This window comes from Oncorhynchus masou, chromosome 15 (assembly GCF_036934945.1).
Source record: "Oncorhynchus masou masou isolate Uvic2021 chromosome 15, UVic_Omas_1.1, whole genome shotgun sequence".
NCBI classification, from domain to species: domain Eukaryota; kingdom Metazoa; phylum Chordata; class Actinopteri; order Salmoniformes; family Salmonidae; genus Oncorhynchus; species Oncorhynchus masou.
This window is the reverse complement of record NC_088226.1, coordinates 68,281,932-68,426,110: the sequence shown is the minus strand read 5'-3', so window position 1 is coordinate 68,426,110 and position 144,179 is coordinate 68,281,932. Positions and strand designations below refer to the sequence as shown.

Here is a 144,179-nt window from a genome sequence, read left to right as displayed (position 1 = left end):
CTGTCTCCTAGCAACCGGCATCACTACTAAAAACTGTTTTCCTTTCTATCTCGGTTTGTCCCATTTCTCTTCCTCCCTCCGAGCTGTATATCTTTTTCTGTTTACATTCTCTGAGAGCGTAAATGTGCAATGCGTGGGTCTTAGAAATGGTGTGGATTTTAGTTTAGAGTAAAACTCTGTCAGGGTTGTCGTCGCCGGGGGTGACGCTAAAGGATGTTATGTAAACATTTTAGAGGTGTAAAGACATGCTCCAGAACTTTGGCAACTGCTAAGTATTTTTTTTTAAATCTCGTTTTGGGCTGGATGTGTCATGCATGCATCATCTATGATCAGAATTCCTCTCTTACCTCAATTAGCCAGCAAATCCCCTCAATTAGTCAGCCCCCGAGTAATTTGATTTCCACCAATGAGCTTCAGCTTGGGAGAGAGAGAATTGACATGGTGCACATGATGTGACGTAGTAACACCATTTTGGGGGACCACTTTTAGCTCGTGAGCACTACTTTCAGAACTCCTGGCTAAAAACTATACAAAAGTACCGGAGAATCTCTTTAATAGACCTGTTTTACAAGCCCCGGTATTATGAAAAAGGAACTACATTTGGACTGTGTTCTGCAATTTTATTATGCAACTTCCTAATTAAATAAGCCCCATTGAAGCCCCAATATATGGTTTTGTCCTTACCCCTCCGAAAGACACCCAGGTTGGAGAGTTTCTGGGTGCCCAGTTTCTGGGTGGAGCAGTTGTTGTGGTGGGTGCCTTGCTCAATGGGCACAATGGCAGGCAATGGCATCTATGAGTTGATAGCAGCAACCCTTATACAAAAGTACCGGAGAATCTGTTTAAAAACGCTGTTATACAGTTGAAGTCGGATGTTTACATCCACTTAGGTTGGAGTCATTTAAAACTTGTTTTTCAACCACTCCACAAATTTCTTGTTAACAAACTATAGTTTTGGCAAGTCGGTTAGGACATCTACTTTGTGCATGACACAAGTCATTTTTCCAACAATTGTTTACAGACAGATTATTTCACCTATAATTCATTGTATCACAGTTCCAGTGGGTCAGACGTTTACATACACTAAGTCGACTGTGCCTTTAAACAGCTTGGAACATTACAGAAAATTATGTCATGACTTTAGAAGCTTCTGATAGGCTAATTGACATCGTTTGAGTCAATTGGAGGTGTATCTATGGATGTATTTCAGGGCCTTCCTCCAAACTCAGTGCCTCTTTGCTTGACATCATGGGAAAATCAAAAGAAATCAGCCAAGACCTCAGGAAAAAAAAGTGTAGACCTCCACAAGTCTGGTTCATCCTTGGGAGCAATTTCCAAATGCCTGAAGGTACCACGTTCATCTGTACAAATAATCGTACACAGCCGTCATACAGCTCAGGAAGGAGATGCGTTCTGTCTCCTAGAGATGAACGTACTTTAGTGCGAAAAGTGCAAATCAATCCCAGAACAACAGCAAAGGACCTTGTGAAGATGCTGGAGGAAACATGTACAAAAGTATCTATATCCACAGTACAATGAGTCCTATATCGACATAACCTGAAAGGCTGCTCAGCAAGGAAGAAGCCACTGCTCCAAAACCGCCATAAAAAAGCAAGACTACGGTTTGCAACTGCACATGGGGACAAAGATCATACTTTTTGGAGAAATGTCCTCTGGTCTGATGAAACAAAAATAGAACTGTTTAGCCATAATAACCATCATTATGTTTGGAGGAAAAAGGGTGAAGCTTGCAAGCCGAAGAACACCATCCCAACCGTGAAGCACAGGGGTGGCAGCATCATGTTGTGGGGGTGATTTGCTGCAGGAGGGACTGGTGCACTTCACAAAATAGATGGCATCATAGGAGGGGGAAATTATTTGGATATTTTGAAGCAATATCTCAAGACATCAGTCAGGAAGTTAAAGCTTGGTCGCAAATGGGTCTTCCAAATGGACAAAGACCCCAGGACTCAATAACAGCAGCTCTGTCAGGAGGAACGGGCCAAAATTCTCCCAACTTATTGTGGGAAGCTTGTGGAAGGCTACCCGAAACGTTTGACCCAAGTTTAACAATTTTAAAGGCAATGCTACCAAATACTAATTGAGTGTATGTAAACTTCTGACCCACTGGGAATGTGATGAAAGAAATAAAAGCTGAAATAAATAATTCTCTCTACTATTATTCTGACATTTCACATTCTTAAAATAAAGTGGTGATTCTAACTGACCTAAGGCATGGAATTTTGACTGGGATTAAATGTCAGCAATTGTGAAAAGTTTAAATGGGAAAGTTTAAATGTATTTGGCTACGTTGTATGTAAACTTCCGACTTCAGCTGTATGTCAGTTCTGTCAATGCCTACATTTAGTAAGTGTATGTGATCCCTGGGGGGAATTGAACCCATAACCATTTTCCCAGGTCACGAGTGAAAATGTATCCAACACTTTTTAGTTGTCCACGATGGTTTCCAAGGATACGTAGTCAACAGGATAACAAGGAGGAGGCTGTGTTTGTGGTGGTATCATCCCGAGTCAAATACAGATTCTACAACAACAACAACACATTGAAACTACCTACTTACTTTCATACATTAATCCACAACAACAACAAAAAACATTAAACGAATTAAAAGAATAACCGTACAGCTCCCTGTTTTTCCCAGGTTAATAATGTGGATTTTGCTAATATCATCCGAGAAGAGGCGGTGCTGTTCCTCCTTGACCTCCCTAAAGGTGAAGAGGTCACCATCCTGGCCCAGAAGAAGAAGGATGGTGAGTGCAGGAGGACGAGAGGAAACTGGATGGAAAATAAACTGAACTGGTTCCCCTTCACTTACTCACTCACCCCACCCCCCACCCCCTCCCCCCACACACACACTCTGAAGGGTCTGGATAGGTATGATCAGTTTAGGGGTGAAGCTTCTACCATATTGCTTCCGCTTTCCAGATCTGTAGTCTCAGTATGTTAGGGTCAAGGTAAAGGGTAAGGGAAGTGAATTGGGACCGGTTGAACTTCTACCAGAGATGTATATGTATTGGACTTCTTCTTCTCCCTCTGACTCTGTCTGTGTTCTGGTCCAGTGTACCGGCGAATCGTGGAGTCTGATGTGGGCGACTCATTCTACATCAGGACCCACTTTGAGTATGAGAAGGAGTCTCCGTACGGCCTGAGCTTCAACAAGGGAGAGGTGTTCAGAGTGGTGGACACCCTTTACAACGGCAAGCTGGGCTCCTGGCTGGCCATCCGCATCGGCAAGAACCATCAGGAGGTGGAGAGAGGCATCATACCTAACAAGAATAGGTGATGATGACACTCTTTTCTTCTGCTATTCTGTCCTCTTCTTCTGCCATTCTGTCCTCTTCTTCTGCTATTCTGTCCTCTTCTTCTGCTATTCTGTCCTCTTCTTCTGCTATTCTGTCCTCTTCTTCTGCCATTCTGTCCTCTTCTTCTGCTATTCTGTCCTCTTCTCTTCTTCTGCCATTCTGTCCTCTTCTTCTGCTATTCTGTCCTCTTCTTCTGCTATTCTGTCCTCTTCTTCTGCTATTCTGTCCTCTTCTTCTGCCATTCTGTCCTCTTCTTCTGCTATTCTGTCCTCTTCTTCTGCTATTCTGTCCTCTTCTTGTCTGCCATCTGCTATCCTGTCCTCTTCTTCTTCCTGTCCTCTTCTTCTGTCCTCTTCTTCTGCCATTCTGTCCTCTTCTTCTGCTAGTCTGTCCTCTTCTTCTGCCATTCTGTCCTCTTCTTCTGCCATTCTGTCCTCTTCTTCTGCCATTCTGTCCTCTTCTTCTGCTAGTCTGTCCTCTTCTTCTGCCAGTCTGTCCTCTTCTTCTGCCATTCTGTCCTCTTCTTCTGCCATTCTGTCCTCTTCTTCTGCCATTCTGTCCTCTTCTTCTGCCATTCTGTCCTCTTCTTCTGCCATTCTGTCCTCTTCTTCTGCTATTCTGTCCTCTTCTTCTGCTATTCTGTCCTCTTCTTCTGCCATTCTGTCCTCTTCTTCTGCCATTCTGTCCTCTTCTTCTGCCATTCTGTCCTCTTCTTCTGCCATTCTGTCCTCTTCTTCTGCTATTCTGTCCTCTTCTTCTGCTATTCTGTCCTCTTCTTCTGCTATTCTGTCCTCTTCTTCTGCTATTCTGTCCTCTTCTTCTGCTATTCTGTCCTCTTCTTCTGCTAGTCTGTCCTCTTCTTCTGCCATTCTGTCCTCTTCTTGTGCTATCCTGTCCTCTTCTTGTGCTATCCTGTCCTCTTCTGCCATTCTGTCCTCTTCTTCTGCCATTCTGTCCTCTTCTTCTGCTAGTCTGTCCTCTTCTTCTGCCATTCTGTCCTCTTCTTCTGCCATTCTGTCCTCTTCTTCTGCTAGTCTGTCCTCTTCTTCTGCCAGTCTGTCCTCTTCTTCTGCCATTCTGTCCTCTTCTTCTGCCATTCTGTCCTCTTCTTCTGCCATTCTGTCCTCTTCTTCTGCCATTCTGTCCTCTTCTTCTGCCATTCTGTCCTCTTCTTGTGCTATCCTGTCCTCTTCTTCTGCCATTCTGTCCTCTTCTTCAGCCATTCTGTCCTCTTCTTTTCTTCTGCTATTCTGTCCTCTTCTTCTGCCATTCTGTCCTCTTCTTCTGCTATTCTGTCCTCTTCTTCTGCCATTCTGTCCTCTTCTTCTGCCATTCTGTCCTCTTCTTCTGCTATTGTGTCCTCTTCTTCTGCTATCTGTCCTCTTCTTTCTGTCCTATTCTGTCCTCTTCTTCTGCTAGTCTGTCCTCTTCTTCTGCCATTCTGTCCTCTTCTTGTGCTATCCTGTCCTCTTCTTGTGCTATCCTATATATCTTCTGCCATTCTGTCCTTATCATCTGCCATTCTGTCCTCTTCTTCTGCTAGTCTGTCCTCTTCTTCTGCCATTCTGTCCTGGACTTCACGGACACATGCCATTCTGTCCTCTTCTTCTGCCATTCTGTCCTCTTCTTCTCTGTCTGTCCTCTTCTTCTGCCAGTCTGTCCTTTTGATCTGCCATTCTGTCCTCTTTTCTGCCATTCTGTCTCTTCTTCTGCCATTCTGTCAATCTTCTTCTGCCATTCTGTCCTCTTAGACCTCCATCCTGGTTTTACAGAGAGCTACATCTCTAGACTAGCTAGTCTGAGCTACATCTCAATAGACCTCTTCTTCTGCTTTTACTGTCCTCATCTTCTCCATTCTGTCCTCTTCTTCTGGTTTTCTGTCCTCTTCTTCAGAGAGCTGACTATTCTGTCCAATAGACTCTCCTCTTTTCTTGTGCTATTCTGTCATCTCAATTCTGCCATTCTAGTCCTCTTCTTCTGCTATCCTGTCCTCATCTCAATCTAGACCATCCATCCTGGTTTTACAGAGAGCCATCTCAATAGACTCCTCCATCTTTTCTTCTGCTATTTACAGAGAGCTTCATCTGCCATTCTGTCCTCTTCTTCTGCTATTACTGAGAGCCATCTCAATAGACTTCTTCAGAGAGCCATTCTGACCTCCATCTTTTTACTGAGAGTCTGTCCTCTTCTTCAGAGAGCCATTCTAGTCCTCTTTTTTGTGCTATCCTGTCCTCTTCAGAGCTATCTCAATGTCCATCAGAGAGCTCTTCTAGACCATTCTGTCATCTCTTCTTCAGCCATTCTGTCCTCCTGGTCTTTTCTTCTCAATAGACTAGACTGTCCATCCTGGTTTTACTTCTCAATAGCCATTCTGTCCTCCATCTTCTGCTATTCTGTCCTCTCAATCTTCTGCCATTCTGTCCTCCATCTTCTTACAGCCATTCTGTCCTCTTCTTCTCAATAGACTAGTCTGTCCTCTTCTTCTGGTTTTACCATTCTGTCCATCTTCTTCAATAGACTAGTCTGTCAGAGAGCTCTCAATCTTCCATGGGTTTTACAGAGAGCATCTCAATAGACTCCTCTTCTTCTGCCATCTCTGTCCTCTTTTCTGCCATTCTGTCATCTCAATAGACTAGACTCCATCTGGGTTTTACAGAGAGCTACATCTCAATAGACTAGACCTCCATTCTTCTGCTATTCTGGGTTTTACAGAGAGCTACATTCTCCTTCTAGCTATTCTGGTTTTACAGAGAGCAACATCTTCTTCCATCAGATCCTGGTTTTTACAGAGAGCTCATCTCAATAGACTAGACCTGTTTGTCTCATCACAGACCTCCATCAGTCAGTTTGTTTATTTGACAAATCCTGAGAAGCGACTGTTCATCCTCACTTCCCTGGTTACAGAGAGCAATCATATATATACAGAGAGCTACATCTCATATTCATCATTAAAATAATCTCAGTGGAACAAGATTCTCAATAGCAGACTGGTCACCATTTATCATAACAATGTTAATGTCATCCTGGTTTTACAGTCCTCTCAGTTTTAGCTTTAACCATCGTTTGATATGATTATCATTCTCAATAGCTAGACCTCCATCCGTGAGAGCTAAGTGCCTCTGTTTTACAGACAGTATCTGACAGACCTCCATCGTTAGACCTCCATCCGGGTTTTAGCCATGCCAAGACTTCCTGGACAGTGTCATCTCAATAGGACACCATCAAAGCCCTTTAGAGGTGTCTCTACTAAGAGCTCTGTCTGTCCCTCTCATTCTCCTGGTTTTACAGAAAAGAAACTCCATCTGGGTTTAAGAGCACATCTCAATAGACTAGGTGATTTTGATGATGCCAAAAATATTATATTTTTCACAAACATCTCAATTGACCTCCATCCTGGTTTTACAGAGAGCTACATCTCACTAGACTAGACCTCCATCCTGGTTTTATAGAGAGCTACATCTCAATAGACTAGACCTCCATCCGGGTTTTACAGAGAGCGACATCTCAATAGACTAGACCTCCATCCTGGTTTTACAGAGAGCTACATCTCAATAGACTAGACCTCCATCCTGGTTTTACAGAGAGCAACATCTCAATAGACTAGACCTCCATCCTGGTTTTACAGAGAGCAACATCTCAATAGACTAGACCTCCATTCTGGTTTTACAGAGAGCTACATCTCACTAGACTAGACATCCATCTGGGTTTTACAGAGAGCGACATCTCAATAGACTAGACCTCCATCCTGGTTTTACAGAGAGCAACATCTCAATAGACTAGACCTCCATCCTGGTTTTACAGAGAGCTACATCTCAATAGACTAGACCTCCATCCTGGTTTTACAGAGAGCAACATCTCAATAGACTAGACCTCCATCCTGGTTTTACAGAGAGCTACATCTCAATAGACTAGACCTCCATCCTGGTTTTTTACAGAGAGCTACATCTCAATAGACTAGACCTCCATCCTGGTTTTACAGAGAGCAACATCTCAATAGACTAGACCTCCATCCTGGTTTTACAGAGAGCTACATCTCAATAGACTAGACCTCCATCCTGGTTTTACAGAGAGCTACATCTCAATAGACTAGACCTCCATCCTGGTTTTACAGAGAGCGACATCTCAATAGACCTCCATCTGGGTTTTACAGAGAGCGACATCTCACTAGACTAGACCTCCATCCTGGTTTTACAGAGAGCAACATCTCAATAGACTATCCTCTGGTTTTACAGAGAGCAACATCTCAATAGACTAGACCTCCATCCTGGTTTTACAGAGAGCAACATCTCAATAGACTAGACCTCCATCCTGGTTTTACAGAGAGCAACATCTCAATAGACTAGACCTCCATCTGGGTTTTACAGAGAGCAACATCTCAATAGACTAGACCTCCATCCTGGTTTTACAGAGAGCTACATCTCAATAGACTAGACCTCCATCCTGGTTTTACAGAGAGCGACATCTCATTCTCTGTTACGGAGAAAAACATAATATAACAAATGTTCTCTGGTGTCTCCAGAGCGGAGCAGCTGTCCAGCATGCAGTACACCCTCCCTAAGACAGCAGGGGGCGACAGGGCAGACTTCTGGAGGTTCAGGGGCCTGAGGAGCTCCAAGAGGAACCTGAGGAAGAGCAGAGAGGACCTGTCGGCCCAGCCCGTACAGACCAAGTTCCCCGCTTACGAGAGGGTGGTGCTGAGAGAGGGTGAGGACCGACAACTCTGATAGTGACCCCTCCTCCTTAACCCCTCCTCCCTGACTCCTCCTTAACCCCTCCTCCCTGACTCCTCCTTAACCCCTCCTCCCTGACTCCTCCTTAACCCCTCCTCCCTGACTCCTCCTTAACCCCTCCTCCCTGACTCCTCCTTAACCCCTCCTCCCTGACTCCTCCTTAACCCCTCCTCCCTGACTCCTCCTTAACCCCTCCTCCCTGACTCCTCCTTAACCCCTCCTCCCTGACTCCTCCTTAACCCCTCCTCCCTGACTCCTCCTTAACCCCTCCTCGCTCCCTGATACAGTCTGTCCTCTCCTCGAAACACTAGCACCATCCTCGTCTGCCCCTCCCAGCTGGATTCGACCTGTGGTGGTATTTGCCCCTCCTCGTAGCCCCTCCTCGCTGTTTGAACCCTGCAAAGTAACCCCTGATGTGCAAATGAGCTAACACAAATCCTCACAGTGTATCGGAATGCCATGCCTAACACTACTGATACACCAGTCTGTCCTCTGAATGACAAGCAGGAGTAACACAGGATGGAACACTACTGATACACCATCCTCTGTCTGTCCTCTGTTCCTTTATCCAGCTGGATTCCTCATGACCTGTGGTGAGTAACACGGACCCATCGCAGACGTGCAAATGAGTAACACGAGAGAAAATCTCCCGGGAGGAGCCTGATCTGTTTGAACTTGCAAGTGAGTAACACGGTATATCGGAATGATGTGCAAATGAGTAACACAGTGTATCGGAATGACATGCAAATGACGTGCAAATGAGTAACACAGTGTATCAGAATGACATGCAAATGAGTAACACGGTGTATCGGAATGACATGCAAATGACGTGCAAATGAGTAACACAGTGTATCGGAATGACATGCAAATGAGTAACAGTGTATCGGAATGACATGCAAATGAGTAACACGGTGTATCGGAATGACGTGCAAATGACGTGCAAATGAGTAACACGGTGTATCGGAATGACGTGCAAATGCTCTGAAGATTCCTGAATTGTGTTTAAACAGCTTGACTGTAGAATGATGAAACTGTCCCTTCCCCATGTGTTCCAGAGAGTGAACCCAGAGACGCAGGGACAGACCAGCGTAGTTCAGGCATCATCCGTCTCCACACCATCAAGCAAATCATCGACAGAGTGAGTTTTCTTTTAAACATACAGTCGCTCATTCCAATCGGACATTGTTTTTTGATTGTAAAACTGTTGTGGGGTTGGTGATGTACGGTTTTAGATCATTTTGTGACGCGGTCGGAATGACTATTTCAAATGTAGCCTTTGTCCAATGATATTCCACTGACGAAGCACAGAGAACAGCCAAGAACAGGGTTCACTGGAGATGAGTCTGTCTGAGGCCCATTGCTCCACTAGGTGCTTAAAAGGAATGGCTGTGTCAACTAAGTTATGGTGTCTTGTCTGGTGTAGGATAAACATGCCGTCCTGGACATCACCCCCAACGCGGTGGACCGTCTCAACTACGCCCAGTGGTATCCCATCGTGGTGTTCCTCAACCCGGACAGCAAGCAGGGCGTCAAGAACATGAGAACCAGGCTCTGTTCCGAGTCCAGGAAGTCAGCCCGGAAACTCTACGAGAGAGCCTTGAAACTAAGGAAGAACAACCACCACCTCTTCACCAGTAAGTAGAGAGGGAGGAGAGTAGAGAGGAGAGTAGAGAGGAGAGTAGAGAGAGAGTAGAGGGGAGAGTAGAGAGAGAGTAGAGGGGAGAGTAGAGGGGAGAGTAGAGAGAGAGGGGAGAGTAAGAGAGAGAGAGGGGAGAGTAAGAGAGAGAGAGGGGAGAGAGAGAGGGGAGAGTAGAGAGAGAGAGGAGGAGAGGAGAGGAGAGAGAGAGAGAGCCTTGAAACTAAAGAAGAACAACCTCCATCTCTTCACCAGTAAGTACTGAGGGAGACATTTGACGTTTACAGATTAAAAAAAAAAAGTGAATTGCCCATATCCTCGTACCGAAAATATCTATAGCAGGACAGCTAACCCTGATGACGGAAACTTGACTATAGCAGGACAGCTTACCCTGATGACGGAAACTTGACTATAGCAGGACAGCTAACCCTGATGACGGAAACTTGACTATAGCAGGACAGCTAACCCTGATGACGGAAACTTGACTATAGCAGGACAGCTTACCCTGATGACAGAACCGTGACTATAGCAGGACAGCTAACCCTAATGACAGAACCTTGACTATAGCAGGACAGCTAACCCTGATGACAGAACCTTGACTATAGCAGGACAGCTAACCCTGATGACAGAACCGTGACTATAGCAGGACAGCTAACCCTAATGACGGAACCTTGACTATAGCAGGACAGCTAACCCTAATGACGGAACCTTGACTATAGCAGGACAGCTAACCCTAATGACGGAACCTTGACTAACTTAACTGTGAGGTTGACCTGAAAACACCAGACGGATGGCTATAACAACACATAGATTACTCTTCTGGCTTCGTCTAGCTCTGTTTGGGATGTTTTACATTGCCTCGCTGGCTTGCCAGCTTCTAGGTAATCAACCCTCCGACATCTGCTATGTTGTAGAGGATAACCAACTGATTATGTGGCTGTTTTTTAGTGGATAGATCGGCTTTACTATTGCAGATGTGGCTTCTATCAATGTAATTGTCTGCATCATTTCTAATCGTCCATTATGTTTTGTAAATAAAATATATATACACAGCTTTTAAAATATATATTTTCCTTTATTATTTTCCACCCACCCTAACACCCTTCCCATAATTGGAGTAAACTAATGAACAACGACACTTAGGCCTCTACTTCTTGCTTATACATACTATATACATTTTACATTAGTTATCTTTTGTTTGTTTTTGGTCCCACCCTTCAGCTCCATTCAACCCCTCCCATCTGTCTCGTAACACCGTCCATATTGGATTTCTATTTGCCATATATTTTTCAACTGTGCTGTGATGCTTCACAAAAGTTCTGCACCTTTCTATTCTCATCATTTTTACAGATACCATTTTTTTGGTTGTTGCTAAAAGTATTATTGATTGATTATGACTTTTCAAATCACCCAGTAGCACTATCTGCAGAGTTAGCTCCAGGTAAATGTTGCAATTCTTCAGCCACATGTTTATTCGTTTGTTACATTTGAAGTCATAGGTTTACATCTTTCTGGTGAGAACCTGCACAACTTTTCATGGCTGGGAAATGGGTCTAAATTATGACGGTGTTATGAGGTGTTGTTCACATCTGTTACTAAAAGAACAAGGGTTCAGGATCCCAGAGGAAGTCCTGTGGCCCTGTTAAATACCCAGCCATTTTCACACACATACTGCTCATAAGCTTGATTCTGGAACCATTTTGATTCTGGAACCATTTTGATTCTGGAACCATTTTGATTCTGGAACCATTTTGATTCTGGAACCATTTTGATTCAAATTCAAATTCAAATTTTTGAAATCAAGTGTCTACACTGAACAGAAATATAAATGCAACATGTAAGTTGTTGGTCCCATGTTTTCATGACCTGAAATAAAAGATTCCAGAAATGTTCCATATGCACAAAAAGCTTATTTCTCAATTTGTGTGCACAAATTTGCCATGATAACCCATCCACCTGACAGGTGTGGCATATCAAGAAGCTGATTAAACAGCATTATCATTACACAGGTGCACCTTGTGCTGGGGACAAGAAAAGTCACTCTAAAATGTGTAGTTTTGTCACACAACACAATGCCACAGATGTCTCAAGTTTTGAGGGAGTGTGCAATTGGCATGCTTGACTGCAGGAATATCTACCAGAGCTGTTGCCAGATTATTGAATGTTCATTTCTCTACCATAAGCAGCATCCAACGTCGTTTTAGAGAATTTGTCAGTAAGTCCATCCGGCTTCTCAACCCCTGATCCCATCTAACCATGCCAACCCAGGACCTCCACATCTGGCTTCACAACCACAGATCCCATCTAACCATGCCAGCCCAGGACCTCCACATCTGGCTGCACAACCACAGATCCCATCTAACCATACCAGCCCAGGACCTCCACATCTGGCTTCACAACCACAGATCCCATCTAACCATGCCAGCCTAGGACCTCCGCCAGATCCCATCTAACCATGCCAGCCCAGGACCTCCACATCTGCTTCAGATCCCATCTAACCATGCCAGCCTAGGACCTCCGCCAGATCCCATCTAACCATGCCAGCCCAGGACCTCCACATCTGGCTTCACAACCACAGATCCCATCTAACCATGCCAGCCCAGGACCTCCGCCAGATCCCATCTAACCATGCCAACCCAGGACCTCCACATCTGGCTTCACAAACAACAGATCCCATCTAACCATGCCAGCCCAGGACCTCCGCCAGATCCCATCTAACCATGCCAGCCCAGGACCTCCACATCCGGCTTCGTCACCTGCAGGAACGTCTGAGACAATCCACCCGGACAGCTGATGAAACTGTTCATTTGCACAACAGAAGAATTTCTACACAAACTGTCAGAAACCGTCTCAGGGAAGCTCATCTGCGTGCTCGTCGTCCTCATCAGGGTCTAGACCTGATTTGCAGTTTGGCGTCGTAACTGACTTCAATGGGGAAATGCTCACCTCCGATGGCCACTGGCACGCTGGAGAAGTGTGTTCTTCACTGATAAATCCCGGTTTCAACTGTACAGGACAGATGGCAGACATCGCGTGGGTGAGCGGTTTGCTGATGTCAACGTTGTGAACAGAGGGCTCCATGGTGGCGGTGGGGTTACAGTATGGGCAGGCATAAGCTACAGACAAAAAATAATATTGCATTTTATCAATGGCAATTTGAACGCACAGAGATGCCGTGATGAGATCCTGAAGCCCATCGACATGCCATTCATCCACCACCATCACCTCATGTTTCAGCATGATAATGCACGGCCCCATGTCGCAATGGTCTGTACACAATTTCTGGAAGCTGAAAATGTCCCAGTTCTTCCATGGTCTGCATACTCACCAGACATGTCACCCATTGAGCATGTTTGGGATGCTCTGGATCGTCTTGTACGCGCATTCCATTTCCCGCCAATATCCAACTCCGCACAGCCATTGAAGAGGAGTGGGACAACATTCCACAGGCCACAATCAACAACCTGATCAACTCTATGTGAGGGAGATGTGTAGCGCTGAATGAGGCAGATGGTCACACCAGATACTGACTGGTTATCTGATCCACACCCCTTTACCCTTATCTTTTGAAGGTATCTGTGACCAACAGATGCATATCTCTATTCCCTGTCGTGAAATCTATAGATTAGGGCCTAATGAATTTATTTAAATTGACAGATTTTCTTATATGAACTGCAACTCTGTTTCGTTTACATTTTTTGTTTCCGTGTAATAAGGCCACTACATCTGGTGGAATTCCTCATGGATTCATTCATGTTGATTTGTTCTCATGCTAAATGGGCAGCATCATGCTAACCAGTAACACGGTAACCCTTCTGTCCTCTGTTAGCCACCATCAACATGAACAACATGAACGATGGCTGGTACGGTGCTCTGAAGGAGACCGTCCAGCAGCAACAGAACCAGTTGGTCTGGGTGTCAGAGGGCAAGGTGAGAGAAACACTCAACTGTAGTTTCACAGTTTTAAAAAAACAACAACTAAAAACTAAAAGTCACTCATAAATATGATCTTTCCAAAAGCATTGAGCTTTTTTTTGTTTGAATAACATCTAATCATTTCTGACTCACCTGCTGAAGCAACCCTAAAAAATAAAAATTGCATATTTCTTCCCATCCACCACTCCCTCCTCTTCTTCCTTTGTCTCTCCCCAGGCGGACGGCGCTCCGGACGATGACCTCGACATCCATGATGACCGTCTGTCATATCTGTCAGCCCCGGGCAGTGAGTACTCCATGTACAGCACGGACAGCCGCCACACCTCTGACTATGAGGACACGGACACAGAGGGCGGGGCCTACACTGACCAGGAACTAGACGAGACGCTCAATGATGAGGTCGGTCTGATTTTTTAAATATTTTTTTTATATTTTTTATAAATATTAGATTATTTTATTTCTGAAATAGATATTTGATTCATGTTCGCAGTCAAAAAGGCTGAATTATGCAGAATACAGTTACATTAAGACACATGCTCGTCAAACATCTCATGTCATGTTGAAACATGAAACGTTCTTTCCCAAACTGTTGCCACAAAGCACAGAATCATCTAGAATGTTATTGTATGCTGTAGCGTTAAGATTTCCCTTTACTGGAACTTAAGGGCACTAGCCCCAACCATGAAAAACAGCCCCAGACCATTATTTCTCCTCCACCAAACTTTACAGTTGGCACTATGTATTCGGGCAGGTATACATAGTATTCGGGCAGACTATGTCTCCTGGCATCCGCCAAACCCAGTCTGTCGGACTGCCAGAGGGTGAAGCGTGATTCATCACTCCAGAGAATGCGTTCCCACTGCTCCAGAGTGGCGACGAGCTTTACACCACTCGAGCCGACGCTTGGCATTGCGCATGGCGATCTTCGGCTTGTGTGCGGCTGCTCGGCCATGGAAACCCATTTCATGAAGCTACCAATGAACAGTTCTTGTGCTGACGTTGCTTCCAGAGGCAGTTTGGAACTAGGTAGGAAGTGTTGTAACCGAGGACAGATAATTTTTATGAGCTATGCGCTTCAGCGCTCGACTGTCCGGTTCTGTGAGCTTGTGTGGTCTACCACTTCGCGGCTGAGTCGTTGTTGCTCCTAGACGTTTCCAGTTCACAATAACAGCACTTACAGTTGACCGGAGCAGCGCTACCAGGTCTGATAATTTGACGAACTCACTTGTTGGAAAGGTGGCATCCTATGACGGTGTAAGTCACTGAGCTCTTCAGTAAGGACATTTCACTGTCAATGTTTGTCTATGGAGATTGCATGGTTGTGTTAGCTTAATCCACAAATTTGAAGGGGTGTCCACATACTTTTGTATATATAGTGTACCTCATACAAGTTTTAAAAAGGTCTGTTTGTTGTAACTCCAATCTCTAAATCCCATTAGGTTGGCCTGCCCACGGAGCCAGCCATCACCCGCTCCTCAGAGCCGGTCAGAGAGGACCCGCCCGTCATCCAGGACCCCTCGTCTGGTGGTTACTCTGGATACCAGCACGCTTCTGTGACGCCGTCCGACCCGGTCAACTGCATCGACCCGTCCGGTTTCAAGATGTCCGCCGCTCCTCAGCAGGTAAGGGAGGGAGGGAGGGAAGAAAACAGAGAGGGAGGGAGGGAGGAGAGCAGGTATAGCAGTAGATGCCTCTCTGTGGGTAAAACGGGCAGGAATGACACGTGATTTGTTCTTCAGAGTGATGTTTGTGCCGCTTGTAAACAATACAAATGTGTTTGTTCCTTCACTAACCCTTTATGTGCTTTAGTATATACGAGGAATGTATATTGTAAAGCCATCTGTTGTCACCACGCTGTTGCAAATACGCTGTATACCGGTTTCTGGCAGGTGTCAAAATGATTCCAGGAGGAGGAACATAGAGGGAAGGTTACTACGGAGACGGAGAGAGAAACTGCTGTAGTTTGTGGAGTGTTTCTGTGTTCTTCCTCTTGGCAGCCTGTTGCAATAAAATGTCTCTTAATGACACTTCACAGCAAGACGATGCTGCTCTGGCTATTCCTTCCTCCCTGCTGCCTGCGGCGGTGGCGCCCCCTGCTGCTGAGACTGAGTCACAGCAGCCTGTGTTGCAGCTAGAGGGTATGACCCCTGACCTGGAGGAGGAGACTCCGGTTGCAGCTCCTCAGGCTGCAGACACACTCCTTAGCAGCCCCAGTCCCGCCCCTACTGAGCTAGCCCCGCCCCCAACACCACCATCACTCGAACCCCAACACCTGTCTCAATCGCAGCTCGGCCCTGGTCCTGAACCCAAGGTACTCACCTACCTACCACCACCACCCCAGCACCTACCTGCTACCTCACTAGAACACCTGGGCACCTGGACCGGGCCTGGGCCAGTCACGCCCTTAACTGCCCCGCCCGGTTCTCTGCCCCGCCCCCCCAGCCTGCTGTTCTGTTTGAACTTGCCTGTCTTTTTCTTCGCACACGCTTCTTTCTCCTCTGACTGGCTCTCTGTCTGCATGCCCCGCCCATGCTGTGTGACCACTGACCTTTGACCAGTCAGAAAGCAAGAATCTAGCCAATCAGCGTGTTTGAGGGGAGGAGTTTGGCGCAAGACGACAATGGAGGCGCAGAATTGCTTATTTTGTCGCTTAGTTATTTGGGATGTAAGCAAAGGGGACTTGTAAAATCAGTGATTGTGCAGAATATAGTCAATCTCAAACACACACCTTGTGTGACTAAGTCAGTACACATGCACCAATCACAGTGGGCTGGTAGTCTTTTGTGGGGGGGGGGGGGGCTGTCCGGTCGTCTGTGGGAAAATCTAAAACTGCACCCCATTCCCTATTTGGTACGCTACTTTTGGCCAGAGCCGCCCAGATTCTGGACAAAAGTAGTGCATTGTATAGGGAATAGGATGCGGTACATTTGGGAGTCTGACGGTGTGACCAGGATAAGAAGAACCAGCATTACCGGTTACTGGCGTCTCCTCTTCTTCCTTCTGCATGTTTTGGGTTCCTTTCTGCTTCTCTACTTATTTAACTTCTCTGACTGACTGACTTTTAGTCAAATACACCTGCAGAGGCACATGTAGATGTACTGTATGTTGCACTGCTAGTGTGTAGTAGACTGTAGTTGCATAAGATGCTAAAACTGAATGTTGGTTGCATGATAAACTATGCTAACCTGCAGACAGTATTCTTTGGTATTTACTAGTCTCTGTCAAAAAAGCAGTTGACTCTCCCTATGGAAAAAAAAAACAACCTAAAACTTGTATTTTAAAACTGCATAAATGTACATATTCCGTTGAAGTATTGACTCGTGTAGAAGTTTTAACGTTTACAAAGCTTCTTCCATAGGAAGTACCTGTCTGTTATGAGATGTGCTGTCTAAAGGCTACATATCACCTGTTTTTGAAATGAAGCCGTTCAGAAGAAGAAGAGAGCAAAAACGCTATTGACAACATAATCGGGAAACGTTGATTTGGTGATCGGGAGGGAGGGAGGGATTCGGACATTTTTGAGTCATTTCTTGAAAGGCTTCTTGTCAAATATACATTCAGTTCTGATTAGGAATAATTGATAAGAGAATTGCTTGTGTACTTGCACTTTGACTTGATGTTTATTTAATGTATTGTTATTAGTTACTATTGATCTGTGTTCAGTCCTTATCGTCGGGTTTCAGGTGAACCTCTCTTTAATAATTCATTCCTCTCTTACTTGATTTTTTGGGGGGATTTATTTTGTTGTTTCTGTCATTTCCTCTACTTTTATTTTTGTAATTTAAAAAAAAATATTATTATTTGTTCAAAACTGTTTGAAAATTATAGGTTTACACGTTTTCAACTTAATTTGCCATCTGTAATAATTGATACAGTAGAAATCTTATTCACCCAAGCTCTGACCAGGTAGTTCACTACTATAGATAGTTCAGTAGATACCAAGCTCTGACCAGGTAGTTCACTACTATAGATAGTTCAGTAGATACCAAGCTCTGACCAGGTAGTTCACTACTATAGATAGTTCAGTAGATACCAAGCTCTGACCAGGTAGTTCACTACTATAGATAGTTTGGTAGATACCAAGCTCTGACCAGGTAGTTCACTACTATAGATAGTTCAGTAGATACCAAGCTCTGACCAGGTAGTTCACTACAATAGATAGTTCAGTAGATACCAAGCTCTGACCAGGTAGTTCACTACTATAGATAGTTCAGTAGATACCAAGCTCTGACCAGGTAGTTCACTACTATAGATAGTTCAGTAGATACCAAGCTCTGACCAGGTAGTTCACTACTATAGATAGTTCAGTAGATACCAAGCTCTGACCAGGTAGTTCACTACTATAGATAGTTCAGTAGATACCAAGCTCTGACCAGGTAGTTCACTACTATAGATAGTTCAGTAGATACCAAGCTCTGACCAGGTAGTTCACTACTATAGATAGTTCAGTAGATACCAAGCTCTGACCAGGTAGTTCACTACTATAGATAGTTCAGTAGATACCAAGCTCTGACCAGGTAGTTCACTACTATACATAGTTCAGTAGATACCAAGCTCTGACCAGGTAGTTTACTACTATAGATAGTTCAGTAGATACCAAGCTCTGACCAGGTAGTTCACTACTATAGATAGTTTGGTAGATACCAAGCTCTGACCAGGTAGTTCACTACTATAGATAGTTCAGTAGATACCAAGCTCTGACCAGGTAGTTCACTACAATAGATAGTTCAGTAGATACCAAGCTCTGACCAGGTAGTTCACTACTATAGATAGTTCAGTAGATACCAAGCTCTGACCAGGTAGTTCACTACTATAGATAGTTCAGTAGATACCAAGCTCTGACCAGGTAGTTTACTACTATAGATAGTTCAGTAGATACCAAGCTCTGACCAGGTAGTTCACTACTATAGATAGTTCAGTAGATACCAAGCTCTGACCAGGTAGTTCACTACTATAGATCGTTCAGTAGATACCAAGCTCTGACCAGGTAGTTCACTACTATAGATAGTTCGGTAGATACCAAGCTCTGACCAGGTAGTTCACTACTATACATAGTTCAGTAGATACCAAGCTCTGACCAGGTAGTTCACTACTATACATAGTTCAGTAGATACCAAGCTCTGACCAGGTAGTTTACTACTATAGATAGTTCAGTAGATACCAAGCTCTGACCAGGTAGTTCACTACAATAGATAGTTCAGTAGATACCAAGCTCTGACCAGGTAGTTCACTACTATAGATAGTTTGGTAGATACCAAGCTCTGACCAGGTAGTTCACTACTATAGATAGTTCGGTAGATACCAAGCTCTGACCAGGTAGTTCACTACTATAGATAGTTCGGTAGATACCAAGCTCTGACCAGGTAGTTCACTACTATAGATAGTTCGGTAGATACCAAGCTCTGACCAGGTAGTTCACTACTATAGATAGTTCGGTAGATACCAAGCTCTGACCAGGTAGTTCACTACTATAGATAGTTCAGTAGATACCAAGCTCTGACCAGGTAGTTCACTACTATAGATAGTTCAGTAGATACCAAGCTCTGACCAGGTAGTTCACTATTATAGATAGTTCGGTAGATACCAAGCTCTGACCAGGTAGTTCACTATTATAGATAGTTCGGTAGATACCAAGCTCTGACCAGGTAGTTCACTACTATAGATAGTTCGGTAGATACCAAGCTCTGACCAGGTAGTTCACTATTATAGATAGTTCGGTAGATACCAAGCTCTGATGTCTGTCTTGGATGTCTCTCCCCTGCAGATGTACAAGAAGGATCTGTACAGTCTGGAGGAACCAGTGAGAGTGAACCACAGCGGCATGAAGTCTTCTCTGAGCTACACCCAGCAGCCCTACCAGGACCAACAGCCATACCGCCAGTACGACCAACCATCTTACGCCTTCTGTAACGACAGGGGGGGCTACGCCGAACCAAAGCCTCACCAGGGGAACTTTGACTCTCACCTGCACTACGACAACCGTGTGCCTCAAAACTACGATGATGGCCGGTGGCCCCCCTACGACCAGCAGACCTCTTCTCCCCAGCCCCCGGGGTACCAGCCTGGCCCGGTCCACCAGCAGGGCTACACTCCCAGGGGGACCACCCCCTATGAGGACGGTCCCGTCAGGGACTACAGCCCCCCCCAGCCCCGCTACAGTGAGGCCCCGGCAGGGATGCAGGGCTACGACGGCAAGCCTCGTCACGGTAAACCTCCGGGGCCAATGCGGTACGATGAACCGTCTCTCCCGCCCTCGGCTGGCCCTTACGACGCCTGTTCTCCCTACGAGGCCGAGCCCCCTCACGGCTACTGCCTCAGTTCTCCCCGCTCCCCGGAACCCCCCAAGCAGTATTACGGAGACTCTGCTCCTGGCCTGAGACCCTCCTATAACCCAGTGCCTCCCAGTCGGGGCGGTGGCTACAACCGTGAACCTCTAATGACCTCTGACCCACCCCTTCCCCCTCACAAACCTGAGCCCTTGGCCTCTCCGGGAGAGATGGGGGTAAACGCGGGGTCCAAACCCCTCCCTCCACCGCCCCGGGGGGAGGAGGAAAAGGACGACCCAGCCATGAAGCCCCAGTCGGTGCTCAACAGGGTCAAGATGTTTGAGAATAAGAGGTCAGTGTCTGTGGACCGGGCCAAGGAGGCTGGCGACTCCACCGTGATGAGGGTACGTCTCTTATACCACGACACGGCCAAACACCTAGAACGCATGCTTGTAATGGATGTCTGGGGGGTCTCAGCTTGGGGTACTAGTAGCCCTGGTAGTTATAATGGATGTCTGGGGGGTCTCAGCCTGGGGTACTAGTAGCCCTGGTAGTTATAATGGATGTCTGGGGGGTCTCAGCTTGGGGTAGTTATAATGGATGTCTGGGGGTCTCAGCTTGGGGTACTAGTAGCCCTGGTAGTTATAATGGATGTCTGGGGGGTCTCAGCTTGGGGTACTAGTAGCCCTGGTAGTTATAATGGATGTCTGGGGGGTCTCAGCCTGGGGTACTAGTAGCCCTGGTAGTTATAATGGATGTCTGGGGGGTCTCAGCTTGGGGTACTAGTAGCCCTGGTAGTTATAATGGATGTCTGGGGGGTCTCAGCCTGGGGTACTAGTCGCCCTGGTAGTTATAATGGATGTCTGGGGGGTCTCAGCTTGGGGTACTAGTAACCCTGGTAGTTATAATGGATGTCTGGGGGGTCTCAGCCTGGGGTACTAATAGCCCTGGTAGTTATAATGGATGTCTGGGGTTACTTGGCCTATATATAACCGGTGTGAAATTGCTAGCTAGTTAGCGGTGCGCGCTAGTAGCGTTTCAATCTGTGACGTCACTCACTCTGAGACATTGAAGTAGTTTCCTTTGCCCTGTCAGGTTTTTGTGGAGCGACAGGTAACGAATCTTTGTGGGAGGCAATTGTTGATGTGTTCAGACGGTCCCTGGTTCAACTCCAGGTTGGGGGGGAAAGGGGAGGAAGCAACACATCCAGAGGGGGGGGGGTGTACTTGGAAAGAATATAAAGCAGGCCTACTGATCAGTGGCAAATGGGGGTTCTTCTGACAGAGTAACGTGTGATTGGGGCAACAAACCACTGATGAATGTGATTGGGATACCAGGGTAACGTGTGAGGTTGTGTAGTTGGTTCCCACTATGAGGCCAGGCTGTCAAGTCAAAATGGGATATATAGTACAAATGAATGAAAACAAAACATTTTGTTTATTGATCTTGATTGAATGTTGGCTGACCGGCATACATTTAGCACTGTGATTACAGTTTGAAGAAGATACATTGTAGAACCGAGCGCTGCTTCTGACTACAACGTGACCTGATAGTGGACGACCTGGGTAGTCGTACGTTATTCTGTTTCAACCTCCCTGTGGTCTGTCTGGTGTTCCAGCCTGCGGACCTGCCCAGACCTATGACTGCGCCTGGTCCTGTCCCCAAAGCCAACTCCCTCAGCAACCTGGAGCAAGAGAAACCTACTTACAGGTGTGTGTATATACACACACAGCACAGCACTCTGTTCTGGTGCTCATAACACCAGGGTTATGGGTTCAACCCCCAGAAATGATCACATACTATCCTGGAAGTCATGTTGGATCAGACTTGTGGTATATACTAAATATATATAAAGAGGTGGATGAAGGACAGTGGTGAGAAAATCCACCTGGTCCATTTATCACTGTCAAAACCCAGAGCTCCACCTAGTGGACATGTTAGACAGTGCAGCTACCAGGAAGCATCATGAAAACAGAACGCTGAACATGGTGCTGTAATGTGAAGACCATCTTTCTCTCTCCTGTATTGATCGGTACAGTGACCTGTCTCTCTCTCTCTCCTGTATTGATCGGTACAGTGACCTGTCTCTCTCTCCTGTATTGATCGGTACAGTGACCTGTCTCTCTCCTGTATTGATCCTGTCTCTCTCTCTCCCTGTATTGATCGGTACAGTGACCTGTCTCTCTCTCTCTCTCCCTGTATTGATGACAGTGACCTGTCTCTCCTGTATTGATCGGTACAGTGACCTGTCTCTCTCCTGTATTGATCGGTACAGTGACCTGTCTCTCTCCTGTATTGATCGGTACAGTGACCTGTCTCTCTCCTGTATTGATCGGTACAGTGACCTGTCTCTCTCTCCTGTATTGATCGGTACAGTGACCGGTCTCTCTCTCCTGTATTGATCGGTGACCTGTCTCTCTCCCTGTATTGATGACAGTGACCTGTCTCTCTCCTGTCTCTGACTCTCTCCTGTATTGATCGGTACAGTGACCTGTCTCTCTCCTGTATTGATCGGTACAGTATTGATCGGTACAGTGACCTGTCTGACCTGTCTCTCTCCTGTATTGATCTCAGTGACCTGTCTCTCTCCTGTATTGATCGGTACAGTGACCAGTCTCTCTCCTGTATTGATCGGTACAGTGACCTGTCTCTCTCCCTGTATTGATCAGTGACCTGTCTCTCTCCCTGTATTGATCGGTACAGTGACCTGTCTCTCTCCTGTATTGATCGGTACAGTGACCTGTCTCTTCTCCTGTATTGATCACAGTGACCTGTCTCTCTCCTGTATTGATCGGTACAGTGACCTGTCTCTCTCTCCTGTATTGATCGACAGTGACCTGTCTCTGACTGTATTGATCGGTCAGTGACCTCTCTGTATTGATCGGTACATTGTGACCTGTCTCTCTCCTGTGACGGTACAGTGACCTGTCTCTCTCTGTATTGATCGGTACAGTGACCTGTCTCTCTCCTGTATTGATCGGTACAGTGACCTGTCTCTCTCCTGTATTGATCGGTACAGTGACCTGTCTCTCTCCTGTATTGATCGGTACAGTCCTCTCTCTCCTGTATTGATCGGTACAGTGACCTGACCCTGTCTCTCCTGTATTGATGTCTCTCAGTGACCTCTCAGTGACCTGTATTGATCGGTACAGTGACCTGTCTCTCTCTCTCCTGTATTGATCGGTACAGTGACCTGTCTCTCTCTTTCTCTTGTGTTTATCCATGTTTGTGACTCTTGCTCTTACTGTGTGGATCTGTGCTGCTCTCTGTCTGTCTGTATGATCACAGTGACTCTGACTGTCTGTATGCCCCTCTGTCTGTATGCCCTCTCCTGTCTGTGACTGTCTGTCTGTGATGTCCATCTGTCTCACTGTCTCGCTTGCTCTACTTTCTCCTGTGTGGATGACCTGGTCTGTGACCTGGATCTGTTGAGCTCTCTAACTGGTTATCCTGTCTCTCACTCTACTCTGTGGAATGGATTTGTAAGTGTATCAGGGTTGGTTGGGGTCAATTCCATTTCAACTTTGTTTTTTCTGTGGAAATTGCAAATTGGAATTTGGTTTACTTTCTGAATTGACTGGAATTGAAATGTAGTTGACCCCAACGTTTATCTGTGCTGCTTTCTGAATGTCCCCCACTCCCTCCATCTCCCCCTCAGAGCCCCCGAGCCCCAGAATGCCCCTGGGTCTAAGCCCCTGGAAGACGTGGCCCACTCCTCCAACCATTACGATGCTGACGAGGATGAGGAGTACTACAGGAAGCAACTGTCCTACTTTGACCGCCGCAGCTTCGACAGCAAGGCCATGAACCCCACCCCCGGGATCAACCGCTTCCCACCACAAACCCAGCTAGCTTACCCTTACAACAGGTAAACTACCCATAAGCCCTACAACAGGTACACTACACTACCCATAACCCCTACAACAGGTACAACAGGTAAACTACCCATAACCCCTACAACAGGTACACTACACTACCCGTAACCCCTACAACAGGTACACTACACTACCCATAACCCCTACAACAGGTACACTACACTACCCATAACCCCTACAACAGGTACACTACATAACCCCTACCAGGTACATAACCCCATACAACAGGTACACTACACTACCCATAACCCCTACAACAGGTACACTACACTACCCATAACCCCTACAACAGGTACACTACACTACCCATAACCCCTACAACAGGTACACTACACTACCCATAACCCCTACAACAGGTACACTACACTACCCATAACCCCTACCACAGGTACACTACACTACCCATAACCCTTACAACAGGTACACTACACTACCCATAACCCCTACAACAGGTACACACTACCCATAACCCCTACAACAGGTACACTAACCCCATAACCCCTACAACAGGTACACTACACTACCCATAACCCCTACAACAGGTACACTACCCACCCCTACAACAGGTACATAACTACCCATAACCCCTACAACAGGTACACTACCCATAACCCCTACAGGTACTACACTACCCATAACCCCTACATAACACTACCCATAACCCTTACAACAGGTAACCACTACCCATAACCCCTACAACAGGTACACTACACTACCCATAACCCCTACAACAGGTACACTACACTACCCATAACCCCTACAACAGGTACACTACACTACCCATAACCCCTACCACAGGTACACTACACTACCCATAACCCTTACAACAGGTAAACTACCCATAACCCCTACAACAGGTACACTACACTAACCCATAACCCCATACAACAGGTACACTACATAACCCCTACCCATAACCCTACCCATAACAACAGGTACACTACACTACCCATAACCCCTACAACAGGTACACTACACTACCCATAACCCCTACAACAGGTACACTACACTACCCATAACCCCTACAACAGGTACACTACACTACCCATAACCCCTACAACAGGTACACTACCCATAACCCCTACAACAGGTACACTACACTACCCATACCCCTACATAACCCCTACACACAGGTACACTACACTACCCATAACCCCACTACCCATAACCCCTACCACAGGTACACTACACTACAGGTACACTACACTACCCATAACCCCTACACCACGACCCAAATCAATACCCAGCCCCAAGGCACATGTGTACTGTAGATCTGAGAGGGGAAGTACAATCAATATGGTCAGAGATCAGGCTGACTGACAGCATTTTGAGGGGATCATGTCCTGAGGCAGAACTGCTAATCTACAACACTACCCATAACCCTTACAACAGGTTCATCGCATAATGAGTTATTGGAGATTCAAGGTGACACTGATTAGTAGATGAAATGATTCTTCACAATTCCACTGCAATGATCTTAAACACCTTCTGTCGTATCTGTGTTTTAACCCCTAGGGCGGAGTCTGTGGAGAAGGTGAGTCCGGTAGAGAAGAAGTACAACAGCCCCTCCCCCAGATCAGTCCTGTCTCCCCCAGTACGGACCCCCATAACCCCTAGCCCTGCCGTACCACCCAACAGCCTGCCCAAACTCACCACCAATGATGGTAACGAACCATGATAATGTCATGTAGCCTTTTTAATCGAGCAAAGTACTGACAATTCACTTGTGATTTTCTGGTGGCGACTAAAAGCATCTCTACCATGTAATAGTGTGGTAGACTTGTGGCTGTATAGAAGTGTAAAGGCTGAATCTAGGCTGTATCACGGTGGTCACATCCCTTCCCACTCTCTCTCACTACACTAGTGAACTCACATCCCTTCCCACTCTAACCCCATACTCTAGTGAACTCACATCCCTTCCCCCCTACAACAGGTACATACTACATAACCCCTACCACAGGTACACTACACTACCCATAACCCTTACAACAGGTAAACTACCCATAACCCCTACAACAGATACACTACACTACCCATAACCCCTACACACAGGTACACTACACCCATCCCCTCTCTCTAGTGAACTCACATCCCTTCCAGGTACACTACTCTCTACTACTAGTGAACTCACATACCCTTAACCCCTCAACAGGTACACTACACTACCCATAACCCTTACAACAGTGAACTCACCCCTTCCCCTACCCATCTCTCTCACTAGTGAACTCACATCCCTTCCTTACTCTACAACAGGTACACTACACTACCCATAACCCCTACAACAGGTAACTCACTACCCATAGTGAACTCACATCCCTTCCCTCTCTCTCTAGTGAACTCACATCCCTTCCCTCTCTCTCTAGTGAACTCACATCCCTTCCCACTCTAACCCCTAGTGAACTCACATCCCTTCCCACTTACTCTCTCTAGTGAACTCACATCCCTTCCCACTACTCTCTACACTCACTAGTGAACTCACATCCCTTCCCACTCTCTCTAGTGAACTCACATCCCTTCCCTCTCTCTCACTAGTGAACTCACATCCCTTCCCCTCTCTCTCTAGTGAACTCACATCCTACACTTCCCCTACCACAGGTACACTCACTACCCATAACCCCTACAACAGGTAACTACACTCCCATAACCCCTACAACAGGTACTCTAGTGAACTCACATCCCTTCCCCTCTCTCTCTAGTGAACTCACATCCCTTCCCCTCTCTCTAGTGAACTCACATCCCTTCCCTACTACTAACCCCTAGTGAACTCACATCCCTTCCCAACTCTCTCTAGTGAACTCACATCCCTTCCCCTCTCTCTACCCATAGTGAACTCACATCCCTTCCCATAACCCTCTCTCTAGTGAACTCACATCCCTTCCCCTCAACAGGTCTCTCTAGTGAACTCACATCCCTTCCCCTTCACTACACTACCCATAACCCCTGAACTCACATCCCTTCCCCACTCTAACTCTAGTGAACTCACATCCCTTCCCCTCTCTCTAGTGAACTCACATCCCTTCCCCCATAACCCCTCTCTCTAGTGAACTCCCCTACAACAGGTACCTACTTAACCCCATACAACAGGTACACTCTACCCATAGTGAACTCACATCCCTTCCCCTCTACAACAGGTCTAGTGAACTCACATAGGAACTGAACTCACATCCCTTCCAGGTACTCTACTAACCCCTAGTGAACTCAACATCCCTTCCCCTACAACAGGTACTCTCTAACCCCTGAACTCACATCCCCTACCACAGGTACCTACTCTCTAGTGAACTCACATCCCTTCCCCATAACCCCAAGGCACAGGTGTACTCTAGTGAACTCACATCCCTAGTGAACTCACATCCCTTCCCCTCTCTCTCTAGTGAACTCACATCCCTTCCCATCCCCTCTAGTGAACTCACATCCCTTCCCTCTCTCTCTAGTGAACTCACATCCCTTCCCCTCGCTCTCTAGTGAACTCACATCCCTTCCCTCTCTCTAGTGAACTCACATCCCTTCCCTCTAGTGAACTCTCTTCCCTCGGTACACTACACTACTAACTAGTGAACTCACATCCCTTCCCCTCTCTCTCTAGTGAACTCACATCCCTTCCCTCTAGTGAACTCACATCCCTTCCCCCATCTCTCTCTAGTGAACTCACATCCCTTCCCTCTCTCTCTAGTGAACTCACATCCCTTCCCTCTCTCTCTAGTGAACTCACATCCCTTCCCCTCTCTCTCTAGTGAACTCACATCCCTTCCCCTCTCTCTAGTGAACTCACATCCCTTCCCCTCTCTCTAGTGAACTCACATCCCTTCCCCTCTCTCTAGTGAACTCACATCCCTTCCCCTCTCTCTCTAGTGAACTCACATCCCTTCCCCTCTCTCTAGTGAACTCACATCCCTTCCCCTCTCTCTAGTGAACTCACATCCCTTCCCCCCTCTCTCTAGTGAACTCACATCCCTTCCCCTCTCTCTCTAGTGAACTCACATCCCTTCCCTCTCTCTAGTGAACTCACATCCCTTCCCTCTCTCTCTAGTGAACTCACATCCCTTCCCCTCTCTCTAGTGAACTCACATCCCTTCCCCTCTCTCTAGTGAACTCACATCCCTTCCCCTCTCTCTAGTGAACTCACATCCCTTCCCCTCTCTCCCTCCCCTCTCTCTAGTGAACTCACATCCCTTCCCTCTCTCTCTAGTGAACTCACATCCCTTCCCCTCTCTCTCTCCCTTCCCTCTCTCTAGTGAACTCACATCCCTTCCCCTCTCTCTCACATCCTTCCCTCTCTCTCTAGTGAACTCACATCCCTTCCCTAGTGAACTCTCTCTCTAGTGAACTCACATCCCTTCCCTCACATCCCTCTCTCTAGTGAACTCACATCCCTTCCCCTCTCTCTCTAGTGAACTCACATCCCTTCCCTCTCTCTAGTGAACTCACATCCCTTCCCCTCTCTCTAGTGAACTCACATCCCTTCCCCTCTCTCTAGTGAACTCATCCCTTCCTAGTGAACTCACATCCCTTCTCTCTAGTGAACTCCCTTCCCTCTCTAGTGAACTCCATCCCTTCCCCTCTCTCACATCCCTTCCCTCTCCTCTAGTGAACTCACATCCCTTCCCCTCTCTCTCTAGTGAACTCACATCCCTTCCCCTCTCTCTCTAGTGAACTCACATCCCTTCCCTCTCTCTAGTGAACTCACATCCCTTCCCCTCTAGTGAACTCCATCCCTTCCCTCTCTCTAGTGAACTCACATCCCTTCCCCTCTCTCTAGTGAACTCACATCCCTTCCCCTCTCTCTCTAGTGAACTCACATCCCTTCCCTCTCTCTCTAGTGAACTCACATCCCTTCCTTCTCTCTCTAGTGAACTCACATCCCTTCCTTCTCTAGTGAACTCACATCCCTTCCCTCTCTCTAGTGAACTCACATCCCTTCCCATCCCTCTCTCTCTAGTGAACTCACATCCCTTCCTTCTCTCTCTAGTGAACTCACATCCCTTCCCTAGTGAACTCACATCCCTTCCCCTCTCTCTAGTGAACTCACATCCCTTCCCCTCTCTCTCTAGTGAACTCACATCCCTTCCCCTCTCTCTCTAGTGAACTCACATCCCTTCTTCCCTCACATCCCTTCCCTCTAGTGAACTCACATCCCTTCCCTCTCTCTAGTGAACTCACATCCCTTCCCCTCTCTCTCTAGTGAACTCACATCCCTTCCCCTCTCTCTCTAGTGAACTCACATCCCTTCCCTCTCTCTCTAGTGAACTCACATCCCTTCCCCTCTCTCTCTCTAGTGAACTCACATCCCTTCCCCTCTCTCTCTAGTGAACTCACATCCCTTCCCCTCTCTCTCCCTTCCCCTCTCTCTCTAGTGAACTCACATCCCTTCCCCTCTAGTGAACTCACATCCCTTCCCCTCTAGTGAACTCACATCCCTTCCCCTCTCTCTAGTGAACTCACATCCCTTCCCCTCTCTCTAGTGAACTCACATCCCTTCCCCTCTCTAGTGAACTCACATCCCTTCCCCTCTAGTGAACTCACATCCCTTCCCCTCTCTCTCTAGTGAACTCACATCCCTTCCCCTCTCTCTCTAGTGAACTCACATCCCTTCCCCTCTCTCTCTAGTGAACTCACATCCCTTCCCCTCTCTCTCTAGTGAACTCACATCCCTTCCCCTCTCTCTAGTGAACTCACATCCCTTCCCTCTCTCTCTAGTGAACTCACATCCCTTCCCCTCTCTCCCTTCCCTAGTGAACTCACATCCCTCTCTAGTGAACTCACATCCCTTCCCCCTAGTGAACTCACATCCCTTCCCCTCTCTAGTGAACTCACATCCCTTCCCCTCTCTAGTGAACTCACATCCCTTCCCTCTCTCTAGTGAACTCACATCCCTTCCCCTCTCTCTAGTGAACTCACATCCCTTCCCTTCTCTCTCTAGTGAACTCACATCCCTTCCCCTCTCTCTCTAGTGAACTCACATCCCTTCCTTCTCTCTCTAGTGAACTCACATTCCTTCCCACATCCCTTCCTCACATCTCTCTCTAGTGAACTCACATCCCTTCCCCTCTCTCTCTAGTGAACTCACATCCCTTCCCCCTCTCTCTAGTGAACTCACATCCCTTCCCCTCTCTCTAGTGAACTCACATCCCTTCCCTCTCTCTCTAGTGAACTCACATCCCTTCCCCTCTAGTGAACTCACATCCCTTCCCCTCTCCCTTCCCCTCTCTAGTGAACTCACATCCCTTCCCCTCTCTCTAGTGAACTCACATCCCTTCCCTAGTGAACTCACATCCCTTCTCTCTAGTGAACTCACATCCCTTCCCCTCTCTCTCTAGTGAACTCACATCCCTTCCCCTCTCTCTCACATCCCTTCCCCTCTCTAGTGAACTCACATCCCTTCCCCTCTCTAGTGAACTCACATCCCTTCCCTCTCTCTCTAGTGAACTCACATCCCTTCCCCTCTCTCTCTCTAGTGAACTCACATCCCTTCCCCTCTAGTGAACTCACATCCCTTCCCCTCTAGTGAACTCACATCCCTTCCCCTCTAGTGAACTCACATCCCTCCCTTCTCTAGTGAACTCACATCCCTTCCCCTCTAGTGAACTCACATCCCTTCCCCTCTCACATCCCTTCCCCTCTCTCTAGTGAACTCACATCCCTTCCCCTCTCTAGTGAACTCACATCCCTTCCCCTAGTGAACTCACATCCCTTCCCCTCTCTCTAGTGAACTCACATCCCTTCCCTCTCTCTCTCTCACATCCCTTCTCCCTTCTCTCTAGTGAACTCACATCCCTTCCCTCTCTTCTCTAGTGAACTCACATCCCTTCCCTCTCTCTCTAGTGAACTCACATCCCTTCCCCTCTCTCTCTCACATCCCTAGTGAACTCACATCCCTCCCTCACATCCCTTCCCCTCTCTCTCTCTAGTGAACTCACATCCCTTCCCCTCTCTCTCTAGTGAACTCACATCCCTTCCCCTCTCTAGTGAACTCACATCCCTTCCCCTCTCTCTCTAGTGAACTCACATCCCTTCCCCTCTCTCTAGTGAACTCACATCCCTTCCCCTCTCTCTCTAGTGAACTCACAGCCCGACAATCTCCTCAGCGCCTCTCCCAAACACGATCTCTCCGGCCTTCGCCCCTCTACCCTCCAGGATCTCCCCTCCCAGCCCTACCTGGCCCAGAGGTCCCCAGTGGGGGTCAACGGCACCGACGCACCCCCCAAAACCCCTGGAACCACCCCCACCCCACAAAGCTACAACCGATATGTCCCTAAGCCTTACACCTCCTCGGCCCGGCCCTTCGAGAGGAAGTTTGAGAGCCCCAAGTTCAACCACAACCTCCTCCCCAACGACCCCCTGATCAGTAGCAGCAACCCCAAACCCAGCGTGGTCAACAACAACAGCAGGACCAAGCCGCCGCTGTCTCCTCAGGCCCTGGACCACGACAGTGGACTGGATACGTTCACACGCACCATGGACAACAGGGGGCCCAAGTACCAGCAGCACAACAACTTAGTCAACAATGCTGTTCCCAAGGCCATACCTGTCAGGTAAGGATATGGAGGGGCTCAAACCCTAGTCAGGTGACTGTTAACGGGTTATCCCAAGAGTTCCGAACCTCTTGACAAGGTGTTTGTTTGGCAAGGTTGTTCCAATATGGTCATTTAGCAGATACCTTGTTGTTATGCCTCTAGCCCCAGCCTCCCGACACCCACAAACGGTACATACAGTACTCATTAAATCACTGGAACATCCGCAACATCATCCAGGCACTGGCCATATTTACTGATGTACAAAATCATGGTTCTGAGTTCTGACCTTGTCGTGACCTCTGTGACTGTTACTCTGCTTCTCTGGTGGAGGACTCCTTTAACTCCGCCTACAGCTCTGCCTTTAGCTCCGCCTCTCTTCCCCATACATCCAAACACTCATTACCTGTCTTCCATACACCAAAACACTCATTACCTGTCTTCCATACACCAAAACACTCATTACCTGTCTTGAACGTCATATACAAGCAATGGCAATAATTATATATCTGAGGAAGCATGTTTATGACCTTGTAGGGTTATGTAGAGGCCTGGTTATGTAGCAGGGTTATGTAGGGGCCTGGTCATGGAGCAGGGTTATGTAGGGACCTGGTTATGTAGGGACCTGGTTATGTAGAGGCCTGGTTATGTAGCAGGGTTATGTAGGGACCTTGTTATGTAGCAGGGTTATGTAGGGACCTGGTTATGTAGGGACCTGGTTATTGTAGGGGCCTGGTTATGTAGCAGGTTTATGTAGGGGCCTGGTTATGTAGCAGGGTTATGTAGGGGCCTGGCTATGTAGCAGGGTTATGTAGGGACCTGGTTATGTAGCAGGGTTATGTTGTAGCCTGGTTATGTAGCAGGGTTATGTAGGGGCCTGGCTATGTAGCAGGGTTATGTAGGGACCTGGTTATGTAGCAGGGTTATGTAGGGCCTGGTTATGTAGCAGGGTTATGTAGCAGGGTTATGTAGGGCCTGGTTATGTAGCAGGGTTATGTTGTAGCCTGGTTATGTAGCAGGGTTATGTAGGGGCCTGGCTATGTAGCAGGGTTATGTAGGGACCTGGTTATGTAGCAGGGTTATGTAGGGCCTGGTTATGTAGCAGGGTTATGTAGGGATCTGGTTTTGTAGGGAGCTGGTTATGTAGCAGGGTTATGTAGGGATCTGGTTTTGTAGGGAGCTGGTTATGTAGCAGGGTTATGTAGGGATCTGGTTTTGTAGGGAGCTGGTTATGTAGCAGGGTTATGTAGGGGCCTGGTTATGTAGCAGGGTTATGTAGGGATCTGGTTATGTAGAGACCTGGTTATGTAGCAGGGTTATGTTGTAGCCTGGTTATGTAGCAGGGTTATGTAGGGGCCTGGCTATGTAGCAGGGTTATGTAGGGACCTGGTTATGTAGCAGGTTTATGTAGGGGCCTGGTTATGTAGCAGGGTTTTGTAGGGAGCTGGTTATGTAGCAGGGTTATGTAGGGATCTGGTTTTGTAGGGAGCTGGTTATGTAGCAGGGTTATTGTAGGGGCCTGGTTTTGTAGGGAGCTGGTTATGTAGCAGGGTTGTGTAGGGGCCTGGTTATGTATGTTCTATACAGTATAGATTGTAACTAACAGTCACAACTCTCTCTCCTCTCTACCCCAGTGTTCTATACAGTATAGATAGTAACTAACTCTCTCTACCCCAGTGTTCTATACAGTATAGATAGTAACTACCTCTCTCTACCCCAGTGTTCTATACAGTATAGATAGTAACTACCTCTCTCTACCCCAGTGTTCTATACAGTATAGATAGTAACTACCTCTCTCTACCCCAGTGTTCTATACAGTATAGATAGTAACTACCTCTCTCTACCCCAGTGTTCTATACAGTATAGATAGTAACTACCTCTCTCTCTACCCCAGTGTTCTATACAGTATAGATAGTAACTACCTCTCTCTACCCCAGTGTTCTATACAGTATAGATAGTAACAACCTCTCTCTACCCCAGTGTTCTATACAGTATAGATAGTAACTACCTCTCTCTACCCCAGTGTTCTATACAGTATAGATAGTAACTAACTCTCTCTACCCCAGTGTTCTATACAGTATAGATTGTAACTAACAGTCACAACTCTCTCTCCTCTCTACCCCAGTGTTCTGGAGGATGACGAGGAGGATGAAGGTCACACAGTGGTGGCCACGGCCCGGGGGATCTTCAACTGTAACGGCGGGGTGCTGAGCTCCATCGAGACGGGAGTCGGCATCATCATCCCCCAGGGGGCCATCCCCGACAGCATAGAACAGGAGATCTACTTTAAGGTCTGTCGGGACAACAGCATCCTGCCCCCGCTGGACAAGGAGAAAGGTATGTGTCTCGTGTTTTCTTAATCACTGTGCCCACTGGATAGTACATCTTACTCTTGTTGCTCTAGCAGAAGCGCTGCCAACTCAGGACCCTGGAGACAAGGGTTCGATCCCCTTGGTCCATCTCGATCTTCCATCCCTTTCAAACTGTCTTCCCCCTTTTCTCAAGATCTGTCTATCTTAAATATGAAAGGAGAGCAGAATTCCATTCTCCTAAAGACAAAATAGAAAAATCTATAATTCTTGCCTCTGTCTATTCCATCCAGGAGAGACCCTGCTCAGCCCTCTGGTGATGTGTGGGCCTCACGGTCTTCAGTTCCTGAAGCCGGTGGAACTGCGTCTACCTCACTGTGCGTCTATGACCCCAGATGGTTGGTCTTTTGCTCTAAAATCCTCCGACTCCTCGTCGGGTACGCTGTCCTCTATCTGTCCTTTTTGGGGGTTGAGTCGGGGCTTCAAATGGCTTGTGTGATTGATTGGGGGTTGGGTCGGGGCTTCGGGTGGCCTGTGTGATTGGTTGGTGTTGTGATTGAGGAGGGGTCACCATAGAGTTGGATAAGAGTACATTTGATAAGGGGCGGGCTGTGATTCCAACTCTATGGGTGTTGCTGGGGAGCGAATTTCCAGTCAAGTAAATGTCAATCATTTTAATATATATTTTTTTATGATTTCCCAATAAACCCGAGAATGAGAAGCTCTTTAATTCCAATATTTAAAAAAAACAATCGAAATGGATTTGACCCCATCCCTGCAAAAGGCTTGTTCCTCGTCTTTATCACTCTTTTGAATAATCTCATCTAACTGGTTTCCATTTTCTAGTCACAACATTGCATTTTCTTTATGGGATTTTGTAACAATCTGAACATTTATATCACCTAATTAGTTATTTCCCACAGTAGTTACAATGTGAAGATTATGAAAATAGCCTGTGTTGTTGTTGCACCGAACATACACTACCATTCAGAAGTTTGGGGTCACTTAGAAATGTCCTTGTTTTCCATTAAATTAGTTGCAAAATGAATCGGAAATATAGTCAAAACATTGACAAGGATATAAATAATGATTTTTAATTGTGTCCTTCAAACTTTGCTTTCGTCAAAGAATCCTCCGTTTGCAGCAATTATAGCCTTACAGACCTTTGGCATTCTAGTTATCAATTTGTTGAGGTAATCTGAAGAGATTTCACCCCATGCTTCCTGAAGCACCTCCCACAAGTTGGATTGGCTTGATGGGCACTTCTTACATGTCAAGCTGCTACCACAACAGCTCAATAGGGTTGAGATCTGGTGACTGTGCTGGCCACTCCATTATAGACAGAATACCAGCTGACTGCTTCTTCCCTAAATAGTTATTGCATAGTGTCGTGGAAAATCGTTTCAGAAATATAACACTCTTACAAGAACTTGTGAATTCAATATAGACTTTAATACAAAGTAGCAAAACTGAGCCCCTCCATGGAAGGACCTTATCCAAACGTAACAGGGCTGAGCCCCTCCATGGAAGGACCTTATCCAAACGTAACAGGGCTGAGCCCCTCCATGGAAGGACCTTATCCAAACGTAACAGGGCTGAGCCCCTCCATGGAAGGACCTTATCCAAACATAACAGGGCTGAGCCCCTCCATGGAAGGACCTTATCCAAACATAACAGGGCTGAGCCCCTCCATGGAAGGACCTTATCCAAACATAACAGGGCTGAGCCCCTCCATGGAAGGACCTTATCCAAAGGACATCCAAACAGGGCTGAGCCCCTCCATGGAAGGACCTTATCCAAACATAACAGGGCTGAGCCCCTCCATGGAAGGACCTTATCCAAACATAACAGGGCTGAGCCCCTCCATGGAAGGACCTTATCCAAACATAACAGGGCTGAGCCCCTCCATGGAAGGACCTTATCCAAACATAACAGGGCTGAGCCCCTCCATGGAAGGACCCCATCACAAACGTAACAGAGCCGAGCCCCTCCATGGAAAGAGACTAAATTCTCATATTACACAGTCCTGCCTTCATAGGATTCTGTCTTTGCATAACGTATAGAGTCCCCCCTCCCTCTATATGAAAATAGCTTCCCTTGACCTTTCTCCATTATTTTATTTTCATCTCGGAGCTTGTTCACGCCCACTAACGCTCATATCTGCTGTTGGTTAGGTTATCATGATGGTAGAACTCCTTTCACATTTTAAAAAGTAGGCATGCATTGCATGCTTATGTTTCACGTGTTAGTCATCAGTTATCTTGCTTCCATCCTGCTGACCAATAGTGTGTCCAGCTGCCATGAATGTACGTATGGCCTGTTCCCTTTCAGAAATAGAGTATAGCCTGGGTGTCATCTTCTCTTAATGTGTATGTCCTTGCTTCTTCAGCCTGGCAACTAGACCTATTTATATTTAATGCTTAGCTCTCCTTTAACGCTTAGCTCCCACAATAGTTTGGAGCTGTGCTTTGGGTCATTGTCCTGTTGTAGGAGGAAATTGACTCCAATTAAGCGCCGTCCACAGGGTATGGCATGGCGTTGGAAAATGGAGTGATAGCCTTCCTTCATCAAGATCCATTTTACCCTGAACAAATCTCCCACCTTACCACCACCAAAGCACCCCCACACCATAACATTGCCTCCACCATGCTTCACAGATGGCATCAAGCACTCCTCCAGCATCTTTTCATTTTTTCTGCGTCTCATGAATGTCCTTCTTATTGATCCAAACTTAGATTTCTCTGTCCATAACACTTCTTTCCAATCTTCCTCTGTCCAGTGTCTGTTATTTTGCCCATCTTAATATTTTCTTTTTATTGGCCAGTCTGAGATATGACTTTTTCTTTGCAACTCTGCCTAGAAGGCCAGCATCCCGCAGTCGCCTCTTCACTGTTGACGTTGAGACTGGTGTTTTGCACATGCTACTTAATGAAGCTGCCAGTTGAGGACTTGTGAGGCGTCTGTTTCTCAAACTAGACACTCGAATGTACTTGTCCTCTTGTTCAGTTGTGCACCTGGGCCTCCCACTCCTCTTTCTATTCTGGTTAGAGCCAGTTTGTGCTGTTCTGTGAAGGGAGTAGTACACATCGTTGTAAGAGATCTTCAGTTTCTTGGCAATTTCTCGCATGGAAGCCTTCATTTCTCAGAGCAAGAATAGACTAACGAGTTTCAGAAGAAAGTTATTTATTTCTGGCCATTTTGAGCCTGTAATCGAACCCACAAATCCTGATGCTCCAGATTCACAACTCGTCTAAAGGACAGTTTTATTGCTTCTTTGTTAGCACAGCTGAAAACTGTTATGCTGATTAATTGCAAAAGGGTTTTAAAATGATAAACTTAGATTAGCTAACACAACGTGCCATTGGAACACAGGAGTGATGGTTGCTGATAATGGGCCTCTGTACACCTATGTCGATATTCTATTAAAAAAAATCTACCGTTTCCAGCTACAATAGTCATTTACAACATTAACCATGTCTACACTGTGCTTCTGATTCATTTCATGTTATTTTAATGGCCAGAAAATTGCACTGCACGTACATTCCTCACACACAATATACATTATGATATTTTTGTGTCAGTTCTCGTCAGCGTATGCTGTTATTTACGGCCTGTAGGTCTTAACGTAACACACTGGGCCTTAAACAAATAGAAAGAACAGCACAATAAGACAGACAACCAACCCGACTGACTGACCATTAACTGTGTTCCTGTTTTCTAATTCCTTCAGGTGACTCCAAGACATGGCAGAACAAGTCTCTCCCAGGAGACCCCAACTACCTGGTGGGAGCCAACTGTGTGTCTGTGCTCATTGACCACTTCTGAACATAGAGGGAGACAGCTGGCCTGTTACTGAATGTGTTAGATCAGGGGGCAGCCACAGACTGAAACGTTGCCCTCCTCTCCTGCTGCTGTCCTCCTCCCAGGCAGCAGGGGGCAGTACTGCTTGACTTGATGAAGCACGAACTTGATTCTTGAATATTGATGCATCGTTTACTGCTTCCCCCCCCCCTCCAAAAAAAATAACTCAGCAAGGTAGGAGGCCCATTGAAGTGGGAGGAGTCTCAACGCAGTATCCTATCCCAGTGCTGTGCCCCCCCCCCTTTTTTTGGTGCTTTAACTAAAGGCTTGCAAAAAATAAAAACTTTTAAAAACTAAAATATAATATATTTAAAAAATTGAGCTGTTGTTGGAATGCATGAACAGACTGACTGAAGAATAATCTCATTTTGAAATGTTTTGCTTTGTTTTTTTTTATTTTAAACCAAGTCTGAGCAAATTGCAAGAAAAATAACATTTAAAAAAAAAATCTAGATTAAGGAGAATTCTTGAAGAAGAAAAAAATCATTTGAATAATTGCAACAAATTTTCCAATTTCATGTGTATGCACTCAAACAGAAAAGTCAATATATGCAAAAAAAAAAAAAAAACTTTGTTTGAGGTTGTCTGTGGTCATGCGTTTCTCTCTTGAAGGATAGCTAAGGACTTGCAGGTGATCTCATCTCAACGAGGGTTGTGAAGGAAGATTGGAGATGAAGTACTGTAGGCATAAGACTGAAGGTAAAGTATTGGCTGGTCAAATGGACTTTCTCTCTCCATGTTTAAAAGAAGTGAATCTTTTGTAGTTACATTTATCTACGGTAAAACATAACTGTTGATTTGATAAACTCCTGCAGCGGTCTACATCTCTATGCATGTGCTATGACTCAGGTCCAGAAGCCTGCTTACTACTAAGTTTAAACACATTAAAAGTCCCATCTTACACTGCAAGCAGTGCTGCCTTATCTGCATAGTAACTTCTTCTTTTTTTCTTCAGTATAAAGACTTACTTAAAAACAGATTTTTAAGTTGTAGTGATTGATCAATTATGGACGTAAAAAAAAAATGAAAATAAAAAAGCATTTCTCTGCATTTTCAACCCATTATATCAGTGAACTTGGATTTAGCATACAATAATATTTGAAGCTGATGAAGCAGTAATGCTTTCTTTTCCTGCTATGCATATTGAAGTTTGAGAAAATACTACAAACAAAAACATGTTTAAATTGTGGCTGTACATAATGCTAGCAAATGGCCTTGGTTCGCTGTAAATTAACTTTTCTACATTTGTTATTTTGTATAAAAGTTTTTTTTTTTTTTTAATGTTTCTTAAAAAAAAAAAAACGCGAAAGTGATAATTTAATTGGTTGTGTTTGTATTCTGGTTATACATGCCTACCGTGAGCCTTGGAACTGACCTACAGTAAGCAGTAATAAAATCCAACTTTTCTACCATCATACATACCCCACACAACACTACTACTTAAAAGGAATTTCTAACAATCAGAAATAACTTTTTTTTTTTTTTCTTATTTACAAAAAAAAAAAAAATGAGAAAAAGTGCTTGGTTTAAATCATTTTAAAAGATCTGTACTTGAGGGGACCTGCTTTAAGGAGCGGTCCCATCCTCTATTTGTGATGCTGGAACCTCCATTCTATTGAAATGTATTTTTGTACTAATAGACTATTTATTATGGCACATCCATATAATTTAATTTTGATATAACACTTTTTTTTTTCCTGTGTGGCTGACATTATTTATTTTAGTTTTATTTACATTACATGTTTTGTTCTTTTGCAACACATTTCTAAGTATAACACTGTATTAATACATAAAATAAATAATATAAAATAAAATCATTTTTAAAAGTAGTGCTTGGTTTGAGACTTCAATCGTGAGAAGAGAGTTAATTATTGAGTAGGACGCTTATAATACACACTGATTAGACTGTAGGAGTGTCTCGCATAACAGATTTAGTGTGTAGTTTCTTTTTCAGCTTGCTAATCTTTGGATGCAAATGCATGTCTAGAGATCCATTTACAGTAATAAGATATTTCAAACATCGACAATTCATGGTACAATTCCTTTTCGGTCTCTAAGCCTTTTACTCGTGGCTTCAAGTGTCTCATATGGTGAATGAATGGTGTACAAAGGTTACAGGTTGTCTGGTGTTTTTTCACTGATCAATGATCTCATCAGGGTCCAAAAAGGGGATAAACTAAAATACTGAGCGAAAAATATAAACGCAACATGTAATAAAAAAAAAAATGTTGGTCCTATGTTTTTCATGAGCTGAAATAAAAAAAAATGATTCCAGAAAATGTTTCATATGCACTAAGAGTTTATTTCTCTCAAATTTAGTGCACAAATTTGTTTACATCCCTGTTAGTGAGAGTTTCACCTTTGCTAAAAATAATCCAGCCACCTGACAGGTGTGGCATTTCAAGAAGCTGATTAAACATGATTATTACACAAATGCACATTGTGCTGGGGACAATAAGGCCACTCTAAAATGTGCATTTTAGTCACACAACAATGCCAAAGGTCTCAAGTTTTGAAGGAGTGTTCAGTTGGGATGATGACTGCAAGAATGTCTACCAGAGCATGTAATGTTAATTTCTCTACCATAAGCCGCCTCTAATGTCATTTTAGGGAATTTGGCAGTACGTCCAACCTGCCTCACAACCGCAGAACACCTGTATGGCATTGTGTGGGTGAGTGGTTTGCTGATGTCAACGTTGTGAACAGAGTGCCCCATGGTGGAGGTGGGGTTATGGTACGGACAGGCATAAGCTACAGACAACTGACACAATTGCATTTTATCAATGCACAAAAATACCATGACGAAATCCTGAGGCCCAGGAGGTATCTGTATTCCCAGTCATGTGACGTACATAGATTAGGACCTAATCAGTTTATTTCAATTGACTTATTTCCTCATATGAACTGTAATCAATGTTCTCTCAAAAAAATCTGCCATTTCAGGTCTGCTGAGCGTAAATTTTCAACATTGTAACTTCCAGCGTGCGTTTACTGTCAACACTGAGGCTGTAGCCGCTTTAGGTTACAGTTTTACTGTCAACACTGAGGCTGTAGACGCTTTAGGTTACAGTTTTACTGTCAACACTGAGGCTGTAGCCGCTTTAGGTTATAGTTTTACTGTGAACACTGAGCCTGTAGCTGCTTTAGGTTATAGTTTTACTGTGATCACTGAGGCTGTAGCCGCTTTAGGTTAGTTTTACTGTCAACACTGAGGCTGTAGCTGCTTTAGGTTACAGTTTTAACAGTGGCCAAGTAGGCTACTGTGGCCATTTGATCATAATATAGACCTACCAGAGTGGTCTACCTTCAAAAACAATGTAGAAAATGCATCCCATAACATTTTAACATGGAAATAGCTGTTCTATCATTCAGCCTACAGAAGCAGCCAATGTGTGATGTTCAATGTAGGCCTACATTCAATGAGACAATCAAAAAACAATCAAGTCTTGACATTAACCTGTTTATCCACTTGTCCTTCAGACAAGCAGGTGACTGAAAATGTGTATTTGTAAGAAATCACATAAAATAAAATGCATTATTATTCCAATACAATTATTAGACAAATTATGCTACTCTGCCTATTGGCTACTTAGCTTATTCAAGGTCAAAGGCACTGCATCTCAGTGCAAGAGGTGTCACTGCAGTCCCTGGTTTGATTCCAGGCTGCATCACAACCGGCCGTGATTGGGAGTCCAATAGGGCGGCGCACAATTGTCCCAGCGTCGTCCGGGTTTGGCTGGGGTAGACCGTCATTGTAAATGAGAATTTGTTCTTAACTGAATTGCCTAAATAAAAAAAATTAAAATTAAAGCCCGTCTCAAAATACAACACTTCTCTTTTAAGACAAAAGAAAGGGGTATACATCTGACTCGCTTTTCAAAGATGTCTAGAAATGTACACGTTTTGTGCTCTTGTAGGAAGCAATCGCTCCACTATTGCGGACTACAAATGATCTACAACTCGGCTAATAACTCACTTACTGGCAAAGGATATGAACACGTGGCTTCATATATATATATATATGGTAAATGCTCCATAAATCGGCGCAATCTCGAATTACCTTTAAGTGAATATTGCACAATCTGTAACTCTTCAGCGATCCAGATTGAAGTCACAGCTATATATATATATATATTTGCCACTACTTTGGTCTAGCCTGAGTGACAGTCGGTTTGTGTTATCATACCGACTCCAACGTCACCCATTGTCATGTAAAATTTGTTTTAAATTAAAAAACAAATAAAGTTTGTCTTGACAATGACTGCTTCGGAGTTGACGAGCACAAACTCCCGAATGGCGCAGTGGTCAGCACAAGAGGTGTCACTACAGTCCCTGGTTCAAATCCAGGCTGTATCACTTCTGGCCGTGATTGGGAGTCCCATAGGGCGACGCACAATTTGCCCAGCGTCGTCCAGGTTCCATCTACCACCAACCTACCGAAGCGCAGCTCAGAGTAAATGTTTATTGCATTTTCCAAATGGGCGGTAATTTAGAATGCATAAGATACTGTATTTATGATAGCACAGCTTCACCCTTTGTTCCTCAGTCTTCCTGCTCTTTCACTCAAACCAGACCCTTTTCTTTTGTGTAACAAGCTGTCATATCTGTTCCGCCCGCCAGGGACGTTTTCCTTTATGACATAATTAATCATAACTTGATTAGAAATGTGTATGTGTGATTATTTGGGTTATTTATTTACTAAATACCTAATCTTGTATTGTTGATTCAACTTCTTAGCAAGGGTTCGTACAGATAACCAATAATTTACAACTTTCAGATGAGACTGAATTAAGGTGACGATTAATATTGACTGCTATTGATGTAAAATATTACTAGGTCTTTAAGAGTTTATTCGGAAGATAACAGCTCTATAAATATTATTTTGTGGTGCCCCGACTCTAGTTAATTACGGAGAAATTATTTTATAGAATAGCATGTCATATCACTTAATCCGGCATAGCCAAAAGACACGAGAATACGAACATTGCCTTTAAATTTCAGTAACACTGAACTTCTGCGATACGGATTGAATAGAGACCTGATATCATAAATTGGTTTATAGTTCCCTAATATAATTAAACCGGTTTATAGTGTCGTCCACAATCTATAGGAAGAAGACAAGGAAATTATTTGGGTTCATAGTTTTATTAACTATTCAAAAAGTACAATCAATATACTATATCAAAATATCAAGTTTGTTTTCAAGCACCTTCAGATGCTAGTACCCTCTACAATATACTGTAAACAATATAAAAGTCTGGTTAAGACCAAAAATACATCATTTTAAACATGATCAGGTTTGTTACAAAATATAATTCAAATCTATTCCCTGAGATTAATAGACAAAGACAATGGGGTTTAGTCTACAGAATCATTATACCATGTTATTCCCCAGTGTCATCTGATAACACATGCGACGTTAACAGCAGACCTTTGCTCCAAATACTATTGGAAATCATTTCAAATGCCGGGTGGGGTTTGCAGTTAAAGGATTATTCTATTGGTCCGTTAACCCAGGCAAGCTCAATGCACAGAGGGAAAAAGTATATGAAATAATCAAATAGTATTTGAAACCAGGTCTAAACATTAGACATTTAATGATTTTGTCCATTAATTAGCTACCATGATTATTTTTTAAATCACATTTTGATTTTATAACTTAATTTCTCTGGTGTTTATGGAGGAGAATATATCTTCGGTGAGGGGTACGTATGTTTTCTTAGCTGGATCTAAGAAGAACAGAGGATCTTGGACCACAGCTGGGTTGAAGCCCTCTTCCACCAACGTCACTTTCTTCATCTTAAATGTTCCCGTCATCTCGAAGGAGGCCTTAAGTGTTATACATAAGAATATATTTAAGATTATTTTAAGAATATTAACTCAGCAAAAAAAGTAACGGCCCTTTTTCAGGACCCTGTCTTTCAAAGATAATTCGTAAAAACCAAATAACTTCACAGATCATTGTAAAGGGTTTAAACACTGTTTCCCGTGCTTGCTCAATGAACCATAAACAATTAATGAACATGCACCTGTGGAACGGTCGTTAAGACACTGACAGCTTACAGACGGGAGGCAATTAAGGTCACAGTTATGAAAACTTAGGACACTAAAAGAGAACTTTCAACTGACTCTGAAAAACACCAAAACAAAGATTCCCAGGGTCCCTGCTCATCTGTGTGAACGTGCCTTAGGCATGATGCAAGGAGGCATGAGGACTGCAGATGTGGCCAGCGCAAGAAATTGCAGTGTCTGTACTGTGAGACGCCTAAGACAGCGCTGCAGGGAGACAGGACAGACAGCTGATCGTGCAGTGGCAGACCACGTGTAACACCTGCACAGAATCGGTACATCACACCTGCGGGACAGGTACAGGATGGCAAAAACAACTGCCTGAGTTACACCAGGAAGGCACAATCCCTCCATCAGTGCTCAGACTGTCCGCCATAGGCTGAGAGAGGCTGGACTGAGGGCTTGTAGGCCTGTTGTAAGGCAGGTCCTCAATCGATATCACTGGCAACAACGCCGCCTCTGGGCACCAACTCACCACTGCTGGATCAGACAGGACTGGCAAAAAGTGCTCTTCACTGACGAGTCGCTGTTTTGCCTCACCAGGGGTGATGGTCGGATTCACGTTTATCGTCGAAGAAATGAGAGTTACACAGAGGCCTGTACTCTGGAGCGGGATCGATTTGGAGGTGGAAGGTCCGTCATAGTCTGGGACGGTGTGTCACAGCATCATCGGACTGAGCTTGTTGTCATTGCAGGCAATCTCAACGCTGTACGTTAGAAATGTCTGGAAACTTGCAGGTGCCTTGGTGGAAGAGTGGGATAACATCTCACAGCAAGAGCTGGCAAATCTAGTGCAGTCCATGAGGAGGATGCACTGCAGTACCTAATGCAGCTGGTGGCCACACCAGATACTGACTAACTTTTGATTTTGACCCCCCCCCCCCCCTTTGTTCAGGGATACATTATTCCATGTCTGTGGAACTTGTTCAGTTTATGTCTGACTAGCTTTGGACACCTCCCTGACCAAGGCCCTTCTCCCCCGATGGCTCAGTTTGGCCGGGCAGCCAGCTCTAGGAAAAGTCTTGGTGGTTCCAAACTTCCATTTACATATCTCATATACACAAATATTCACACCCTTGAGTCAATGAATGTTAGAAGCATCTTTGGCAGAGGTGCTTCTAACAACTATTGACTCAAGTGTGAATATTTATGTATATGAGATATGTAAATGGAGGTTTGGAACCACCAAGACTTTTCCTAGAGCTGGCTGCCCGGCCAAACTGAGCCATCGGGGGAGAAGGGCCTTGGTCGGGGAGGTGTCCAAAGCTACAGAGTTTCTCTGTGGAGATGGGAGAACCTTTCAGTAGGACAACCATCTCTGCAGCACTCCACCAATCAGGTCTTTATAGTAGAGTCGCCAGATGAAAGGCACATGAAAGCCTGCTTAGAGTTTGCCAAAAGGTACAGTTGGAGTCATTAAAACTCTTTTTTTTAAACACTCCACATATTTCCTGTTAACAAACTATAGTTTTGGCAAGTCGGTTAGGACATCTACTTTGTGCATGACAAGTCATTTTTCCAACAATTGTTTACAGACAGATTTCACTTATAATTCACTGTATCACAATTCCAGTGGGTCAGAAGTTTACATACACTAAGTTGACTGTGCCTTTTCAACAGCTTGGAAAATTCCAGAAAATTGTCATGGCTTTTTGACATCATTTGAGTCAATTTTAGGTGTACCTGTGGATGTATTTCAAAGCCTACCTTCAAACTCAGTGCCTCTTTGCTTGACATCATGGGAAAATCAAATTAATTCAGCCAAGACCTCAGAAAATAAATTGTAGACCACAAGTCTGGTTCATCCTTGGGAGCAATTTCCAAACACCTGAAGGTACCACGTTCATCTGTACAAACAATAGTACGTAAGTATAAACACCATGGGTCCACACAGCAGTCATACCGCTCAGGAAGGAGAAGCGTTCTGTCTCCTAAATATGTACGTACTTTGGTGTGAAAAGTGCAAATCAATCCCAGAACAACAGCAAAGGACCTTGTGAAGATGCTGGAGGAAACGGGTACAAAAGTATCTATATCCACAATAAAACGAGTCCTATATCCAATCAAATCAAATGTATTTATAAAGCCCTTCTTGCATCAGCTGATATCTCAAAGTGCTGTCCAGAAATTGACATAACCTGAAAGGCCGCTCATCAAGGAAGAAGCCACTGCCCCAAAACCGCCATAAAAAAAGTCAGACTACGGTTTGCAATTGCACTTGGGGGAAAAGATCGTACTTTTTGGAGAAATGTCCTCTGGTCTGATGAAACAAAAATAGAACTGTTTGGCCATAATGACCATTGTTATGTTTGGAGGAAAAAGGGGGATGCTTGCAAGCTGAAGAACACCATTCCAACCGTGAAGCACAGGGGTGGCAGCATCATGTTGTGGGGTGCTTTGCTGCAGGAGGGACTGGTGAACTTCACAAAATTGATGGTATCATGAGGGAGGAAAATTATGTGGATATATTGAAGCAACATCAAGACATCAGTCAGGAAGTTAAAAGCTTGGTCACATATGGGTCTTCCAAATGGACAATGACCCCAAGCATACTTCCAAAGTTGTGGCAAAATGGACAACAAAGTCAAGGTATTGGAGTGGCCATCACAAAGCCCTGACCTCAATCCCATAGAAAAATTTTGGGCAGAACTGAAAAAGAGTATGCGAGCAAGGTGGCCTACAAACCTGACTCAGTTACACCAGCTCTGTCAGGAGGAATGGGCCAAAAGTCACCCAATTTATTGTGGAAAGCTACCTGAAACGTTTGACCCAAATTAAACAATTTAAAGGCAATACTAATTGAGTGGATGTAAACTTCTGACCATCTGGGAATGTGATGAAAGAAATAAGAGCTGAAATAAATCACTCTACTATTATTCTGACATTTCACATTCCTAAATTAACGTGGTGATCCTAACTGACCTAAGACAGGGAATATTTACTAGGATTAAATGTCATGAATTGTGAAAAACTGAGTTTAAATGTATTTGGCTAAGGTGTATGTAAACTTCCGACTTAAAATGTACCTAAAGGACTCTCAGAGCATGAGAAACAAGATTCTCTGGTCTGATGAAACCGAGATTGAACTCTTTGGCCTGAATGCCAAGCGTCACGTCTGGAGGAAACCTGGCACTATCCCTACGGTGAAGCATTGTGGTGGCAGCAGACTATTCAGGATCAAGGGAAAGATGAACGGAGCAAAGTACAGAGATCCTTGAAGAAGTCCTGAGCAGGTTCTCAGACTGGGGTGAAGTTTCACCTTCCAACAGGACAACGACCCTATACACACAGCCAGGACAAGTCTCTGAGCCAGAGCCCGGACTTGAACCTGATCGAACATCTCTGGAGAGACCTGAAAATAGCTGTGCAGCGACGTTTCTCATCCAACCTGACAGAGCTTGAGAAGATCTGCAGAGAAGGATGGGAGAAACTCCCCAAATACAGGTGTGCCAAGCTTGTAGCGTCATACCCAAAAAGACACCAGGCTGTAATCGCTGCCAAAGGTGCTTCAACAAAGTACTGAGTAAAGGGTCTTGAATACTTATGTAAATGGGATATTTCAGTTATTTTATGTTTAATAAATCTGCAAAACATTATTGATCAAAACCTGCTCCAGAGCACTCAGGACCACATACTGTGGGGGCGAACATTCTCTCAATTTCGAGTCTCGTAGCCAACGGTCTGAATACTTAAATAAGGTATCGTTTTTTTTTTTTTTTATAAATTTGCAAAAATGTCATAACCTGTTTTATCATAACGGGGCATTGTGTGTTGATTGATGATAAAAAATTAAAAATTATGATTAAAAATCATGTAACGTAACAAAATGTGTAAAAAGTGAAGGGGTCTGAATACTTCCTGAATGCTCTGTTAACGGTCTACAAATACATTTTAAAGAGCTCAGTATACTTCAAGACAACAGCTTTTTCAACTTGAACGACAGAGGTGTTAAAAGAACATTTCAAAAGTAAAATACCTCGATAGTTACACTGATTAAAATCAAGATAACAAAGCAGACTTTTAACATGATTAAAAAGAGATGTTGGGTAAAAGCTCACTTGTATTCTGATGAAGCGCGGTCTTGCGTAAGCAGGGAGGTAGCTGGCTACTTGGCTGAAGGTTCTAGCGCCGTCAAACTCTTTCCCTTCTTCTACCTTTACAGCAGCCATTCCAATCCTCCCCTCGTGACCTGGAGAGAGACAATACTCAGCCTACATTTTTTTTTACCTTTATTTAACTTAGGCAAGTCAGTTCAGAACAAATTCTTATTTACAATGACGGCCTAACCCGGACTACGCTGGGCCAATTGCGCTCCACCCTAAGGTTCCTCCCAATCACGGCCGGTTGTGATACAGCCCCAGGATCGAACCATGGTCTGAAGTGACGCCTCTAGCACTGAGATGCAGCGCCTTAGACCGCTGCGGCGCTCGGAAGCCCACATACCAAATGCCACCCAATGTAGGGCACCCAGAGCCCTATAGGCCCTTGACAGAAGTAGTGCTCTCTACAGGGAATAGGGTGCATTTGGGACGCATAATCGGAGTCATGACAAGTCTGTTGTACGAGTGTACGGATGTGGAGTCTGTTGTACGTGTAGTCTATTGTGTGTATGAATGAGTGGTCTATTGTATGTGTAGTCTATTGTATGTGTAGTCTATTGTACGTGTATTGATGTGTAGTCTATTGTATGTGTATTGATGAGTAGTCTATTGTATGTGTAGTCTATTGTATGTCTATTGAACGTGTAGTCTATTGTACGTGTAGTCTATTGTACGTGTAGTCTATTGAACGTGTAGTCTATTGTACGTGTAGTCTATTGACGTGTAGTCTATTGTACGTGTAGTCTATTGTACGTGTAGTCTATTGAACGTGTAGTCTATTGAGCGTCTGTTGTACGTCTATTGATGACGTGTTGTACGTGTACTGATTGTTGTACGTGTAGTGAGCTATTGTACGGGTGTAGTGAGCGGCCTATTGTACGGATGAGCGGCCTGTTGACGGGTGTACGGATGAGTCTGTTGTATGTGTATTGGATGAGTAGTCTATTGTATGTGGATGAGCGGTCTATTGTACGGGTGTACGGATGAGCGGTCTGTTGTACGGGTGTAGGATGAGCTGTTGTACGGGTGTACGGATGAGCGGCCTGTTGTACGGGTGTATTGAGCGGCCTGTTGTACGGGTGTACGGATGGTCCTGTTGTATGTGTATTGGATGAGCGGTCTATTGTACGTGTGTATTGGATGAGCGGCCTGTTGTACGTGTGTATTGGATGTGGTCTGTTGTACGTACGGATGAGTCTGTTGAACGAGTGTACGGATGAGCGGCCTGTTGTACGGATGAGCGGCCTGTCGTACGAGTGTACGGATGAGCGGCCTGTCGTACGAGTGTACGGATGAGCGGCCTGTCGTACGAGTGTACGGATGAGCGGCCTGAGCAGTTGATTGTATTTCTTTTTATAGTCTCCTACTAGCGAATAGCTAACTTATCTAAAACCAAATCTACTGTTTAAATTAATACCTACCCAATAAACTAAAACTGTAATGTAATGTAAGCAATAACCTATAAATGTAAGCAATAACCTATAAATGTAAGTAATAACCTATAAATGTAAGTAATAACCTATAAATGTAAGTAATAACCTATAATAACGTAAGCAATAACCTATAATACATGTTATAAGTAACAACCTATAATACATGTTATAAGTAATACCATATAATAATGTAAGTAATAACCTATAAATGTAAGTAATAACCTATAAATGTAAGTAATAACCTGTAAATGTAAGTAATAACCTATTATAACGTAAGTAATACGGATAATACATGTTATAAGTAACAACCTATAATGTAACTAATAACCTATAGTACATGTTGTAACTAATAACCTATAGTACATGTTGTAACTAATAACCTATAAATGTAAGTAATACCCTATAATACATGTTATAAGTAACACCATATAATAATGTAAGTAATAACCTAAATGTAAGTAATAACCTATAAATGTAAGTAATAACCTATCATGTAGGTAATACCCTATAATAATGTAGGTAATAACCTATAATAATGTAAGTAATACCCTATAATAATGTAAGTAATACCCTATAATAATGTAGGTAATACCCTATAATAATGTAGGTAATAACCTATAATAATGTAAGTAATAACCTATAATAATATAATTAATAACCTATAATAAGTTGTAAGTAATACCCTATAATAATGTAAGTAATAACCTATAATAATGTAAGTAATAACCTATAAATGTAAGTAATAACTATAATACTAAAACCAAATAATACTTGTAAGTTTATAAATGTAAGTAATAACCTATAATAATGTAAGTAATACCCATAATAATGTAAGTAATACCTATAATAATGTAAGTAATAACCTATAATAATGTAAGTAATACCCTATAATAATGTAAGTAATACCCTATAATAATGTAAGTAATAACCTATAAATGTAAGTAAACCTATAATAATGTAAAATAACCTATAAATGTAAGTAATAACCTATAATAATGTAAGTAATACCCTATAATAATGTAAGTAATACCCTATAATACATGTTGTAAGTAATACCATATAATACATGTTGTAAGTAATAACCTATAAATGTAAGTAATAACCTATAATAATGTAAGTAACCCTATAATAATGTAAGTACATGTAAGTAATAACCTATAAATAAGTAATAACCTATAATAATGTAAGTAATACATAATAATGTAAGTAATAACCTATAAATGTAAGTAATAACCTATAATAATGTAACTAATACCCTATAATAATGTAAGTACCCTATAATAATGTAAGTAATAACCTATAAATAAGTAATAACCTATAATAATGTAAGTAATAACCATAAATGTAAGTACATAATACATGTTGTAAGTAATACCATATAATAATGTAAGTAATAACCTATAATAATGTAAGTAATAACCTATAATAATGTAAGTAATAACCTATAATAATGTAAGTAAAAACCTATAATGTAAGTAATACCCTATAATAATGTAAGTAATACCCTATAAATGTAAGTAATACCCTATAATACATGTTGTAATAACCCTATAATACATGTTGTAAGTAATAACCTATAAATGTAAGCAATAACCTATAAATGTAAGCAATAACCTATAATAATGTAAGCAATAACCTATAAATGTAAGCAATAACCTATAAATGTAAGCAATAACCTATAAATGTAAGTAATAACCTATAAATGTAAGTAATAACCTATAATACATGTTATAAGTAATACCATATATAAATGTAAGTAATAACCTATAATAATGTAAGTAATAACCTATAATAATGTAAGTAATTACCTATAAATGTAAGTAATAACCTATAATAATGTAAGTAATAACCTATAATAATGTAAGTAATAACCTATAATAATGTAAGTAATAACCTATAATAATGTACGTAATAACCTATAAATGTAAGTAATACACTATAATACATGTTGTAAGTAATACCATATAATACATGTTGTAAGTAATAACCTATAAATGTAAGTAATAACCTATAATAATGTAGGTAATACCCTATAATAATGTAAGTAATAACCTATAATAATGTAAGTAATAACCTATAATAAGTTGTAAGTAATACCCTATAATAATGTAAGTAATACCCTATAAATGTAAGTAATTACCTATAAATGTAAGTAATAACCTATAATAATGTAAGTAATAACCTATAATAATGTAAGCAATAACCTATAAATGTAAGTAATAACCTATAATAATGTAAGCAATAACCTATAATAATGTAAGTAATACCCTATAATACATGTTGTAAGTAATACCAATAACCATAAGTAATAACCTATAAATGTAAGTAATAACCTATAATAATGTAAGTAATACCCTATAATAATGTAAGTAATAACCTATAAATGTAAGTAATAACCTATAAATGTAAGTAATAACCTATAATAATGTAAGTAATAACCTATAATAATGTAAGTAATAACCTATAAATGTAAGCAATAACCTATAAATGTAAGCAATAACCTATAATAATGTAAGCAATAACCTATAAATGTAAGCAATAACCTATAAATGTAAGCAATAACCTATAATAATGTAAGTAATAACCTATAAATGTAAGTAATACCCTATAATACATGTTGTAAGTAATACCATATAATAATGTAAGTAATAACCTATAAATGTAAGTAATAACCTATAATAATGTAAGTAATAACCTATAATAATGTAAGTAAAAACCTATAATGTAAGTAATAACCTATAATAATGTAAGTAATACCCTATAAATGTAAGTAATACCCTATAATACATGTTGTAAGTAATACCCTATAATAATGTAAGTAATACCCTATAATAATGTAAGTAATAACCTATAATAATGTAAGTAATACCCTATAATAATGTAAGTAATAACCTATAAATGTAAGTAATACCCTATAATACATGTTGTAAGTAATAGCCTATAATAATGTAAGTAATACTATAATAATGTAAGTAATAACCTATAATAATGTAAGTAATAACCTATAATAATGTAAGTAACAACCTATAATAATGTAAGTAATAACCTATAATAATGTAAGTAATAACCTATAATAATGTAAGTAAAAGCCTATAATAATGTAAGTAATACAGATAATGTAAGTAATAACCTATAATAATGTAAGTAATAACCTATTCCACAACATGTAAGTAATAACCTATAACTTAGTAGCTAACAATCTAAATCTGACCATATAGATTAATATTTACCTTCAACTTTCACGCCATATACATTAGCCTCCTCGATGCAGTCTACCATTGTGAGGATATCTGCCACTTCAGTTGTAGCAACATTCTCGCCTTTCCACCTGAAATAACAAAAACATTTCCATGTTTGGCAGCCCCAAGAGATGTGTAATTCGAACCCTGAGTGACATACTGTGGAGGGTTGGAAAATTCTGATACCTTTACCAAAATTCCCAGGTTTTCCAGATTATTTCCTTCTGATTTTCCAACTGGCATTTCTGGAAAACCTGGGAATTTTGTCAACCGTATTGCCTACCTGAAAGTGTCACCAACCCGATCCTGAAACTGAACAAAGTTGTGTTCATCGATCCTCAACAGGTCTCCAGTGTTGAAGTACAGGTCACCTTTCTGTAAAACGTCTCTCAGTCTCTTCCTCTCTGTCTGCTGGTCGTTTCCAGCATAACCAACAAAGGGAGATCTCTTGGTTATCTTTCCAACCAAAAGTCCAGCCTCACCTAAAAAAAAAAGAAGGAAGATGAGGATAATGATGATGATGCCCCCAATATTTATTTTAAGAACTCTGTAGTATCAGGCGACCAAGGAGCACTGATCTGGGATCTGGGATCAGCCCCCCCCCCCCGTAAATGTAAACGTATGCATTGTTATCTAAGAACTGACCATAAAGCAGTCCTATTGACTGATAAGAACCTGGAGCAGTGTGTGATTGCAAAGATGACATTGGGTCATACTTTACCCAATGTTGTTCTGTCAACAATATAAAGCAGGCCCCAATCCATGTCACACGGTGCCCAAAGCTAGACAGTTCACAGTTGGTGAGTAAATAGAGTGTTGGTCAACTAGAAAATCTAATTTAGTGAATAAACTACGGCCCTGTACAGAAAGCAGTTGCAACATGATGCTACTCCCAAATTCACCCCTGTCTCAACTTTGTACCGTCAACAATATGAAGCAATGACTTGGACCCAATCCATGTCACAGTCTGCCTTAAACTAAAGTAACTTTGATAGACATCAGATTACAAACAGAGTGTCCAAAGCTAGACAGTTCACAGATTTCTATGTCAGTGGGGTTAAAGTCAACAGAAATTCCGTTAAAAATGGTACCTTTCATTGCTTGGATACACAGACCCTTGGAGTTCCTAACAGGTTCCTCCTTCTCAATGTCAAATTTGATCAAAGTAAAGGGGAACAGTCTCTGAAAGTGAAACACAATTACCCAAAGAATATATATTTAAAAAAATAATAATAATTCTGTTGGGGCGACACATCATTTACACATCAGGTAGTGATTTGAATCCATATGTGATCCACGTGTGGTTATCGTGGTTTCATTGTGTTGAGGTCAGATCACTACCTACCCTGTGGAGAAAGTTGACTCGTCCAACCACTCCGATCTTGCTGGTGTAGTTGATGAAGCCGATGTTTCCCTCGGTGGCAGCGTACAGTTCCCTGACAGCTACGTCTCCAAAACGATTCAGAAACTCTCTCCAGATGTCTGAACGGACGCCGTTGCCGATGGCAATACGCACTTTATGGTCCTTCTCGTTGTCTTTCTGAAAATAGAAACGGGACGGAGATGGATTTGTGAAATTATATTCTACTCAATAGACACAGTCGGAGGTCAGAAAATAACAATTACAGGGTGGTGAAGTGTTTCCAATATATTTTCTCCAATTAGAAGTAGTTAAATGTAACTTTGCAAGGTCATCTGAGTTTTTTTAACAGACCTAAGGCAATAAGGTGGCTGTAACTTTAAAATAAAAACTATAGTCGTACACTATTCTGCCGGAGTTACTACATATACTAAAAACATGTAATTTAGCAGACGCTCTTATTTTTTTTATTTAGTTTAACCTTTATTTCACTTGGCAAGTTAGTTAAGAACAAATTATTTTGTACAATGACGGCCTACTCCGGCCAAACCCGAACGACGCTGGGCCAATTGTCCGCCGCCCTGTGGGCCTCCAGCACGACCGGTTGTGATACAGCCTGGAATCTAACGAATGAGATGCAGTGCTTTAGCCCGCTGTGCCACTCGGGAGCCCTACAGTAGTAGCTTTGATAGACATCGTATTATAAACACACAGAGTGTCCAAAGCTAGACAGTTCACAGTTGGCAAGTACACTACCGGTCAAAGGTTTTAGAACATCTACTCATTCAGGGAGGCAGGGTAGCCTAGTGGTTAGAGCGTTGGACTAGTAACCGGAAGGTTGTGAGTTCAAACCCCCGAGCTGACAAGGTACAAATCTGTCGTTCTGCCCCTGAACAGGCAGTTAAACCACTGTTCCTAGGCCGTCATTGAAAATAAGAATTTGTTCTTAACTGACTTGACTAGTAAAATAAAGGTAAAAAATATTCAAGGGTTTTTCTTTCTTTTACTGTTTTCTACATTGTAGAATAATAGCGAAGACATCAAAACCATGAAGTAACCAAAAAAGTGTTAAACAAATAAATATATTTTAGATTCTTCAAATAGCCACCCTTTGCCTTGATGACAGCTTTGTACACGCTTGGCATTCTCTCAACCAGCTTCACCTGGAATGCTTTTCCAACAGTCTTGAAGGAGTTCCCATATATGCTGAGCACTTGTTGGCTGCTTTTCCTTCACTCTGCTGTCCAACTCATCCCAAACCATCTCAAATGGGTTGAGTTCGGGTGATTGTGGAGGCCAAGTCCTCTGATGCAGCACTCCATCACTCTCCTTCTTGGTAAAATAGCCCTTACACAGCCTGGAGGTGTGTTGGGTCATTGTCCTGTTGAAAAACAAATGATAGTCCCACTAAGCCCAAAACAGATGGGATGGCGTATCGCTGCAGAATGCTGTGGTAGCCATGCTGGTTAAGTATGCCTTGAATTCTAAATATGTCACAGACAGTGTCACCAGCAAAGCACCCCCACACCATAACACCTCCTCCTCCATGCTTTACGGTGGGAACCACACATGCGGAGATCATCCGTCCATCCACACGGATGGAACCAAAAATTTCACATTTGGACTCCAGACCAAAGGACCAGTCTAATGTCCATTGCTCGTGTTTCTTGGCCCAAGCAAGTCTCTTCTTCTTATTGGTGTCATTTAGTAGTGGATTCTTTGCAGCAATTTGACCATGAAGGCCAGATTAGCACAGTCTCCTCTGAACAGTTGATGTTGAGATGTGTCTGTTACTTGAACTCTGTGAAGCAGTTATTTGGGCTGCAATTTTCTGGTAACTTTAATGAACTTATCCTCTGCAGCAGAGGTAACTCTGGGTCTTCCTTTCTTGTGGCGGTCCTCATGAGAGACAGTTTCATCATAGCGCTTGATGGTTTTTGCGACTGCACTTGAAGACACTTTCAAAGTTCTTGAAATGTTCGAAATTGACTGATCTTCATGTCTTAAAGTAATGATGGACTGTCGATTCTCTTTGCTTTAATTGAGCTGTTCTTACCATAATATGGACTTGGTCTTTTGCCAAATAGGCCTATCTTCTGTATACCTTGTCACAACACAACTGATTGGCTCAAATGCATTAAGGAAACAAATTCCACAAATTAACTTTTAAGAAGGCACGCCTGTTAATTGAAATGCATTCCAGGTGACTTCCTCTTAAAGCTGGTTGAATTTCAAGAGTGTGCAAAGCTGTCATCAAGTTAAAGGGTGGCTACCCTGAAGAATCTCAAATATAACATATATTTTGATTTGTTAAACACTTTTTTGGTTACTACATGATTCCACGTGTTATTTCATAGTTTAAATGTCTTCACTATCATTCTACAATGTAGAAAATAGTAGAAAAACCCTTGAATGAGAAGGTGTTGTAAATCCTTTGACCGGTTGAGTAAATCAGTTGGTGAGTAAATCAAGGGTCGGTCAACTAGAAAATATAATTTAGTGAATAAACTACAGAAAGCAGTTGCAACATGATGCCGCTCCCAAATTCACCCCTTTCTCATTCTCACGTTGGGAAACATTTTCGTACTGGTCCCCAGTGGGAAATCGAACCCACAACCCTGGCATTCCAAGCGCCATACTCTACCAACTGAGCCACACAAGGATCGGTGTCCTAGACGAGGTGTCCTTTACCATGGGTGTGTTGCAGAGGTATCTCATGGTCTCTCCGATGTACTGCATCACTGTTACATGATGTTTCCTACAGTCCTCCCAGAACTGAGATGCTGAAAACTTTCTCCTCAGAACGACTGTTATGCCTGGTGTAAGAGACAGATGATGTGTTATGCCTGGTATAAGAGACAGATGATGCGTTATGCCTGGTATAAGAGACAGATGATGCGTTATGCCTGGTATAAGAGACAGATGATGCGTTATGCCTGGTATAAGAGACAGATGATGCGTTATGCCTGGTATAAGAGACAGATGATGCGTTATGCCTGGTATAAGAGACAGATGATGCGTTATGCCTGGTATAAGAGACAGATGATGCGTTATGCCTGGTATAAGAGACAGATGATGCGTTATGCCTGGTATAAGAGACAGATGATGTGTTATGCCTGGTATAAGAGACAGATGATGTGTTATGCCTGGTGTAAGAGACAGATGATGCGTTATGCCTGGTATAAGAGACAGATGATGCGTTATGCCTGGTATAAGAGACAGATGATGCGTTATGCCTGGTATAAGAGACAGATGATGCGTTATGCCTGGTATAAGAGACAGATGATGCGTTATGCCTGGTGTAAAGACAGATGATGCGTTATGCCTGGTGTAAGAGACAGATGATGCGTTATGCCTGGTATAAGAGACAGATGATGTGTTATGCCTGGTATAAGAGACAGATGATGTGTTATGCCTGGTATAAGAGACAGATGATGTGTTATGCCTGGTATAAGAGACAGATGATGTGTTATGCCTGGTATAAGAGACAGATGATGTGTTATGCCTGGTATAAGAGACAGATGATGTGTTATGCCTGGTATAAGAGACAGATGATGTGTTATGCCTGGTATAAGAGACAGATGATGCGTTATGCCTGGTATAAGAGACAGATGATGTGTTATGCCTGGTATAAGAGACAGATGATGTAACAGATTGGGTATTTAATCACATATCCTGATTAACTTACACCATCTTATTTAGGACATGTTTTAAAAGTAGACCAAAGTCATCTTTTCACTGTGCAACACGAAACATGTCGAACTCCTATGTGGAATGTATGAGTGTGAAAACTACTAATGTGTCTAATGGTTTCGTTCATCATGCAATACACTCTGCTCTGATTGGCTTCGTTTCATCATGCAATACACTCTGCTCTGATTGGCTTCGTTTCATCATGCAATACACTCTGCTCTGATTGGCTTCGTTCATCATGCAATACACTCTGCTCTGATTGGCTTTGTTTCATCATGCAGTACACTCTGCTCTGATATATTTCGTTCATCATGCAATACACTCTGCTCTGATATGTATAGAGTATGACTCAATTCTGTATGTATCTGCCCCCTATTCAAATAAACCAAACACATTGACACGTTAAATAAACAATCTGACAACTCATTCCTAGCATTTCAAAATAAAAGAGTCGCAACGTTACCCCTCTCGATGGCCCCAGCGAGTCCGATGAGGAAGCCTGCGCTGTGATACAGAGGCAGGTTGATATAGAACACATCCTCGGACGTCACTCCTGAGACGGCTTGGATAAAGGACGCAGTCCACACCCTCTCCTGGGTCACCAGAGCCGCTTTAGGTAGACCTACAGTCAGATAGGGCAGTGGGTTATCTATAGACAACGGGCAGTGGGTTATCTATAGACAACGGACAGTGGGTTATCTATAGACAACGGACAGTGGGTTATCTATAGACAACGGACAGTGGGTTATCTATAGACAACGGACAGTGGGTTATCTATAGACAACGGACAGTGGGTTATCTATAGACAACAGACAGTGGGTTATCTATAGACAACAGACAGTGCATTGAATGACGTACGCATGACAAACCCTACCCCCTGGAAACAATTCAATAGTTATAAGCAACAACAAAAGTATTTCAGATTTACATAAAATACATCCAAATTCATCCATTAGGGGACTAGGAGCCCTTTCCAGAAACCATCCCCAGCTCCTTCCTGCCCTAGTCCCAGGGCTGGAAGGAGTGGTAGCAGTGGTTCTTGAGGTGTAGAAGAGGACTGAGGTGTAGAGGAGGACCAAGGTTCTTACCAGTGGTTCCTGAGGTGTAGAGGAGGACTGAGGTGTAGAGGAGGACCAAGGTTCTTACCAGTGGTTCCTGAGGTGTAGAGGAGGACTGAGGTGTAGAGGAGGACCAATGTTCTTACCAGTGGTTCCTGAGGTGTAGAAGAGGACTGAGGTGTAGAGGAGGACCAATGTTCTTACCAGTGGTTCCTGAGGTGTAGAGGAGGATTGGAGTTCTTACCAGTGGTTTCTGAGGTGAAGTGGAGGACTGGGGTTCTTACCAGTTGTTTCTGAGGTGTAGTGTAGGACTGGGGTTCTTACCAGTGGTTTCTAAGGTGTAGAGGTGGACTGGGGTTCTTACCAGTGGTTTCTGAGGTGTAGAGGAGGACCGGGGTTCTTACCAGTGGTTTCTGAGGTGTAGAGGAGGACTGGGGTTCTTACCAGTGGTTTCTGGTTTCTGAGGTGTAGTGGAGGACCGAGGTTCTTACCAGTGGTTTCTGAGGTGTAGAGGAGGACTGGGGTTCTTACCAGTGGTTTCTGAGGTGTAGAGGAGGACTGGGGTTCTTACCAGTGGTTTCTGAGGTGTAGAGAAGGACTGGGGTTCTTACCAGTGGTTCCTGAGGTGTAGAGGAGGACTGGGGTTCTTACCAGTGGTTTCTGGTTCCTGAGGTGTAGTGGAGAACTGGGGTTCTTACCAGTGGTTTCTGAGGTGTAGAGGAGGACTGGGGTTCTTACCAATGGTTTCTGAGGTGTAGAGGAGAACTGAGGTGTAAAGTAGGACCATGGTTCTTACCAGTGGTTCCTAAGGTGTAGAGGAGGACTGAGGTTCTTACCAGTGGTTCCTAAGGTGTAGAGGAGGACTGGGGTTCTTACCAGTGGTTTCTGAGGTGTAGTGTAGGACTGGGGTTCTTATCAGTTGTTTTTGAGGTGTAGTGTAGGACTGGGGTTCTTACCAGTGGTTCCTAAGGTGTAGTGGAGGACTGGGGTTCTTATCAGTTGTTTCTGAGGTGTAGTGTAGGACTGGGGTTCTTACCAGTGGTTCCTAAGGTGTAGTGGAGGACTGGGGTTCTTACCAGTGGTTTCTGAGGTGTAGAGGAGGACCGGGGTTCTTACCAGTGGTTTCTGAGGTGTAGAGGAGGACTGGGGTTCTTACCAGTGGTTTCTGGTTTCTGAGGTGTAGTGGAGGACCGAGGTTCTTACCAGTGGTTTCTGAGGTGTAGAGGAGGACTGGGGTTCTTACCAGTGGTTTCTGAGGTGTAGAGGAGGACTGGGGTTCTTACCAGTGGTTCCTGAGGTGTAGAGGAGGACTGGGGTTCTTACCAGTGGTTTCTGGTTTCTGAGGTGTAGTGGAGGACCGAGGTTCTTACCAGTGGTTTCTGAGGTGTAGAGGAGGACTGGGGTTCTTACCAGTGGTTTCTGAGGTGTAGTGTAGGACTGGGGTTCTTATCAGTTGTTTCTGAGGTGTAGTGGAGGACTGGGGTTCTTACCAGTGGTTCCTAAGGTGTAGTGGAGGACTGGGGTTCTTACCAGTGGTTTCTGAGGTGTAGAGGAGGACTGGGGTTCTTACCAGTGGTTTCTGAGGTGTAGAGGAGGACCGGGTTCTTACCAGTGGTTTCTGAGGTGTAGAGGAGGACTGGGGTTCTTACCAGTGGTTTCTGGTTTCTGAGGTGTAGTGGAGGACCGAGGTTCTTACCAGTGGTTTCTGAGGTGTAGAGGAGGACTGGGGTTCTTACCAGTGGTTTCTGAGGTGTAGAGGAGGACTGGGGTTCTTACCAGTGGTTTCTGAGGTGTAGAGGAGGACTGGGGTTCTTACCAGTGGTTCCTGAGGTGTAGAGGAGGACTGAGGTGTAGAGGAGGACCAAGGTTCTTACCAGTGGTTCCTGAGGTGTAGAGGAGGACTGAGGTGTAGAGGAGGACCAAGGTTCTTACCAGTGGTTCCTGAGGTGTAGAGGAGGACTGAGGTGTAGAGGAGGACCAAGGTTCTTACCAGTGGTTCCTGAGGTGTAGAGGAGGACTGAGGTGTAGAGGAGGACCAAGGTTCTTACCAGTGGTTCCTGAGGTGTAGAGGAGGACTGAGGTGTAGAGGAGGACCAATGTTCTTACCAGTGGTTCCTGAGGTGTAGAAGAGGACTGAGGTGTAGAGGAGGACCAATGTTCTTACCAGTGGTTCCTGAGGTGTAGAGGAGGATTGGAGTTCTTACCAGTGGTTTCTGAGGTGAAGTGGAGGACTGGGGTTCTTACCAGTTGTTTCTGAGGTGTAGTGTAGGACTGGGGTTCTTACCAGTGGTTTCTAAGGTGTAGAGGTGGACTGGGGTTCTTACCAGTGGTTTCTGAGGTGTAGAGGAGGACCGGGGTTCTTACCAGTGGTTTCTGAGGTGTAGAGGAGGACTGGGGTTCTTACCAGTGGTTTCTGGTTTCTGAGGTGTAGTGGAGGACCGAGGTTCTTACCAGTGGTTTCTGAGGTGTAGAGGAGGACTGGGGTTCTTACCAGTGGTTTCTGAGGTGTAGAGGAGGACTGGGGTTCTTACCAGTGGTTTCTGAGGTGTAGAGGAGGACTGGGGTTCTTACCAGTGGTTTCTGAGGTGTAGAGGAGGACTGGGGTTCTTACCAGTGGTTTCTGAGGTGTAGAGAAGGACTGGGGTTCTTACCAGTGGTTCCTGAGGTGTAGAGGAGGACTGGGGTTCTTACCAGTGGTTTCTGGTTCCTGAGGTGTAGTGGAGAACTGGGGTTCTTACCAGTGGTTTCTGAGGTGTAGAGGAGGACTGGGGTTCTTACCAATGGTTTCTGAGGTGTAGAGGAGAACTGAGGTGTAAAGTAGGACCATGGTTCTTACCAGTGGTTCCTAAGGTGTAGAGGAGGACTGAGGTTCTTACCAGTGGTTCCTAAGGTGTAGAGGAGGACTGGGGTTCTTACCAGTGGTTTCTGAGGTGTAGTGTAGGACTGGGGTTCTTATCAGTTGTTTTTGAGGTGTAGTGTAGGACTGGGGTTCTTACCAGTGGTTCCTAAGGTGTAGTGGAGGACTGGGGTTCTTATCAGTTGTTTCTGAGGTGTAGTGTAGGACTGGGGTTCTTACCAGTGGTTCCTAAGGTGTAGTGGAGGACTGGGGTTCTTACCAGTGGTTTCTGAGGTGTAGAGGAGGACACCAGTGGTTTCTGAGGTGTAGAGGAGGACTGGGGTTCTTACCAGTGGTTTCTGGTTTCTGAGGTGTAGTGGAGGACCGAGGTTCTTACCAGTGGTTTCTGAGGTGTAGAGGAGGACTGGGGTTCTTACCAGTGGTTTCTGAGGTGTAGAGGAGGACTGGGGTTCTTACCAGTGGTTCCTGAGGTGTAGAGGAGGACTGGGGTTCTTACCAGTGGTTTCTGGTTTCTGAGACCGAGGTTCTTACCAGTGGTTTCTGAGGTGTAGAGGAGGACTGGGGTTCTTACCAGTGGTTTCTGAGGTGTAGAGGAGGACCGGGGTTCTTACCAGTGGTTTCTGAGGTGTAGAGGAGGACTGGGGTTCTTACCAGTGGTTTCTGGTTTCTGAGGTGTAGTGGAGGACCGAGGTTCTTACCAGTGGTTTCTGAGGTGTAGAGGAGGACTGGGGTTCTTACCAGTGGTTTCTGAGGTGTAGAGGAGGACTGGGGTTCTTACCAGTGGTTTCTGAGGTGTAGAGAAGGACTGGGGTTCTTACCAGTGGTTCCTGAGGTGTAGAGGAGGACTGGGGTTCTTACCAGTGGTTTCTGGTTCCTGAGGTGTAGTGGAGAACTGGGGTTCTTACCAGTGGTTTCTGAGGTGTAGAGGAGGACTGGGGTTCTTACCAATGGTTTCTGAGGTGTAGAGGAGAACTGAGGTGTAAAGTAGGACCATGGTTCTTACCAGTGGTTCCTAAGGTGTAGAGGAGGACTGAGGTTCTTACCAGTGGTTCCTAAGGTGTAAGGAGGACTGGGGTTCTTACCAGTGGTTTCTGAGGTGTAGTGTAGGACTGGGGTTCTTATCAGTTGTTTTTGAGGTGTAGTGTAGGACTGGGGTTCTTACCAGTGGTTCCTAAGGTGTAGTGGAGGACTGGGGTTCTTATCAGTTGTTTCTGAGGTGTAGTGTAGGACTGGGGTTCTTACCAGTGGTTCCTAAGGTGTAGTGGAGGACTGGGGTTCTTACCAGTGGTTTCTGAGGTGTAGAGGAGGACCGGGGTTCTTACCAGTGGTTTCTGAGGTGTAGAGGAGGACTGGGGTTCTTACCAGTGGTTTCTGGTTTCTGAGGTGTAGTGGAGGACCGAGGTTCTTACCAGTGGTTTCTGAGGTGTAGAGGAGGACTGGGGTTCTTACCAGTGGTTTCTGAGGTGTAGAGGAGGACTGGGGTTCTTACCAGTGGTTCCTGAGGTGTAGAGGAGGACTGGGGTTCTTACCAGTGGTTTCTGGTTTCTGAGGTGTAGTGGAGGACCGAGGTTCTTACCAGTGGTTTCTGAGGTGTAGAGGAGGACTGGGGTTCTTACCAGTGGTTTCTGAGGTGTAGTGTAGGACTGGGGTTCTTATCAGTTGTTTCTGAGGTGTAGTGGAGGACTGGGGTTCTTACCAGTGGTTCCTAAGGTGTAGTGGAGGACTGGGGTTCTTACCAGTGGTTTCTGAGGTGTAGAGGAGGACTGGGGTTCTTACCAGTGGTTTCTGAGGTGTAGAGGAGGACCGGGGTTCTTACCAGTGGTTTCTGAGGTGTAGAGGAGGACTGGGGTTCTTACCAGTGGTTTCTGGTTTCTGAGGTGTAGTGGAGGACCGAGGTTCTTACCAGTGGTTTCTGAGGTGTAGAGGAGGACTGGGGTTCTTACCAGTGGTTTCTGAGGTGTAGAGGAGGACTGGGGTTCTTACCAGTGGTTTCTGAGGTGTAGAGGAGGACTGGGGTTCTTACCAGTGGTTCCTGAGGTGTAGAGGAGGACTGAGGTGTAGAGGAGGACCAAGGTTCTTACCAGTGGTTCCTGAGGTGTACTGAGGTGTAGAGGAGGACCAAGGTTCTTACCAGTGGTTCCTGAGGTGTAGAGGAGGACTGAGGTGTAGAGGAGGACCAAGGTTCTTACCAGTGGTTCCTGAGGTGTAGAGGAGGACTGAGGTGTAGAGGAGGACCAAGGTTCTTACCAGTGGTTCCTGAGGTGTAGAGGAGGACTGAGGTGTAGAGGAGGACCAATGTTCTTACCAGTGGTTCCTGAGGTGTAGAAGAGGACTGAGGTGTAGAGGAGGACCAATGTTCTTACCAGTGGTTCCTGAGGTGTAGAGGAGGATTGGAGTTCTTACCAGTGGTTTCTGAGGTGAAGTGGAGGACTGGGGTTCTTACCAGTTGTTTCTGAGGTGTAGTGTAGGACTGGGGTTCTTACCAGTGGTTTCTAAGGTGTAGAGGTGGACTGGGGTTCTTACCAGTGGTTTCTGAGGTGTAGAGGAGGACCGGGGTTCTTACCAGTGGTTTCTGAGGTGTCTGGGGTTCTTACCAGTGGTTTCTGGTTTCTGAGGTGTAGTGGAGGACCGAGGTTCTTACCAGTGGTTTCTGAGGTGTAGAGGAGGACTGGGGTTCTTACCAGTGGTTTCTGAGGTGTAGAGGAGGACTGGGGTTCTTACCAGTGGTTTCTGAGGTGTAGAGGAGGACTGGGGTTCTTACCAGTGGTTTCTGAGGTGTAGAGGAGGACTGGGGTTCTTACCAGTGGTTTCTGAGGTGTAGAGAAGGACTGGGGTTCTTACCAGTGGTTCCTGAGGTGTAGAGGAGGACTGGGGTTCTTACCAGTGGTTTCTGGTTCCTGAGGTGTAGTGGAGAACTGGGGTTCTTACCAGTGGTTTCTGAGGTGTAGAGGAGGACTGGGGTTCTTACCAATGGTTTCTGAGGTGTAGAGGAGAACTGAGGTGAGTAGGACCATGGTTCTTACCAGTGGTTCCTAAGGTGTAGAGGAGGACTGGGTTCTTACCAGTGGTTCCTAAGGTGTAGAGGAGGACTGGGGTTCTTACCAGTGGTTTCTGAGGTGTAGTGTAGGACTGGGGTTCTTATCAGTTGTTTTTGAGGTGTAGTGTAGGACTGGGGTTCTTACCAGTGGTTCCTAAGGTGTAGTGGAGGACTGGGGTTCTTATCAGTTGTTTCTGAGGTGTAGTGTAGGACTGGGGTTCTTACCAGTGGTTCCTAAGGTGTAGTGGAGGACTGGGGTTCTTACCAGTGGTTTCTGAGGTGTAGAGGAGGACCGGGGTTCTTACCAGTGGTTTCTGAGGTGTAGAGGAGGACTGGGGTTCTTACCAGTGGTTTCTGGTTTCTGAGGTGTAGTGGAGGACCGAGGTTCTTACCAGTGGTTTCTGAGGTGTAGAGGAGGACTGGGGTTCTTACCAGTGGTTTCTGAGGTGTAGAGGAGGACTGGGGTTCTTACCAGTGGTTCCTGAGGTGTAGAGGAGGACTGGGGTTCTTACCAGTGGTTTCTGGTTTCTGAGGTGTAGTGGAGGACCGAGGTTCTTACCAGTGGTTTCTGAGGTGTAGAGGAGGACTGGGGTTCTTACCAGTGGTTTCTGAGGTGTAGTGTAGGACTGGGGTTCTTATCAGTTGTTTCTGAGGTGTAGTGGAGGACTGGGGTTCTTACCAGTGGTTCCTAAGGTGTAGTGGAGGACTGGGGTTCTTACCAGTGGTTTCTGAGGTGTAGAGGAGGACTGGGGTTCTTACCAGTGGTTTCTGAGGTGTAGAGGAGGACTGGGGTTCTTACCAGTGGTTTCTGGTTTCTGAGGTGTAGTGGAGGACCGAGGTTCTTACCAGTGGTTTCTGAGGTGTAGAGGAGGACTGGGGTTCTTACCAGTGGTTTCTGAGGTGTAGAGGAGGACTGGGGTTCTTACCAGTGGTTTCTGAGGTGTAGAGGAGGACTGGGGTTCTTACCAGTGGTTTCTGAGGTGTAGAGGAGGACTGGGGTTCTTACCAGTGGTTTCTGAGGTGTAGAGGAGGACTGGGGTTCTTACCAGTGGTTCCTGAGGTGTAGAGGAGGACTGGGGTTCTTACCAGTGGTTTCTGGTTCCTGAGGTGTAGTGGAGAACTGGGGTTCTTACCAGTGGTTTCTGAGGTGTAGAGGAGGACTGGGGTTCTTACCAATGGTTTCTGAGGTGTAGAGGAGAACTGAGGTGTAAAGTAGGACCATGGTTCTTACCAGTGGTTCCTAAGGTGTAGAGGAGGACTGAGGGTCTTACCAGTGGTTCCTAAGGTGTAGTGGAGGACTGGGGTTCTTACCAGTGGTTTCTGAGGTGTAGAGGAGAACTGAGGTGTAAAGTAGGACCATGGTTCTTACCAGTGGTTCCTAAGGTGTAGAGGAGGACTGAGGTTCTTACCAGTGGTTCCTAAGGTGTAGTGGAGGACTGGGGTTCTTACCAGTGGTTTCTGAGGTGTAAAGTAGGACCATGGTTCTTACCAGTGGTTCCTAAGGTGTAGAGAAGGACTGGGGTTCTTACCAGTGGTTTCTGAGGTGTAGAGGAGAACTGAGGTTTAAAGTAGGACCATGGTTCTTACCAGTGGTTCCTGAGGTGTAGATGTAGAGCGCAGGGCTCTTGCTGGTGATGTTGGCCCTGAGGTCAGCTGACAGGGGAGTGTCTGAGGACTGGGTGATATGTTCTGAGAGGGGGTTGATGCCTTCTACACTGCACTCCTCTGACAAGAGGTACACAGAGATACCCTGCTGTTTTAGTGTAGGGAGAACCTCCTCCACTGCCTCTTTCAGCTCTGTAGGATACAGGGAAGGAGAGAGGGAGAGAGACAGACAGGGAGAGAGAGACAGACAGGGAGAGAGAGACAGACAGGGAGAGAGAGACAGACAGGGAGAGAGAGACAGACAGGGAGAGAGAGACAGACAGTGAGAGAGAGAGAGAGACATATAGAGAGAGAGACAGGCAGGGAAAGACCGGCAGGGAGAGACACATGTAGAGAGAGACAGGCAGGGAGAGAGACAGGCAGACAGAGGGATACACACATGTAGAGAGAGACAGGCAGGGAGAGAGACAGAGGGAGACACACATGTAGAGAGAGACAGGCAGGGAGAGAGACAGAGGGAGACACACATGTAGAGAGAGACAGACACACATGTAGAGAGAGACAGGCAGGGAGAGACAGGCAGAGGGAGACACACATGTAGAGAGAGAGACAGACAGGGAGAGAGACAGACAGAGAGACAGGCAGGCAGGTGATGTTACTCTCAACTCCTTAGACCAGGTTCCCCACCTGGTGCCCTGGAGGTGATTTTATTTGGCCCCCCAAGTTTTCTGAGATGTTTTTTTGGGGGGGGGACATAAAATACTAAAAATACCAGCAAATCAGCTTCACGTGATTTGAATTTTTGGAAATCTGTTGCAATATATTTCCTTTCATAATAGAGAGATAAATATGATTGTATACAGATGTAAGCAAGGTTTGAAATAATGTTTTAGTCAAATATATATTTGGGCTTCTTCCAGTCAACTTGCAGTCTACAAATTATGTTCAGGTCCTCCATTGAGAAATGCCTGGGGTTTCTACACTACATACCAGAACATTATATGTCTTGCTGTCAGCCCCTCAGAAGATCAACCTTGAGCAACGTGCCAAATGAGGGCTTATGTTACATTCCTAGACTGGCCAAACCTCGGCATTCATAGCTCACCGCATGATCCTCAACCCAAAGACTGGCCAAACATGTGTTTCTAAAAGTGAATTCATTATTATCTCATTTTAAGTCATTATTTTGTCAATTTTATACAGCCTAAATTTTAAATGTATAGGCATGTTGTTGAAGTGGTTGAAATTCTGAGCGCTCCTGCCAGACTGTAGCGTGTCTCAAATACTTCACAATGTATTTCTTAAAACAATAATACATTATAATATGAACAATAATAACAATGATGATAATAATAATAACGTAATAACAATGATAATAACAACAATAACATACTAATAACATCAACAATATAACCCAAATAATGTGTTTTTGTTCCTTCTTCCTAGGCTACCCGGCTTGCTTCTGACTGATTTAGAGTTAGTATGCTGTTTAATATCCTGTTGAAATGTTTAACATCAATTGATAGTGACAGAATCACACATTACTTCCCACGCAGTACATGTTTTGTGTCCTCCGCTATGGGTTGTAGCGCAGCCCTTATCATCGAGACAAACCTAAGATATCGGAGTCACGTCTTTCCATTTTACAGCTGGTTTCTAGTCCTGGTTTTAACTTAACATACCAAGCCCTTCACTCACTGACACCGGGATATTTAAGGAGTACATGGTGACTGAAGGAATTGGCTGAAAAATCTATGGATTGAGACTATAATTTTGTCTGTCAAACAAATAGGCCTCGGTCTTATTGCTTGAATATGAAGAAATTGGTTCCAACACAAAACAACTCTTGTTGTTAGTAGCTTAAAGTCAAATTAAGAATTTTCATCTTTAGGACTCCTAGAATTAGCCAACTTTCAGCACCCATGCGCTGTCCATCTCCCCTCTACCGCTTTATAATACGGTCAAATATATCCGTGCTAATTCTATGTACATATTTCCAAATTAAATCCAATTCAATTACTTGGAATAATGTTGACTGCAAACTGATTCATGTTAACATATTTAGCAAAGGTGGGATGGGTCTACATTTCGTTTCTGTAAGCCGTTTAACAAACTATAACGGACAAACATTGGAGTTGATTCCAAGGCAATACATTAAAGACCATACACAACTTGAAACAACCACATATTTAGTCATGGAGCACGTTCTGATTGGCCAGTGAGGGACCAAGCCTCGACACACGCACAACCCAGCCCTTTCACGCCACAGCCAGCACTGCTCCGGATAAAAATAAATGTATTATAACGAGGCAAGTCAGTTAAGAACAAATTCTTATTTACAATGATGCCTAACCCGGCCAAAACCGGGCGACGCTGGGCCAATTGTGCGCCGCCCTATGGGACTCCCAAAAACGTTCGGATGTGATACAGCCTAGAATCAAACCAGGGGCTGTAGTGACGCCTCTTGCACTGAGATGCAGTGCCTTTAGACCACTGCGCCACTCGGGAGCCCCAGTGAAAAGCTAAAAAAGCATTAGACACACCCCCAAACCTATAGCCAGCGTTTAGATGTACCATTGTGCTAAATCAATTACAAATGACATGATCCTCCCCCTGCACGAAGTGTTGAAATACTAGACCCTCCCAACTAACTGAAATTGAAAAATGATGACCCTCCCCCATTTTCCTCTGGGTAAAAAAATGTGTACATGTAGACCACTCCCTAACTGTAAATCGGCCAAATAGTCTACACGCCAATTGCCTTTGAGAACGTGCAGAAAAGTTTACTTCAATATGTGGGAGGGGCAAAAAAGACAATATCGGAGTTTAATTCAATAAGGGAAATGCTGAGAAATGGAGAGTTGATTTGGTTAACAGGTACAAGAAGAAGATCGCAGTACCTGCTATGGTATGTGTGATGATTGTGAGGCACTATACAAATTCGACAGTCACAAGATGGGTTTGTTCAAGTGAACTGTAGCCTACTGTTCAGATGGGTAAAATGGAAACTGACACCTGGACACTGACTGAATGTCTGTAACCTCTCACATAGCCTTAATATGAACTCCTGCAGAATTAAACATTTATTGCAGTAAAATTATACATCAAATGTAATAAATGTTTACTCGGGAACAGGAGTGGAGAAATCTGATTTATTTCAGCATCTGGAGAATATAAACGCTCAGATACTGTTTGTAGTAGAGGTGCGATCTTTAAAAGCAGTATTTTAAGCCACATAAAATATACATCCAAGCCGAACTGACAATTTATCAGAAACATGTTGGATCGTTTTTTCAAAGCTTTATATTTCCTTACAACCGGTCAAATGTATGTCACTTTGAAAAATCTCCCCAGTCCCGAAACTCCGCGAAAGTTGACAGGAAATTTGACCGATGTCAATTAGATTGCAGTTTTCCTTATATTAATCTGGTGAGCAAGGGTTTATTTAATCTTTGGCAACATACTGTACAATGACATAGTCAACTTCTATTAACAAATAGCCTAAACAAATGTCGGAAATTACAAACAGAAACATATATAGTCAGAAGGAAAAAAATCATGCACCCCTTGCAAAAAAAAAATCGCTCGCCTAAAGCACATTTTCTATATTAGTGGTTATTAAAGGCCTCAGATTTTCACTTTATCTCATTTAGTCAGGCGGTTGTGGATGGGTTATTAGCTACCGCTACTGCGAGCGGTTGTAGGTGAACAAGCAGCTGACCCGGGCACCACTATGGCGAACACATTTCTGATTTCAAGTAGTTTACAGTGAGAGTCGGTCTTACTAATGGAACACAGTAGTATAATGATTGCCGTTTAGGGTTTTTGAAATATATACTGTAGGCCTACCCCTAGACTAGTGCCTAGTAGTCTAGAAACACGTGAACCCCAACCTTAAGGGTTTCACTAGTTACCTCAGCCCTAAAGTCAAAATTGGCTATATGTTTTTTTGGTCTTAATTGAAGGTTAGTCATAAGGTTAACAGTGTGGTAAGGTTAGGTTTCAAATCATATTTTTAATAAGAGAAATTGTAGGAATATGCGGAGTTTAGCCATAATTATGGCTTTGTGGCCGTGGTTACTAGTGACAAACCCGACCCTATCCTTTACATACGCGTGTGTCGTGAACAACATTAGCGTGAGCAAACAGTGGAATAGTAGGGTCGCCTTCAAAATAAAAGTCCCACATTGAAACTGATGAACATAGTGGAATCCTTACCTGCCGCCGCGATGATCACTTTGGCCCCACAGCATGAGAAACAGTGTAGCAGAGATTTTGACCGTATGTTGAAGTTTAGCAGAGCGGTTGCACAGCCCAGTTTGGCCAAGCCCAGCCAAATCCACGCGTAAGAGGGTTCGTTCCCCATAAAGAGAGCTACCGTGTCCCCCTCTTTTAGATTAGCGTGAGTCTTCAATGCTCTGGCAACCTTGTTACTCTGCTTATCCACCTCGATGTAAGAATGGGATGTCCCCTCAAAATGCAGAAACGTTTTATTCGGTTGTTTCTTCACCGTGTCCAAAAAGCAGTCCAAAATGCTATAGAAAGGATTTTTCTTTTTGTATTTTTGCAGCCTGATTCCAAGTTTGATTGCTCTGAAGATATATGAACAGTCTTGGCCAAAGTATGGATCGAATAACGTTTTCAGAAGAAAGGGCAAAACAGCCAATCCGGCTATGATTGTAAGCCAAATGTACATCTTGAAGCTGCGGGTTACAGACGCATGTGCCGCTGAGAATAAGAAGGTTGTAGACCTACCTCCAAAAAACGGAACGTTATAAAGTAACAAATGGGTGGCAAAGTTCAATCCGAAATCCCGACCTCGCATAACAAGCAGCCCTAGTGCAGTGGGCGGTGTACATGTTCTCCATAATCCCCCCCTGTGGGTTGCCAGATTGAGTTTATTGAACATTTAACTGATATTTCACATGAACAAAAAAAAAGAAAAAACATCTCTGATATGATCAAGAATTATGTACATATGGCTCAAATTAAAATAAACAGCTGATAATCGTCTGTTACTGGCAAGCAGCTGGAAATACCATTTACAAACGTCATTCAATACAGAAAGAATATGGCAACCAATGCCCTGTAACAACCTTTGAGCGAGCCTAGTGGGCGGGCACATCACCCAACCAGTAGTTCAGCACTGATTGGATAAGACTTATGAAAGACCTTTGTGAAAGGAACACTAGAGTTGTGAGCTAATATTCATTGTGCCATGTGTACAGATGTTGTAGACAGTAAAGTAGCCTAGTAGAGCCTCAATTCAGCAGACAGTAGAGGAACATAGTAGAGCCTGATTCAGTAGACAGTAGAGGAACATAGTAGAGCCTGATTCAGTAGACAGTAGAGGAACATAGTAGAGCCTGATTCAGTAGACAGTAGAGGAACATAGTAGAGCCTGATTCAGTAGACAGTAGAGGAACATAGTAGAGCCTCAATTCAGCAGACAGTAGAGGAACATAGTAGAGCCTGATTCAGTAGAGAAGCATAGTAGAACCTGATTCCGTAGACAGCAGAGGAACATAGTAGAGCCTGATTCAGTAGACAGTAGAGTAGCATAGTAGAGCCTGATTCAGTAGACAGTAGAGGAACATAGTAGAGCCTGATTCAATAGACAACAGAGGAACATAGTAGAGCCTGATTCAATAGACAACAGAGGAACATAGTAGAGCCTGATTCAGTAGAGAAGCATAGTAGAACCTGATTCAGTAGACAGTAGAGGAACATAGTAGAGCCTGATTCAGTACACAGTAAAGTAGCATAGTAGAGCCTGATTCAGTAGACAGTAGAGGAACATAGTAGAGCCTGATTCAGTAGAGTAGAGGAACATAGTAGAGCCTGATTCAGTAGAGTAGCATAGTAGAGCCTGATTCAGTAGAGTAGCATAGTAGAGCCTGATTCAGTACAGTAGAGCAGCATAGTAGAGCCTGATTCAGTAGAGGAACATAGTAGAGCCTGATTCAATAGACAACAGAGGAACATAGTAGAGCCTGATTCAGTACAGTAGAGGAACCTCGTAGAGCCTGATTCAGTAGACAGTAGAGCCTGATTCAGTAGACAGTAGAGGAACATAGTAGAGCCCGATTCAGTAGACAGTAGAGAAACATAGTGGAGCCTGATTCAGTAGACAGTAGAGCAGCATTGTAGAGCCTGATTCAGTAGACAGTAGAGGAACATAGTAGAGCCTGATTCAGTAGACAGTAGAGGAACATAGTAGAGCCTGATTCAGTACACAGTAAAGTAGCCTAGTAGAGCCTGATACAGTAGACAGAGGAACATAGTAGAGCCTGATTCAGTAGACAGTAGAGGAACATAGTGGAGCCTGATTCAGTACACAGTAAAGTAGCCTAGTAGAGCCTGATTCAGTAGACAGTAGAGGAACATAGTAGAGCCTGATTCAGTAGACAGTAGAGCCCGATTCAGTAGACAGTAGAGCCTGATTCAGTAGACAGTAGAGCAGCCCAGTAGAGCCTCATTGATATAATACAGATCAATGCAAAATGTGCAGTTAGAAAAACTATTCTTAAATATGGACTTTTACCAAATAGGGCAATCTTCTGTATACCACCCCTACCTTGTCACAACACAACTGATTGTCTCAAATGCATGAAGAAGTCAAGAAATTCAATTCCACAAATTAAATGAAGGCACACCTGTTAATTTAAATTGCATTCCAGGTGACTACCTCATGAAGCTGGTTGAGAGAATGCCAGCTTTGCACACTCATGACAAAGGCAAAAGGTGGCTACTTTGAAGAATCTCAAAACTCAAATATATTTTGATTTGTTTAACACATGATTCCAATGTAGAAAAAAAATAGAGACTTTCAACTGTTGTCGAGTAAATAGAACCCTTTTTATTACAGTCCACATCAGTAAGATCTAAACGAAAAGTTATTCTAAATTACATTAAAGCAACATCATTTTTATTATAGAGAACTGTATTTTGTTACATGCACAGCATAACTCACAACCTTGATATAAAAATAGTTTAATTTAGAAAAACAAAAATAAATTTTAAAAAATCCTTCAGTACAGATAAAAAGCCATTAAAAGAAAACAAGACACACAGACGGAAGAAGTGTAACATTTAAGAAACGTGGAAATCATTGACTAGAACGAAGCCAGATCACACCAGGCTTGTATCCTACTGCGTATTCATCCTTTCTTGAAGGCACATTCACTGCACACCACAACCTAAGATAGCCATTGGTCCTAACACACAAGAACAAGAGGTTCACTTGTACACGTTTGTGGCAATTTAGAATTACCGTGGCGTAATGATTACCCTGCCGTAACGATGACCCCGGCGTAATGATGGCCCCGGCGTAATGATGACCATGGTGTAATGATGACCGCGGCGTAATGATGACCCCGGCGTAATGACCCTGGTGTAATGATTACCCCGCCGTAACGATGACCCCGGCGTAATGACCCTGGTGTAATGATTACCCCGGCGTAATGACCCTGGTGTAATGATTACCCCGGCGTAATGATGACCGTGCCGTAATGATGGCCGTGGCGTAATGATGACCCTGGTGTAATGATGACCCCGGCGTAATGATGACCCCGGCGTAATGATGGCCCTAACGATGGCCGTGGCGTAATGAGGCGGCAGGGTAGCCTAGTGGTTAGAGCGTTGGACTAGTAACCGAAAGGTTGCAAGTTCGAATCCCCGAGCTGACAAGGTACAAATCTGTCGTTCTGCCCCTGAACAGGCAGTTAACCCACTGTTCCTAGGCTGTCATTGAAAATAAGAATTTGTTCTTAACTAACTTGCCTGGTTAAATAAAGGTAAAATAAAAAATGATGACTGTGGCGTAATGATGACCATGGCGTAACGATGACCTCAGTCATTTCCCACATCATATCACGTGGGGCGGTTGGTAGCCTAGCGGTTAAGACCGTTCGAATCGCCGAGCCGACGAGGTGAAAAATCTGTCGATGTTGAGCAAGTCACTTAAACCTCACTTCTCCTGTAAAAGTCACTCTGGATCAGAGCGTCTGCTAAATGACTCACATATTAATGTAAATGTAAAACTGAACCAAAATACTAAATTCAAGACTCACTGAAATCTCCACGAGCTCCATTTCCTCCCTTTATAAGAACAGTGTCATGCAGAGTCTTCGGACTGTTCGCTCTTATTGTCGATGAGAGAATGGACCGTCAAAACCACCGTCCTGCTGTTGACTCCGCTTCAGCTCAGAGAACAGACTCTTAGAACACAGCCTGTTCTGGAACTGGTTCTGATTCTGCCAGTCCCCCTCAGAGCCAGGGACAGGCTCTCTGTGACTTGATCTACTACTACCAGTCTTCATACTGGGGACAGACTGAGTCAAAGCTTTGGTCTGAGGCGGGAAACTGGGGAAAGTCGAGGCTTTGGCGCAAGACTGAACATTGACAAAGTCTTTGTAAACTGTCACGTCGGAGTTGTCAGTGGTGAGGTCATCAGCTGAAGAAGGTCCACGCAAAGGGAACGGTTTCACAGTTTCCATTTTTCTGCCTGGGTGAGAGGAAACTGCGGGGACGTGGCGGCCATCTTGGGACCCATTACTGGACAAACTCCAATCACTCGATCCTCCTTCATCTCTAACGGGAAGCTCCTCCTGGACCAGGAAGGGTTTAGTGTTACTACGGTGACACAGGAAGTTGTCATCATCTGATCTCCCCGACTCCGCCCCCTGCAGGTACAGCTCCCTGCTGGTCTGGGTCCTCAGAGTAACGTTAGTAAAATCACCACGGTAACAGTCGACGGAGGTTTGACCAATTTGATGAGAGGATTTGTGAGGAGGAAGTGAGAGGAAGAGTCCCGAAGAGACATGGGGTTTCCTAAGCAAGTTTGCAGGGGCTCCTTTCTCCTTTCCATTGGTCAGGAGGTTCAGGTGGGTGGGTTTACTCACAGGCCTAGTATTCCAGGTGGTGTTGGCTGCAGCTGACGTGGTTTTGGAGTCGGGCTCAGAGGACCTCTTGGCCTTCAGGATCCTCCCCTCGTCACCACTGGACATGGTGATCTCAGGGAAGTGGCTAGCTGGACATGGGGTTTTATGAGGAGAACCTGACGCGTTGCCTGGATGGTTGTCAGTGGCGGCCTCTGTCTTTGATGACGAGCCTGTTGATACAAGAGATCATTTGGATCAATCAATCAATCTTCTTTTTTTTCCCCTAGAAGAACGATTCCATTTGATGATACTGTACCCTGTTTATTTTCATCTTATATTAAAATCAACACGGTCTTACCCGGTAAGCTGTGGCTCTTTCCCGTTTTCCTCTTGGTAGGGGTCTCCAACACTTTGGCCATGGCCGCCAACTTACTCGCAGCATGAATTATTTTCTTCTCAGCCCTGAAGAGGAAGGAAAGGGAGGATACACTTAAGCCTTGCTATAACCTTTAACCCCAAATCAACCGCTACCCCCTGGGCACCAGTAGAAATCTGAGAAGATTGGACAGGTGTATGCAGGTGTATGCAGCATACCCGGTGGCCTGCCCCCCGTCCTCTAGAAGCTCCTGTAGACAGGTGAGGTAGTAGCGTCTCATCTTCCTGGCTGTGTCCTGCCTCTCTCGCAGCACCTCGACACGGATCATCTCCGCTGCTCGCTCCTTACTCTCCTTGAGGTAGCGTAGCATGTCACCTGGAGAATGAAACGTCATGGTACATAAGGAGACACCTGTAGCATGTCACCTAGAGAATGACACATCATGGTACATAATGAGAGGCCTGCAGCATGTCAGAGAGAGAATGACACATCATGGTACCTAATGAGAGGCCTGCAGCATGTCAGAGAGAATGACACATCATGGTACCTAATGAGAGGCCTGCAGCATGTCACCTAGAGAATGACCTGGTACAGCAGGCCTGCAGCATGTCACTAGAGAATTACACATCATGGTACATAATGAGAGGAGAATGACACATCATGGTACCTAATGAGAGGCCTGCAGCATGTCACCGAGAGAATGACACATCATGGTACATAATGAGAGGCCTGCAGCATGCCACCTAGAGAATTACACATCATGGTACATAATGAGAGGCCTGCAGCATGTCACCTGGAGAATGACACATCATGGTACATAATGAGAGGCCTGCAGCATGTCACCGAGAGAACGACACATCATGGTACATAATGAGAGGCCTGCCGCATGTCCATCATCTAAGACCATTCCCATATCAACTGGGGTGGGTTTCTTTACAGCCTTTTGTAGCTAAAGTAGTACGTTTATCTCACTCACCTCTGATTTTCTCAACAGCCTTCATGTACTGCTCCCTCATCTCTTCAAGGCCAGCATGGAGACTCTGCTCTGTACCCCTGCGAGGGACAGTTATTAATTTAGAACATTAAATTTGGTTACCAGTGACTTCGCATCCGACCATAGAGATATTCAATATGGATGAGTCAAAAAATATATAAATATCGTTTACGTACCCAGAGGATTCTTTGGCTGCAGAGCTTTTCAATTCTTCAAGTTTCTGCAGGTTGTCCTCTTTTTCTTTCCGTAGGGCCACCTCGTGCTCAACTACAAATAGAGGGAGGGAGGGAGGTGTGTGTGGGAAGGGGGGGGGCAAGGAAGGACACGGAATTAGACTCACACTCAGGCAATCGATGATCAATTTATCACTTGATGCAATCCTTTTTGTGAGCCTCAACACTAGAACCGCCAATTTGACAGTTTTCAATAACTTAATTTCAATAAAAACCTTGAACCCACCCGTCCCGGCCTTTTTCTAAATATGTAGAATAGCCGGGCCTCAAACGAGTACAAATAGCCACCAGTCTAATAAATCCATAAAAAAAATACACAACCACGTAGAAACCCATTAATATTTTGTTTCGGAAGGTCATAAAAAATATTAAAACAATACAATTTATTTCAAAATAACCCGAAAAACATGTTTTGGTTGTATTCATCTGTGCTTAATATCAGAGACTATGGCTGCTCCATGCTAATGAAATGAACTTATTGATTTAGCAGTCAACACAGGCTTATATACCCTGCCCTTCCACAGTAAAACGCATATATATTTTACAGTAAGACTATAACATAACAGAACAAAAAAGGAAAGGATATTTTTTCCCTACGGCTATTGCCGATTGTCGCCAATACAGACTCGGGTACTTTAACAATGAGATATTTGACAGCGACCATCCAAGCAATTTGTAGAGTTGTTTTTGGTATATAAAAAAATTAAATAGGTTCATTAGAAACCTTGGAATCGGCTCCTTCAGATAGGCTATAGCAATGACAACGTCTGGCCTGCATGGACCTCTGTAGGACGATATGGATAAAGTGCTGTTAGCTTAGCGCCATTCCCATCTTCGTTCATCAGTCTCTTCCTTCTCAATTCGATTAGATTGTCTCCCATCACACTAGTGTCAATTTAAATGTTGTCGTTAGACCACGACTAGTATTATTATTATTATTCAATATAGTTTAGTAAGAGCATCTGTTGTCTCACAGCCCGAAAATACACCACCGTCCCATTTTAATAGATACAGTCCACGTGCTTCTGGATCAAATCAATACATTTTCTGACTGATTAGAATACACATTTGGTTTCCAGAGATTTCTTAGGATCTATTTTAACATAATAAATGCATTCATTTAGCAATTTATTACAGAATAGCAATGGAAATAACATTCAGAATGACCGTCATGGCCATTCTGGTAGTTTTACAACCCTGGCTCCTACAACCTGGGCACGTCTAACCAATTCTTTCAGATCTGAATGATGTAAGCAACATGTTCATATTTCTCCTTTTCTCTTTTGACAGGCTAGGTGACAGATATTCTAAATAGTGTACACCTATCGAGTCCTGTTAGATCTGTGGACGCCTCTTAAAGTACCCAAGGCAGCGTTTCCCAAACTTGGTCCTGAGGCCCACGAGGGGTACACCTTTCGGTTTTTACCCATAGCCCTACAGAGCTGATTCAAATAATCAAAAGTTGATCATAAGTTGAACATTTGAATCAGCTGTGTAGCACTAGGGCAAAAAAACAAAAAATGTACACCCCCTTTTAGTCCCCAAGTCCAGGATGAAGAACCACTGGCCTAAGGAATAGGGGCCAAGGGTTGATTTGGGATTCAACAGGGAGTTTGTTACCTTTGAGGCACTGCATTGAGGCCTTGTGGTCTTTGACGGTCATCTGTAGCTGTCTACAGGCCTTCTCGAGATGCCTCTGGAGGTCCCGACTCTTCTTCTGCAGCTCGGACACGGTCTCAGCACACCGCTTCCCACAACCACCCTCTTCCGTCTTCTGAGCAGTGGAGCCTGAATAAGTGGAAGAACCACATATTAAAATCATACTTTTAAATGTTTTTTCTCTCTCACTCAAATTTGGAGTTCAATTCAGCATTTTGTACTGTAGGTTTCTGTGGATAACAGTGGGCTTCATAACAGTGGGTTACAGGGGCTTCTGTGGATAACAGTGGGTTACAGTGGGCTTCTGTGGATAACAGTGGGTTACAGTGGGCTTCTGTGGATAACAGTGGGCTTCTGTGGATAACAGTGGGTTACAGTGGGTTTCTGTGGATAACAGTGGATAACAGTGGGTTTCTGTGGATAACAGTGGGTTACAGTGGGCTTCTGTGGATAACAGTGGGTTACAGTGGGTTTCTGTGGATAACAGTGGGTTACAGTGGGTTTCTGTGGATAACAGTGGGCTTCTGTGGATAACAGTGGGCTTCTGTGGATAACAGTGGGCTTCTGTGGATAACAGTGGGCTTCTGTGGATAACAGTAGGTTTCTGTGGATAACAGTGGGCTTCTGTGGATAACAGTGGGCTTCTGTGGATAACAGTAGGTTTCTGTGGATAACAGTGGGCTTCTGTGGATAACAGTGGGCTTCTGTGGATAACAGTAGGTTTCTGTGGATAACAGTGGGCTTCTGTGGATAACAGTGGGCTTCTGTGGATAACAGTGGGCTTCTGTGGATAACAGTGGGCTTCTGTGGATAACAGTAGGTTTCTGTGGATAACAGTGGGCTTCTGTGGATAACAGTGGGCTTCTGTGGATAACAGTAGGTTTCTGTGGATAACAGTGGGTTTCTGTGGATAACAGTAGGTTTCTGTGGATAACAGTAGGTTTCTGTGGATAACAGTGGATAACAGTAGGTTTCTGTGGATAACAGTAGGTTTCTGTGGATAACAGTAGGTTTCTGTGGATAACAGTGTCTGCCACATTCCATTCACAGTACAATCGGTGAATAGAGAAGACTTGAGAAGAAACATACTATGAATCTGTTTGAGTTCTTTCTCATGACGCTCCTGAGTTTCCTTCAGCACCCGGCCAAGCCTCTCCTCACTGATCTGTAGAACAACATGGAATTAGTCAGACCGGGTCAGAGAGTCACCTCGAGATTAAACTATTGATGTCTTACACAATACAAAACCCCTGCTTCCATGTCACGGCTCTAAAGTCTAATGATACTAGTTATCACACTGTCGGTAGAACGTGTGAGAGAGAGCGAAGGGAAAAGAGAAGGAGAAAGAGAGAGACAGCCACCTTCTTCAACTCCTTCTTGGCCTGGGCAACAGCTTTAAAGAGGAGGTCTTTACAGGTAGACATGAGGAGGTCTCTGACACTCCCGCTGGCTCTCCCCCTCCCCTCCACCTCTCCTCCGTTCTCCTTCTCTTTGTAGGCTCCTCCTCCGAGGAGCACAGACTGCACCTCCTTCAGCCCAGCCTTAAGCTCCCGGAGCACCTCCTCGCGTTCCTCCGCTCTTCCCTGCCTCCTCTCCTCCTTGCCCCTCCTATCCTCCTGCCTCTTCCAGTCCTCCTCTCGGTCCCTCAGAGCCTGTTGCAGCTCAGCCTCCGTCTGCAAAAGGAGCTCTTTCCTCTGGCGTTCCGCCTCCCCATTCGCCGCCTCCCGCACATCCTTCTGCGCCTGTTTCAGCTTCTCCTCCTGGAAGGCCTGCAGGGAGGAGATCTCCTGCTGTTTCTCTCTGTTCCAGGAGGCTCTGGCTGCAAGTAGCTCGGCTTTCAGCAGGGCAGCCTTCTCCTCCCTCTCATGGTCAAGCTGACTTTGCAGATCATCCACCTGGCTCTGCAGATGTGCCACCTCCTCCACCTCGGTCTTCAGGTCCTCCTCCAGCTGCCTCCAACGCCGCACCTCCTCTTGGAGCTCCTCAACCCTCTCTGCTCCTCCCTGCTCGTCCTCTTCCAAACTCCTCGGCCGCTCTTCTGCTTCCCTCAGGGCTAGGGACACCTGACACAATCAGAGAGAAACTAGAACTACAAGATGCTTTGGAGTGAAGCAGATGTTACCATCTGACTACTGGGATTAAGTTAGTTAAAAGGACCATTTCACCGCTAATCTTTCAATTCATTCATTGTTTAGATGTTAAATACTGTATAACTTAGCGACAAAGATGATATGTATTTTATCCAGGGGTGATGTTAAATACTGTATAACTTAGCGACAAAAGTTGAATAGTCTCCCCAATATAAGCAACATTCAAACTGATTCAGAAAAGAAACAGAAAAACACAGTGACGGTCAGTTGTACCCGTTGTTGAACATGTTTCTCCTGTTCTTTCTCCCACTTCTCTCGTTCTCTCTGGAGCGCTGCCTTAAACTCCGGCAGAATGGGGAGATCCTGGAGCCAGCGGCTGTAGGCTCTGCTTATCGCTCCTTCAACCTGTAGGAGACAAATCAGAGAGACATTCACGAAGCGTCTTAAGAGTAGAGGAGTGCTGATTTCGGATCAGTTTTGCCTTTTAAGTTCAGAATGAATAAGACGACATGGACAGGAGGGATCTGATCCAAGATCAGGGGGTGTGTATTCACTAGGAACCAAAAACGAAGCAAACAGGGAGGGACATACTTTTGTTCATGTAGTGTATGTGGACACCTGCTCGTCGAACATCTCATTCCAAAATTGTCGGCGTTAATATGGAGTTGGTCCCGCCTTTGCTGTTATAACAGCCTCGATTCTACTGGGAAGGCTTTCCACTAGATGTGGGACTTGCTTCCATTCAGCCACATGAACATTAGTGAGGTCGGGTACTGATGTTGGGCGATCAGACCTGGCTCGCAGTCGGCCTTCCAATTCATCCCACAGGTGTTCGATGAGGTTGAAGTCAGGGCTCTGTGCAGGCCAGTCAAGTTCTTCCACATCGATCGACAAACCATTTCTGCATGGACCTCACTTTGTGAATGGGGACATTGTCATGCTGAAACAGGAAAGGGCCTTCCCCAAACTGTTGCCACAAAGTTGGAAACACAGAATCGTCTAGAATGTCCCTGTATGCTGTAGCATTAACATTCCTCTTCACTGGAACTGAAGGGCCCCAACCATGAAAAACTGCCCCCAACCATGAAAAACTGCCCCCAACACTCTTGCTTAAAATCATTAGGAGCTAAAAGTAGTCAGTTAACTAACTGGTCAGTCAAGTCATATTGGGAGGGATTACATTGCCACCTTCTGGATCAGAAGTAATGTTGACAACACCGGGTTTAAATTTATTAGGAACTATAAGTCAACTCATCATTCTTCATTTTAGAATAAGGCTGTAACATAACAAAATTAGGAAAAAGTCAAGGGGTCTGAATAATTTCTGAATGTTTTTACTGTGTAAGTCTATGGAAGGAGGTGAGAACCATAAGCCTCCTAGGTTTTGTATTGAAGTCAATGTACCCAGAGGAGGACGGAAGCTAGCTGTCCTCCCAGACCATTATTCCTCCTCCACCAAACTTTTCAGTTGGCACTACGCATTCAGGAAAGTAGTGCACTCTGGGCTTCCGCCTAACACAGATTTGCCCGTCGGACAGCCAGATGAGTGATTCATCACTCCAGAGAACGCGTTTCCACTGGTCCAGAGTCCAATGGTGACGAACAGTTCTTGTGTTGACGTTGCTTCCAGAGGCAGTTTAGAACTCGGTAGTGAGTGTTGTAACCCGAGGACAGATAATTTTTTACGCGCTGCGTGCTTCAGCACTCAGAGATCTGGTTCTGTGACGTTGTGTGGCCTACCACTTCACGGCTGAGCCGTTGTTGCTCCTAGACGTTTCCACTTTACAATAACAGCACTTACAGTTGACCGGGACAGCTCTAGCAGGGCAGATATTTAACAAAACTGACGTCCTGCGACGGTGCCACGTTGAAAGTCACTGAGCTCTTCAGTGAGGCCATTCTCCTGCCAATGTTTGTCTATGGTGATTGCATGGTTGTGTGCTTGATTTTACACATATGTCATCAACGGGTGTGTCTGAAATAGCCAAATCCATTAATTTGAAGGGGTGTCCACATCATTTTGTATCTATAGCGTACCTGAATGTGTCCGATAGCAACTTGTTTTCAGTTTGGAGTTAACGGTTTCCAAAGCAAAAGGTTTTGGACTAATGATTACGCTGCAGTGCTACTTCCCTGAGACGCTCGATTAATATGGAGCCAACTCTGTTATAGTCAGTTAGGGCCAATGTCCCTCCCCTCTGTCCCAGCCTGGGCTCCAATGTTACAGAGTAGATCCCTCCCCTCTGTCCCGACCTGGGCTCCAATGTTACAGAGTAGATCCCTCCCCTCTGTCCCGACCTGGGCTCCAATGTTACAGAGTAGATCCCTCCCCTCTGTCCCAACCTGGGCTCCAATGGTACAGAGTAGATCCCTCCCCTCTGTCCCAACCTGGGCTCCAATGGTACAGAGTAGATCCCTCCCTCCCTGTCCCAACCTGGGCTCCAATGTTACAGAGTAGATCCCTCCCCTCTGTCCCAACCTGGGCTCCAATGTTACAGAGTAGATCCCTCCCCTCTGTCCCAACCTGGGCTCCAATGTTACAGAGTAGATCCCTCCCCTCTGTCCCAACCTGGGCTCCAATGTTACAGAGTAGATCCCTCCCCTCTGTCCCAACCTGGGCTCCAATGGTACAGAGTAGATCCCTCCCTCTGTCCCGACCTGGGCTCCAATGTTACAGAGTAGATCCCTCCCTCTGTCCCAACCTGGGCTCCAATGTTACAGAGTAGATCCCTCCCCTCTGTCCCGACCTGGGCTCCAATGTTACAGAGTAGAACCTCCCAATGGTACCCCTCCCCTGTCCCAACCTGGGCTCCAATGGTACAGAGTAGATCCCTCCCTCCCTGTCCCAACCTGGGCTCCAATGTTACAGAGTAGATCCCTCCCCTCTGTCCCAACCTGGGCTCCAATGTTACAGAGTAGATCCCTCCCCTCTGTCCCAACCTGGGCTCCAATGTTACAGAGTAGATCCCTCCCCTCTGTCCCGACCTGGGCTCCAATGTTACAGAGTAGATCCCTCCCCTCTGTCCCGACCTGGGCTCCAATGTTACAGAGTAGATCCCTCCCCTCTGTCCCAACCTGGGCTCCAATGTTACAGAGTAGATCCCTCCCCTCTGTCCCAACCTGGGCTCCAATGGTACAGAGTAGATCCCTCCCTCCCTGTCCCAACCTGGGCTCCAATGTTACAGAGTAGATCCCTCCCCTCTGTCCCAACCTGGGCTCCAATGTTACAGAGTAGATCCCTCCCCTCTGTCCCGACCTGGCCTCCAATGTTACAGAGTAGATCCCTCCCCTCTGTCCCAACCTGGGCTCCAATGGTTAGATCCCTCCCCTCTGTCCCAACCTGGGCTCCAATGGTACAGAGTAGATCCCTCCCTCCCTGTCCCAACCTGGGCTCCAATGGTACAGAGTAGATCCTCCCTCTGTCCCAACCTGGGCTCCAATGTTACAGAGTAGATCCCTCCCCTCTGTCCCGACCTGGCCTCCAATGTTACAGAGTAGATCCCTCCCCTCTGTCCCAACCTGGGCTCCAATGTTACAGAGTAGATCCCTCCCCTCTGTCCCAACCTGGGTTCCAATGTTACAGAGTAGATCCCTCCCCTCTGTCCCAACCTGGGCTCCAATGTTACAGAGTAGATCCCTCCCCTCTGTCCCAACCTGGGCTCCAATGTTAGAGTAGATCCTCCCTCCCGGTCCCGCCTGGGCTCCAATGTTACAGAGTAGATCCCTCCCTCCCTGTCCCGACCTGGGCTCCAATGTTACAGAGTAGATCCCTCCCCTCTGTCCCAACCTGGGCTCCAATGTTACAGAGTAGATCCCTCCCCTCTGTCCCAACCTGGGCTCCAATGTTACAGAGTAGATCCCTCCCCCCTGTCCCAACCTGGGCTCCAATGTTACAGAGTAGATCCCTCCCCTCTGTCCCAACCTGGGCTCCAATGGTACAGAGTAGATCCCACCCTCCCTGTCCCAGGCGCCAACCAGGGATCACTCTACAACACCTCATACTCAAGAAGCACCATCAATACTACTGACCCAGAAAAGCCACGGCACAGGCATTTGATTTCACATGAACACACCTCACAAGTGGATAGGTCTCGCATGAAAAAACATGGCGATGTGATCACCTGTATAACTAAAAGATGAAAACATATAACTCAGATAGAAGCGTTGAAGGGTCCCTCCCCCTGACCTGTTTGGACATGTCCTCCAAGTGTTTCTCCTGTAGTTCTTTCTGGATTCGTTTCCCAGCATCCTCCACTGCTCTGCGTCGTGCCGTGTCTGCCTCTCGCTGCAGCTGGAGCCTCTGTTCCCGGAGCCTGTGGTAGTAGTAGTTGTAGTAGTAGTAGTAGTGGTGGTAGTAGTAGTAGTGGTAGTAGTAGTGGTAGTAGTAGTGGTAGTAGTAGTAGTGGTGGTAGTAGTGGTAGTAGTGGTGGTAGTAGTGGTAGTAGTAGTGGTAGTAGTGGTAGTAGTGGTAGTGGTGGTAGTGGTAGTAGTGGTAGTGGTAGTAGTAGTAGTGGTTGTAGTAGTAGTGGTAGTAGTAGTAGTGGTAGTAGTGGTAGTGGTAGTAGTAGTAGTGGTAGTAGTAGTAGTGGTAGTAGTGGTAGTAGTAGTGGTAGTAGTGGTAGTAGTGGTAGTAGTGGTAGTAGTGGTAGAGTAGTAGTGGTAGTAGTGGTAGTAGTAGTGGTGGTAGTGGTAGTAGTGGTAGTTGTGGTAGAGTAGTAGTGGTAGTGGTAGTAGTAGTAGTGGTAGTAGTAGTAGTGGTAGTAGTAGTGGTGGTAGTAGTAGTGGTGGTAGTAGTAGTGGTGGTAGTAGTAGTAGTAGTGGTAGTAGTAGTGGTAGTAGTAGTAGTAGTGGTAGTAGTAGTAGTGGTAGTAGTGGTAGTAGTAGTAGTGGTAGTGGTAGTGGTAGTAGTAGTAGTAGTAGTAGTAGTAGTGGTGGTAGTAGTAGTGGTAGCAGGTGGTAGTAGTAGTGGCAGTAGTGGTAGTAGCAGCAGTAGTGGCAGCAGTAGCAGTGGTAGTGGCAGTGGTAGTGGCAGTGGCAGTGGCAGCAGCAGTGCAGTAGCAGCAGCAGCAGCAGCAGCAGCGGCAGTGGCAGCAGCAGCAGCAGCAGCAGCAGCAGCAGCAGCAGCAGCAGCAGCAGCAGCAGCAGCAGCAGTGGCAGCAGCGGCAGCAGCAGTGGCAGCAGCAGCAGCAGCGGCAGTGGCAGCAGCAGCAGCAGCGGCAGCAGTGGCAGCAGCAGCAGTGGCAGGGCAGCAGCAGCAGCAGCAGCAGCAGCAGCAGTGGTGGCAGCAGCGGCAGCAGTGGCAGCAGCGGCAGCAGCAGCAGCGGCAGCAGCAGCAGCAGCGGCAGCAGCAGTGGCAGCAGCAGCAGCAGCAGCAGCAGCAGCAGTGGCAGTAGCAGCAGCAGCAGCAGCAGCAGCAGCAGCAGCAGCGGCAGCAGCAGCAGCAGCAGCGGCGGCAGCAGCGGCAGTAGCAGCAGTAGTGGTAGCAGCAGCAGCAGCGGCAGCAGCAGCGGTAGTAGCAGCAGTGGCAGTGGCAGCAGGGCAGTGGCAGCAGTAGCAGCAGCAGCAGTAGCAGCGGCAGCAGTGGCAGCAGCAGTGGTAGTGCAGCAGCAGGCGCAGCAGCAGCAGCAGCAGCAGCAGCAGCAGCAGCAGTAGCAGCAGTGGCAGCAGTGGCAGCAGCAGTGGTAGCAGCAGTGCAGTGGCAGTGGTAGTAGCAGTAGCAGCAGCGGCAGTGGTAGCAGCAGCAGCAGGTAGTAGCAGCGGCAGTGGCAGTAGCAGTAGTGGCAGTGGTAGCAGCAGTAGTGGCAGCAGCAGCAGCAGCAGTGGTGGTAGTGGCAGCAGCAGTAGCAGCAGCAGCAGTAGTAGCAGCAGCAGTAGCAGTGGCAGTAGCAGCAGTGGTAGTGGCAGCAGCAGCAGCAGTGGCAGTAGTAGCAGTAGTAGGGCAGTGGTAGTAGTAGTAGTGGTAGCAGTAGCAGTGGTAGTGGTAGGCAGTAGTAGTAGTGGTAGTGGTAGTGGGTAGTAGTGGTAGTGGTAGTAGTAGTAGTAGTAGTAGTGGTAGGTAGCAGCAGTAGTGTGCAGTAGTAGTAGTGGTAGTAGTAGTAGTAGTAGTAGTAGTGGTAGTAGTGGTAGTAGTAGTAGTAGTGGTAGTAGTGGTAGTAGTGGTAGTAGTAGTGTAGTGGTAGTAGTAGTAGTAGTAGTAGTAGTAGTAGTAGTAGTAGTGGTGGTAGTAGTGGTAGTAGTAGTAGTGGTAGTGGTAGTAGTAGTAGTAGTAGTGGTAGTAGTAGTAGTAGTAGTGGTAGTGGTAGTAGTGGTAGTAGTAGTAGTAGTGGTAGTAGTAGTAGTAGTAGTGGTAGTAGTGGTGGTAGTAGTAGTAGTGGTGGTAGTAGTAGTAGTGGTGGTAGTAGTAGTAGTGGTGGTAGTAGTAGTAGTGGTGGTAGTAGTAGTAGTAGTAGTAGTAGTAGTAGTAGGTAGTAGTGGTAGTAGTAGTAGTAGTAGTAGTAGTAGTGGTAGTAGTAGTGTAGTAGTGGTAGTAGTAGTAGTAGTGGTGGTAGTAGTAGTAGTGGTAGTAGTAGTAGTAGTAGTAGTAGTAGTAGTAGTAGTAGTAGTAGTGGTAGTAGTGGTAGTAGTAGTAGTAGTAGTAGTAGTAGTAGTAGTAGTAGTAGTAGTAGTGGTAGTAGTAGTAGTGGTAGTAGTAGTAGTAGTAGTGGTAGTAGTAGTAGTAGTGGTAGTAGTAGTAGTAGTAGTGGTAGTAGTAGTGGTTATTCACAGTCATATACATCCTATGCTTCTCATTGGAGCCAAGTGCTTAAGTCAAGCAAGTCAATCAATCATACTGATATGTACACAATTTACAACCATAGATTGTCACGAAGAAAATAAATCCTACAATAATCACAATCATTTCAACAGAGCGTGTAAAATACCTGGTGTCCAGCTCCTCCATGGTGCAGCCTGGAGCAGCCTGGGTCCTCTCAGGGCTAGGTGTCCCCTCCTCAGTTAGGTCCGTCTGAGACCCCTGGGTATCTGTGGGTCTCGGTCCTCTGGCGTCTGCTACGGCTGCCTCCAGCCTCTGAGTCCAGGACCTGTCCATCTTCACAGGGGGGTGATCGGAACAATGAGTATGTTTACACGAACACTAATAATTCCATATAAAACTGATTAAGGCTAAAGGCAGAGTATGCCATTTAGTCGCGTAAACAGGTTACTCTGCTTATCTGCGTACGGTCATAATCGGACGTAAAACACACACGGATTAAAAACACCTGGTTTTCTGGGTAAATCTTTCAAACGATTAGGACATGTAAAACAGCTTCGTAGGTGTTGGAGCGAGTTATTGCATCTACGCATGGTGTTCACATCAGCAGCGCAAGCCTCCTGCTCACGGGCGAGTGAAGTGAGTTCGGGGGGGAAAACAACTGAAAGTATGGATCTTAGAAATAGTTGACATACAAAACTTTATACGTCCAAACTCAGAATCAAATCCGCTTCCCCCCCCCAAAATTAACATGGTCGCTGTGCTCGAACGGTTATTTAGATCGGCGATTTTCTACATTTATCAATGTGTCCCATAAGGTAGTTTGATTTCAGATGTGTCCATGTAAACAGGATTATTAGGTAAAAAAATCGTTTTTTTCTTGCAATGCATTGTCAATATTTCAAATCAAACTATTATATTAATCTGACTATTCACACTAAATGATATTATCGTGTGCATGTAACCGTACTAAATAATAGATCATCAAGAAAAGTAGCCTAACGTATTGGTTTTTGTTTAGGAGGGAAGGTCAAATGCAGGAACACGCCCAATAAAACATAACCCCGATTATCACCTCCATTAAATCTGACATACTATATTTCATAGTACATTCTGTATATATTTTAATAAATCTTTCATGCTCGATTAGAAAAAATATTGACATACAGTGCCTTCGGGAAAGTATTCAGACCCCTTGACCTTTTCCACATTTTTATAGGTTACAGCCTTATTCTAATATTGATTAAATTGTTTCCCCCTGTTAATTTACACACAATACCTCATAAGCAAAAACAGATTTAGACATTTTTGCTCATATATTACAAATAAAACGGAAATATTCCATTTACATAAGTATTCAGACCCTTTACTCAGTACTTCGTTAAAGCAGCGATTACCGCCTTGAGACTTCTTGGGTATGACACAACAAGCTTGGCACACCTGTATTTGGGGAGTTTCTCTCATTCTTCTCTGCAGATCCTCTCAAGCTCTGTCAGGTTGGATGGGGAGCATCACGACGCAGCTATTTTCAGGTCTCTCCAGAGATGTTAGGTTGGGTTCAAGTCCGGGCTCTGGCTGGGCCACTCAAGGACATTCAGAGACTTGTCCCGAAGCCACTCCTGCTTTGTTTTTCGGGTCAATGTCCTGTTGGAAGGGTAAACTCCGCCCCAGTATGAGGTGCTGAGGGCTCTGGAGCAGGTTTTCATTAAGGATCTCTATACTTCGCTCCGTTCATCTTTGCCTCGATCCTGACTATAAGCATTTCGCTACACTTGCAATAGCATCTGCTAACCATGTGTATGTGACCAATAAAATTTGATAAGACTAGGTCTCCCAGTCCCTACCGCTGAAAAACATCCCGACAGCATGATGCTGCCACCACAATGCTTCACCGTAGGGAGGGATGGTGCCAGGTTTCCTCCAGATGTGATGCTCGGCATTCAGGCCAAAGAGTTCACTCTTGGTTTCATCAGACCAGAGAATCTTGTTTCTCATTGTCTGAGAGTCTCTAGGTGCCTTTTGGCAAACTCCATGGGGGCTGTCATGTGCCTTTTACTGAGGAGTGGCTTCAGTCTGGCCACTCTACCATAAAGACCTGATTGGTGGAGTGCTGCAGAGATGGTTGTCCATCTGGAAGGTCCTCCCATCTCCACAGAGGAACTCTGGAGCTCTGTCAGAGTGACCATCGGGTTCTTGGTCACCTCCCTGACCAAGGCCCTTCTTTCCCGATTGCTCAGTTTGGCCCGGGCGGCCAGATCTAGGAAGAGTCTTGGTGGTTCCAAACTTCTTCCATTTAAGAATGATGGAGGCAACGGTGTTCTTGGGGACCTTCAATGCTGCAGAAATGTTTTGGTTCCCTTCCTCAGATCTGTACCGCTACACAATCCTGTCTCAGAGCTCTATGGACAATTCCTTTGACCTCATGGCTTAGTTTTTGCTCTGACATGCACTGTCAACTGTGGGACCTAATATAGGCAGGTGTGTGCCTTTCCAAATCATGTCCAATCAACAGAATTTACCACAGGTGGACAATCAACTTGTAGAAACATCTCAATGATGGTCAATGGAAACAGGATGCACCTGAGCTCAATTTCAAGTCTCAAAGCAAAGGGTCTGAATACTTATGTAAATAAAGGTATGTTTTTTATTTTTAATACATTTGCAAAAATGTCTAAAAACCTGTTTTCGCTGGTCACCGGGTATTGTGTGTACATTAAAAAAATATTTTTATTTGATCCAATTCAAAAATAAAGCTGCAACGTAAAAAGCGAAAGCACTGTAGCGCATTATATATATATATTTATATATATATGCTACAGTGCTCGCAAAGTATTCAGACCCCTTGACTTTTTCCACATTACGTTACAGCTTTATTCTAAAATAAAAATCCTTTAATATATATATACATATATATATATATATATATACACACAGTGCCTTGCGAAAGTATTCGGCCCCCTTGAACTTTGCGACCTTTTGCCATTTCAGGCTTCAAACAAAGATATAAAACTGTATTTTTTTGTGAAGAATCAACAACAAGTGGGACACAATCATGAAGTGGAATGACATTTATTGGATATTTCAAACTTTTTTTAACAAATCAAAAACTGAAAAATTGGGCGTGCAAAATTATTCAGCCCCTTTACTTTCAGTGCAGCAAACTCTCTCCAGAAGTTCAGTGAGGATCTCTGAATGATCCAATGTTGACCTAAATGACTAATGATGATAAATACAATCCACCTGTGTGTAATCAAGTCTCCGTATAAATGCACCTGCACTGTGATAGTCTCAGAGGTCCGTTAAAAGCGCAGAGAGCATCATGAAGAACAAGGAACACACCAGGCAGGTCCGAGATACTGTTGTGAAGAAGTTTAAAGCCGGATTTGGATACAAAAAGATTTCCCAAGCTTTAAACATCCCAAGGAGAACTGTGCAAGCAATAATATTGAAATGGAAGGAGTATCAGACCACTGCAAATCTACCAAGACCTGGCCGTCCCTCTAAACTTTCAGCTCATACAAGGAGAAGACTGATCAGAGATGCAGCCAAGAGGCCCATGATCACAGTGGATGAACTGCAGAGATCTACAGCTGAGGTGGGAGACTCTGTCCATAGGACAACAACCAGTCGTATATTGCACAAATCTGGCCTTTATGGAAGAGTGGCAAGAAGAAAGCCATTTCTTAAAGATATCCATAAAAAGTGTTGTTTAAAGTCTGCCACAAGCCACCTGGGAGACACACCAAACATGTGGATGAAGGTGCTCTGGTCAGATTAAACCAAAATTGAACTTTTTGGCAACAATGCAAAACGTTATGTTTGGCGTAAAAGCAACACAGCTCATCACCATGAACACAACATCACCATGAACACAACATCCCCACTGTCAAACATGGTGGTGGCAGCATCATGGTTTGGGCCTGCTTTTCTTCAGCAGGGACAGGGAAGATGGTTAAAATTGATGGGAAGATGGATGGAGCCAAATACAGGACCATTCTGGAAGAAAACCTGATGGAGTCTGCAAAAGACCTGAGACTGGGACGGAGATTTGTCTTCCAACAAGACAATGATCCAAAACATAAAGCAAAATCTACAATGGAATGGTTCAAAAATAAACATATCCAGGTGTTAGAATGGCCAAGTCAAAGTCCAGACCTGAATCCAATCGAGAATCTGTGGAAGAACTGAAAACTGCTGTTCACAAATGCTCTCCATGCAACCTCACTGAGCTCGAGCTGTTTTGCAAGGAGGAATGGGAAAAAAATTCAGTCTCTCGATGTGCAAAACTGATAGACATACCCCAAGCGACTTACAGCTGTAATCGCAGCAAAGGTGGCGCTACAAAGTATTAACTTAAGGGGGCTGAATAATTTTGCACGCCCAATTTTTCAGTTTTTGATTTGTTAAAAAAGTTTGAAATATCCAATAAATGTCGTTCCACTTCATGATATATATATATATAAACAATTAAGGTGTTGGTCCAATGTTTCATGACCTGAAATAAAATATCCCAGAAATGTTCCATACGCACAAAACACTTATTTCTATCAAATGTTGTGCACAAATTTGTTTACATCCCTGTTAGTGAACATTTCTCCTTTGTCAAGATAATCCATCCACCTGACAGGTGTGGAATATCAAGAAACTGATTAAATAGCATGATCATTACACAGGTGCACCTTGTGCTGGGGACAATAAAAGGCCACTCTAAAATGTGCCGTCTTGCCACACAACACAATGTCTCAAATTGAGGGAGTGGGCAATTGACCTGCTGACTGCAGGAATGTCCACCAGAGCGGTTGCCAGATAACTGAATGGTAATTTCTCTACCATCAACTGCCTCCAATGTCATTATAGAGAATTTGGTAGTACATCCAACCCGGCCACACAACCGCAGAACACGTGTATCCAGATTAAAGGCACGCCCTACAGATTAAAGGCACGCCCTACAGATTAAAGGCACGCCCTACAGATTAAAGGCACGCCCTACAGATTAAAGGCACGCCCTACAGATTAAAGGCACGCCCCTACATATTAAAGGCACGCCCTACAGATTAAAGGCACGCCCTACAGATTAAAGGCACGCCCTACAGATTAAAGGCACGCCCTACAGATTAAAGGCACGCCTACAGATTAAAGGCACGCCCTACAGATTAAAGGCACGCCCTACAGATTAAAGGCACGCCCTACAGATTAAAGGCACGCCCTACAGATTAAAGGCACGCCCTATATATTAAAGGCACGCCCTATAGATTAAAGGCACGCCCTATAGATTAAAGGCACGCCCTATAGATTAAAGGCACGCCCTATAGATTAAAGGCATGCCCTATATATTAAAGGGATGCCCTACAGATTAAAGGCATGCCCTATATATTAAAGGGATGCCCTACAGATTAAAGGCATGCCCTATATATTAAAGGGATGCCCTACAGATTAAAGGCATGCCATATATATTGAAACCAATGTCTGAGTAGCTGAAACTTATTACTCCAACCTCGTGCAAGAGACAAGCTGATACGTTTTCGCGACACGACCACTAGACCAGATGACGCGTTTCTGCACATGAGCTACGCTAGCTAACGTCGCCTAGAAAAGGTGATTGGGGATTTATAATAGAGAAGCAGTTTTTGCCCATCTTTACACTCTACTGTCTTTGGCTGTGTCCGGTGAATGACAAATAAACTTTTATTTGATTTTTTTTTTGTCCATGGGGTGGCAGAACCGATACATTCATAATGTAAAGACGAGCTACAGATGGAACACAAGACAACTCCTACCTCCTCCTTCTCCTCAGTCCATGTTGCCTTGGCCTTGGTCAGCTGGGTTTGGAGCTCTTGTCTGAGCTCCTTGTCCTTCTCTTCAGACCACAGGGCTCTGAGCTTGGTGACATTCTCCTGATGTTGGCTCTCCAGGTCTGATCTCAGCTTCTCCAGAGCAGTCCTGCTCTCGTCTAGAGTTTTCAGCTGAGAAAGGGATGAAAATCATCAAAAACCCATTTTCAATTAATTATTCGCTTGAGGTAGGAACTTTTCACAGAGATCAGAAAACAGCCCTTATTACCCTTCTAAAAATTGGTAACCTTTGGGAACGTTCCAGCCGCGGGGCCCCTGGGAACGTTCCAGCCGCGGGCCCCTGGGAACGTTCCAGCCGCGGGCCCATGGGAACGTTCCAGCCGCGGGCCCCTGGGAACGTTTTGGTTCCGACCTCTGTGTTGTGAGACGCAGAGTAGGATGAATGGATGATTTCCGCATGTGTGGTTCCCACCGTGAAGCATGGAGGAGGAGGTGTGATGGTGCTTTGCCGGTGACACAATCAGTGATTTATTTAGAATTCAAGGCACACTTAACCAGCATGGCTACCACAGCATTCTGCAGCGATCCGCCATCCCATCTGGTTTGGGCTTAGTACTTCCGGCGCCGACAGAGATGGCCGCCTCGTCAAGGTTCCTAGGAAACTATGCAGTTTTTTGTTTTTTTACGTGTTATTTCTTACATTAGTACCCCAGGTCATCTTAGGTTTCATTACATACAGGGGGGCGGGGCAGGGCCTCAAGCTGAACCTCGGCAAGACGGAGCTGCTCTTCCTCCCGGGGAAGGACTGCCCGTTCCATGATCTCGCCATCACGGTTGACAACTCCATTGTGTCCTCCTCCCAGAGCGCTAAGAACCTTGGCGTGATCCTGGACAACACCCTGTCGTTCTCAACCAACATCATGGCGGTGGCCCGTTCCTGTAGGTTCATGCTCTACAACATCCGCAGAGTACGACCCTGCCTCACACAGGAAGCGGCGCAGGTCCTAATCCAGGCACTTGTCATCTTCCGTCTGGATTACTGCAACTCGCTGTTGGCTGGGCTCCCTGCCTGTGCCATTAAACCCTACAACTCATCCAGAACGCCGCAGCCCGTCTGGTGTTCAACCTTCCCAAGTTCTCTCACGTCACCCCGCTCCTCCGCTCTCTCCACTGGCTTCCAGTTGAAGCTCGCATCCGCTACAAGACCATGGTGCTTGCCTACGGAGCTGTGAGGGAACGGCACCGCAGTACCTCCAGGCTCTGATCAGGCCCTACACCCAAACAAGGGCACTGCGTTCATCCACCTCTGGCCTGCTCGCCTCCCTACCACTGAGGAAGTACAGTTCCCGCTCAGCCCAGTCAAAACTGTTCGCTGCTCTGGCCCCCCAATGGTGGAACAAACTCCCTCACGACGCCAGGACAGCGGAGTCAATCACCACCTTCCGGAGACACCTGAAACCCCACCTCTTCAAGGAATACCTAGGATAGGATAAGTAATCCTTCTCACCCCCCCTTAAATGATTTAGATGCACTATTGTAAAGTGGCTGTTCCACTGGATGTCAGAAGGTGAATTCACCAATTTGTAAGTCGCTCTGGATAAGAGCGTCTGCTAAATGACTTAAATGTAAATGTAATACAGCCGAGAAGAACTACTGTATATAAGATCAGCGTCAACTCACCATCAGTACGACCAAGAATATGTTTTTCGCAACGCGGATCCTGTGTTCTGCCTTACAAACAAGACAATGGAATGGATCGCATGCAGCGACCCAAAAAAACGACTCAAAAAGAGGGAAACGTGGCGGTCTTCTGGTCAGGCTACGGAGACGGGCACATCGTGCCCACTTCCTAGCATTCTTCTTGCCAATGTCCAGTCTCTTGACAACAAGGTTGATGAAATCCGAGCAAGGGTAGCATTCCAGGGGACATCAGAGACTGTAACGTTCTGTGCTTCACGGAAACATGGATCACTGGAGAGACGCTCTCGGATGCGGTGCAGCCAGCGGGTTTCTCCACACATCGCGCCGACAGAAACAAACACCTTTCTGGTAAGAAGAGGGGTGGGGGTGTATGCCTTATGGCTAACGAGGCATGGTGCGATGAAAGAAACATACAGGAACTCAAATCCTTCTGTTCACCTGATTTAGAATCCCTCACAATCAAATGTAGACCGCATTATCTACCAAGAGAATTCTCTTCGATTATAATCACAGCCGTATATATCCCCCCCCCCAAGCAGACACATCGATGGCTCTGAACGAACTTTATTTAACTCTTTGCAAACTGGAAACCATTTATCCCGGAGGCTGCATTCATCGTTGTTGGGGATTTTAACAAGGCTAATCTGAAAACAAGACTCCCTAAATTTTATCAGCATATCGATTGCGCTACCAGGGGCGGAAAACCTTGGATCACTGTTACTCTAACTTCCGCGACGCATATAAGGCCCTGCCCCGCCCCCTTCGGAAAAGCTGACCACGACTCCATTTTGCTGATACCTGCCTACAGACAAAAGCTAAAAAAGCTCCCACGCTGAGGTCTGTCCAACGCTGGTCCGACCAAGCTGACTCCACACTCCAAGACTGCTTCCATCACGTGGACTGGGACATGTTTCGTATTGCGTCAAATAACAATATTGACGAATACGCTGATTCGGTGTGCGAGTTCATTAGAACGTGCGTTGAAGATGTCGTTCCCATAGCAACGATTAAAACATTCCCTAACCAGAAACCTTGGATTGATGGCAGCATTCGCGTGAAACTGAAAGCGCGAACCACTGCTTTCAATCAGGGCAAGGTGTCTGGTAACATGACTGAATACAAACAATGCAGCTATTCCCTCCGTAAGGCTATCAAACAAGCTAAGCGTCAGTACAGAGACAAAGTAGAATCCCAATTCAACGGCTCAGACACAAGAGGCATGTGGCAGGGTCTACAGTCAATCACGGACTACAGGAAGAAATCCATCCCAGTCACGGACCAGGATGTCTTGCTCCCAGGCAGACTAAATAACTTTTTTGCCCGCTTTGAGGTCAATACAGTGCCACTGACACTGCCTGCAACGGAAAAATGTGGTCTCACCTTCACTGCAGCCGAGTTGAGTAAAACATTTAAACGTGTTAACCCTCGCAAGGCTGTAGGCCCAGATGGAATCTCCAGCCGTGCTCTCAGAGAATGCGCAGACCAGCTGGCTGGTGTGTTTACGGACATATTCAATCAATCCCTATATCAGTCTGATGTTCCCACATGCTTCAAGAGGGCCACCATTGTTCCTGTTCCCAAGAAAGCTAAGGTAACTGAGCTAAACGACTACCGCCCCGTAGCACTCACTTCCGTCATCATGAAGTGCTTTGAGAGACAAGTCAAGGACCATATCACCTCCACCCTACCTGACACCCAAGACCCACTCCAATTTGCTTACCGCTCAAATAGGTCCACAGACGATGCAATCTCAACCACACTGCACACTGCCCTAACCCATCTGGAAAGAGGAATACCTATGTGAGAATGCTGTTCACCGACTACAGCTCGGCATTCAACACCATAGTACCCTCCAAGCTCGTCATCAAGCTCGAGACCCTGGGTCTCGACCCCGCCCTGTGCAACTGGGTACTGGACTTCCTGGACGGGCCGCCCCCAGGTGGTGAGGGTAGGTAACAACATCTCCTCCCCGCTGATCCTCAACACTGGGGCCCCACAAGGGTGCGTTCTGAGCCCTCTCCTGTACTCCCTGTTCACCCACGACTGCGTGGCCACGCACGCCCAACTCAATCATCAAGTTTGCGGACGACACAACAGTGGTAGGCTTGATTACCAACAACGACGAGACGGCCTACAGGGAGGAGGTGAGGGCCCTCGAGTGTGGTGTCAGGAAAATAACCTCACACTCAACGTCAACAAAACTAAGGAGATGATTGTGGACTTCAGGAAACAGCAGAGGGAACACCCCCCTATCCACATCGATGGAACAGTAGTGGAGAGAGTAGCAAGTTTTAATTTCCATACACATCACAGACAAACTGAATTGGTCCACTCACACAGACAGCATTGTGAAGAAGGCGCAGCAGCGCTCTTCAACCTCAGGAGGCTGAAGAAATTCGGCTTGTCACCAAAAGCACTCACAAACTTCTACAGATGCACAATCGAGAGCATCCTGGCGGCTGTATCACCGCCTGGTACGGCAACTGCTCCGCCCACAACCGTAAGGCTCTCCAGAGGGTAGTGAGGTCTGCACAACGCATCATCGGGGGCAAACTACCTGCCCTCCAGGACACCTACACCACCCGATGTTACAGGAAGGCCATAAAGATCATCAAGGACAACAACCACCCGAGCCACTGCCTGTTCACCCCGCTATCATCCAGAAGGCGAGGTCAGTACAGGTGCATCAAAGCTGGGACCGAGAGACTGAAAAACAGCTTCTATCTCAAGGCCATCAGACTGTTAAACAGCCACCACTAACATTGAGTGGCTGCTGCCAACACACTGACACTGACTCAACTCCAGCCACTTTAATAATGGGAATTGATGGGAAATGATGTAAATATATCACTAGCCACTTTAAACAATGCTACCTTATATAATGTTACTTACCCTACATTATTCATCTAGTATGCATACGTATATACTGTACTCTATATCATCGACTGCATCCTTATGTAATACATGTATCACTAGCCACTTTAACTATGCCACTTTGTCTACATACTCATCTCATATGTATATACTGTACTCGATACCATCTACTGTATCTTGCCTATGCTGCTCTGTACCATCACTCATTCATATATCCTTATGTACATATTCTTTATCCCCTTACACTGTGTATAAGACAGTAGTTTAGGAATTCTTAGTTAGATTACTTGTTGGTTATTACTGCATTGTCGGAACTAGAAGCACAAGCATTTCGCTACACTCGCATTAACATCTGCTAACCATGTGTATGTGACAAATAAATTTGATTTTGATTTGATTTGTTTTTCAACAGGACAATGACCCAACACACTTCCAGGAGGTGAAAGAGCTATTTGACCAAGAAGGAGAGTGATGGAGTGCTGCATCAGATGACCTGGCCTTCTATTTAATAACTAGACAAGTCAGTCACCCGACCTCAACCCAATTGAGATGGTTTGGGATGGGTCGGACAGCCCAGTGAAGGAAAAGCAGCCAACAAGTGCTCAGCATATGTGGCAACTCCTTCAAGACTGTTGGAAAAGCATTCCAGGTGAAGCTGGTTGAGAGAATGCCAAGAGTGTGCAAAGCTGTCATCAAGTTAAAGGTGGCTGCTTTGAAGAATCTAAAATATATTTATTTGTTTAACACTTTTTTGGTTACTACATGATTCCATATGTGTTATTTCATGGTTTTGACGTCTTCACTATTATTCTACAATGTAGAAAATAGTAAAAGTACACAAAACCCCTGGAATGAGTAGGTGTGTCCAAACTTTTGACTGGTACTCTATGGCCTATATTAAACCAAAGAAACAACTCATATCTCCCTTTACACCGATTACATTTTGATGTACCCATCTGACATTGCCAACTCCGTTCAAGTCCTTGGCGACTTTGAAGAATGTGGTTTTTTTTACGAACAACAAGACGAATTGGTCTAAGTCTATCGCAACGCTCTTAAAATGCCACAGACAAAAATAGTCAATTTACCATCATCACATCTCTTGAATGTGACGGCTTTACTTACCTGGGCATTCAGATCAGACCCACCCTCATCATTGGTGGCATTCAGATCAGACCCACCCCCATCATTGGTGGCATTCAGATCAGACCCACCCACCCACCCCCATCATTGGTGGCATTCAGATCAGACCCACCCTCATCATTGGTGGCATTCAGATCAGACCCACCCTCATCATTGGTGGCATTCAGATCAGACCCACCCTCATCATTGGTGGCATTCAGATCAGACCCACCCTCATCATTGGTGGCATTCAGATCAGATCAGACCCATCCCACCCACCCACCCCACCCCCATCAATGGTGACAACTTTAGTGCATCCCACGTGAAAATCCCCCCCCAAAAAAAAAATGATTGGTCCCCTTGTATGTCAGTCTCCACAGACTAGTGTCGCCCCCCCAACAAAATTATATTCTGCCCTGCGTCAATTGTATTTTTTCAATGCTTCCTCTTTCACCCTCCTCTTAACTTCTTTAAGGACATTAGATGCCTTGTGTAGAAACTTCATTTGTAATGAAAAAAGGTCCCGAAAATCAGACTTTCCACTTTAACACGTCCAAAACGGGGCGGCAGGTAGCCTAGTGGTTAGAGGTAGAGGCGGCAGGTAGCCTAATGGTTAGAGTGTAGAGGCGGCAGGTAGACTAGTGGTTAGAGGTAGAGGCGGCAGGGTAGCCTAGTGGTTAGAGTGTAGAGGCGGCAGGGTAGCCTAGTGGTTAGAGGTAGAGGCGGCAGGGTAGCCTAATGGTTAGAGTGTAGAGGCGGCAGGTAGCCTAGTGGTTAGAGTGTAGAGGTGGCAGGGTAGCCTAGTGGTTAGAGCGGATGGGCGGCAGGGTAGCCTAGTGGTTAGAGCGTAGAGGTGGCAGGGTAGCCTAGTGGTTAGAGTGTAGAGGTGGCAGGTAGCCTAGTGGTTAGAGTGTAGAGGTGGCAGGTAGCCTAGTGGTTAGAGTGTAGAGGTGGCAGGGCAGCCTAGTGGTTAGAGTGTAGAGGTGGCAGGGTAGCCTAGTGGTTAGAGTGTAGAGGTGGCAGGGCAGCCTAGTGGTTAGAGTGTGGAGGTGGCAGGGCAGCCTAGTGGTTAGAGTGTAGAGGTGGCAGGGTAGCCTAGTGGTTAGAGTGTAGAGGTGGCAGGGTAGCCTAGTGGTTAGAGTGTAGAGGTGGCAGGGCAGCCTAGTGGTTAGAGTGTAGAGGTGGCAGGGCAGCCTAGTGGTTAGAGTGTAGAGGTGGCAGGGTAGCCTAGTGGTTAGAGTGTTGAGGTGGCAGGGTAGCCTAGTGGTTAGAGTGTAGAGGTGGCAGGGTAGCCTAGTGGTTAGAGTGTAGAGGTGGCAGGGTAGCCTAGTGGTTAGAGTGTAGAGGTGGCAGGGTAGCCTAGTGGTTAGAGTGTAGAGGTGGCAGGGTAGCCTAGTGGTTAGAGTGTAGAGGTGGTTAGGTGTAGAGGTGGCAGGGTAGCCTAGTGGTTAGAGTGTAGCGGTGGCAGGGTAGCCTAGTGGTTAGAGTGTAGAGGTGGCAGGGTAGCCTAGTGGTTAGAGTGTAGAGGTGGCAGGTAGCCTAGCCTAGTAGCCTAGCCTAGCGTTGGACGAGTAACCGAAAGGTTGCAAGTTCAAATCCCCGAGCTGACAAGGTACAAATCTGTCGTTCTGCCCCTGAACAGGCAGTTAACCCACTGTTCCTAGGCAGTCATTGAAAATAAGAATTTGTTCTTAACTGACTTGCCTAGTTAAGTAAAGGTAAAAAAACAAGTTAGGTGGCATTTCTTTGCCCAACTTTAGATATCACTAATTGGGCATTTCAGCTGAGCGATTTTAAAAAGGAAGAAATAAAAAAATTCACCCAAAACAGCTAATTCACACTGTTAAGTAGACACTGTTAAATAACACTAATACGTGATATATATATATATTTTTTGTAAACAAATGTTTCATTTGGTCATTATAATAAGGTTGGTAGCAACATGATGCAGCTGAAGTTGACTTACAATGCTCTCTCGATAAAGGGCTGGCTGGCTAGTTGCTACAAGCAATAACGATACAACCCAATACACCCTGGAATGAAGAGGTGAACAAACAGGAGAAATGTAGTTCAGCCTCTTAAATTACACATTTCTCAAGGTAGGATTACCGCAAAAATATGATCAATGGCTCATCTGAGAGTAGATATCGCACCGTGTCCGTTCCGGTGTGTACATACAGTAGAGACATACAGTAGACACGCTGTCCGTTCCGGTGTGTGTACATAGATGCGCTGTCCGTTCCGGGTTGTATATACAGTAGACACGCTGTCCGTTCCGGGTTGTATATACAGTAGACACGCTGTCCGTTCCGGGTTGTACATACAGTAGACACGCTGTCCCGTTCGTCCGTTCCGGGTTGTATATACAGTAGACACGCTACGTTGTATATACAGTAGACACGTATATACAGTAGACAGTCCGTTCCGGTGTGTACGTAGACACCGTCCGTTCGGGTTGTACATACAGTAGACAGCTGTCCGTTCCGGGTTGTACATACAGTAGACACGCTGTCCATTCCGGTGTGTACATACAGTAGACACGCTGTCCGTTCCGGTATGTACATACAGTAGACACGCTGTCCGTTCCGGTTGTACATACAGTAGACACGCTGTCCGTTCCGGTGTGTACATACAGTAGACACGCTGTCCGTTCCGGTTGTACATACAGTAGACACGCTGTCGCCGTTCCGGTTGTACATACAGTAGACACGCTGTCCGTTCGGGTTGTACATACGGTCCGTTCCGTTGTACATACAGTAGACACGCTGTCCGTTCCGGGCTGTCCGTGTACATACAGTAGACACGCTGTCCGTTCCGGGTACATGTAGACACGCTGTCCGTTCCGGGTTGTACATACAGTAGACACGCTGTCCATTCCGGTGTGTACATACAGTAGACACGTAGACATACAGTAGACGCTGTCCGTTCCGGGTTGTACATACAGTAGACACGCTGTCCATTCACGCTGTCCATTCGGTTGTACATACAGTAGACACGCTGTCCGTTCCGGGTGTACATACAGTAGACACGCTGTCCGTTCCGGTGTGTACATGTAGACACGCTACATACAGTAGACACGCTGTCCGTTCCGGGTTGTACATACAGTAGACACGCTGTCCGTTCCGGGTTGTACATACAGTAGACACGCTGTCCGTTCCGGGTTGTACATACAGTAGACACGCGGTCCGTTCCGGGTTGTAGACACGCTGTCCGTTCCGGTTGTACAGTAGACACGCGGTCCGTTCCGGTGTGTAGTCTGTTCTGATTTTTTCTCTTAATGTATTAGTTTGTTTGTTTTCTTCCTCTTGTTCAGTGTGGAGACTTCTTATCTGTTGTCTTATATAGAAAAATAATTATTTAAATATTTTTTTTCGAAATAAATAAAGCAGCCATTCTCTGCACCAGCGTTCCCGAGCCCGTTTCCAAACCTGTTTGTGCTCTATAGCGAAATCCACATGACAACAAGCAAATAAGACAACACAAACAGATCTGGGACCGGGCTATTGTTCATATAGCATCTTCATAAAATGTGTGTGTGTGTGTACTAGACTATATACCTCATTCTCCCTCTTCTTCTTCTTCTTCCTCCTCCTCCTCCATTCTTCCCTGCAGCTTCTCCTCCAGCCGGTCTTTGTCCTTGCAGAGTGAGATGTAGCACTCCTGCACTGCCACCATCTCTCCATTCACCTCACACAGCTTGGCTCTATCCAGAGAAGACAGGATTATCGTTGTGGGCGAGGTTATACAGGAGACCTCTTAAACTGTTCCCGACTGAGATAGCAGAGTATGGTTCATATGCTGCCCAGCAGACACTTTTACTCAGAGCGACTTACATGCAGGTGGCAGGTAGAGACAGGTAGAGACTTACAGACAGAGACAGAGACTTACAGACAGAGACTTACAGGTAGACTTACAGGTAGAGACTTACAGGCAGAGACTTACAGGCAGAGACGGGCAGGTAGAGACTTACAGGCAGAGACGGGCAGGTAGAGGGACAGGTAGAGACTTACAGGTAGAGACAGATAGAGACATACAGGCAGAGACTTACAGGCAGAGACTTACAGGCAGAGACTTACAGGCAGATTACAGGCAGAGACATACAGGTAGAGACAGGTAGAGACTTACAGGTAGAGACTTACAGGCAGAGACATACAGGTAGAGACTTACAGGTAGAGACTTACAGGTAGAGACTTACAGGTGGCAGGTAGAGGCAGGTAGAGACTTACAGGCAGAGACGGGCAGGTAGAGACACAGGTAGAGACTTACAGGCAGAGACTTACAGGCAGAGACTTACAGGTAGAGACTTACAGGCAGAGACTTACAGGTAGAGACTTACAGGCAGAGACGGGCAGGTAGAGACGGGCAGGCGGAGACTTACAGGTAGAGACTTACAGGTAGAGACGGGCAGGTAGAGACTTACAGGCAGAGACGGGCAGGCAGAGACGGGCAGGTAGAGAGACTTACAGGCAGACGGGCAGGTAGAGACGGGCAGGTACTTACAGGCAGAGACGGGCAGGTAGAGAGACTTACAGGCGGCAGGTAGAGACTTACAGGCGGGCAGATAGAGACTTACAGGCGGGCAGATAGAGACTTACAGGCGGGCAGATAGAGACTTACAGGCGGGCAGATAGAGACTTACAGGTAGAGACTTACAGGCGGGCAGATAGAGACTTAGGCGGGCAGATAGAGACTTACAGGCGGGCAGATAGAGACTAGAGATAGAGACTTACAGGCGGGCAGGTAGAGACTTACAGGCGGGCAGGTAGAGACTTACAGGCGGGCAGGTAGAGACTTACAGGCAGGCAGGTAGAGAGACTTACAGGCGGGCAGGTAGAGACTTACAGGCGGCAGGTAGAGACTTACAGGCGGGCAGGTAGAGACTTACAGGCGGGCAGGTAGAGACTTACAGGCGGGCAGGTAGAGACACAGGTGGCAGAGACTTACAGGCGGGCAGGTAGAGACTTACAGGTGGCGGGAGACACAGGTGGGCAGAGACTTACAGGCGGGCAGGTAGAGACAGGTAGAGACTTACAGGTGGGCAGGTAGAGACTTACAGGCGGGCAGGTAGAGACTTACAGGTGGCAGAGAGAGACTTACAGGCGGGCAGGTAGAGACTTACAGGCGGGCAGGTAGAGACTTACAGGCGGGCAGGTAGAGACTTACAGGCAGGCAGGCAGAGACTTACAGGTGGCAGGTAGAGACTTACAGGCGGGCAGGTAGAGACTTACAGGCGGGCAGGTAGAGACTTACAGGCGGGCAGGTAGAGACTTACAGGCGGGCAGGTAGAGACAGGTAGAGACTTACAGGTGGCAGGTAGAGACTTACAGGCGGGCAGGTAGAGACAGGTAGAGACTTACAGGTGGCAGGTAGAGACTTACAGGCGGGCAGGTAGAGACAGGTAGAGACTTACAGGTGGCAGGTAGAGACTTACAGGTAGCAGGTAGAGACTGCAGGCGGGCAGGTAGAGACTTACAAGTGGCAGGTCCTAGTGATTAAGAGCGAAAAGGTCGCTGGTGTTCCATCCCCAAGCCGACAAGGTCAGAAATCTGTCGATGTGCCCTTGAGCGAGGCACTAAACTTCAATTTCCCCTGTAAGTCGTATGCGATCACTGCGGGAATTGACCCCAGGGCCAAGCCGTTGCCACACACAGGAGCCCTTACTGTAGCTGTTGCATCTGCAGCTGGTGGTGTGCCGTGATGTCATCTATCTGAGCTGTGTGTTCCAGGGCGAGTTCTGAACACAGAGACGCGGTTCACTACGTCATCTCTGAACTGCTGCTGGGTTCCTCATACCTGGACCACACACACACACACACACACAGAGACACACACACACACACACACACAGAGACACACACACACACACACACACACACAGAGACCCACACACACACACACACACACAGAGACACACACACACAGTAGTAGTTCAATGAGTCATTACACACCTGCACAGTCGCTCATTTTCCCATATGATGACTGGTATCCATTAGGAAATGATCTGTGTTATACAGCACACCAGCTATACAGAGATACAACTATTCTCTCTCTAGGGATGCCAGGACGCAGACATTCACATATCTGCCAACCGCAACACCCCAGACGAACCTCTGAGCAGCCTCCTGCTTCTCCTGGTCCAGTTCCTGAATCATCTCTCTCATCTTGGTACACAGCTCTGAGTTAGCCCCCTTCACTTTCTCCTCCCTCTGCTTCAGCTCCACGTTCTTCTTCTCCAGAGTCTGGGAGGAGGACAGACCGACAGACGGACAACTATGAGAATGTAACACCGAGGTGGGTGCTGGAAAAAGCTGTTGATAAATCATAATAATAACGCCATTTAGAATACACTTTTATCCAAAGCAAAGCAACTCAACTACATACATACATACAAAAATTTTTTTTACATATGGCTGGTCCCGGGAATCGAACCCACTAAATCAAATCACATTTTATTGGTCACATACACATGGTTAGCAGATGTTAACGTAGTGTGGCGATAACCAGTAATAACCAATGCGTAATCGAACCTAACAATTTCACAACAACTACCTTATACACACAAGTGTAAAGGAATGAATAAGAATATGTACATAATAATATATGAATGAGTGATGGTACAGAACGGCATAGGAAAGATGCAGTAGATGGTATAGAGTACAGTATATATATATATATATATACGTGGGGAGAACAAGTATTTGATAACCTGCCAAATCGGCAGTGTTTCCTACTTACAAAGCATGTAGAGGTCTGTCAGTTTTATCATATGTTCACTTCAACTGTGAGAGACGGAATCCAACACAAAAATCCAGAAAATCACATTGTATGATTTAAGTAATTAGTTATATATTATATAATAGTTGTTCTCCCCACTGTATGAGATTAGTGTAGGTTATGTAAACATTATATGAAGTGGCATTATTTAACTTGACTGGTGATACTTTTATTACATTCAATGTTTTATATCCCGGCGTAGCGAAAGCACCGTGCTCTACCAACGGAGTTATCATGCACTGAGACTTCAGTTCAAACAGACATACCATCTTCACACAACCATGTCAAACCAGAACTACACTTGATGGGCTTGTCACAGATTGGTTGAGCTCAGCTTGGTGCAGCTCAAGTGTGTGAAAAGCCTTCTAGAATCTTTATCAAATGAGGAATAACCTCGAGGCGTTCTTGTAGGCGCTGCCTGTCCTCCTGCAGTCTGGACAGCTCTTTCTGGGAAGCTACATCTGGATGTGGGTCCATTGGTCTGGTTTCTGCTGGGTCTCTGGTCTGTTCCTGGTCGAGCTGGGTCTGTAGCTGGGTCTGTAGCTGGGTCTGTAGCTCGTTCACCTGCAGGGATGGGATCCGGACAAGAAAGAAAATATGAACTTTTGACTATGGGGGTATGTGGGTTTTAATTATACACTCGAGGATGAATCCGAAGAGGGAATTATCTTTATTTCATGTTTATTTAACCAGGAAAGAGCCTCGAGTTTATAGAAACCTCTTTTGCAAGGGCGACCTGAAAATCCTCAGAAAAAAAAAAAAGAAAAGAAATCCCATCACTAACCTGTCCCTGTGAGTCCCGGAGATGGTCCTGCAGCTGACTGATCCTCTGCCTCTTTCCCTTCAGACTGGCCAGACAGCGCTGTAACTCTGCCCGGAGCTCCTTCACAGCCAAGTCCTCCTTCTCTCTGGGCAGCTTTGGGTTGGGCTCAGACACTCCCAACAGAGGAGTGCTACGGGACAGAAGGCCTTTTAATCCAAATCAATTTACAGACCGTGCAAAAGTTTGTATTATGTTGGTGGTGCTTGCGGGATTTGAACCAACGACCCTGGCGTTACAAGCACCATTACCAACTGAGCCATTCTGGACCACAAACAATACACCTGGAAAAGTATCTTAAGAGATAAGACTGGCGGTCTGGAGCTGATAAAACTGAACAGGGTTGGGGCCTCAATTCTGTTTCAATCCCAGGAAAATAAACTGATATTTTAACTTCTCATTTAGTTAAACTTCCTGAATTTGACTGAAATGAAATGGAATTGACCTCAACCCTAAAACTGAAACCAAATAGAAACATGAAGTTTATGTCTAATAAAAAAAAAAAAACAGAAAACGTATGCTCTTTCTTTCTCTTTTCTTCCACCAGATCTACTGTGTTATATTCTCCTACATTCAATTAACATTTTCACAAACTTCAGAATGTTTCCATTCAAATGATACCAAGAATATGCATATCCTTGGCTCTGGGGATGTGGGTATGTCTGAGCTACAGGCAGTTAGATGTGGGTATGTCTTCTGCCTCTGGGGCTGAGCTACAGGCAGTTAGATGTGGGTATGTCTTCTGCCTCTGGGGCTGAGCTACAGGCAGTTAGATGAGGGTATGTCTTCTGCCTCTGGGGCTGAGCTACAGGCAGTTAGATGTGGGTATGTCTTCTGCCTCTGGGGCTGAGCTACAGGCAGTTAGATGTGGGTATGTCTTCTGCCTCTGGGGCTGAGCTACAGGCAGTTAGATGAGGGTATGTCTTCTGCCTCTGGGGCTGAGCTACAGGCAGTTAGATGTGGGTATGTCTTCTGCCTCTGGGGCTGGCAGTTAGATGTGGGTATGTCTTCTGCCTCTGGGGCTGAGCAGGCAGTTAGATGAGGGGGCTGAGCTGTTAGATGTGGGTATGTCTTCTGCCTCTGGGGCTGAGCTACAGGCAGTTAGATGAGGGTATGTCTTCTGCCTCTGGGGCTGAGCTACAGGCAGTTAGATGTGGGTATGTCTTCTGCCTCTGGGGCTGAGCTACAGGCAGTTAGATTTGGGTTTGTCTTCAAAATTGAGAACAAAAGGTTGCACCCATAACAGGTTAAAGGGCACAAACAGTAAAGTGTTACATTGCGTACCTGTGAATTCGTCCGTTCTCACAGCGAGTCTTCTTGATCCCCAGGTCTACATAGGAGTCAGACAGCTGGTTCTCCCAGATATCTCCTCCGGTCACCTCGGCAGAGAGGACTCCGTGTTTCACAACAGACTCATACAGACAGATCTGCTCCTTCAACTCAGACAACTCCTCCTGAGAAGGAGAAATAATATGTTATCGTCCATTTTTTAACTGCTATAATAAGGCATTAGAAATAAAACCTTACATATAAACAGGTAGTAAAAGGTTGATCTGCGCAGTCAGATCCTGTAGAAACCAAGAGGTGACAGACGTGTTATAACCACTAAAGAAGGCATTATAAAGTCTCATGAATGCTTATAACAGGTATTTTTAAAGGTTGATCTGCTGTAGAAACCAAAGAGAGCGGTTTTATATGATACATTTTAACTCAACAAGTGAAGCAGAAACAAAAGTAAAGTGTTTGCGTGATAAACATTTTTTCAATATTCTACATTTCTGGATACAAACCACAGGAATACCTGCAAGGCTTTGTTCATGTTGTCACTCATGGTCTTGGCTGACTGAGTCTGTTGTAGTTTCATTTGCAGCTGGCCCATCTCCTGGACTGAACCTAAAGGACAAACAGGTGGTTGACAGAGGGGGCGTTGACAAACAGGTGGTGGACAGAGGGGGCGTGGTGGACAGACACAAACCAGGTGGTGGACAGACAAACAAGTGGTGGACGTCGGTGGTGGACAGACCAGGTGGTGGACAGAGGGGGCGTCGACAACCAGGTGGTGGACAGAGGGGGCGGTGGTGGACAGAGGGGGCTCGACAACCAGGTGGTGGACAGAGGGGGCGTCGGTGGTGGACAAACAAACAGGTGGTGGACAGACAGGGGCGTCGACAAACAGGTGGACAGAGGGGGAAACAGGTGGTGGACAGACAAACAGGTGGTGGACAGAGGGGGCTTCGACAAACAGGTGGTGGACAGAGGGGCTTCGACAAACAGGTGGTGGACAGACACAACCAGGTGGTGGACAGAGGGGGCGTCGACAAACAGGTGGTGGACAGAGGGGGCGGTGGTGGACGACACAACAGGTGGTGGACAGAGGGGCGTCGACAAACAGGTGGTGGACAGAGGGGGCTTCAACAAACAAACAGGTGGTGGACAGAGGGGGCTTCGGTGGTGGACAAACAGGTGGTGGACAGAGGGGGCTTCGACAAAACAGGTGGTGGACAGAGGGGCTTCGACAAACAGGTGGTGGACAGAGGGGGCTTGGTGGACAGACAAACAGAAGTGGGTGGACAGAGGGGGCTTCGACAAACAGGTGGTGGACATGAACAAGCATTTCCCAAGGTGGTGGACAGACAAACAGGTGGTGGACAGATCCATTCCCAAGGTGGTGACACAGACGGACACAGACCCGGACACACACGGACACACACCGGTCTGTAGCAGTTTGGCACACTGCTGCTGGCTCTCCTGTAGGCGCTGTGTGAGAGTGTTGATGACTCCTGCTCTCTCCACCTGCTCCTCCTCTCTCCGTCTCTCCTGCTGCCTCACCTGATCACGCAGACCCTGGACCACCTCCGCCTGGATGATACCACAGCCACTGAAGTGGTTAGTCCGGGATTCACCGACAGCAATGTGACAACTCTTCGGTTCACAGTCTATCGTGACCCGAGATTACCCAGGACCAATACAGCAAATTTCACCACGGATTATTTTAAAGCCTTCGGTTATAATAGATTCACTACATTGTCATATGCATGCTTGAACCTCTTACAATGTCTCATTAGCTCAAGATAATCAAAATAATCAAGATAATCAAGTGTGATACCAAAGAACAAGCGCTAAGTGATCATGTTTACTGGTTAATATGGAGGTCAACATCAATTCCACTGGGTCCTGACCTGATCTTCCAGGGCCTGATCGCAGGCGTCCAGTCTCTGCTGTAACGCCAACAGCTTGGCGTCGTGCTGCTCTCTGACCACGGTCAGGTCTCTGTCGTGTTGCTCTCGGAGTCTCGACAGACTGTCTGACCGACACAGTTCTGTCATCTGCTGCTGCATGCTGTCCACCGCTGCCTCCGCCACACGCTGCTTCTTGGTGTTCTGGAGGGAGACAGACACACACAGAGAAACACACAGAGAAACACACAGAGACACACACAGAGACACACACACAGAGACACACACAGAGACACACACAGAGACAGACACACACAGAGACACACACAGAGACAGAGACAGACACACACACACAGAGAAACACACAGAGACACACACAGAGACACACACAGAGACACACACAGAGACACACACAGAGACAACACAGAGACACACACAGAGACACACACAGAGACAGACGACACACACAGAAACACAGACACTTGTATTCCGCAGGCTTATTCTCACCACCTCTCCCATAGTGTGCACTGCACACTCCCCATTGTGAATCTTGGGGGCCAACCATAGTGTCTATAACAGGGCTCTCCAACCCTGTTCCCGGAGAGCTACCCTCCTGTAGGTTCGGAGTCAAAACCTACAGGAGGAGAGTGTCTCTACTGTAAGTGACTCTGTGTAAGAGAGTCTGCTAAATGACTCACTACTGTAAGTGACTCTGATAAGAGAGTCTGAATAAGAGTCTGCTAAATGACACACTACTGTAAATCTGTAAAGAGTAAAACTAAGAGATTCTGTAAGGCCAACTAAAATGTAAATAAAATACATTAGGTTCTTAAGAAATAAAAATAAAAAAATATTCATATTATTATTCATTATTCATGTTTCTTTTGACTTTGCCTAATATTAATAAACGATTGTGTAGACTATATTACATGGCTTGTAGGCTGATTTCTTAGACTTTTTCAAGTGGCTTGTAGGCTGTGTGCGGAGGCCTGTCGATGTCAGTGGCTTGTAGGCTGTGTGCGGAGGCCTGTCGATGTCAGTGGCTTGTAGGCTGTGTGTCGGAGGCCTGTCGATGTCAGTGGCTTGTAGGCTGTGTGCGGAGGCCTGTCGATGTCAGTGGCTTGTAGGCTGTGTGCGAAGGCCTGTCGATGTCAGTGGCTTGTAGGCTGTGTGTCGGAGGCCTGTCGATGTCAGTGGCTTGTAGGCTGTGTGTGGAGGCCTGTCGATGTCAGTGGCTTGTAGGCTGTGTGCGGAGGCCTGTCGATGTCAGTGGCTTGTAGGCTGTGTGCGGAGGCCTGTCGATGTCAGTGGCTTGTAGGCTGTGTGTGGAGGCCTGTCGATGTCAGTGGCTTGTAGGCTGTGTGCGGAGGCCCTGTCGATGTCAGTGGCTTGTAGGCTGTGTGTGGAGGCCTGTCGATGTCAGTGGCTTGTAGGCTGTGTGCGGAGGCCTGTCGATGTCAGTGGCTTGTAGGCTGTGTGCGGAGGCCTGTCGATGTCAGTGGCTTGTAGGCTGTGTGCGGAGGCCTGTCGATGCTAAATGTGTTTGTTAATTAACGGTCAATTACCATGAGACTTGTAGGACAATAACCGGAGGCTGACAAAATGACAGCCACAGCTCTCGATACAACTTTCTAATCCAACTGACTAGAAATTGAATACAGGTCTCCCATTAACAACCCAGGTGTAAAGCCAACCCGGGTGTAAAGCCAACCCGGTGTAAAGCCAACCGGGTGTAAAGCCAACCCTGTGTGCGGAGGCCTGTCGGTGTAAAGCCAACCCTGTGTAAAGCCAACCTGTCGGGTGCTAAATGGTGCAAAGAACCAGGCCAACCGGTGCAAAGCCAACCCGGGTGCAAAGCCAACCCGGGCAAATCCAACTGTGTAATCCACCCGGTGTATTAACAACCCAGGTGTAAAGCCAACCCGGGTGTAAAGCCAACCCGGTGTAAAGCCAACCCGGGTGTAAAGCCAACCCGGGTGTAAAGCCAACCCGGGTGTAAAGCCAACCCGGTGTAAAGCCAACCCGGTGTAAAGCCAACCCGGGTGTAAAGCCAACCCAAGCCAACCCAGGTGCAAAGCCAACCCAAAGGTGGTGTAAAGCCAACCCAGGTGTAAAGCCAACCCAGGTGTAAAGCCAACCCAGGTGTAAAGCCAACCCAGGTGTAAAGCCAACCCAGGTGTAAAGCCAACCCCAGGTGTAAAGCCAACCCAGGGTGTAAAGCCAACCCAGGTGTAAAGCCAACCCAAAATACATTATCGTCATGGTAACATCAACAGACATCAACCGTACCTCGTGATCTCGGTCAGTAAGGGCCTGAACCTGCAGCTCCAGAGACGTAACGCTAGTCTGCAGCAGCACCTCCCTCTCCTTGGCCTCCTCCATCACTCTGGAGGACTCCTTCAGACTCACAGCCAGACCCTCCTTCTCATCTGGGAGGAGATGGGGGGGGAAACAGGAGAGAAAACATCTTGGTATTCAGGTGTGACAGGGTGCATTCAGTTCTGCCATGAGACGGCCTGGAGCTCACAACCTTCCACAATAAAAACACACCGCTCAAAGCTCATCCCCTCTTAGCCAACAGAGCGTCGGTTGTCTAGTAGGATTCAGATCTAAGGAAAACATGTTACGGTGAGTTTCCACTTCCACGACACACGCTCGTGACAGTTCATGAAGTGGGTCAGTAGACTGAGCTAACTCGGTATCATGCTAGCGTCTGGTTTCAGTGTCCACGCACCTCTCACGATGGCAAACTGATGCTCCAAGTATCTCATATTGCGCCTTGAATCCTCCAGTTTCTGCTCCAGGTCTTCGATCTGTCTCAGCTGGGCCTTGTTGAGGATCTGGAGCTGGGCTAGCTGCTGAGTGTCTGCAGTACCTGGGACACACGCAACAACAAATAATCTCCTATCAATAAACAACAACAGAACAGGTCAAATTTTCCATACATCCTAGTAAAATATCCGAAAAAAATAAAAGAAATGTCATGTAATGCTTTGGCCAACTTTGTCAAAAGATCATGAATAGCCAACCAAGACAATGTGAAAAGACTTACTCTGTGCCGAGTCCAGGAAGTCTCTCTGCAGCTGGTCATAGTGGTCGTCAAGCTGCTGGTGGGGGACCTCGGAGGTGAACATCTTGGGCTGAATGGCAGGCTGGTAGGGGTTGTAGTTGGCCTTATAACAGTCTGCTGATACCACACTGTCAAACTTCTACAGGAAGACAACAGAACAACAGTGAGACAATAAATCAATTTGATCAGCCCGGAAACTAACGCATTTCAATGCATTAATACTGGTAACATGCAGTCACATTACTGTCCTTAAAAATATTTTATTATTTTTTTTACATATAAAATAAATCGACTCGTCAAAATCTTGTTGAATACCTCCAATAGAAGTCCAATGTTTAGAAGTCCAATGTTTTACAAAATATGTCAGCTGATACTGGATAAATGGTCTCGTCCCGCTTCATAACTGGGTTGACGATCTGCTGCTACTCTGTGCTGTACTGCACTCAATACTTATCTTTGGCTTAACTACACTGCTTGTAATGACTATATGCTGTCTTCATATACATGTACCACCTAATAGGATTTAGTTTTATTGTGTGCATGTGTGAGTTAAGTTTTGTTTTGTCCTCTAAATTGGCCATCCCATTCAACAGTACAATGAATGTCATTGTTAGTATTGCTGTCTTTTTTTATTTGAAAATAATAAACATATAATTTAAAAAAATAAATAATCTTGAAGTAAAAAAAAAAAAAAAAAAATACAAAATCAAATATGACCCCACTCACTTGGACATGTTTCCTGGTGCTGTTCTGATCCTCACCAGCGTAGTTCTGCTCGCCCCCATGGCCCCCCACTACTCTCTGGTATTCCACCCCAGGGAGAACAGCCCCACGTGGGTACAACTCATCTCCATACCCCCCTTCCTCCGTGGAGAAATCAGGGCCGGCTGCTGCAGACTGCTCAGTACCTACGCTGGTGTATGTGCAACCCTCACCATGGCCATAGTGCTGCTCTTCCTGTTTGGAGAGGAATTGAAGGTGTTTGTTGTTTTTAACCCCGCGTGACTTCAGTTGCAACTAAAATATCACAAAGGGCTGCATTTGAAGAGTCTCTGGCTCATAATTAAAAACCTTGGGGCTGGTTTCCCAGACACAGATTGAGCCTAAGAAACATTTCCAAAGGAGATGAACATCCCTCGAAACATCCTTTTAGTTCAGGACTCGTCTTGGTGATTTATTAGGACATTTCAAGTTTTAAAAAACATGACGTACATGCTGGTACTCAGTCAGTCCTTGCTGGTTCCAGGCCTGGGGGTGACCCTGTTGGGGGAGACTGGCATGGTTGGCATGGCCGTTGATCTGCCCAACGACAGCAGCCTCCTCGTAGGGGTACTCTGCATGGTAGGAGCCGTGGTCATAGTCCTTCTCATAGTTCTGCGAAGGACAAGGACAATATTGGTTTCCCTTTAAAATATGTTGCAAATAACACGTACCTGGATATTACAGTTAACACATGACCTCGATATGAACCCGTGGCACACATTCATCACTGACGAGGAAAGAATTGTTTGCTGCAATGCGTACTTCTTCACGTGAGGCAGGTGTTTGGTGATCGGACCATTCAGTTTGTTGGCGATTCCACGTAGGCTGTTGTGATCTGAGAAATCAATACAAAATATAAATAAGTCCTACTACAAGGATGATGATCAATACAAACGTACAACTCATCTGATTAAACTATTTATTGTTAGAGAAGGACAGAACATTTGAATAACTCGTGAATAATTTGTGTTTCTGCATTATCCCATGATGGCTATTAGCCTAAATGTACCAACATTCAAACGTGTGGCCTACTGGGCAACGCCACCTAGCAGGCAATGCCACAGGCTGGTGCACATATACTACACCATGTGTGTGAGTACAAATCCAGACCACACTTCCACTCTCCCTCTGCTGCTGCTACTATTCTCCCTCTGCTGCAACTACTATTCTCCCTCTGCTGCAACTACTATTCTCCCTCTGCTGCAACTACTATTCTCCCTCTGCTGCTACTACTATTCTCCCTCTGCTGCTACTACTATTCTCCCTCTGCTGCAACTACTATTCTCCCTCTGCTGCAACTACTATTCTCCCTCTGCTGCTACTACTATTCTCCCTCTGCTGCTACTACTATTCTCCCTCTGCTGCTACTACTATTCTCCCTCTGCTGCAACTACTATTCTCCCTCTGCTGCTACTACTATTCTCCCTCTGCTGCTACTACTATTCTCCCTCTGCTGCAACTACTATTCTCCCTCTGCTGCAACTACTATTCTCCCTCTGCTGCAACTACTATTCTCCCTCTGCTGCAACTACTATTCTCCCTCTGCTGCTACTACTATTCTCCCTCTGCTGCAACTACTATTCTCCCTCTGCTGCAACTACTATTCTCCCTCTGCTGCAACTACTATTCTCCCTCTGCTGCTACTACTATTCTCCCTCTGCTGCAACTACTATTCTCCCTCTGCTGCAACTACTATTCTCCCTCTGCTGCTACTACTATTCTCCCTCTGCTGCTACTACTGCTACTACTATTCTCCCTCTGCTGCTACTTCTCTCCCTCTCCATTTCATCTCAGCCTCTGGCTGAAAAATAAATAACCTTACCTGTTCCGTGTGTCTGGGTTGCTGCAGGCAGAGCAGTCCAGCTCAGGAGAGGAGGATTCTCTGCTGTCCTCCAGCATGTCATCAGGCAGGTCAGTGAGCAGCTTGTGGAGCTAGAGAAGAAACACAACAAGTGGACTCACTGTTCTCCCTCTAGTTACCTTGGTTACTGAGTTATACAATAACACGGTCTAGGAGAACAGTGGGGGCAACCGCTCAAACAGTTCAACGAATTCCCTCAGCCAGGAGTTATAGAAAAACTGGAGAATGTTCACAGGACTGCTTAAAAGATAGGTATTTATTTCTAAACAAACAAATACCAATTTTTAAAGTGCATCTTTCCTCCAAAATCCAACATGTGAAAATCATTTTTTCCATTTTCACTGTAGTCATTTCTGATTTGACACAAACTGCATGAAGCAAATAACCTCCAGCGTTGAGGGACAAACAAGCCAGCGTTGAGGACAAACAAGCCAGCGTTGAGAGACAAACAAGCCAGCGTGGAGCTAGAGAAACAAACACAGAACAAACAAGCCAGCGTTGAGGGACAAACAAGCCAGCGTTGAGGACAAACAAGCCAGCGTTGAGAACAAACAAGCCAGCGTTGAGGGAGGACAAAAAAAGCCAGCGTTGAGGACAAACAAATAGCGTTTTTAAAACAAGCCAGCGTTGAGGACAAACAACCAGCGTTGAAAACAAACAAGCCAGCGTTGAGGACAAACAAGCCAGCGTTGAAGGACAAACAAGCCAGCGTTGAGGGACAAACAAGCCAGCGTTGAGGGACAAACAAGCCAGCGTTGAGGGACAAACAAGCCAGCGTTGAGGGACAAACAAGCCAGCGTTGAGAGACAAACAAGCCAGCGTTGAGGACAAACAAGCCAGCGTTGAGGACAAACAAGCCAGCGTTGAGGGACAAACAAGCCAGCGTTGAGGGACAAACAAGCCAGCGTTGAGAGACAAACAAGCCAGCGTTGAGGACAAACAAGCCAGCGTTGAGGACAAACAAGCCAGCGTTGAGGGACAAACAAGCCAGCGTTGAGGACAAACAAGCCAGCGTTGAGGGACAAACAAGCCAGCGTTGAGAGACAAACAAGCCAGCGTTGAGAGACAAACAAGCCAGCGTTGAGAGACAAACAAGCCAGCGTTGAGAGACAAACAAGCCAGCGTTGAAAGACAAACAAGCCAGCGTTGAAAGACAAACAAGCCAGCGTTGAGGGACAAACAAGCCAGCGTTGAGGGACAAACAAGCCAGCGTTGAGGGACAAACAAGCCAGCGTTGAGGACAAACAAGCCAGCATTGAGGACAAACAAGCCAGCGTTGAGGGACAAACAAGCCAGCGTTGAGGACAAACAAGCCAGCGTTGAAAGACAAACAAGCCAGCGTTGAAAGACAAACAAGCCAGCGTTGAAAGACAAACAAGCCAGCGTTGAGGGACAAACAAGCCAGCGTTGAGGGACAAACAAGCCAGCGTTGAGGGACAAACAAGCCAGCGTTGAGGACAAACAAGCCAGCGTTGAGGACAAACAAGCCAGCGTTGAGGGACAAACAAGCCAGCGTTGAGGGACAAACAAGCCAGCGTTGAGGAACAAACAAGCCAGCGTTGAGGGACAAACAAGCCAGCGTTGAGGGACAAACAAGCCAGCATTGAGGACAAACAAGCCAGCATTGAGGACAAACAAGCCAGCATTGAGGACAAGCAAGCCAGCGTTGAGAGACAAACAAGCCAGCGCTGAGAGACAAACAAGCCAGCGCTGAGAGACAAACAAGCCAGCGTTGAGGACAAACAAGCCAGCGTTGAGGACAAACAAGCCAGCGTTGAGGGACAAACAAGCCAGCGTTGAGGACAAACAAGCCAGCGCTGAGGGACAAACAAGCCAGCGTTGAGAGACAAACAAGCCAGCGTTGAGGGACAAACAAGCCAGCGTTGAGGGACAAACAAGCCAGCGTTGAGGGACAAACAAGCCAGCGTTGAGGGACAAACAAGCCAGCGTTGAAAGGACAAACAAGCCAGCGTTGAGGGACAAACAAGCCAGCGTTGAGGACAAACAAGCCAGCGTTGAGGGAAAGATTAGCTCCTCCTCCCTTAATGTCCAACAGTAACTCTTCACCAAGTCAGGCGTCACGCCCAGGCGAACAGACTCCCACTTCAGGTTTCCCTGACAGCCATCAACATAAATACACGTGCTCTACACTACCGAGAGCGACAGCCCTGAGTGAAGAGAAAGGCTGAAAACGCACCCCATTGCCTTTAGTTAACTTCCTTTCTGACCAGCCGTGCTCAAATGTAATGCACTTACTATACAGGAAATAGGGTGACATTTTAGTAGACTCGAGCCCGAAGTAGACTGCAGCCTGTAGCCTGTAGCCTGTAGCCTGTAGCCTGTAGTAGACTGTAGCCTGAAGTAGACTGCAGCCTTTAGCCTGAAGTAGACTGTAGCCTGAAGTAGCCTCTAGCCTGAAGTAGCCTGTAGCCTGAAGTAGACTGTAGCCTGAAGTAGACTGTAGCCTGAAGTAGACTCGAGCCTGAAGTAGCCTGTAGTAGACTGTAGCCTGAAGTAGACTCGAGCCTGAAGTAGACTGAGCCTGAAGTAGACTGTAGCCCGAAGTAGACTCGAGCCCGAAGTAGACTGCAGCCTGAAGTAGACTCGAGCCTGAAGTAGCCTGTAGCCTGAAGTAGACTCGAGCCTGAGTAGACTGTAGCCTGGAGTAGACTCGTAGCCTGTAGTAGACTGTAGCCTGTAGCCTGAAGTAGCCTCTAGCCTGAAGTAGCCTGTAGCCTGAAGTAGACTGTAGCCTGAGTAGACTCTAGCCTGAGTAGACTCTAGCCCGGAGTAGACTGTAGCCTGTAGCATGAAGTAGACTCTAGCCTGAAGTAGACTCTAGCCTGAAGTAGACTCTAGCCCGAAGTAGACTCTAGCCCGGAGTAGACTCTAGCCCGGAGTAGACTCTAGCCCGAAGTAGACTCTAGCCCGAAGTAGACTCTAGCCCGAAGTAGACTCTAGCCCGAAGTAGACTCTAGCCCGAAGTAGACTCCAGCCCGAAGTAGACTGTAGCCCGAAGTAGACTGTAGCCTGAAGTAGCCTGTAGCCTGAAGTAGCCTGTAGCCTGAAGTAGACTCTAGCCCGAAGTAGACTCTAGCCTGAAGTAGACTCCAGCCCGAAGTAGACTGTAGCCTGAAGTGGACTCTAGCCCGAAGTAGACTGCAGCCTGAAGTAGCCTCTAGCCCGTAGTAGACTGTAGCCTGAAGTAGCCTGCAGCAGCCTGAAGTAGACTGTAGCCAGAAGTAGCCTGTAGCCTGTAGTAGCCTGTAGCATGAAGTAGACTGTAGAATGAAGTAGCCTGTAGCCTGAAGTAGCCTGTAGACTGTAGCCTGTAGTAGCCTGTATTATGAAGTAGACTGTAGCCTGAAGTAGCCTGAAGTAGACTGTAGCCTGAAGTAGACTGTAGCCTGAAGTAGCCTGAAGTAGCCTGTAGCCTGTAGTAGACTGTAGCCTTAGTAGACTGTAGCCTGAAGTAGACCTGTAGCCTGAAGTAGCCTGTAGTAGACTGTAGCCTGTAGTAGACTGTAGCCTGAAGTAGCCTGTAGCATGAAGTAGCCTGTAGCATGAAGTAGCCTGTAGTAGACTGTAGCCTGAAGTAGCCTGTAGTAGACTGTAGCCTGAAGTAGCCTGAAGTAGCCTGTAGTAGACTGTAGCCTGAAGTAGCCTGTAGTAGACTGTAGTAGACTGTAGCCTGAAGTAGCCTGAAGTAGACTGTAGCCTGAAGTAGACTGTAGCCTGTAGCATGAAGTAGCCTGTAGTAGACTGTAGCCTGAAGTAGCCTGTAGTAGCCTGTAGTAGACTGTAGCCTGAAGTAGCCTGAAGTAGCCTGAAGTAGACTGTAGCCTGAAGTAGCCTGAAGTAGACTGTAGCCTGAAGTAGACTGTAGCCTGAAGTAGCCTGTAGTAGACTGTAGCCTGAAGTAACCTGTAGCCTGTAGCCTGAAGTAGCCTGTAGCCTGAAGTAGCCTGTAGTAGACTGTAGCCTGAAGTAGCCTGTAGCCTGAAGTAGCCTGTAGCCTGTAGTAGCCTGAAGTAGCCTGTAGCCTGTAGTAGCCTGAAGTAGCCTGTAGTAGACTGTAGCCTGTAGTAGACTGTAGTAGACTGTAGCCTGAAGTAGCCTGAGTGAACGGAACAGGAAAAGGCAGAGACAGCTACTTACTTCCCATAAGGACTGTTGGATGTTCCTCACATTTTCCACCGTGTCCTCAATCATAGGACGCATATCCCCAACCAGAGCAGGACTCACTAAAATGTCCCACTCGGGGAGTTATCAACAGAAGTGAGGAAACGCATCAACTTCAGCTCCTGAGCCACACGATTCCAGTCTGGTGTCGCCACACAGAGGATCATTCTTGTGACGATGAAACATTCGAAGGCAATGCGGCCAGACATGTTCTAGGCTAGCCTTGTGTTCCCAGTCAGTTGGCTCTATTGTTGGTTCTCACACACATCATACAGCCTGGTTAACTGGAGCAGACCCAACATTTTTCACATGACTAACTTTGCGCATAACAGCCTCCTGTACGTACAGCATACAAGCAAAAATGTAGTCAGTTCTCTGTAGAATAAATCCAGTTTTTTTTTAAACGCAATGTTAATCCAATGATAATCCAGTCAGGGTTTCAATAATCCAGCCATGCTTGATCTAGTCTGGTAAAATGCAACTCTAATGTTTTATAATCCATAGAGTGAGCGGTCTGGTATAGTCAAATCTAGTTGAACGCAACCCTGCTCCAGCTTCACTCTACTGAGTGTGAGAGCGACAGACAGAGATATTATGATGTTTAACTTTAAAAAAAAGAGAAAATACAGAGTAGAGCTAGCTTCACTATGACAACAGGCTGACAGCCTTTCACCTGCCTGCCTGGGTCAATAATATCCCAGCACAGCACAGGTAACAGGTTCAGGGTTGAACAGAGCAGATGGCTGAGAGGTGAGTAACACACCGAGCATGCCTACATCTGATTGGAGCAAGCGGTATGTTAGAAATACAAAGAAAACGTCAGGCTACATCCTACCCTCCTCAAGGTTCCCACTGAACAGATACCCTCCTCAAGGTTCCCACTGAACAGATACCCTCCTCAAGGTTCCCACTGAACAGATACCCTCCTCAAGGTTCCCACTGAACAGATACCCTCCTCAAGGTTCCCACTGAACAGATACCCACTCCTCAAGGTTCCCACTGAACAGATACCCTCCAAGGTTCCCACAAGGTTCCCACTGAACAGATACCCTCCTCAAGGTTCCCACTGAACAGATACCCTCCTCAAGGTTCCCACTGAACAGATACCCTCCTCAAGGTTCCCACTGAACAGATACCCCCTCAAGATTCTCTCCTCAAGTTCCCACTGAACAGATACCCTCCTCAAGGTTCCCACTGAACAGATACCCTCCTCAAGGTTCCCACTGAACAGATACCCTCCTCAAGGTTCCCACTGAACAGATACCCTCCCTACTCAGATACCCTCCTCAAGGTTCCCACTGAACAGATACCCTCCTCAAGGTTCCCACTGAACAGATACCCTCCTCAAGGTTCCCACTGAACAGATACCCTCCTCAAGGTTCCCACTGAACAGATACCCTCCTCAAGGTTCCCACTGAGATACCCTCCTCAAGGTTCCCACTGAACAGATACCCCTCAAGGTTCCCACTGAACAGATACCCTCCTCAAGGTTCCCACTGAACAGATACCCTCCTCAAGGTTCCCACTGATCAGATACCCTCCTCAAGGTTCCCACTGAACAGATACCATCCTCCCAAGGTTCCCACTGAACAGATACCCTCCTCAAGGTTCCCACTGAACAGATACTCTCCTCAAGGTTCCCACTGAACAGATACCCTCCTCAAGGTTCCCAACAGATACCCTCCTCACAGATACCCTCCTCAGATACCCTCCTCAAGGTTCCCACTGAACAGATACCCTCCTCAAGGTTCCCACTGAACAGATACCCTCCTCAAGTTCCTACTGAACAGATACCCTCCTCAAGGTTCCCACTGAACAGATACAAGGTTCCCACTGTACCCTCCTCAAGGTTCCCACTGAACAGATACCCTCCTCAAGGTTCCCACTGAACAGATACCCTCCTCAAGGTTCCCACTGACTCCTCAACAAGGTTCCTACTGAACAGATACCCCTCCTCAGATACCCTCCTCAAGGTTCCCACTGTACAGATACCCTCCTCAAGGTTCCCACTGAACAGATACCCTCCTCAAGGTTCCCACTGTACAGATACCCTCCTCAAGGTTCCCACTGAACAGATACCCTCCTCAAGGTTCCCACTGTACCCTCCTCAAGGTTCCCACTGAACAGATACCCTCCTCAAGGTTCCCACTGAACAGATACCCTCCTCAAGGTTCCCACTGAACAGATACCCTCCTCAAGGTTCCCACTGAACAGATACCCTCCTCAAGGTTCCCACTGACCCACTGTACAAAACAACTACTAAAGAGTGGTCAGTGTAACCATTCAGATCACATAGAAGATTTCTGCCTAAAAAAATACCACAATATTAGAGATGGTGTCATGACCCAGACCCTCTTCAGTAAATCTGACCCAGACCCTCTTCAGTAAATCTGAAGAACATGTCTATCATAAAAATAAACTTTACCTTGGCAAAGCCTGTGTTTTCCAAAGAAGCGTTTATTAACATCCCTTCAGATGAGCCCTGACTAACGTGGTTACTAAATATGCTGATTAAGTGAGTCGGCATAGCTACTGTTTTTCGGTGTCCACATCACTAAGAATCTATCATGGTCCACAGCACAGACACACACACACACATCAACACAGTCCTGAAGTGGGCACGACAACACCTCTTCCACACTCAGGAGGCTGAAAAGATTTGGCATGGGCACTCAGATCCTCAAAAAAGTTCTACAGCTGCCCGACTTACAGAAAACGTTTGACCTCGGTCATTGCCAACAAAGGGTATATAACAAAGTATTGAGATAAACTTTTGTTGTTATTGACCAAATACTTATTTTCCACCATAATTTGCAAATAAATACATTATTAATCCCACAATGTGATTTTCTGGATTTTTTTTTTTTTTTTGTCATAGTTGAAGTGTACCTATGATGAAAATTACAGGCCTCATCTTTTTAAGTGGGAAAACTTGCACAATTGGTGGCTGACTAAATACTTTTTTGCCCCACTGTGTGTGTGTGTGTGTGTGTGTGTGTGTGTGTGTGTGTAATAATGACAATTACAACAATACTGAATGAACACTTATTTTAACTAATTCATAAATAATGAAACATGTTTTTTTTTGGTTTAAATAACACAAAAACAGTGATGGAGAAGTAAAAGTGCAATATGTGCCATGTAAAACATCTAACGTTTAAGTTCCTTGCTCAGAACATGAGAACATATAATAGCTGGTGGTTCCTTTTAACATGAGTCTTCAATATTCCCAGGTAAGAAGTTTTAGGTTGTAGTTATTATAGGAATATTTCTCCCTATACCATTTGTATTTCATATACCTTTGACTATTGAATGTTCTTATAGGCTCTATAGTATTGCCAGCCTTATCTCGGGAGTTGATAGGCTTGAATTCATAAACTGCACTGTGCTTCAAGTATTGCGAAGAGCTGCTGGCAAATGCAGTAAAGTGCTGTTTGAATGAATGTTTACGAGCCTGCTGCTGCCTATCACCGCTCAGTCAGACTGCTATATCAAATATCAAATCATAGACTGAATTATAATATAATAAACATACAGAAATACGAGCCTTGGGTCATTAATGTGGTCAAATCCGGAAACTAACATTTCGAAAACAAAACATTTATTCTTTCAGTGAAATATGGAACCGTTCTGTATTTTATCGAACGGGAGGCATCCCTAAGTCTAATATTGCTGTTACATTGCACAACCTTCAATGTTATGTGATAATTCTGTAAAATTATCCTCGTGGAGTGCAATGTAATCGGTATCCAAAAATGCAGATTGCCGATTGTTATGAAAACTTGAAACTCGGCCCTGCCGATTAATCGGTCGACCTCTAATTACTTGAACTCTGTGGAACATTTATTTGGGCTGCAATTCCTGACATGCAGTTAACTCTAATGAACTTATCCTCTGCAGCAGAGTTAACTCTGGGTCTTCCTTTCTTGTGGCGGTCCTCATGAGTGACAGTTTCATCATAGCGCTTGATGGTTTTTGCGACTGCACTTAAAGAAACTTTCAAAGTTGTTGAAATGTTCCGTATTGACTGACCTTCATGTCTTAAAGTAATGATGGACTGTTGTTTCTCTTCGCTTATTTGAGCTGTTCTTGCCATAATATGGACTTGGTCTTTTACCAAATAGGGTTATCTTCTGTACACCAACCCTACCTTGTCACAACACAACTGATTGGCTCAAACGCATTAAGGAAAGAAATTCCACAAATTAACAAGGCACATCTGTTAATTGAAACACATTCCAGGTGACTACCTCATGAAGCTGGTTGAGAGAATGCCAAGAGCGTGCAATGCTGTCTTCAAGGCAAAAAGGTGGCTACTTAGAAGAATCTCAAATTGAAAATATATTTAGATTTGTTTAACACTTTTTTTTTGGTTACTACATGATTGCATGTGTCATTTCATAGTTTTGACTTCACTATTATTCTACAATGTCGTAAAAATGGAATAAGAGTTAGGTGTCCAAACTCTGTATACAGTACCAGTCAAAGGTTTGGACACACCTACTCATTTCAAGGTTTCAGAGGAGTAGCAGCTACACTTCAATAAATAAGATCACCATGATCAAGAACAGATCAAATAAGGTTTACTGAATAATCTGCTTCCTACTCCAAGGATTCAATAATCTTAGCTTGACAAGGAAGCCTTGAAATGGGCCGATAATTATAAATATCACTACTATCCCTGCCCTTGAGGAGTGGCAACACAAGAGCTGATGTCTACTATCTGCAAAAACACTCTGAATTGAGGTCACACTGAATCCATTGGCAGAAAACATAATAGCAACACTGTTTCATAGGCACATGATACATTTCTGATCCACTACCCTAGCAACAAGCAAGTTTATCAACAACAAAAAACCGTCTGTGTGTTAGAGAATGACAGAGTATTTCGTACCTCTTGTTCTCGGGCATAGTCCTCTGGGTCGTATTCCTCCTCCTCCTCATGTTGAGTTTGCAGAGCAGCACTATCAAAGTCGATGGACATGATGATCAGTACTAATACTGAGAGAAGACACAATAGAGCGCAGATGTTCATGACGTGGCTGTGTATTTGATTGACAGTGAGGGCGGAGGGCTCACGCAACCCACACACCTCGTATCAGAAACATTGTCATTATGCCTTTAGTACGACTCAAAACAACACCGAGCTAGCTAACGTTAGACAATTAGTTAGCTGTAACGTTAACTAGAAGAAGAAACTCTTCGTTTGAAGAGTGATCAAAACAGTCAACTCACTGATCACCTTACCTTGTGATTTGAAGTACAAGTGGATATCCGATGATAAATCAAATGTAAAAAGTTACAAAACAGCAGATGCACATTGCTGGGCAATGAATGATCGGACTGGTTAGCTAACATTAGCTAGCTAACATAGCAACCATTTACCAGAAAACAAACAAAGCATCGAACGACTGGCATGACGGGCACAGCTACCTAATAACGTACTCGTCTGACAAGAGTACAGTTTCGTTAACAGTTGCTAATCAGAACAAAACGTCTGCGTATATATCATAAACAACTAAAGTTAGCTTTTCAATCTGTCTGGCTAATAATAGTAATGAACTTCCTGTGTTACGACTCGCCGCTCCGTTGAAAGCTCGCGCGCCCAAACAGCGGCATAAACTCTCCGTCGCTGATTGGTGAATTCAACACGCGTCATCAAACGACCCCCCACCAATGGCCATGCTGCAACACAGATGGGTTGTTGTAGTTGTTGCCGACAACCAAATTTACATTTACACCTGGAAGTGAATGGAAATAATGCTTTGGGATGAATTGTAGAGATGGTAGCTGATGTATGATATTTGCAGAATATGAGTTACCTCCACGTGATATGCAAAAATATGTTAAAAAATATTTAAGAAGTGACACCATAGGAAGGTACAATTTGTTGTTTATTATTCATTAATAAAACAGAAAAGCTCAAATTGTTCAACAACAGTGTCAAAAACAACATACCATATGAAACATGGACCTACATTGATGAAATACTGTATAGAGAGCGCTGGCTATTTTACAGAAAAGGGCATGCTGATTTTGACATGCTCAACAATAATATTAGAAATAATTTGGCGTTTTCACATTTCCATGGAAGGCGGTAATATAGTGGGAGAACAGACATGTCCTTTCCCTATAAGAAATGTACATGTGGGATTTTACAATCCTCTATCTGTACAATGGCCATCGTTTTCGAATAGAAGTCGGTTGGTTTTAGACCACAAGGTCCGAGTTCCCAGACACAGATAACGCAGAGTCCAACACCTAAACCCTAAAAAGCATTCTCATTGAGCATGCTTCTAAATCCAGGACTAGGATTTATCTGTGTCCAGGAAACTGGCCCAAGGCCATGAAACACAAGCTGGCAACTGGCACCTCTGATCTCCATCTTAAATGATCAGTCACATAATAAGTGACAGTCCATTTGCCATTGGAAGCTGTGAACATCATCAATCCTACAGATGACAATAATGAATGTAGCCTACTGCTACTGTAACCCGAGATGAATTGGGTCAACTCATTCCTTCAAGTTGAAATACCCCCACCATCGAATTGTTAACTTTTCAATTACACTACTGACTACTCTGATTAGGCCAGTTTGCTGACGATGGCCTGGTTGAGAGTATTCAGCTGATTCGTCCATTTATCTAAAGCCATGTATCGGGCTCCGTTCCTCTTCTGGTGATCCAGCTCCAACAGTTGGTTGACTTGGTCGATGCGGCCGTTGATCGTGCTGACAGGTAGAGGAAGAAAAGTTCAAAAGAAGGTCAATGATGGTAAACTCACAAAACTGTGGTGCATTAGTGTTTTATTTAACCTTTATTTAAGTCAGTTAAGAACAAATTGTTATTTACAATGACGGCCTACCCCGGCCAAGCCCTAACGACGCTGAGCCAATTGTGCGCCGCCCTATGGGACTCCCAATCACGGCCCGGATGTGATACAGCCTGGAATCGAACCAGGTTCTGTAGTGACGCCTCTAGCACTGAGATGCAGTGCCTTTAGACCGCTAAGCCACAATGATGTAACGACATGATATTTACCTGTCTAGAATGCACTGAACAAGAAGGCTTTCCACATCGCAGACATCAATGTTCAATTCCTGAAAAGAGACAAAAATGTTATAATGACCTTCAAATTTAGAGAAAATATTTGCTTTGTCAACAACAACAACAACAACAAAATGCCAGAGACAGATCTTTGTAGTGATCTTACCTTGGAAATAAAAGGAATGTGTATTCTCGTGTAAGGCTTAATTAATTTGACGAGCACTTGTGTTCTTATGTTTCGTAATAACTCTGAAAGACAAGGAAATAAATGATTAAATAGAAGGAATTCCCAGTAACACTTTACATGCCACCCAGGCATAAGGATTTTTAACTTGCTTATATAAACATGTTAAAACTTAATAATATGTTGGTTTGTTGTGATGAAGTAACATTAACCAAATACATCAGTCTGAAAGTGACGTCTAGACCATACCTTCTATATGTTCCCTTATGAACGGATCATCCATTATGTTACTGTGATTGGTCTTCAGGATCTTCTCAAACTCTGTGATGTCATTGTTCTGGTAGGAACTAGAGGGGGGGGGGGGGTGAATAGAACATTGGTTTCCATTCAGTAATCAGACCGTGTTCATACAGCATAATGTTGACAAACAGTGTGTAGACAAACAAACAAGTGTGTAGACAAACAAACAAGTGTGTAGACAAACAAACAAGTGTGTAGACAAACAGCCAAAGCCAAACTTACCCCGGAGAGGTTAGATTGTAATAGTGAATGAGATGCAGTCTTACCTGACCAAGTTAGTCATTGCAAGAATGTCTGGATCATTTTTATAGGGTTTAGCCTAAGAGAAACAAAATGTCAGCTTGAGTAAAGATACTCAAACTTTATGACAAGATGCACCAATACACACACATCACTAAATCACTAAAATATGAATTAATTTACTTAATTAGCAGGTTATAATATTGTGACAGGGCCCTCCGATTTTAAATCTGGGTCTGGGAAACAATCCCTAAGAGAGATTAATCTCTTATCACAAATGAGACCTTTCATACCTCCTGTGAGTCGAACGGGTTGATTCCAGACTTCATCAGCATGTTGGCCAACACCAGGTACTTTAGACAGGTGGTCCGTCGAGGACTTCCTGATTCATCGTAGTTCTTAAACGCCTCGAAGAAGTCTGTGTGAGCCTTCTCAAACTCCCCTTCTCGCAAATGCATTTTCCCTCCACACTCTTGAGAAAACAAAACAAGAGAAAGACCAAACACGGTCAGGAATAATGTCCTAGAAAATCCTCCATGGTCCTGAAAAAGGGTCCTCTGTACATGCCTCCTACCTAAAAATATATTAGAGGACTCGGTCAGAGGGGAGGGACCTTGGGTCTTCTCCTCCAATGCGTTTTTAGAACGAAGCAAGAACGCAAGAAAAAGGAAAAAAAACCTTGACAAAGAGCCAATGAATGTGTGTCTAGGTCATAAAGTTTTTTTTATTTATTTAAACTAGAAAGTCAGTTAAAAACAAATTCTTATTTTACAATGACGGCCGACCCCGGCCAAACCCTCCCCTAACCCGGACGACGCTGGGCCAATTGTGTGCCGCCCTATGGGACTCCCACTTAGACCGCTGCACCACTCGGAGTAACACAGTTAAGGTGTAGGTAGAGACGTGGTTATATAGTTAAGGTGTAGGTAGAGACGTGGTTTTATAGTTAAGGTGTAGGTAGAGACGTGGTTATATAGTTAAGGTGTAGGTAGAGATGTGGTTATATAGTTAATAGTTAAGGTGTAGGTAGAGACGTGGTTTTATAGTTAAGGTGTAGGTAGAGACGTGGTTATATAGTTAATAGTTAAGGTGTAGTTAATAGTTAAGGTGTAGGTAGAGACGTGGTTATATAGTTAATAGTTAAGGTGTAGGTAGAGACGTGGTTATATAGTTAATAGTTAAGGTGTAGGTAGAGACGTGGTTTTATAGTTAAGGTGTAGGTAGAGACGTGGTTATATAGTTAATAGTTAAGGTGTAGGTAGAGACGTGGTTATATAGTTAAGGAGTAGGTAGAGACGTGGTTATATAGTTAATAGTTAAGGTGTAGGTAGAGACGTGGTTTTATAGTTAAGGTGTAGGTAGAGACGTGGTTATATAGTTAATAGTTAAGGTGTAGGTAGAGATGTGGTTATATAGTTAAGGTGTAGGTAGAGATGTGGTTATATAGTTAAGGTGTAGGTAGAGATGTGGTTATATAGTTAAGGTGTAGGTAGAGATGTTATATAGTTAAGTTATATAGTTAAGGTGTAGGTAGAGATGTGGTTATATAGTTAATAGTTAAGGTGTAGGTAGAGATGTGGTTTTATAGTTAAGGTGTAGGTAGTTAAGGTGTAGGTAGAGACGTGGTTATATAGTTAGTTAAGGTGTAGGTAGAGACGTGGTTATATAGTTAATAGTTAAGGTGTAGGTAGAGATGTGGTTATATAGTTAATAGTTAAGGTGTAAGTAGAGACGTGGTTATATAGTTAAGGTGTAGGTATATAGTTAAGGTGTAGGTTTTATAGTTAGGGTGTAGGTAGAGACGTGGTTATATAGTTAATAGTGTGGTATATAGTTAAGGTGTAGGTAGAGATGTGGTTATATAGTTAAGGTGTAGGTAGAGTATATAGTTAATAGTTAGAGGTGTATAGTTAAGGTGTAGGTAGAGACGGTTATATAGTTAAGGTGTAGGTAGAAACACGGTTATATAGTTAAGGTTATATAGAGGTGGTTTTATAGTTAAGGTGTAGGTAGAGACGTGGTTAGGTAGAGATTAAGTGGTATAGTTAAGGTAGAGATGTGGTTATATAGTTAAGGAGTAGGTAGAGATGTGGTTACATAGTTAAGTAGGTAGAGACGTGGTTATAGCTAATAGTTAAGGTGTATAGTTAAGTTAAGTGTAGGTAGAGACGGGTTATATAGTTAATAGTTAAGGTGTAGGTATATAGTTAGGTGTAGGTAGAGGTGGTTTTATAGTTAAGGTGTATATAGTTAATAGTTAAGGTGTAGGTAGAGATGTGGTTTTATAGTTAAGGTGTAGGTAGAGATATAGTGTTAAGTTAGGTAGAGACATAGTTAAGGTAGAGATGTGGTTATATAGTTAATAGTTAAGGTGTAGTAGAGACGTGGTTATATAGTTATATAGTTAAGGAGACGTGGTTATATAGTTAATAGTTAAGGTAGGTAGAGACGTGGTTATATAGTTAAGGTGTAGGTAGAGATGTGGTTATATAGTTAAGGTGTAGGTAAAGATGTGGTTATATAGTTAAGGTGTAGGTAGAGATGTGGTTATATAGTTAATAGTTAAGGTGTAGGTAGAGACGTGGTTAAGGTGTATATAGTTAAGGTGTAGGTAGAGTTAAGGTGTAGGTAGAGACGTGGTTATATAGTTAAGGTGTAGGTAGAGACGTGGTTATATAGTTAAGGTGTAGGTAGAGACGTGGTTATATAGTTAATAGTTAAGGTGTAGGTGTAGGTAGAGGTGTAGGTAGAGACGTGGTTATATAGTTAATAGTTAAGGTGTAGGTAGAGACGTGGTTATATAGTTAAGGCGTAGGTAGAGACGTGGTTATATAGTGGTTATATAGTTAAGGTGTAGGTAGAGACGTGGTTATATAGTTAATAGTTAAGGTGTAGGTAGAGACGTTATATAGTGTTATATAGTGGTTATATAGTTAAGATGTAGGTAGAGACGTGGTTATATAGTGGTTATATAGTTAAGGAGTAGGTATAGACGTGTCTACCTCTGATGACTCCCATGATGACAGGGTGAGGGATGGCAGACTTGATGTGTAGAGACTGCTCATAAAGGGCCTTCAGCTTCTTGTTGTTCTTCTGGGCCGTATACATCTGGATCTCCAGAGCATAGATCTCCAAGAGCTGGGTGCCTTTCTTCAGGTCGTCCATCCGTCAATCACCGTCATCCGTCTGTACACCCAGGCAGAACATGGGACAAATACTAAATCACCAAGACAGTACATGGGACAACTACTAATCATCCGTCAATACACCAAGGCAGAACATGGGACAAATACTAATCATCCGTCAATACACCAAGCAGAACATGGGACAAATACTAATCATCCGTCTATACACCCAGAACATGCAGAACATGGGACAAATACTAATCATCCGTCTATACACCAAGACAGAACATGGGACAACTACTAATCATCCGTCTATACACCAAGGCAGAACATGGGACAAATACTAATCATACACCAAGGCAGAACATGGGACAAACACTAAATCCGTCTACACCCAGACAGAACATGGGACAAACACTAATCATCCGTCTATACACCCAGGCAGAACATGGGACAACTACTAATCATCCGTCTATACACCAAGACAGAACATGGGACAACTACTAATCATCCGTCTATACACCAAGGCAGAACATGGGACAAACTACTAATCATCCATCTATACACCAAGGCAGAACATGGGACAAACTACTAATCATCCGTCTATACACCAAGACAGTACATGGGACAACTACTAATGGGACATCCGTCTATACACCCAAGACAGAACATGGGACAACTACTAATGGGACAAACACTCCGTCTATACACCCAAGACAGAACATGGGACAACAAACACTACTAATCAGACAGAACATGGGACAAACACTAATCCTCGTCTATACACCAAAGACAGAACATGGGACAAACACTAATCCTCCGTCTATACACCAAGAACAGAACATGGGACAACAAATACTAAATCACCAAGGCAGAACATGGGACAAATACTAAATCACCAAGGCAGAACATGGGACAAATACTAAATCACACCAAGGCAGAACATGGGACAAATACTAAATCACCAAGACAGAACATGGGACAAACACTAATCCTCCGTCTATACACCAAGACAGAACATGGGACAAACACTAATCCTCCGTCTATACACCCAGACAGAACATGGGACAAACACTAATCATCCCCAGTCTATACACCAAGAACATGGGACAACTACTAAATCACCAAGACAGAACATGGGACAAACACTAATCCTCCGTCTATCACCAAGACAGAACATGGGACAAACACTAATCCTCCGTCTATACACCAAGACAGAACATGGGACAAACACTAATCCTCCGTCTATACACCCAGACAGAACATGGGACAAACACTAAATACACCAAGGCAGAACATGGGACAAACACTAATCCTCCGTCTAATCCTCCGTCTATACACCCAGACAGAACATGGGACAAACACTAATCCTCCGTCTATACACCAAGACAGAACATGGGACAAACACTAATCCTCCGTCTATACACCCAGACAGAACATGGGACAAATACTAATCCTCCGTCTATACACCCAGGCAGAACATGGGACAAAAACTAAATACACCCAAGACAGAACATGGGACAACAAACACTACTAATCCTCCGTCTATACACCAAGACAGAACATGGGACAAACACTAATCCTCCTATACACCCAGTCTAATACACCCAGAACAGAACATGGGACAAACACTAATCCTCCGTCTATACACCCAGACAGAACATGGGACAAACACTAATCCTCCGTCTATACACCCAGACAGAACATATACTAGAGATATAATTCCACACCCAGAGAACATGGGACAAACACTTCTGGAGGAACAGGAAATTCTAGATTTCCACAATGGTTCCACAGCAGAACATGGGACAAACACTAGCCACCAAGACAGAACATGGGACCCAGATCTGTTTGTGCTGTCTTGCCTCCTGTGGTCATGACAACAGGTCCGCTATAGAAGAACATTGTCTATACAGCGCAAACATGAACTCAGACCAGGCTACAATGATACAATACAGTTCCAATCTACTGTCACTAAGAACACACAAGTATGTTTTTCATTATGATGTTATAATGCTGAATTAGATTTGGTGGTAAAACCTCTGTGAAAACCTCTGATTGCATTGATGAGGAGTGTTTCTTCACCTGACAGGACTGGTGCAACTGCCTCAGGATCTTCTGAAGCTTACCATACTCTTCTCTCTCCAGGTACAACTTCCCAAGCTAAACAGACAGACAGGACAAACCGAGGAGGAAATCAAATCACACGAGTATCAAAGTCAGTGTCTCCATATAAATGATATGCCACTCGCCACATATGTTTTTGCGTTGTATAAAATGTTAAATTATGATATTGTGGATGGAATTAAATGACACATGTAAAGTTTTATTTTTTTTTATCTTTAAAATGAATCATACCTTAGTGTTGGTTTTAAACCAAAGCCTGTCATTTTTGGCATCCTTTAATGCCTCCAATGTGGTTTCATAAAACTCTTGCAGCAAGTCCATCTTAAAAAGAAATGTAAACGTATTTGCCTCTTCTTCAAACATTCAGTTTGTTTTCCAAAATTGTACAGCTCAGATGATCACAGAATCAACATTGTTTATTGACTGATCATTTGATGTTGCAAACAATACCTGCTTAGACGTAGAGATGTAATCCAGGATGGAGTTGATGGATTTCTCCGAGTAGTTTCGTGTAACTGCACTCCGAATGTATGTTAACAGCTGCTTGTACCTGTTCATCATTTCAGGGAAATTTGTCTGGGGGGGGGGTACAAATTAAATAAATGTAATTAAAAATAAATATAATAAATAAATAAATAAATAAATAATATGGCATTTCTTTACTATATATTATCACATTTGATTAGAGATGTCGCATAAAGTAGGCTGTTCATATTTATGAATAGCTAGGCTACTCCTACAGAAATGCCTGTCAGACAATATTTGTAGGTAGCCTACATGTAATATTTCAGAGACAACTTTTTTTTTTTTAGACTTGTGAGACTAATGTCTAATGCTTACCAGTTTGAAATTCATCTTTATCATCTGTTTGAGAGCTTTGAACCCCCATTCTCCTTTCTCGCCCTCGAGCTCCAAGACCTGGGGTTCAGAAAGACGCATTCAATAAATGGCCAGCCATTGACATGGTGTGTATGTGTGTGTATGTATGTGTGTGATAACTAACCTTCTGGAAGCTGATGAGAGCTGCTTTGGGGTCATCCTCCTTCAGGGCCTTTGAATTGTAATATTGATTCTCTAAATCAACATTGGGCTCAGAGTTGCTGTCCTCTGAGTATTCCTGAAATCACACAATTCATCATCAATGCAGTTTACACGATCAACACCCACTGGTTGTGTTGACATTCAGCTAGCCAGCTAGCTAGCTCATGATGATGTGTGTTGTTTTGCTATGGTGATTCGTAAAGCAAACAGCTGGATAATATAACGGTGCAAACGGTATACCAACAGTATGTGAACAAATCATTACAGACAAGGCTAGCTAACTAACTAGGCATTTGAGCTGTCAATGATACGAGCACCAATAACAGCTACAGTAACGTAGCTGAGAGTAATACGGTAGCTAGCTAAAGTTAGCGAAGTGGAATGTTTACGCTGGTTATCTAGCTAGCTAAATACGTTGTATATGGCAATCAGCTACAATATCCATATATATTTACTTCGGAGGAGTTTACCAGATCATAATCCTCTTCATCGTCGCACATAAAGTCATCTTCCATATCAGACATCTTGACTACGAAGCTAACTCGACAGCAAACTTGCTAATGGTACAAGCGTAGGTGTATCGCTGGAGTGACTCTTTTAATAGGAGTGTGGAGAGAAGTAAGGGAGCATTGCTGGGAGGATCATGGTGGGCAGCAGTGAGTCGCAGTTTGTTCCAGCTCCAACCTTATCCGCCACCGATATGCCTTTCTGCGCAGCGTGAATCGTGATTCCTATGAACTGGAACCCTTTCCCCCATCTATACTCTTCCGTATTGTTACGTTTCGTTACAATGATTTTTATTTTTATTATTATAATTTTTTTGTTCACCTTTATTTAACCAGGTAGACAAGTTGAGAACAAGTTCTCATTTACAATTGCGACCTGGCCAAGATAAAGCAAAGCAGTTTGACACATACAACGACACAGAGTTACACATGAAGTAAAACAAACATACAGTCAATAATACATTAGAAAAAAATAAGTATATATACGATGTGAGCAAATGAGGTGAGATAAAGGAGGTAAAAGCAAAAACAAGGCCATGGTGGCGAAGTAAATACAATATAGCAAGTAAAACACTGGAATGGTAGATTTGTAGTAGAAGAATGTGCAAAGTAGAAATATAAATAATGGGGTGCAAAGGAGCAAAATAAATAAATACAGTAGGGGAAGAGGCAGTTGTTTGGGCTAAATTATAGATGGCTAATATATGTTAACACCTGGTCAAGAAACAGTTTTTTGTTTAACTGAAAGTGTTTGAGGTTGTGGTTTTGGTTTTGGTAGGAAGAGCTGGTCGTAGATCAGCAGTACAAAAATATCCAGGACCCGTGTATATAAGTCAGAAGATAAACACAGCAAAAAAAAAGAAACGTCCCCTTTTTCAGGACCCTGTCTTTCAAAGATAAATCGTACAAATCAAAATAACTTCACAGATCGTCATTGTAAAGGGTTTAAACACTGTTTCCCATGCTTGTTCAATGAACCATGAACAATTAATGAACATGCACCTGTGGAACTGTCGTTAAGACACTAACAGCTTACAGAAGGAGGCAATTAAGGTCACAGTTATGAAAACTTACGACACTAAAGAGGCCTTTCTACTGACTCTGAAAAACACCAAAAGAAAGATGCCCAGGGTCTCTGCTCATCTGCGTGAACGTGCCTTAGGCTGCAGATGAGGACTGCAGATTTGTTGTAAGGCAGGTCCTCACCAGATATCACCGCCAACAACGTCGCCTATGGACTGGCAAAAGTGCTCTTCACTGACGAGACACGGTTTTGTCTCAACAGGGGTGATGGTCGGATTCGCGTTTATCGTCGAAGGAATGAGCTTTACACCGAGGCCTGTACTCTGGAGCGGAATCGGTTTGGAGGTGGAGGGCCCGTCATGGTCTTTGGCGGTGTGTCACAGCATCATCGGACTGAGGTTGTTGCCATTGCAGGCAATCTCAATGCTGTGCGTTACAAGGAAGACATCCTCCTCCTTCATGTGGTACCCTTCCTGCAGGGTCATCCTGACATGACCCTCCAGCATGACAATGCCACCAGCCATAATGCTCGTTCTGTGCATGATTTCCTACAAGACAGGAATGTCAGTGTTCTGCCATGGCCAGCGAAGAGTCCAGATCTCAATCCCATTGAGCACGTCTGGAACCTGTTGGATCGGAGGGTGAGGGCTAGGGCCATTCGAACCCAGAAGTGCCCGGGAACTTGCAGGTACCTTGGTGGAAGAGTTGGGCAACATCTCACAGCAAGAACTGGCTAATCTGGTGCAATACACGAGGAGGAGATGCACTGCAGTAGTTAATGCAGCTGGTGGCCACACCAGATACTGACTTTTACTTTTGATTTTGAACCCCCCCCTCCCCCTCTTGTTCCCGGGACACATTATTCAATTTCTGTTAGTCACGTCTGTGGAACTTGTTCAGTTTACGTCTCAGTTGTTGAATCTTATGTTCATACAAATATTTACACATGTTAAGTTTGCTGAAAATAAACTCAGTTGACATTGAGAGGACGTTTATTTTTTTTGCTGAGTTTAGTATTGGTGCGTTTCTATCTTTATCTTCAGTATAGTAGGCTACCTCGGCTAGATTTGGTGATTTACCAATAGTCTAAAAACAACCGGTTAGAACTGGTATTTGGTTTGAAAAAATGGCAGCGCACCCGCCAAAGGCAAAGATTCTGATAAATGCAAATGAAAGGTGAGTTATGATTGTGATAATTGTCTAAATACTATATTGGTCATTACAGTTGCTAAAACTATCAATGCATGTATTATACATGTATAGTAAGCAACAGTAAGACAGTTTTGTACTCACTCCCTGAATTGTGCATTCATTTTCCCGATGTGTTGTATTCCTAGGTTGCAAAATCTGAAAGATGCCTTTGAGAAAAAGTATGGTGATGGGGCTCGGTCACCTGGGGCCCGGTCACCTGGGGCCCGGTCACCTGGGGCCCGGTCACCTGGGGCACGGTCACCTGGGGCTCAGTCACTTGGGGCTCAGTCACCTGGGGCTCAGTCACCTGGGGCTCGGTCACCTGGGGCTCGGTCACCTGGGGCTCGGTCACCTGGGGCTCGGTCACTTGGGGCTCGGTCACCTGGGGCTCGGTCACCTGGGGCTCGGTCACCTGGGGCTCGGTCACCTGGGGCTCGGTCACCTGGGGCTCAGTCACTTGGGGCTCAGTCACCTGGGGCTCAGTCACCTGGGGCTCAGTCACCTGGGGCTCGGTCACCTGGGGCTCGGTCACCTGGGGCTGAGACGGGAGAGGTCAGGCTTATCTTTCACATGTCCCTGTTGCTATGCAGAATATCAGAAAGGGAAGAGGACAGGAGGGAAGATTGTCTTCATATGTGAATATATCTTTACCTATTCTTAAACCATGTGAAGGGATGGCGTGATTAATGAGGAACCAATGACTTGTCTCCACAATGTCTGTGCGCCAGTCACTTCCTCCTTTGGCATTGGGGGATGTGTGTGGCAGTGTCTGAAACCATTGTATGTCCTCTCTGATGTTGCACTTATCCTGGGATAGTGTATTTTTTATTTTTTTATTTCACCTTTATTTAACCAGGTAGGCTAGTTGAGAACAAGTTCTCATTTGCAACTGCGACCTGGCCAAGATAAAGCTTAGCAGTGTGAACAGACAACACAGAGTTACACATGGAGTAAACAATTAACAAGTCAATAACACAGTACAAAAAAGGGGAGTCTATATACATTGTGTGCAAAAGGCATGAGGAGGTAGGCGAATAATTACAATTTTGCAGATTAGCACTGGAGTGATAAATGATCAGATGGTCATGTACAGGTAGAGATACTGGTGTGCAAAAGAGCAGAAAAGTAAATAAATAAAAACAGTGTGGGGATGAGGTAGGTGAAAATGGGTGGGCTATTTACCAATAGACTATGTACAGCTGCAGCGATCGGTTAGCTGCTCAGATAGCACATGTTTGAAGTTGGTGAGGGAGATAAAAGTCTCCAACTTCAGGGATTTTTGCAATTCGTTCCAGTCACAGGCAGCAGAGTACTGGAACGAAAGGCGGCCAAATGAGGTGTTGGCTTTAGGGATGATCAGTGAGATACACCTGCTGGAGCGCGTGCTACGGATGGGTGTTGCCATCGTGACCAGTGAACTGAGATAAGGCGGAGCTTTACCTAGCATGGACTTGTAGATGACCTGGAGCCAGTGGGTCTGGCGACGAATATGTAGCGAGGGCCAGCCGACTAGAGCATACAAGTCGCAGTGGTGGGTGGTATAAGGTGCTTTAGTGACAAAACGGATGGCACTGTGATAAACTGCATCCAGTTTGCTGAGTAGAGTGTTGGAGGCAATTCTGTAGATGACATCGCCGAAGTCGAGGATCGGTAGGATAGTCAGTTTTACTAGGGTAAGTTTGGCGGCATGAGTGAAGGAGGCTTTGTTGCGGAATAGAAAGCCGGCTCTTGATTTGATTTTCTATTGGAGATGTTTGATATGAGTCTGGAAGGAGAGTTTACAGTCTAGCCAGACACCTAGGTACTTATAGATGTCCACATATTCAAGGTCGGAACCATCCAGGGTGGTGATGCTCATCGGGCATGCGGGTGCAGACAGCGATCGGTTGAAAAGCATGCATTTGGTTTTACTAGTGTTTAAGAGCAGTTGGAGGCCACGGAAGGAGTGTTGTATGGCATTGAAGCTCGTTTGGAGGTTAGATAGCACAGTGTCCAATGACGGGCCGGAAGTATATAGAATGGTGTCGTCTGCGTAGAGGTGGATCAGGGAATCGCCCGCAGCAAGAGCAACATCATTGATATATACAGAGAAAAGTCGGCCCGAGAATTGAACCCTGTGGCACCCCCATAGAGACTGTCAGAGGACCGGACAGCATGCCCTCCGATTTGACACACTGAACTCTGTCTGCAAAGTAATTGGTGAACCAGGCAAGGCAGTCATCCGAAAAACCGAGTCTACTGAGTCTGCCGATAAGAATATGGTGATTGACAGAGTCGAAAGCCTTGGCAAGGTTGATGAAGACGGCTGCACAGTACTGTCTTTTATCGATGGCGGTTATGATATCGTTTAGTACCTTGAGTGTGGCTGAGGTGCACCCGTGACCGGCTCGGAAACCAGATTGCACAGCGGAGAAGGTACGGTGAGATTCGAGATGGTCAGTGACCTGTTTGTTGACTTAGCTTTCGAAGACCTTAGATAGGCAATGACTTAGAGGCTCACTCCCCTCAGTGAGCTTGTCCAGAAGTGGGGTCAAGAAGGGGTTTTACTTGAGATGGGAGTATCTAGAGTTGACAATTGATTTATGCCATTGGATGAGTTGGTGTTTTTGTGCTATGAAGTACCAGGAACGAGATTAGAACCTTGTCTTAAGGACCAAACTGAACGATAATATATAGCGAATGCTATCTGGCTACGGGATACTCCTTTCTCATTTAAAAAGTCTCACCTTGTGACCCGTTCAAAACATCTGTGGTTTGTTATGTCAACTAGGGGTGGATCTTTGCTATAAAAGATCTCAGTAGCCTTTGTGTTGCCGCTCTCATCGAATCATCAAAGAGACAGTGATTCGTGGACAAGCCATCACTATTGCAAAGCTCTCACTATTAAAGATCTAGTTTAAGTATAACTCTGACTTGTGTGATAAGTTTGTCTCTCCTCATTTGATAGTAAAGACATGCACCACCACACCTCTTATACACTATATTAAGCCCAGCCTTTGAAACTTTGGTTTTCATAGATATGGCTATTATATTGTTATCACTACATCCTATGGATTTGGATACTGCTTTAAAGCAAATATCTGCAGCGTTAGTAAAGATGTGATCAATACATGTTGAGTGGAGAGACCTGAAAATAGCTGTACAGCGATGCTCCCCATCCAACCTGACAGAGCTTGAGAGGATCTGCAGAGAAGAATGGTAGAAACTCCCCAAATACAGGTGTGCCAAGCTTGTAACGTCATACCCAAGAAGACTCAAGGCTGTAATCGCTGCTAAATGTGCTTCAACAAAGTACTGAGTAAAGGGCATGAATACTTACAGTACCAGTCAAACGTTAGGACACCTACTCATTCCAGAGTTTTTCTTTATTTTTACTATTTTCTAAATTGAAGAATAACAGTGAAAACATCAAAACTATGAAATAACACATATGGAATCATCTAGTAACCAAAAAAGTGTTATACAAATCAAAATATATTTTATTTTTGAGATTCTTCAGAGTAGCCACCCTTTGTCTTGATGACAGATTTGCACACTCTTGGCATGTTTTTTTTTGTTTTTTTTGCTAAACAGGTGGATGACTGGTCGCTACTGATCATTGCTACAGAGAAAACTGCTTGTCTCAAACCGTTCAAAAGTTGTGACAGCATTACCAGCTCTACGTTTTCTTTCCTTCTATTGCACTGGATGCATCTCCATTGACAGGCTGTTAACACCTTGTTCAGTCATGTTACCTCATTAGCTAGCTAGCTAACAACCTGTTAACTTTACCAGTATATCTAAACATCATTCATGTTACCTCATTAGCTAGCTAGCTAACAACCTGGTAACTTTACCAGTATATCCAAACATCAGCCATGTTACCTCATTAGCTAGCTAGCTAACAACCTGGTAACTTTACCAGTATATCCAAACATCAGTCATGTTACCTCATTAGCTAGCTAGCTAACAACCTGGTAACTTTACCAGTATATCCAAACATCAGCCATGTTACCTCATTAGCTAGCTAGCTAACAACCTGGTAACTTTACCAGTATATCCAAACATCAGCCATGTTACCTCATTAGCTAGCTAGCTAACAACCTGGTAACTTTACCAGTATATCCAAACATCAGCCATGTTACCTCATTAGCTAGCTAGCTAACAACCTGGTAACTTTACCAGTATATCCAAACATCAGTCATGTTACCTCATTAGCTAGCTAGCTAACAACCTGGTAACTTTACCAGTATATCCAAACATCAGTCATGTTACCTCATTAGATAGCTAGCTAACAACCTGGTAACTTTACCAGTATATCCAAACATCAGTCATGTTACCTCATTAGCTAGCTAGCTAACAACCTGGTAACTTTACCAGTATATCCAAACATCAGTCATGTTACCTCATGAGATAGCTAGCTAACAGCCTGGTAACTTTACCAGTATATCTAAACATCATTCATGTTACCTCATTAGCTAGCTAGCTAACAACCTGGTAACTTTACCAGTATATCCAAACATCAGTCATGTTACCTCATGAGATAGCTAGCTAACAGCCTGGTAACTTTACCAGTATATCTAAACATCAGTCATGTTACCTCATGAGATAGCTAGCTAACAACCTGGTAACTTTACCAGTATATCCAAACATCAGTCATGTTACCTCATTAGCTAGCTAGCTAACAACCTGGTAACTTTACCAGTATATCCAAACATCAGTCATGTTACCTCATGAGATAGCTAGCTAACAGCCTGGTAACTTTACCAGTATATCTAAACATCATTCATTTTACCTCATTAGCTAGCTAGCTAACAACCTGGTAACTTTACCAGTATATCTAAACATAATTCATTTTACCTCATTAGCTAGCTAGCTAACAGCCTGGTAACTTTACCAGTATATCTAAACATCATTCATTTTACCTCATTAGCTAGCTAGCTAACAACCTGGTAACTTTACCAGTATATCCAAACATTTGGGGGCACAGAAAACATTTTTTTTAAAGATAGCTTGTTCAGGAGATCAATGATCATAGCAATGAATCGCTCACAAACTTGACATTCACAAAGAGACACAATTTTCAAAGTAATGCAACAGTGCTTTTTACACAATGTAGAAACCTATTATTCCACTTTGTAATTCCAATGACCAGTGTTTGTATCAACCGTTTAGCTTTTATAATAAACACGTCTTTAAAGTGTTTCATATTAGTTTCTAGGGCACGATATGTGCTTCAGAATTAGAATTAGAATTCTGAATTAGAATTCTTTAGCTAGAATTCATATAGGCCCAATAAAAGATCTCTCATTTACTGGTGCTCCTAACTTGGTAATGATTTTTTTTTTTTTAGAGCCCTGTGTGCAGTGTGACTGTGATGGGAACAGGCTGGTGTGAACCGTAGAGATAAATTAAGCCTAGAATGTCTCAATTATCAAAAAAATGTCTTTCTATAACCATGTTTCCATCCAACCTTTTATTGTGAGTAAAGTACATGTCAAATAAAACATGTCATGACAGGCCTGGACGGAAACAGAACATTTGTAGGTAAACTTTCCAAATTTCGACAAAATAAAATAAGCTAGATATTTTTGTGTCGGTAAAATGAATCATGCGAGAAATGACAAACGCAAATATTGATATAATACCCATCATATCGAAGTAAACTTGGAGTCACGTGACGGAAACTTAGCTTATGGTGTTCTCCATTGAACTCAGATGCTGGTTGCTGCTGAAGCTGTCCTCTCTAGCCTTTATTTAACTCTATGGTGTGATCTCGCTCCTAGGGAGTTTTACGTCTAGGTTTTATTTTAACTCTCCACTCTCCACTTTACCCAGATGCGTGCGAAAGCTCGAGGGCTAAAGTGGTGCCGGCTGCTAAAACGGTCCCCTCTGGGCTTTATACAGGGCCTTCAGAAATTATTCACACCCCTTGACTTTTCTCACATTTTGTTGCGTTAGCCTGAATTTCAATGTATTAAATTAAAATTAAAATGGCCTACACATAATACGCCATAATGTCAGAATGGAATTATGTTAAGAATTTTTTTGTAATTAATCAAAAATGATAAGCTGAAATGTCTTGAGTCAATAAGTATTCAACCCCTTTGTTATGACAAACCTAAATACGTTCAGGAGTCAAATTTTGTTTGACAAGTCACATAAGTTGCATGGACTTGTTAAACATGATTTTTGGACGACTATCTCATCTCTGTACCCCACACATACAATTATCTGCAAGGTCTTATCTGCAAAGTTTTACAGGATAAAAAAAGTAATGGATTGGAGCTGAGCACAGGCAAAATCTGGTCCCAGATCTGTTGTCTCCTTCTATAGCCTGGTCTCAGATCTGTTGTCTCCTACAATAGCCTGGTCCCAGATCTGTTTGTGCTCTTGCCAGGTTCATTATCAAGCCAAACATGAGGAGTTGGCATGATAGCACAAACAGTCTGGCACTCAGGCTAAATCAAAGCCTTCTATTTTGAAAACAGAATAAATAGGGGGTTGTAACTAGGAACTAGAGTTGTAACTAGGAACTAACTTTTTTTTACAAGAAGGGGAATTTGCTTTGTACTGTGAGTGTGCGAATGTTTTCATTTAGTAAGGGACTGTGCTATAGATACATACAATGATTTCCCACTACATTCCTTCCATTTCTGTGTGTGTTGTATGTTTGAAGCGATTAAGAAGTAAAGGGATATTGTTTACTTTGTCTGGCTGTTCTATTTTGCCTTGTTTCCACGGAAACAGACCATGAACACAATATGAACAGCTGTATAGTTGTATAAAAATGCACTGCCACTGAAAAACATGATTTCCAAAGCAGCGGACATTAATAAATAAAATGATGGTGGTTCAGTTTGTCGGTAGAAACAAATGTAAAATAAAACGATACATCAGCAATACAAGAAAACAATTAATTTATTTAACTAAAAAATAAAATTAAACATTCCAATTAAATATTTTCAATGTTAACAAATGTACATGATAAATTATTGAATAGAATTATAGCGCACAACGTATCAGCCTAATGGGGAAAAAACATAATTCCTCTTTTGATTGTGGAAACGGCATGTCCTCTGATCTGGCAGACACACTAAACACAAATGCTTTGTTTGTAAACGGTGTCTGAGTGTTGGACTGTGATCCTGGCTATCAGTAAATAAATAAAAAATACAATTGCGCCGTCTGGTTTACTTAATATAAGGATTTTTTAATTACCTTTGATACTTAAGTATATTTTAGCAATTACATTTACTTTTGGTACTTAAATATATTTAAAACCAAATACTTCTAGACTTTTACTGAAGTAGTATCTTACTGGGTGACTTTCACTTTTACTTGAGTCATTTTCTATTAAGGCATCTTTACATTTACTCAAGTATGATAATTGAGTACTTTTTCCACCACTGGCTGTGCTACAGAAGGCGATATATCGATCCTCTAACACGGGACTAGTAAAGGCCCAGTGCACTACTTTTGTGGGGGTAAAAAAGTTTACTTTTTTTCTACTGACAAATACTATAACAGTAAATGAATAAAGACATTCACTACGATAAAGCTGTCTCTAATAATCTAATAGTTTACCTACCGCGGACCTTTGACAAATAAATCTCTGTGTGAAAAAGGCATCCATTGGTCTGTTTCGTCAACGAGCTTAATCTATTCCAAACACTAACGATAACAAGATGATGCCAATAATCTAGGTCGTCTAGTTAACGATGCCCCCCCCAAAAGATATATATTTTTTTGACTTATTAAGTCAAAGGCTAAATTAACTTGCAATAGAGCCCCACAGTGGAGGTGTCATAATATCCATAAAACCTAGCGGTCAGACAAGGAAATGGTTCTAATAATTTTTCCACCATTCGTTTTTCCCCATAGGGTATTTCATAAACACTCAAAATAAGGGCCGTGTTGCATGTAGGCTTACCCTGCATGACATTTTTGATAACCATTTAAATCTCTCTTGGACAAGGTGACATTGATCCATATTTGATCAATATTCTGTATTTTTTTGTGTTATCTGTGATGGTTTTGTTTGTCTTGTGTAGTTTCTTAATCATTGTACCTCAACTGTATGTGTAAACATGTATACACAGGGCCAAGCTGTAAAAGAGACCTTGGTCTCAGTTTGTGTTCCTTGTTGAAACAAAGGTACAATAATAATATTAATAATATATTCGGCTCTATTTACTCTGATTCGAAAATGATCATTAGCATAAAAGTAGACATCATGCAAGACTACAAATCCCTGCAAGCTCCCGCACGTCATCTCTAGCTGACACCTTTGCTAATGGCTCTTTAGGATAGCAACATTAGCATCTAAATAGCGTTTCATTTTGTGGGGGTAAATACAGACAAATATATTGATAAGTCACCTTGTCCTAGAGAGTTTTACAC

The 144,179-nt window shown here is 44.7% G+C and overlaps 2 protein-coding genes and 2 pseudogenes across 2 annotated transcripts; 1 reads left to right on the top strand and 3 right to left on the bottom strand.

The window, feature by feature from the left end:
- LOC135556724 (tight junction protein ZO-1-like) overlaps positions 1–39,273 on the top strand; it is a 173,247-nt pseudogene extending 133,974 nt beyond the window's left edge.
- A 3,798-nt stretch (positions 39,274–43,071) lies between these two features.
- zgc:101540 (hsFATP2a_ACSVL_like domain-containing protein) lies at positions 43,072–70,736 on the bottom strand. Its single transcript, XM_064990128.1, has 10 exons — positions 70,114–70,736; positions 65,878–66,087; positions 57,802–57,960; positions 56,337–56,461; positions 53,631–53,825; positions 53,377–53,467; positions 52,569–52,767; positions 52,277–52,374; positions 47,572–47,702; positions 43,072–43,273 (listed from the first exon to the last, which is right to left on the bottom strand). The coding sequence occupies exons 1-10, from the start codon at positions 70,718–70,720 to the stop codon at positions 43,097–43,099; spliced, it is 1,992 nt and encodes a 663-aa protein (XP_064846200.1). The 5' UTR covers positions 70,721–70,736; the 3' UTR covers positions 43,072–43,096.
- A 1,995-nt stretch (positions 70,737–72,731) lies between these two features.
- LOC135556911 (centrosomal protein of 152 kDa-like) lies at positions 72,732–124,021 on the bottom strand. Its single transcript, XM_064990318.1, is given in 31 exon segments — positions 72,732–75,007; positions 75,136–75,239; positions 75,372–75,528; positions 76,130–76,206; positions 76,324–76,414; positions 78,001–78,168; positions 79,129–79,204; positions 79,401–80,102; positions 80,403–80,534; positions 84,316–84,442; positions 87,050–87,216; positions 92,658–92,843; positions 101,927–101,953; positions 101,955–102,072; positions 104,031–104,103; positions 104,318–104,370; positions 104,478–104,608; positions 105,537–105,707; positions 105,928–106,096; positions 107,248–107,417; positions 107,765–107,856; positions 108,675–108,822; positions 109,143–109,343; positions 111,429–111,568; positions 111,874–112,014; positions 112,192–112,348; positions 112,936–113,166; positions 113,422–113,583; positions 113,734–113,806; positions 114,794–114,903; positions 123,909–124,021. Coding segments are annotated over 31 exon segments (5,412 nt in total). The 5' UTR covers positions 123,999–124,021; the 3' UTR covers positions 72,732–74,039.
- Positions 124,022–124,890: 869 nt separating this feature from the next.
- On the bottom strand, positions 124,891–133,821 carry LOC135556722 (COP9 signalosome complex subunit 2-like; annotated as a pseudogene).
- Positions 133,822–144,179: the final 10,358 nt, after the last annotated feature.

Coding starts and splice junctions, on each gene's coding strand:
- zgc:101540 (XM_064990128.1), bottom strand. CDS start 70,720: ATGCGAGGTCGGGATTTCGGATTGAACTTTGCCACCCATTTGTTACTT. Junction 66,088..70,113: donor AGTGATCATCGCGGCGGCAG/GTAAGGATTCCA, acceptor TGTATCCTACAG/AGCTGAAAGAGGCAGTGGAG. Junction 53,468..53,630: donor GAGTCAACTTTCTCCACAGG/GTAGGTAGTGAT, acceptor TTTCACTTTCAG/AGACTGTTCCCCTTTACTTT.